Here is a 144,179-nt window from a genome sequence, read left to right as displayed (position 1 = left end):
GAGTAAAAGCCTTCAACTTCCCATTGTTGAGCATGATGAGGGCTTGTCATAGGCCTTTATTGTGTGGGACAACATTTCTCAACAGGTTCAACAAGTCCTTGGGGCTTCCTGGATCTGGATGTCTATTTCTCACCCCAGGTATTTTTCTGAGTTGACACGTCCTCAGCTAGACTAACAGGACTTAGATCCGGGACTTTAACTCCATGTGGTCTGACATGCTGATATCATACGCTGCAAGTGCTTCTTGAAAGTTAGTGACGCTTGAAATTTAATACACACATGCTCACATGCTCCCACACACCCACGCAGGGGAGCTTTCACAGTGTGTGTGCAAGAGAGGCTTGGTTACAGCAATCTGGTTGGAACATGGGACGAGATCTTGAAGCTTTATACAAAATTAAGAGATATAAACATTTTACATAAAAGAATAGAATGTGGGTTGGATGCAATGCACACTCTGGAAAGACTATGACCTACTGTTTGTATATTGGGGGGGAGTTCTTGTTCCAAGGTTCCTTTAGTAGCATCACAATTATCTCATTACCCAGGTTCTGGGTTTTTTTGTTTGTTTGTTTGTTTGTTTTGTTTTTTTCCTAAGCAGCATTGAGCTCTAATGAATGTTAAATAACATTCCCCCTTTAAAGTGTTTGGTTTGATGGATTTTGGCAATTATACAATTTTGTAACCTTCACTATAATCAGAACAGAATATTCCCATTACCCTAAAAGTCTTGTATGCCCCTTTGCGGTCTGAGTTTTGACAGCGTGTGTGACGTGTGAGGGAGACTGAGCATCCAGAGTTTCTATAGGGAGCTTGTCACATGGGCACCTGCTGCATGGGCTGAGTGACACCCTCTGCATGGGCTGAGTGACACCCACCAAACTTCCAGGTTCCCAGAAGCAAGCTGGTGTTCCACATAAACCACTGTGTTTTTGCAAATCATTTAGGCACAGGGAGTCATCCTTGTTATTTGGGGAATGGTGTGAATCCTCTGGAAACCTAGATCTCAGACACCAGCCAGGGGGCAGCACTGCAAGCTGGTCTTTCTAAGGGGATCTGTCTCAGGTCTGCAGCATTAACTCTTGTCTACACAGGGAGGAAGTAGGGATGAGATTGTTTCCAGTCTTGTGTGCCAGGTGCTCTGTGGTTACCTCTTTTGTTCCTTGCTCAACCTGCAGGTGCAGATAAGGTCGCCTGCCCCAACCCAGCAGTTAAGGCAGGGCTGGGGTCGGGTCTGTGGGTAGCATGCCTGATTCCTCACTGGGCTGTTCCCACACTCAAAGCCACCATTCTGTTCAGAGGGGACTGCCACTCCCCACTTGGTGATGGTTGTGGCTGGCTAACAGGGCACAAATATAATTCCCACTTTTCTAACTTCCTGCCACTTTATTCTTTTATTTTACTAACCACTTTTAAAAAAAAAAATTTTTTTTCTTCTTTTTTAAAATTTATTATTTTTTTTCACTGTACATGTTTTGGGGGTACAGTCCATTGTTTCAGTACACATATATATTGTATCATGATCTAATCAGAATAGTTAGCATATCAATCACCTACACATTTATTATTTCTTTGTGGTTATAACATTTAAGATCCTCTCTTCTGGCTGTCTTGAAACATACAATGCAATATTATTAGCTATTGTCACACCTTTTCTGGCTGTCTTGAAACATACAATGCAACATCATTAGCTATTGTCACACCTTTTCTGGCTGTCTTGAAACCTACAGTACAATATTATTAGCTATTGTCACACCTTTTCTGGCTGTCTTGAAACATACAATGCAATATCATTAGCTATTGTCACACCTTTTCTGGCTGTCTTGAAACATACAGCACAATATTATTAGCTATTGTCATACCTTTTCTGGCTGTCTTGAAACATACAATGCAATATCATTAGCTATTGTCACACCTTTTCTGGCTGTCTTGAAACATACAATGCAATATCATTAGCTATTGTCACACCTTTTCTGTCTGTCTTGACACATACAATACAATATTATTAGCTATTGTCACACTAGGGCACCAGAACATATTTTTCCTGTGTATCTGTAACTTTGGAACTTTGTATCAGTCCACTAACCTTCCCCTGTCTCTTTCCCTACCTCTGGTAACCTCTATTCTACTCTGTTTCCCTCTATTTTTTCTCTTTTAAATTTATTTTTTCTTTATTGACCCATTATAATTGTATATATTTATGGAGTATGGTGTGATATTTGGGTACATTTATACAGTGTGTAATGATCACATCAGGGTAATTAGCATGTCCATTACCTCAAGCCTTTGCCAGATGTTTGTGTTGCAAAGATTCAAAATCTTCTCAAGTACTTACTTGAAGTTTTATGGTAATTTGTTGTCTTAATTTTTTAAAAAATGGTAAATGATATTTTATAAGTTATTTAGTAGCAGGGTGGTCTAGGGTTGTAAGTTTGCAGGACAGACATTCCAGAGAACGTCGACCTTTTCATGATTTCATATCAATCATAACATTGAAGCATTTATTAGTCTTCATGGAGCAGAATGTATCCATTTAAACACCAGTATCAAATACTTCCATTGCCTGTCCTAGTTCATATCCTGCCGTTTGCTGATTTTCCTTTTCATTCCGACACCCAAACCATCCTGAGGTTATTTGTGTCAGACAAGGTGCCTCCAATGCATGTTTTTGTTTCACTTTCTGCTTTTACTGTAGGAAAATGGCACCAGGGTGTAAACTGTGCATCCCGTGCCGATCACTGCCACCACCCACTCAACCACGGGTTTGACTACTTTTTCGGCATGCCATTCACACTTGTAAATGACTGTGACCCGGACAGACCCCCCGAAGTGGATGCAGCGACCAGAGCAAAGCTCTGGCATTATACCCAGATAATGGTCTTGGGGATTCTCACCGTAGTGACTGCCAAGACCTGTGGTTTCATCTCCGTTTCCTGGAAAGCAGTCACAGGTGTGGCCTGTCTTGGCTTCCTGTTTTTCGTCTCTTGGTATGCCAGCTTCGGGTTTGTGCGACGCTGGAATTGCATCCTGATGAGAAACCATGTAGTCACGGAGCAGCCCATGGATCTGGAAAAAACAGCACATCTTGTGCTAAAGGAAGCTGTTTCCTATATTGAGAGGTAATCTATTTGGTCTGTTTTCTGTTGCTTATAACAGAATACGTGAAACTGGGTAATTTATGAAGAAATGAAATTTATTTCTTATGGTTTAGAGCCTAGGAAGTCCAAAGTCCAGGGAATGCATCTGGTGAAGGTCTTGTACAGCATCTCAGGGTATCCCATGGCAAGAATGGGCTGTGCAAGCGAGAGCTAAGCTCTGTGCTCTAGAATATAGTCCTAATGGTGGAGCTGGGGTATATGTACTTATTCTCTACAACCAGCACCAGCTGTGACCAATTACCTGTTTTGTTGCAATGTAGTTGCTTTACTGTATTAATCTATTTATCTTGCTTAAAACAGAATGCCTGAAACTGGGTAATTTATAAAGAAATAGAATTTATTTTTTACAGTTGCAGAGGCTGGGAAGTCCGAAGTCCAGGGAACACATCTGGTGAGGGCCTTCTTTGGTGGTGACTCTCTGCAGTGATACAGGGTGTCACATGGTGAGAGTGGGCTGAGCAAGAGAGAGCTGACCTGCTCACTCAGTGTCCTTACAAAGCCATCTGAACCACACCCATGACTCCATGGATAGATCAATCCGTTCACAAGAGCACAGTCCTCACAATCTCATCACCTCTCAAAGGCCACACCTTTCAAATAATACCATAATCAGATTTCCCACCTTCTTAACAATGGAGTTCAAGTTTCCAACACAAGGACTTTTGGGGAGCACATTGGACTCACAGCAGGTAATAAGACAATCACATTTGAACAGAGCAGATGACTTCTCAGAGCATCTGAGTAGAATCTTTGGGATCTCATAATGCCACCCTAGGAGATGACGGGTTTGAAGAATCCCACCTTCTCATATTGGATTGGTTTCCACACTGGACCCTGTGTGCTGACATCATGTGATGTGCCACTTAGCACTCAGGCAGATGTGATGGCATCCCGTACATCCTAAGGGTGGCCTTCTTCTTTCAGAAATAAGCACGGGCCATTTCTCCTGTTTGTCTCCCTGTTACACGTGCACATTCCACTCCCTACCACGAAAGCGTTTCTTGGGAAAAGTCAGCACGGCTTATATGGTGACAACGTGGAGGAGATGGACTGGCTCATAGGTAAGTCAAGGCAGGGCAGGGCTGCATCCGCTTTGGGCCTCAGTGTTCAGTGTAGGGTAACAGACTGGCCACCGTACAATGAACCAGGTCACAATGAAGAATAACAGAAAATAAAAAGCATGGGGGAGAAAGAAAACCCTCCCGTGTGATTCATTTAACTGCTTCAGTACTTCCAACAACTTCGTTTAATTTTGCACAAAATCATCCTTCTACAAAGCCGATCATTTAGCATCATCCTTAGAAATTCCAGAAACTGAGGCAGTAACATTCACTTTCAGGACCTGGCAGCAAAACTGCTTTCCTCCCGCGGACTTCGAGAAACCCCAAAGAGAACCAGTGAGGTTGTAGACTTTTTTTAAAAAAAGCGTAGACGCTGGAATCTTTGTAGAATCTGACAGCATCTCCCGAGACAAGCATATGAGATGTTGGGCCAAACAGACCCCACGTAGAAGTTTTACAAATCCATGTTTTCAGAGCTGCAAACACCCATGGGATTGGGAATCTTGACTTTCACTGCTTTAAAGAACTGGCATTTTGCATGAATAAAGCGATTGCTTGGTTTGCAGGTGGCTAATCCATGGACCCGCTGATATACCAGCACCCGTAGATGCTGCTAAGTCTTGAGCCTCTCATATGGACAGGGGCCTCTCTTTACTGTTTATTTCCATGTCCCCAGTCCCATGCCCTTATTATGGGCCTGTGACATGCACAGACGGATGATGCTTAAAATACCCCGTTGGTGACCTAGGCTTTATATCTTTATTCTGGTTTTTTGTTTGTTTGTTTGTTTTGTATTGGCGTTATCAAGCAGCCCTGTAGGATTGCAATGATTAGCTACATTGTAATGCTTTGTGATGACGTTCATAACAATGGTCTCCTAGCGGTGGTGGTCCAGTTTTATGACTTTCTGGCAAGAGCTGACTTAGAAAAGTGAAAGCGGATGGGCCGGTGGAAGTTTTGCACACTTTGTCCTGAAACCCTCCATTTTCTGCAAAGGCGAAATTCTCAACGCTATTGAAGAAAGGGGCCTGAAGAACACGACCCTCACGTATTTCACCTCTGACCATGGAGGACACTTGGAGGCGAGAGATGAGAGCAGCCAGTTGGGAGGGTGGAATGGAATATACAGAGGTAAGATCAATGGCCATTGGGGTAAAAAGACCGGTATTTGATTAACCAAATGTCTCCCACCAGTGAAGTTTCCAGAACAAGCAGAGGTAAAAAAAAAAAAAAAAAAAGTGGTCATTTCAAAGAGAATATTTGAGCACCTGCTCTAGACCAAGTTCTACCTAGACGACAATGATAGAGATTAAAGGGCACATCTCCTCCCCTTAAAGGGTTTGCGTTTTACCAGCAGAGAGATGTACAAATAAATAATTAAGACAAAATTAAGCTAAACATTATTCTAAATAAAAGGAAACACAGAGTGACTGTAATACCAGGTTTATGTGTTTCTTTGTTCCAGCCTCGAGTAGCCTCACCTTATCTGCAGTTTTACTCTCCATGGTTTCACTTACCCGCAGACAAGTGCTCTCTGAAAATATTCCGTGGAAAAGTCCAGAAATAAACAATTCATATGTTTTAAATTGCATGCCATTCTGAGTAGCGTCATGACATTTTGCACTCTCCCGCTGGGTTCCCAGGGCGTGTGAATCACCCCTTTGTCTGGCGTATCTAAGCTGTCTACACCACCTGTGCATTCATCACTCAGGAGCCGTCTCAGTCGTTACACTGATCGTTGGGCGCAGTACAAGGGGCATTCAAAAAGTTTAAGGAAAGATGCGTATTACCTTTCATTTTTGTTTTTATTTTTGTGTTACCTTTCAATTCCGTTTTTTCATGAACTTTTTGAAGTACCCTCATATGTATACAGGGTTCGGTACCCCTCATGGTTTCAGGCATCCATTGGGGGTCTTGGAACACATCCTCCATGGATAAAAGGGGAATTACGATACCATGTCAACTTCAGAGGATAATACCTTCATAGTGCTGTTTTCTAAAAGTCTTTTACAATCAATCCTTAATAGTCACAAATGCCACACTTGTGAATTCTCCCACTCACTAAAATTTATTTGTGCTCCCCAAAGCAATACTCAAAGGGCTTTTGCAGCCTTTCACAGAATGGGGAAAAACTGAGTTACCATGAAGCTTGCGTTCCCAGCTGAAGTTGAACCAGGCGACCTCTGACTTCTGGTTTCAGCTCTCGAGCTGTAAGTGTGTGTCTTAGACCATGTTCTGTTGCTCATAACAGAATACCCAAAACTGGATAATCTATAAGAAACAAAATTTATTTCATGCAGTTTTGGAGGCTGGCAAGTCTGGGATCCAGGACCACCTCCAGTGAGGACCTTCTTGGTGGGGACTCTCTACAGAGTCTTGTGATGACCAGGGTGTCACATGGTGAAAATGGCAAGGTGCTTTCACATGCTCCCTTATAGACACACCAGTCTGCACTCATGACAACCTGTGAAACCATCAACCCATTACCCCATGCATGGATTAACCCATTGACGAGGGTGCCGGCCTCATGATCCAATCACCTCTTAAAGGCCCCATCTTTCAAATATCATGTTAGGGATTAGGTTGCAATATGAGCTTTAGAGGGGACACACACTCTACCCGTAGCAATGAGTATCCTTTTCATGATCTATTGTGTGCTATGTTTTTACACCGAATGCAGATCCTTTGTCTCTAACAATAACTTTCACGCTTCCCTCTTCTGTTGGGCTTTCAATTTCCTTATATAATATCCTTATATAATTTCCTTACCGTCAATGGCATGGATGGGATACAACACAATCCTCTTTGGGAATAAGGGATATTCTAGTCAGTGTGGTTTTATTTCCCTGTGTGTGAATGATTCACATGTTTCCAGATGGTGCGTACGTGTGTGTGTATGTGTGTGCGTGTTGGTATAAGTGTGTGTGTGTTCATGTTATCTGGGTTAGCACAATAGGCTTAGTGACCCAGCATCTGAAGACAGAGAGAGAGAAACAGAGGAAGCCGTGCATCCCGTTTGCTGAGGCATCCACGAAGAGCCACTGAAATTCAAGAGGTTGGGGGAGTGACACGATTCTGAAAACATTGCTGTGGTCATTTCTGGGAAATACAGGCATATGTGCATGTGGGTGTCTACAGACACACACCTGTTACATGCAGATGCACCAGAAATGTGGACAGATTGCACACTTTCTTGGAGAATCTTAATGATGTCTCTTATTTGCAGGTGGCAAAGGCATGGGAGGCTGGGAAGGTGGGATCCGCGTGCCGGGGATATTCCGGTGGCCCGGGGTGCTGCCAGCTGGCCGGGTGATCGATGAGCCCACCAGCCTCATGGATGTTTTCCCTACTGTGGTCCAGTTGGGGGGCGGCCAGGTGCCCCAGGACAGGTATGTGGGGAGAAGACCACCTGCCCCCTGACTCCTGAGAGCTCTCCTTTCCATTTTTCACATTTACAGAGGGAGAGAACAGAACATCAGAACTTTTTAAAAATAGTCACTTCCTCTAATTTAGGGACCAGCCTAGTGGAAGATGATCATACCCAGTAAAACATAGGATTTAAATAAAATATTTGCTCCCACTACTTATATATTTTATGATTGGTAAAATTTTGTTACCTCCAAGTATCAAGGGGAAGAGTAAACCTTTAAAATGTGATCCACTTAAAAACAATTTTCTGTCATTTCCTGAATTACAAGTCTGCCAGTTTGCTGGTGACGCTATGAGAATATGATTTAAAGATAATTTATCACCTCAGTATCAGCACAGTGTGAAAAAGCCAACTTAATACAAGAGAAAAAGGACACAGGTAAATATTTTGGTAATGATTTGATTTTGCTCCATTTAAAATAAAAAATTATCCTGTAGAGAGGATGATCTTGTGAGATACCCTGTCTCTGACTTCTCATCCCCAAAGAGCATCATGTTATATCAGTTTGTTATCCAGATTCTCCAAAGGACAAACCAATAGGATGTAAGTGTGTGTCACGGCATAAATCTATCTATTTGTATGTCTGTGTCTATATACATACGCACCTAAATAGACATATATAAAGACATTTTTATCTTTGCATGTATGCACACACATACTTACAAAGACATTTATTTTAAGGCATTCACTTAGGTAATTGTGAGAGCTGGCAAACTCAGAATCCTTGCAGCAGGCCAGCAGGCTGGAATCTCAGGCAGAGTTTCTACGTTACAGTCTAGAGGCAGACTCCTGTCTTACCCAGGAAACCTCAGTCCTCGCTTTTAACACCTTCAACTGATTAGATGCAGCCCACCCACGTGGTGAAGGGTCATCTGTTTCACTTAAAGTCCACCGATTGCAGATGCTCATTGCTTCCACAAAAGACCTTCACAGAGACGTCTAGATGAATGTAAGACAAAACAACTGGGCACCATAGTGTGGTCAAGTTAGCAGATGAAATGTAATGGTTACATTTTGTAATGATGAAGATTCGATCGTCACACCTTGCACAAAGGTATTGATATTCAACTCTGTACCCCACAGATGTGTACAATCAATTGTGTTTCAATAAAAAGAAAACATTTTTTAAAAAAACATAAAACATATAACAAAACATAAAATAAGACATTAAAAAACATAAAAAAATACAATAAAACATAAAATGAAAAAAACATAAAACAGGCCAAAAGCATTTCACCATTTGAAGGAAAGCTACTGTATTTCTGCATTAAATTCAGATTGAGGACTTTTATTTATTTTTTTTATTTTTATTTTTTATTTTTTTATTTTTTTTTTTGAAAGAGAGGGAAGTTGTCTTTATTTTATTGAAAGTTTGGCCACAGTCTACTAATTGCATACTGCAAATCTTGTTATTTATTTATTTTTTTTTTAATTTTATTTTGTCGATATACATTGTAGCTGATTAATGCTCCCCATCACCAAAACCTCCCTCCCTTCTCCCTCCCCCCCTCCCCCCCAACCATGTCCTTTCTGTTTGTTTGTTGTATCAACTTCAAATAATTCTGGTTGTTATATCTTCATCCCCCCCCCCCCCCGGTTTGTGTGTGTATGTGTGTATGTGTGTGTGTGAATTTATATATTAATTTTTAGCTTCCACCAATAAGTGAGAACATGTGGTATTTCTCTTTCTGTGCCTGACTTGTTTCACTTAATATAATTCTCTCGAGGTCCATCCATGTTGTTGCAAATGGCAGTATTTCATTCGTTTTTATAGCTGAGTAGTATTCCATTGTGTAGATGTACCACATTTTCCGTATCCACTCATCTGATGATGGGCATTTGGGCTGGTTCCAACTCTTGGCTATTGTAAAGAGTGCTGCGATGAACATTGGGGAACAGGTATACCTTCGACTTGATGATTTCCATTCCTCTGGGTATATTCCCAACAGTGGGATGGCTGGGTCGTATGGTAGATCTATTTGCAATTGTTTAAGGAACCTCCATACCATTTTCCATAGAGGCTGCACCATTTTGCAGTCCCACCAACAATGTATGAGAGTTCCTTTTTCTCCGCAGCCTCGCCAGCATTTATCGTTCAGAGTCTTTTGGATTTTAGCCATCCTAACTGGGGTTAGATGGTATCTCAATGTGGTTTTGATTTGCATTTCCCGGATGCTGAGTGATGTTGAGCATTTTTTCATATGTCTGTTGGCCATTTGGATATCTTCCTTAGAGAAATGCCTACTTAGCTCTTTTGCCCATTTTTTAATTGGGTTGCTTGTTTTCTTCTTGTAAAGTTGTTTGAGTTCCTTATATATTCTGGATATTAATCCTTTGTCAGATGTATATTTTGCAAATATTTTCTCCCACTCTGTTGGTTGTCTTTTAACTCTTTTAATTGTTTCTTTTGCTGTGCAGAAGCTTTTTAGTTTGATATAATCCCATTTGTTTATTTTTCCTTTGGTTGCCCGTGCTTTTGGGGTCGTATTCATGAAGTCTGTGCCCAGTCCTATTTCCTGAAGTGTTTCCCCTATGTTTTCTTTAAGAAGTTTTATTGTCTCAGGGTGTATATTTAAATCCTTAATCCATTTTGAGTTGATTTTAGTATACGGTGAGAGGTATGGATCTAGTTTCATTCTCCTGCATATGGATATCCAGTTATCCCAGCACCACTTGCTGAAGAGGCAGTCCCTTCCCCAGTGAATAGGCTTGGTGCCTTTGTCAAAGATCAGATGGCAGTAAGTGTGTGGGTTGATTTCTGGATTCTCTATTCTATTCCATTGGTCAGTGTGTCTGTTTTTATGCCAGTACCATACTGTTTTGGTTATTATAGCTTTGTAGTATAGCTTAAAGTCAGGTAGTGTTATGCCTCCAGCTTTATTTTTTTTGCTGAGCATGGCTTTGGCTATTCGTGGTCTTTTATTGTTCCATATAAATGTCTGAATAGTTTTTTCCATTTCTGAGAAAAATGTCTTTGGAATTTTGATGGGGATTGCATTGAATTTGTATATCACTTTGGGTAGTATGGACATTTTCACTATGTTGATTCTTCCAATCCAAGAGCATGGAATATCTTTCCATCTTCTTGTCTCCTCTCTAATTTCTCTCAGCAGTGGTTTGTAGTTCTCATTATAGAGATTTTTCACCTCCTTGGTTAACTCAATTCCTAAGTATTTTATTTTTTTGGTGGCTATTGTAAATGGGCAGGCTTTCTTGATTTCTCCTTCTGCATGTTCACTATTGGAGAAAAGAAATGCTACTGATTTTTGTGTGTTGATTTTGTATCCTGCTACTGTGCTGAAATCATTTATCAATTCCAACAGTTTTTTTGTAGAGGTTTTAGGCTGTTCGATATATAGGATCATGTCATCTGCAAACAGGGACAGTTTGACTTCATCTTTTCCAATCTGGATGCCCTTTATTTCCTTCTCTTCTCTGATTGCTCTGGCTAGTACTTCCAACACTATGTTGAATAGGAGTGGTGAGAGTGGGCATCCTTGTCTAGTGCCTGTTCTTAAAGGAAAAGCTTTCAGCTTTTCCCCATTCAGGATGATATTGGCAGTGGGTTTGGCATATATGGCTTTAATTATGTTGAGATACTTTCCCTCTATACCTAACTTATAGAGGGTCTTTGTCATGAATGAGTGCTGAACTTTATCAAATGCTTTTTCAGCATCTATAGAGATGATCATATGGTCCTGGTGTTTGAGTTTATTAATATGGTGTATCACATTTATTGATTTGCGTATGTTGAACCAACCTTGCATCCCTGGGATGAATCCCACTTGATCGTGATGAATAATTTTTCGTATGTGTTGCTGTATTCTGTTTGCTAGTAATTTAGTGAGGATTTTTGCATCTATATTCATCAAGGATATCGGCCTGTAGTTTTCCTTTTTGGTTATATCTTTACCTGGTTTTGGTATCAGGATGATGTTTGCTTCATAGAATGAGTTTGGGAGATTTGCGTCCGTTTCAATCTTTTGGAATAGTTTGTAAAGAATCGGTGTCAATTCCTCTTTGAATGTTTGGTAAAATTCTGCTGTGAATCCATCAGGTCCTGGGCTTTTCTTTGTTGGGAGCCTTCTGATAACAGCTTCAATCTCCTTTATTGTTATTGGTCTGTTCAAATTTTCTACGTCTTCACGGTTCAGTTTTGGGAGCTTGTGTGTGTCCAGAAATTTATCCATTTCCTCCAGATTTTCAAATTTGTTGGCATATAGTTGTTTATAGTAGTCTCGAATGATTCCTTGTATTTCAGATGAATCAGTTGTAATATCGCCTTTTTCATTTCTAATTTTTGTTATTTGAGTCTTCTCTCTTCTTTTTTTTGTTAGCCATGCTAATGGTTTGTCAATTTTATTTATCTTTTCAAAAAACCAACTTTTTGATTCGTTGATCTTTTGAATTGTTTTTTGGTTTTCAATTTCATTCAGTTCTGCTCTGATCTTAATGATTTCTTTCCGTCTGCTAACTTTAGGATTGGATTGTTCTTGTTTTTCTAGTTCTTTAAGGTGAAGTGTTAGGTTGTTCACTTGCCATCTTTCCATTCTTCTGAAGTGAGCATTTAATGCAATAAATTTTCCCCTCAATACTGCTTTTGCAGTATCCCACAGGTTTTGGTATGATGTATCATTATTTTCATTAGTTTCAATAAACTTTTTGATTTCCTGCTTGATTTCTTCTTGGACCCATATGTCATTAAGTAGAATGCTGTTTAATTTCCATGTGTTTGTATAGTTTCCAGAGTTTTGTTTGTTATTAATTTCTAGTTTTAATCCATTGTGGTCTGAGAAGATACATGGGATAATTCCAATTTTTTTGAATTTATTGAGACTTGATTTGTGACCTAATATGTGATCTATCTTGGAGAATGATCCATGTGCTGATGAGAAGAATGAATATTCTGAGGTTGTTGGGTGGAATGTTCTGTAGATATCTGCCAATTCCAATTGGTCTAGAGTCTTGTTTAGATCTTGTGTTTCTCTACTGATTCTTTGCCTAGATGATCTGTCTAATATTGACAGTGGAGTGTTCAGGTCCCCTGCTATTATGGTATTAGTGTCTATTTCCTTCTTTAGGTCTAATAGAGTTTGTTTTATAAATCTGGCTGCTCCAACATTGGGTGCGTACATATTTATGATTGTTATGTCTTCTTGATGGATCAGTCCTTTTATCATTAAGTAGTGTCCCTCATTGTCTCTTTTTATGGTTTTTAGTTTAAAGTCTATTTTGTCAGATATAAGAATAGCCACTCCAGCTCGTTTTTCTTTTCTGTTTGCATGGTAAATCTTTTTCCATCCTTTCACTCTTAGTCTGTGTGAATCTTTATGGGTGAGGTGGGTCTCTTGTAGGCAGCATATAGTTGGGTCCTGCTTTTTGATCCAGTCAGCCAGTCTGTGTCTTTTAATTGGGGAATTTAAGCCTTTAACATTAAGAGTTGTTATTGAAAGGTGTTGATTTATTCTTAGCATTTTATTGGTTGTTTGGTTGTCTTAGGTGTCTTTTGTTCCTTGCTTTCTGATTTACTGTTTGGTTTCTTTGTTTGTTGGTTCCTTAGGTTGTAGATAGTGTTTTTGTTAGCTTGTTTTCTCTTCATGAATGCCATTTTTATTGTACTAGCGGGTTTAGATTTTTCTTAGGTTTTTATGGCAGTGGTAGTTATTTTTCAGGAACCAAACCCAGTACTCCCTTGAGGATTTCTTGTAAGGGTGGTCTTGTGGTAGTGAACTCCCGCAGTTTTTGTTTGTCTGAGAAATATACTATTTGCCCCTCATTTCGGAAGGATAGCCTTGCAGGGTAGAGTATTCTTGGCTGGCAATCTTTGTCTTTTAGTATTTTGAAAATATCATCCCATTCCTTTCTAGCTTTTAGGGTTTGTGATGAAAAGTCTGATGTTAACCTGATTGGGGCTCCCTTATAGGTGATTTGATGCTTCTCTCTTGCAGCTTTTAAGATTCTCTCTTTGTCTCTGAGTTTTGCCAATTTGACTATGACATGTCTTGGAGAAGGCCTTTTTGGGTTGAATACGTTTGGAGATCGTTGAGCTTCCTGGATCTGAAGATCTGTGATTTTTCCTATACCTGGGAAGTTTTCTGCCACTATTTTGCTGAATATGTTTTCAATGGAATCTCCATTTTCCTCCCCTTCTGGAATACCCATGACTCGGATATTTGAGCGCTTGAGGTTGTCTGATATCTCTCTCAGATTTTCTTCCATGTCCTTGATTCTTTTTTCTTTCTTTTTGTCTGCTTGTGTTATTTCAAACAGCCCATCTTCAAGTTCAGAGGTTCTCTCTTCAACTTCGACAAGCCTGCTGGTTAAACTCTCCGTTGTGTTTTTTATTTCGCTGAATAACTTCTTCAGTTCAGCAAGTTCTGCTACATTTTTTTTCAGGACATTGATTTCCTTGTATATTTCCTCTTTCAGATCCTGTATACTTTTCCTCATTTCATCATGATGTCTAGCTGAGTTTTCTTGTATCTCATTCAGTTTCCTTAGAATTATCACTCGAAATTCCTTGTCAGTTATTTCAAGGGCTTCTTGTTCTATAGGATCTAGAGTATGAGATTTATTAACTTTTGGTGGTGTACTTTCTTGATTTTTTGTATTTCTGGTGTCTTTTTTTTGGTGTTTATTCATTGTGGCAGGGGGTTTCACAGTCCACCGGTTTAAGACTAATGACTAACTAGGATGTTGCTGTGGTTGCCAATTTGGTATGGCTCCCGCCGTGACTGCTCAGTTGGCCTCTAGTGTCTTGTGTGTGTGGTTGCCTCGGGTCTTGGGCTTCTCCGGAGATCCACCTTTCTGGTCAGCTTGGACTCTGCTGGGCTGGTGGATCACGTACCACAGGGTGTGTGATCTCTGTTGAGCTTTCACTTCCCATGCTGGACTTCTCCCTGTTCCATGTGCTCTGGCCCAGGCTGTTGGATTGTGCAGTGGCGACCCCACAGGGTGTGTGGTTTCTGTCGAGTCTCCGCCTCCCTGGCCGCACGTCTCCCCCCTCTGTGCACACTGTGCTGGGCTGGGGCGTGTCTTCTGCACCCCTCGTCTATCAGCTGGGCCTTCAAGACCCTGCTCAGCACCGCCTCGCCCAGGAAGTCTACCAGGTTTCTGCTAGGCACAGACGACCAGTCTCTCTGGGTGCCTTTGTAGTACTGTGTAGATCTTTCTCGGGTCTTGTTCACCTTTGTATCCCCCCGGTATAAACCGAGTCTAGTGCCCGCCTGCAGCCTGCTCTCCGGCAGGTTCAAGCGGACCTGGGAACTCTCCTACCACACTATTCCCAACCAGAAATTCATTAGGCTTTTTTCCAAACTGGTGGTCGCAGAGATGGTATCTGCCTCCCAGTAACAGGAAGTTTACCGGGGCCGGAGTCCAGGGTGTGGTGGAGTGACAGTCGGCCCGCCCGTACTTCCTAGCCCTCCCAAAACTGGTCGGGACGCCCCACACCCCCAGCCCTGCCAGAGAACCGTGGAGGGAGTGGGAGAGGAGGTCGGCCCGCAGGGTCCGGAAAGCCCCGCGCCAGGCCAAGCAAATGGGCTCAGTGATGGCCGAGCAGGGCGGAGCTGCCCGCACCTGGGAAAATGGAGGCAGCACCGGGGCAGTGAGTGGCCTGGTGGTGCAGGCAGGAGCCGCATGGGCATCCACCCCCCGAACAGAGCTGTGCCAGGGATCACTCACAGTGCTGTGCCAGGTCGGGCGCTCGCTCTGTCTCTGGTTTGTTGCCTTCCGTGTTCTCGGCGCTGCCGCCTCGGGCTGTTCAGTCGCGGCGCCACTCGGGCGCTCCCAGGAGTCTTCTTTAATGCCGGCCTGAAACCTCGAATCCTGGATAGGGCAGCTGGCCGCCTTCAGTGCGGCCCCAGCCTCCGGGATCCTGGCTGCATCCACAGCAGCCCTGGCGCCGTGTTCCCTGTTTCAAGACTCACTTTTGCAGCTAAGAATCAGTTCTTTTCCTGCTCCACACTTCAAAGCTGTTGCCTATAAATGAGGCAGCCTCTCCTGCCGGGGGCAAAGTGGCGTTGAGCCCCCACGACCGGCCAGCAGCAGCAGTCCTCCCTTAAGAGATGGCCAGAGAAAGGTCCACAAGTTTCCCGGCTGCCTGAGGCCCAGTGGCCACCTTTTCCACCTCAGCTACTCCGCACCAGCCGCCACAGCCGCCGCCATCTTGAAAACTCCAGATTGAGGACTTTTAAAAGTTAACATAAAAAATTTTTTACGAGAAGAGTCCAGTCTTCTGTACACACTGACAATGTGTCTTGGAATCTCTTAACGATTAAAAAGTGAGAATGCTCCATCTAGGGATGTGGGAAGTCCAGCCGTTATTTAAGAAGACTTTATGCGGACACCTGAGGTCACAATGGTGTGCGTGTGTGTGTGTGTGTGTGTGTGTGTGTGTGTGTGTGTGTATGTGCATGTGTGCACTTGTGCATACTAGTTAGGTAGTACCATGTAACAAACAACCCCAAACTTACTGACTTCATGTCTTAAAATATAACAACATGCACCTTGCCAAGCAACTTGCAGTCTAAGCAGTGATTGAGGAGATGGCTCATCTCTGCTGCATTTGCTATCCGTGGCGCACACTTGCAGTCTTGGGGTTTTATTCCCAGAGACAAAATTCTCTGTGGGAGGCTTGGTCTGACTCTGTCCTGTGGTTTCTCTGCCGAATCAGGGTGATTGACGGCCGCAGCCTGATTCCCTTGCTGCAAGGAGCTGCTAAGCACTCGGCACACGAGTTCCTGTTTCATTACTGTGGGGAGTATTTGCACGCAGCACGCTGGTACCAGGACAGTGAGTACATGCTTTCCCCGCTGTAGACCAGGCTTGTGTTAGACAGGGTTGTCCAGGGAAACAGAGTCAAGAGGATGTGTGTGTAACGGATGGATGGATGGATAGACGCATAATAGATACATAGATACCTGATAGATACATAGGTAGATACATAGATAGAAGATAGGTAGACAGATGGTAGGTAGGTAGATAATAATACATAGATGATGGATAAATAGGTAGGTAGGTAGATAGAATAGACAGATGATTGACAGATGATAATAGAGATAGAAGATTGATAGATTAGGTGGATAGATGGATAGATGGATGGATAGGTAGATAGATAAAGATGGATGGGTAGATGGTAGATAGATACAGATAGACAGACAGATAGACATATTCACAGATATAGACAGGTAGACGGATTTTAAGGAATTGTTTCATGCAGTTGTGTGCTGAGAAGCCTGAAGTTTGCAGGGCGTGCAGGCAGCCTGTAAATTCTGGCAGGATGTGATGCTGCGCTCCTGCATCTGAAGTCTGCAAACAGGCAGGTTTTCTATGCTGTCTTCTGAAGGAAGAATTCCCTCTTCCTTGGGCGACCTCAGTCTTTTTTTCTTAAGGCCTTCAACTGATTAGACGAGGCCCACCCACATTATGGAGGGTCATCTGCTTTACTCAGAGTCTGCTGATTTAACTATTCATCTCTTCTAAAAAGGACCTTCACAGCTATACCTAGACTCGTGTTCCATCACATATCTGGGTACCATGATCCGGCCAAATTGGCACAGAAAATTCCCTGTCACAGAGCAAATTCTTCTCTTGCAAGCTGAGAACAATCAGTCTGATATCTCAAAGAGGGTGACAGCTGGCATTTGACCACGTTTATAGGGAAGGACTACATTGGGTCCACACTGTGCCGTCTTCTGATTGGCTTGCTCATCTGATTTCTCCAAGTGGACATCCTGTGCACATAGCAAAACCTTTGCCAACCAGGCTATTTGAAATATTATACTTGTTTCTGTGTATAAAAGGAATACAGGGTTGTTGAACAATGAAAACAGAGGGGAAAAGTGTAAGAAGGAATTAATAGCATCGATGATCCTAATGCCCTAAAGTAGCCCCATGGAACACTTTGGAATGAGTCGCTTGACTCTCTGCCTGGGGCACACACACACATGCACATGCACACACACATGCATGCTCTGATTTGGCAACATGGAGGTTGTAATTGCCTAAACAGCCTTGTATCCTTCTCTCCACTTTATATCTAACATGAGATGTTGGTGCTGATTCCACAGTAATGAGACCTGGGGCAGCTACCCACACCAGGGTCAGGTGTTCACACTTGGGTCATATGTCCACACCTGAGCAGATTTCTGCTGCTCTGACTACTTTATTGTTTGCATCCAGGTGGAAGAGTCTGGAAGGTCCATTACACGACACCACAGTTCCACCCCGAGGGAGCAGGGGCCTGCTACAGCCGAGGTGTCTGCCCGTGCTCCGGGGAGGGTGTGACCCATCACAGCCCTCCTTTGCTCTTTGACCTCTCCTTGGACCCTGCTGAAGCACGACCCCTGTCTCCTGCATCTGAACCTCTGTACCACACAGTGATCGCAAGGGTGGACGAGGCTGTGGCAGAGCACCGGCAGACCCTGAGTCCTGTGCCCCAGCAGTTTTCTGGGAGCAACATCCTGTGGAAGCCATGGCTGCAGCCATGCTGTGGACACTTCCCGTTTTGCTCATGCCATGAGGACAGGAGCAGGTCCCCAGATAGGCCAGGACTGTAAGGGAGGACCCAAGAGAGCATGACTGGATTGAAAGAAAAACTCTCCAACGTTGATATTGACTTCTGTTTCCTTCTTGTGAGGAGCATGCCCTGGATGGTGAGTGGGTCTCAGTTTTTCTATCAGTGGAATGAGGACCTCCTAGTAGACACCCAATAATGTCCCTTCCTCCTCCTTTTCAAAGCTTGGGGGTATCATATGACAGATGCCTGATTTTCTTACTCATTGATCTTAAAGCACACTTGAGATTTCATCACCTACAAGAACAGCCTCACAAAATGACAGGCAAAGGTACCCACAACTACTGTTTTTCAGATAACAGAGGAAAGTTAAAGTGGCTCTGTCTCCTGCTCTTGGGGTGACAAGTCCTTGATCTCAAGAGTTTGACTCCTTTCCCACACATTAGGGTCACTTTTATGTGTCTGTAGTGCATCAGTTAGGAATTGCTTTGTGCTGCTGTTAACAGATAATGAGAATCAGAAGGCCTTAATCAAGGCAAGGGTGCATTCTCTGCCAGGTAACAGGAAGCTCAGATGGAAGCATCCCAGGGCTCCAGGCTCTTTGCAACTCCCTACTTTATTCTCATGAGCATGAAGAGTTTGCCTCATGGTGTCATAATGGCTGCCACAGCTCCAGACCTCATATTGACATTCCAGGCAGCAGGAAGGGCAAGAGCAAAAGGTCATTCATCACCCCTAAGTCAGTCCCTGTGAAGGGAGATTATTTGGAAGCCCCAACCCACAAGTTCTGCTTCCCACAGTCATCCATAGAAACAACTGGAAATTGAGACATGCAGTCCTTTCGGGTGGGCACCTTGCTGCCCAGAATGAAATCAGGATTATGCCGGTCAGCAGGAAGGAAAGAGATTAAGTTGTCTAAGGTTTCAGATGCACCACTTTTTTGGCTAATTTAAGTGACTTTATCTTGTTCAGCTTTCAAGCACATCTTACAGCCAGTGCTTTCTTCCTGGAAAATGAGCAGAAATGTCTGGATGGAAGGAGTTAACCTCAGACAAAGGACCAACCATACACGAGGAAGGCCACAGGCATTCTTCAAATACCTCATATTTGACCAGTGTGTTATTTAAATAAATCTTGCTGTGTCTCATCCTCACACCCACCCTGGTGGCTCAGTAATGCAGGTGTAACCCTAACTCACCCCACAGCTGGGAGCCCCTGCCCCCAGCTCCCCATCCTGGTGGATATTGCACTGTCTCTGAGTCCACTATTGGGGGGTAGTCAAAGGGGAGACTATGGTGCATCTAGGGAAGGGATCATTCACTACCACGTACCAACGAGATTGGCATTGCAGGGACCTGGGATGGGAAGGTAGGAAGTCATCACCACACGTAGGCATGGAGGCTTCTGGAATCCAGAGAGAGGAATAGCAGGGACTGCCTGCAGGGGTGAGGGTCTTGGGGAGAACTGAGGCAGCCCTGCCAGCTCAGAAAGGGCAGGTGGACCCTTTCTCCCCCAGCTCTCCATGCCCAAATCCTAAAGGGACATTTGTTGGCTGAAAACTTGAAGCCAGAAGGAATCTGAGGCAAGAGAGACAGCTGGAGAAAGACCCGGAGCATAAACAGGACCAAGCACAACCTTCAAACAGTAAAATAGAAGCATCCATGGAGTGTGCGGGCTGGGGGGAGGGTCACTAAAAGCTGTCTCATCTTTTATTCTGCTCGGCATGGTGTTGAACAAACCCCTTAAAACAAATCTCTCACTTGAAACGTTCAAACCGATCACATTCTAAGAATTCCGTGGTGTTCGATAAAAACTGCTGTGGATTTTGATCTCTTAAAGCTTCCCTATAAGAAAGACACAAGTATATATCATCGGTTCCTTAGGACTTGCTAAGAGGGTCCCGACGTGCCTCGCCAGAGTTGTGGAGGCTTTTCCTCGCCCCTTATTTGATCTTTAAAAGTGAACGTAAAAGGGATTTAAGTCAACCTAAACCTAAGCCGCTGGTCTGGATAGTTGAGGCAATTAAGTTGCATCTGGCTGGTTCTGTGGACCACTCCACAGATAGGATGGTGGGATTTCTGGGGAATCAAATGCATCTTTACGCCAACGATGGAACAGAAGCTCTGAATAAAATCTCATAGATTTTCACTACATGGTTTCATGTGTTTGTACGTATTCCCCATCCCAAATCCTCCTCCCACCTCCTCGCCCCAGCTTTGAAGCACCTGACCAGGTTTTGCTCTTCCTTGCTCATGGGGAGAAGACTAAACAACCCAAATGCTCGACTTTTGGAAAACCTAAATCATTGTCACAAGCCCTTGTTATAGAGACAAGTGAAGGAGACTGAGAATAAAAACACCTTAAACAGGAGAAGGGTGTGTTCTTTCTTAGGTAATAGGAGGCTCAGAGGGAAGCAGCCCAGCACTCCAGGCTCTTTCCAGCTTTCTGGTCTGTCATTAGCATGGAGACTTGGCCTCATGGTGTCAAGACAGCTGCCGCAGCTCCGGACAGCACATAGACATTCCAGGCAGCAGGAAGGAGAAAGGATCCTTTCAGTTCACTAAAGGTTCTTGGTGTATTAGTTCGTTTTCTGTTGCTTATAACAGAATACCTGAAACTGGGTAATTCGTAAGGAAATGAAATTTATTTTTTTACAGTTTTGGAGGCTGAGAAGTCCAAAGTCCAAGGGCTTCCTCTGGTGAGGGTCTTCTTCTTGGTGGGAACTCTGCAGAGTCCCAAGGCAATGCAGGTTTTCACATGGCAAAGACGGCAAGAGTGTAATAAATAATGTGCTCGACTGCTGTCTTTATAAAGCCATGACTGCCACTCCCATGGTAACTCATAAAACCATTAACTCGTTATTTCACAAATGGATGAATCCATGCGTGAGGGTGTGGTCCTCATGACCCAATCCCCTCTTAAAGGCCCCATCTTTCAAACCCCGTAGTTGGATTTCCCACCGTCTTAACACTGTTACAATGGTGATCGAGTTTCAGTGAGTTTGAGGGGACATTCAAGCTGGTGAGCCCACACTTCAAGGGAGTGGTCTTGAGCCAGCTTCAATTGACTAGCCTGGACCTTTCTGTAGGTTGAAATCTGGACATGGTACACGTCTAAAAGTGGCCACCGAGTCCTCCTGTGACCTTCCAAGTGAGTCCATCAGGAGGTCGAGTGTACTCTCTTTCCATGGATGTGGGCTGAACCTATGACTTGTGTTGACTGACAGAACACAGCTTATTGCCACCCTGCCTGGCCTGGATTTGAGAGTCCTGGAAGCTTCCAATTCTGCAAAGACCCTTTTGCAAATAAGATCCTGTTCACAGGTACCAGGAGAAGAGGTCTTCAACATATGAATTTTGGGGACAGGAAATACAGTGCAACCCATAAGAATGTGACCTTAGATGGCAAGACAGACTTTGCAGAAGTCATGCAGTTAAGAGACTCACAATGAGGGGATGAGCCTGGATTAACCAGTTGGCCCATGTCATCACAAGGGTCTTCGTATGAGGAAGGTGGGGGGTCAGAGAGAAAAGGAGGAGATGCAGTGATGAAAATAGAAATCCGAGTGATGCTCTTTGAAGATGGAGGGAAGGACCACAAATCAAGGAATTCCCATGGCCTCTGGAAGCTGGAAAGGCAAGAAAACAGATTCTCCCCCACAGTCTCCAGGAGGAACCAACCCTGCCTACACCTTCACTTCAACCCAGTGAGACATCTAGTTTCCAGAACTGTGACAGGAGTTTTGTGTGTTATAGCACTACGTTTGCTGTCGTCTATTACAGCAGCCCCAGGAAACCCATTCATTGCCTTCACGCATCTGCCCCAAGTCCTGATTCGCCCAGGAAGAGCAGGTGCAGTTAGAGTCCAAATCGTGTTTCTATTTCAGCATCACTGTCTACCTGCCCCTCTAGACACTTCTGCAGATGCTTGTGGCCATGACCTCTTCACAAATGAGCACAAGAACACGGGGTCTCTGAGGTCTTATGCCCTCCCTGCATGGATGGGGATATCCCTTGCAGACCTCACCTTTGCGCACAGGGACACCTGACCCAGACAACATTCTCTGACCTCCAGATGCATCTCTGCTCTGCTCAGACTTTCTGATGTCAAAGGACCCTCTCTTCTCAGCCCTCCAAGAAAGGAATAATTCGCCTGCCTTCAGATAAAGCCACCTAGGAAGACGGCCTGTGTTTAAAAGCAGCCCCAGGAAGAATACATCATTTTCATACCTGCACTCCCATGTGCATTGCAGCTCCCTTTACAACAGCCAAGAGTTCAAACCAACCTAAATGTCCATTGATGGATGACTGGATAGGAAAATGTGGTATATATACTTAGAGAAAATTATGTACAATAAGCCAGGCACAGAAAGAGAAATAACACATGTCCTCACTCATAAGTGGAAGCTGAAAAATTGAACAACTTTAGAAATAAGAAAGATACAGCAATCATAATAATATGTTGAACTTTCAAATGGAGAGACCAGAACTGAGGCCACTAGAGGTGGGAAAGGGAGAAAGGGAGGGGGATTAGCAAGAAATTGGTAAAGGGCCACAAAAAATAATTACATTTTGTAATGTTGAGTACACTAATTATCCTGATTAGAGCATCACATATTGCACACAGGTGTTGATATCAACACTGTACCCCACAGATATGTACAATCAAATACCAATACAGCAATCAAATACCAATCTTCACCCATGTGGTACCTTTCTAATTCTAATTTAATATAAGTTGCTCTTAAGTGTTTGTGTTTTGACCGATTTCAATGCCGTACTCTGTTAAGAAAAAAGAAGAAGCTCAGGTGTATATACACAATGGAATACTACTCAGCCATAAAAAAAGAATGAAATCCTACCATCAACGGCCACATGGATGAGCTTGGAGAAAATTATGTTACGTGAAACAAGCCAGACACAGAAAGAAAAATACCACAGCCCTCACTTGTAAGGGGGAGCTAAAAAAATAAACAAAGAAATTTAAAAAAAAAAAAAGATAGAGAAAATCCACTGTGATGTTTGCCAAAAAGCGAACAAACAAAAAACACGTCATCCTCTGTCCCAAGGCCCCACTGCAGCTCATATCTCTGTAGGGTAAATACCATCTTCTTGCTCCCTTGCGAGCAACTGGAAAACAGGAATGACATGATTTTGTCTTTGTTTTCAGAAAACGCAGCACTTTCCTCACTTAGAGAACATGCTCAAAAAGAAAAACAAAATGCAGAATTAATAAACAGACCCTTGAACGCCCATCTTCTCTGTCTTCTTCTTTAAAAACCTCAATTTTTCTCACACACCTGTAGACCCAATAATTGCATCAGATATGCTTCCATGTTTGAAGTTCAGCCTGACTTATCAACAGCTGGGATTTCTGCAAAAAGAAAAAAAGAAAAAGAAAAATACGAAAACCTTTGGGCTTTTTTTTTTTTTTTAACATCCTTTAAAACTTTCTTGTCTGGCTCCTTGTGAGTTAGGTCACTTTTGAGTCAAAACTCTGTGAAGAAAAAAAATGATTCAGTGATACTTGTTAAAGCACGATAAGGGAGACTTTATTCAGACCGTTGTGATAGGGGCAGGCACCAGGACAACGGGGTCCTGCAGTTGGGGACAGAGACTGCACTCAACTGTGAACACAGCAGCAAGTGCGGATTTATAGCCTGGAGCAGGGTGGTGTCAGTGGATGGGAAATCGCCCAGAGGAAACATCAGGGGTGAGGGGGACTCTGGCTAAACCGACCCAACAAGATTGTACCTGAAGATAAGCCAGCATTACCAGACGTCACCTGGGAGACGGTGGAGGACGAGGAACAAATATCGAGGGCGATCGATATTTGGGGGATTCTATCTAAAGTGACTTAGCAGGTTCTAGCTAAAGTAGATTTTACAAGGTCATGCACAAGTGGACCTAAGAGAAGGCTAAGGAGCCTGACTGTGGTCTGGCCAAGCAGAGATCCTGGCACCTCTCCCGGTCACCTAACGCTGTCAGTATTTAACTCTTGCATCATTTATTTTTATGCACTTCCCTAGTACTGCATTGCAAAACCAGCCCCAAGTATACCAGGCAGGGGTGCAGCAGGTATGTGACTGGAGGAGAACAGAGAGAGACCTAGACAGGAAGGAAACAGGGCTGGAGCCCCAGGACTCTGATAAGGAGGGCTGGGCCCCGAGCATGTGAAGGAGAGAGTTGACTTAAGGCTGGACTGGAGAGACCCCCTCTTATCTCCGTGGAGGCCTGCAAGTCTGGTCTTTGACTCTTGGATAAGATAAGGGCAGGGGGATTGATGATAGGCTGGTTAAAGTTCAGAACTCCTTTGGTGACCCCAGCATCTGCTTCTTAGCATTTGAATATTTGCAACCGGCTTAACTGGTTACACAGGCCAGCTTCACTATGTGACTCAAGAGATAAGACTGTTCCCCGCACCCCCTCAATAGCTGCCTGAGCCACCCTGAAACCAGCTTTCCGAGTCCCTAGTTCCAGGTGGCATGTCTTTTCTTTCTATTCTTCACTCTGTCCTGGGCTTTTAAATGAAAGCGCTGCATGAGAAGGAGTATGTGTAGGGTCAGGGCAGTCCACAGAAATGTCCAAACTGGGGACATTTTGCAGAGGGGACATCATAGTTCGGGCTGGTCTCAGATATTAGCCTCTTAGAAGTCAAACTGAATGTTCGATACGTGCTGTGTTACTTTTGGGTGTTCATATGCACGGAGATGCACCGAGACCCTTTTTCATACCGTGCACAAAAACGAACACGAAGCGGATTATAGACCCAAATATAAGTGCTAACTCTGCAAAGCTTACAGAAGGAAACACAGGAGAAAGTTGTCGTCATCTTGGTTTAGAAAAAGCCTTTTTAGAGAAACCAAAAGCCCGATCTATTAAAACAACAACTTGATAAGTAAGCTTTTATCAAATTTCAAATTTTTTAGGCTTTAAAGAACAGCATTGAAAAATTCTGGTGCTCTAGGGTGACTATAGCTAGTAATATTGTATATTTCAAGATAGTGAGAGAAAAGGATCTTGAATGTTATAACCACAAACAAATGATAGATATGCTAACTATTCTAATTGGATCATTATACAACATCTGCACGTATTGAAACAAAAAACTGTACCCAATAAACATGTACAATGAAAAAAATTAACTCATCCAGAAAAATAAGTAAAAGGAAAAAAAAAAAAAGAAAAGATAAGCCACAGACTGCCAAAAAATATTTGCAAATTGGTACTCAACCCCATAACAAAAACCCAAACAATCTAATTAATAAATCAACGAAAGATGCAAACAGGCATTTTACTGAAGGAAATACGAATGGACAATAAACAGAAGAACAGATGCTCAATGTCATTAGATATTAGAGAAATGCAAATCAAAACCACCATGAGATACCACCTCACACTCGCAAGGACAGCTCGAATAAAAAAGACAGATAAGGGCAGGTATTGGTGACAATATAGACAAATCCAGGTTAAGAAAGTTGCAGCTGCTATGGGAGATAGTTTGGGAGTTACCCAAAATGCTAAGCACAGAATTATCCTAGGACTCAGCTAGTCCACTCTTAGGTATACAACCAAGAGAAATCAAAAAGAAGATATGTCCACACAAAAGCTTGTACACAGCAGCACTCTTCGCCATAGCCAAAATGTAAAAATAACCCAAGGGTACAACCACAGATCAATGGATAAACAAAATGTGGTCTCTCCATGAAATGGGATATTATTCAGCCGTAAAAAGTTTCTCTGCCGCATGGTTCCACATGGATGAACCTCAAAAAAATATATAAGTGAAAGAAGCCGGATAGAAAAGCCCACATAGTGTATAATTCCATTTTTGTGAAATTCTAATTTTGTGAAAAGATAAGTCTGTAGATACAGAAAATAGATTAGTGGTTGTCTTGGGCTGGGGTGGGGAATATGGATGAACTGTATAAGTGGGCACGGGAAATCCTATTGGAGCCATGGAAACATTCTAAAATTAGATTAGGGAGAAGCTTGCAAATTTTGGTAAATTTACTTTACGTTGTATACTTTAGTCAGGTGAATTTAATGACATAGTTATTTTCATAAACACTGTTGGCTATTTTTGTGGGCTCATAACAGCAGCACATTTTTTTTTTTTTTCCGGTCTCTCAACTGGCAAAGGGTTGGCAAGTATTTTACTGTGACCCAATTCTGTCTACCTTCTTTTGATACTGAATTTACTAGCTTGTTTTGCAAGCTTTCATAAGAAACACATTATTAGGGATGTCCTAAGTGTAGTTAAGGACAACCAGGCCTGTGTATAAAGTTCAATCTCTAACTAGTTATGTGGAAAAGAAAAAAAGGCTCACATTTGAAATGCCACTCAGATGGACTGAGTTTTATAACTAAGGTCTCATTAACATAAGAAGAGGAAAAATATTTTTTTATAGCATCTGGGATGGGTTGAAGCATTCAGCCACCGTTCGGCCTGGTTAGATATTACCGTGTGTAAGTTACATATTAAAAGCTTCCAAAGAAATATTTGCCTTTTGGCCTTGCAGACAAGCAACCAAGAAAAGTCTCCTAAACCAAGGTAGGTGAGTGGCCATTACCCCACTCCGCGATGCTTTTTGGGTCTATGAAAAATATTGGGGTATGATCAAATTCCGTTTTTCAGCCTTGTGTCTCTAAAGTTACTGTCGTCGTCAATGATGGGTGAATGTTTTTCTTTATGCTGCATGCAGAAACACTAAGATGGGATGTGCCCTTGATGGCATTCCTTGCTTTGTGGCTAGCCCCACGCTAGACGGGCTGCCTTGGGTGCAGAGGTGAGTGGGCCCCCTTGGAAACATCAACTTTTTCCATATCTACTCCCCAATGGAGTCCAGGTGAGGGCAAGGTTTCCTTTGCTCCTTTCCTCCTGCCTGGTCCCTCTGGCACCTGTCTCCTCACACCTGGAACTCAATCCACACCTTCCCCACCCTCCTGTTTTTACCGCCCACCAGGAAGGGAAAACTGGGTTTGGAAATCCAACTTGCAACAAGGTGAGACCAGTTATTGCATCATAGCCCATACATATACATGATTATCACGTCAATTAAGAAAAAATAGATCAAAATATGGGTTTGGAAGCAGACAATTTTGGGTGCAAATTTCTAAGTCATTTGGTGTTACTCTATTTGGACAAATTACTTAAACTCAACTTAGTTGATTCAGCTATCCATACATACATAAGGGTACTTCAAACAGTGCGGAAAAATAGAATTAAAAAGCAGTACAAATTTTTTCACAAACTTTTTGAAGTACCTTTGTAGAGCTGCTGATTTATTATTCCTGTCTCTCTCTTTTTTTAACATCTTTTTATGTTGAGATCATGGTAGATTCACATGCATTTGTAAGAAATAATGTGCAGAGATTCCTTGTAACCTTTACCCGGTTTCTCACAAACGGTAAGAGCTTGCAAAGCTGTGCCACATCACAACCAGGATACTGATGCGGATACAATCTATACATCTTCTTCAGGTCTCTTCAATTTTGCTCATACCCATTTGTGAGCATGTGTGTTTAGTCTGATGCAATTTTATCGTGTGTGTACGCTTGTGGGATGCCACCACCTGGAAGGTACAGAACAGCTCCATCGTGAGGCTCCCCGATGTCATCTCGAATAGATTCAGCAACTTCTACCTTCCCCTCAACCCTGGCAGCCACTATTCTATTCATTTTCTTTCTAATTTTGTCATTGCAAGAAGCACCTTCCATTTTTAAAGGTCTGCAGTAATCAAAGAGTGGCAGATACAGGTGGTTCAATTTAACCTTAATAACATGTACCCGTGAGGTTGAAAGAGCTGGTTTCAGGTACATTGTGTGGCTCAGGTGGAAGCTGCATAAAGCTTTTGTAAAAAAATTATAAAAATGGCTAACCTTTTGCATACACAGATATATTTCATCAAATGTTTCACAGTGTTACAGATGTTGGATGAATAATTACCCGAGCAGATTGTCATTTTTTTACCAAGGCTGCCGTGAACTTCGGGCAGAGGACAACAGAGGCACGTTTCTTTTTCCTCTAGAGAACATAAAATGTTAATTAATGCACGATACTTACAAACAGGGAGAAGGGGGTGATACGTGACAATAACACAAAACACGTTTTTAAAAGACATTCTTTCCCACCGAAATATGGGGCAGGAGCAGAGTTAAGTCAGTATGCTGCAAACACAGTCAAAGAAGAGTGTGGCCCCACTGCAAGAGCAAGGCCGTCAGCAGATGCACCCCCTGACTTTGGACTTCCTGGCCACCCAAACTATAAGATACGAATTTCATTGCCTTATGCCTTACCCAGTTTCGGGTATTCTGTTATCAGAGACAGAAAGCAGACTCATTCATACCTCCCCACAGTGAGGAACGACGTGGAAACGTTATTATCTGCATTCTCTGACTACTGGGTTTAGCCAAGGAATTTATGCCTCCCCAAAAGACATGAGAGGTCTGTCTTCTGGGAGTTTTTCTGTTTCGTTTTGTTTTCAGGAAATGAAGCCCGTCTCTTGTTGGTAAGGTTGTGTGATTTCTAACTCACCGCACAGACCTGCTCTTACAAGGTTCTTCTGCGTCTAAGACTTTATGAAAAAGCTTCAGCTGAAGACCAGATTCGGGGGAATGGGTGTCTGTTGTCCCCTGCTCCGTTGAATCCTTATACATAGCACCATCTCAAGAGGACTCAGAGAGTTGAAGTAACTTGCTCCTGGACGTGGTGGCCGGTTGCACTCTCCAACTGTGAGATGTGAGGCAAACCCACTAGACAAAGAAAGAAAGACTCGTAGGTCCTCTGCTACTGGAGACATCACCATGGGCAAGAACTGTTGGGTGTCTTCTGCGGAGCTCCAGGAAAATCTCCATCCCAGCGTCGACCTTGTATCAATTCTCTTGTTGCTTTTATGTTTTAAGCTTCTCGTACTCACATTTCTCTCCTCTGAACATCAAACTCTAGAAATGTTGACTAGATAACATTTTGTCGGCCTCTAAGAACTGAGATTCAGTGTGTGTACCATATTTCAAAGAGGCGGTGGTGGGTAAGGATGGTGTGGGCTTAGGATTGAAGGCCCCATATGATGTGTGCCTTTGCTTCTAGGGAAAGCTGGGACGGACTTGAGTGTCATAACGTGCTGTCGCATTTCCCACTCTGCTTCCACAGATAAGGTCCCCTTGCCAAACAACCCTCTGTATCACAGGCCCCATGAAGTTTCTGCCCATCCCTGAGTAGGGGGCTTCATTTCCTTGCTAATTGAAATTTTTCAAGTGAGCCTATCACACCATTCCATGAGAACCAGGGGCCACCTCACCCTTTTGTTCCTACAAAGCCTGCCTACCAGCCCTTGAGGGTTCACTCTGATGCCCTATGCAAGCACCACATAGCTGTGCCTGGCAGGTGGAGCCTCATCTCCTGAGCTGTGACCACATATGGCTGATAAACTGCTGCCCATCTTTTTGGTCTAGTGATGGTTGGCATTTGGCCTTTCTCTAAACCCTAGAATGGGAATCCCTCTCTCCCTAGGGGTGTAAAGAGGAAGCAGTGAAAACAGATGGCTGTGAAGTGAATATGGAGCTTCCCACTGTCTCTGAGAACTGGATCGTGGAACTTGCCCTGAGGTCTTGTTTTGTGCACAACGCAAACCCCTTCACTGGACTGCTAAGCCTGACCTTCCATCTCCTTTGCATAGCTCGTCTGATGTCTACCAGCTGCACACACATGGAAGGTCAGACACAGGGAAAGTGCTCATTGCTCTTGCACTGTGCATTTCTCTCTCATTCATGCATTCAAGAGTATTTAGGTGCCTACGAAGTACTTAATGCTGTTCACTGCTGACGATGAGTCAGGAGGAAATCTTGAAGGAGGAGACCTGCATCCAAACTTTGGGGAGCTGGTGGCCACTTTGCTCTGCACTGTCTTTCTACTGTGCATAAAACAGGCACGGCCTGGCCACTGAAGGCAGCTGAAAGTTGGTGACAGAGAGCTCAATGAACTTTGTCATCTGTGAGGAGTCAAGCTGGCAGGACCACACTGAAATAATAATAATGATAATAGTGTTTAATTTGAGATGTAATAAATTTCACAAACCGTCACATAATACTTCACAAAGTGGTTTGGATGTCTATACACAGTCCCTCCTTACCAATTTGCAAAAGAGACCAGCGTTTCTCAGTCTGAGCCGAATTGACATCTAGCGCTGGTTAACCCTTTGCTGTGGGGTGCTGTCATGTGCACTGTAAGATGCTGAGCAGTGTCTGTCCCTGAACACCACCCGCTCAAAGCCAGTAGCACCCCAGACCCCCAGTCTTGACCACCAAAAATGTCTCCAGACACTGCCAAGCATTCCCTAGGCACAGAATCATTCTCCAGTCAAGAATCACACTCCAAGAGATCACTGTCTCTGAGTTCATGTTTATTAAAAACGATATAAATAAATAGTACATCATTGGACTGATTTAGTCCATGCACGGACATATGTAAGTACACATGAGATCTTATGGTTGAATAAAGATCCTGTGGCCGTGCTGGTCTGACCCCACACACCCAGCTCCACGTCTCCAGTGATTGTAGTGACGGGTAGATACTGCAGAGTTCTCATAAGATGAACCCAAAGCCAAGACCCAAGGCTGAAGAGCAAAACTCCGTGCCTGAACAGGTGGCGGAGACCACACTGGAGTAACTGAAAATCAGCATGGAACCTACACCAAAAGGATGAATCCAGACAGTCTGGAAACGAAGTAGTATTTTGTCTCCAGAGATAGCTCATGGGAAACCAGGGCAAGTGAGACTAGAGTGGCCTGACATGCCTCCTAAACTCTCTGTCCTCTGTGGTCAGTTCTTAAGTCCACAAAGAGTCCATTGGCAATAAATGTTGTCACAACAATTGCAGACACCAATGGACTCACTTTGTTGACAGGGAAACAGAGCTACAGAAAACTTGCCCAAACCACTCAAGCTTCTTATGGGTCCCTCACGCCAGAGATTGGATAATTATCATTTATATAAAAACAATCGCCAACGTGAGAATCAGGAAACAAACAGGGACCAAATGCAGGTGAACTGAGATGGTTTCTCAAGTCACCGAAAATTTTTCAAATGAGCAAAGACTCCCCCCCAGCCCCCAACCCATTACGCCCAACTTCATTCCTTCAGCAAACCAAGACACAATTGGCAAGAGAACCCTTCTTTCTTCCAGGAGGAGGGTATGTGTCCCTTTTTGAATGTAGAGCAAAAAGCCTACTATATCTTTTATTTGTAATAATGATAACCATTTATTGATAACTCACCCTGTGCCTGCCTGGCTTGGTGCTAACCACTTTAAATATATTCTTTCATTTGAAACCTCATAGCAATCCTACCAGACCTGGAATAGTTATTTTCCTCATTTTACAGACAATAAAACTCACACCCGGAGATGTAAGTCACCTTCCCCAGCTCCCCCAGCCAACAAAAATATGACCTGTCTGCCATTCCATCTGGACACTAGAGAATCCTGACAGCAAGTCAGGATTATAAAGACGCTTGAAATTTTTACAAAAATCATAAGGATTCCATATAATAATGTCAAGAAATAAGGTATTTAAAATGGACCCAATAGCTTATGGCTACCTAAGGAGTCATATGAGGTATGAGTAAGATATTATTGCTTAGTAATTATAGTCTTTTGCTATATAATGATGTTTTGGTCAATAACGAACTGGATATGTGAAGGTGGTCCCATAAAATTATAATGAAGCTGAAAAATTCCTATTGCCTAGTGATGTCATAGCCATTGTAACATTGTAGCAAATTGCTTTATTTCTTTGTAAGTACAATGTAGCTTAACTGTACAGTGTGCATTACATCTACAGTGCAGTAGTGTACAGTAATGTCCTAGACCCTCACGTTCTCTCACACTCAGTCACTGACTCACACAGAGCAACTTCTAGTTCTGCAAGCTCCATGCGTGGTAAGTGCCCTATACAGCTGCACCTGTTTTTATCTTTTATACCATATTTTTACTGTACTTTTTCTACATCTAGATACACGTAGATACACAAATACCATTGTGTTACCAGTGCCTGCAGTATTCAGGACAGCAACATGCTGTACAGGTTTGTAGCTGAGGAGCAGTACCATATAGTCTAGGTGTGTAGTAAGCTGTACCAGGTAGGGTTATGTAAGCACACCCTATGAAGTTCACCCACTGACAAAGTCACCTGATGGATATCTCAGAATGTGTCCCTGCAGTTCAGCGACACGTGACTGTATTATCATTGACACTACGTAATAGATTGAAGACAATGTTGTCCTGTGTTTTAGGCTTTTTCTGGTCCAGACCCACCAGCAAAAAGGAAAGAGAACATGAGTTACCTGAAAAATCACAGGTAAGAGAAGCCAATTGGAGGCAATTATTTCTCTATGTCAACACAATAGACATTCCTAGAAAGGAACTGAGAAGAAACCCCTTTTAATGTCTGGACATGTGAACTCATTTGCAAGAGGATTCATGTAAAAGGCAGCCTCTAGCATGATGCTGATCTGCATTAGTCAGGGCCAGTGGGTGAGAAAGGGTAATTGAACTGTATCTACCACTTTGCCAATAACTACCAAAATTAAAAATACCCATCCCTCTGCCCAGCTTCTCCAACCTTAGGACTAGATCTGAAAGACCCATCTGAACATGTATCAGTTACCAACTGCTGTGTAACAAATTGCCCCAAAACTTATTGGTTTCAAACAACACACATCGATCACCCTTATGTTCTCTGAGTCAGAAATGTGGGCTAGGCTGAGCTGGTCCTCAGAATCAGAGTCCCTCACGAGGCTGTGGAGCAAAAGACCAGGTATAATTGAACTTTTTTAAAAAATTTAAAATGTTTAGTTATTATTAGCATATTCATTTTTACAAATCATGATATTTCTTTATGCCCTTTGCCTGACCTATCATTTCTCAAACCTCTTCCCTCCCATCCCCTCCATCTCTAGTATCCTTAGGTTTGTTCTCTCCTTCTGAAAGTTCAACATACTGTTGTGGTCTTTTCTTTCTTTCCTTTATTCCTTCCTTCCTCCTTCGCTCCCTTCCTTCCTTCCTAGCAGCCAATTATGAGTAAGAACATGCAGCATTTCTGCTTCTTTGTCAGGCTTATTTCACTTAACATGATTTTCTCCAGACTCATCCACGTTGCTGCAAATGGCAGAATTTCGTTCTTTATATTTTAATCCTGAGAGCATTTTATACCACGGAATCAAGGTGTGACCGATGGGGCTGCAGTTATATCAAAGCTGAATTGGAGCAGGATGCATTTCCGTTCTCACGTGATGGTGGTTCAGTCCTTCACAGGCTGTTGACCAGTGATCTGAGTGGTGTACTTCTCCTTCCCATGTGCTCATCTCTATCAGGACAAGCATATAAGAGACAAAAATGGAATGCTTGTGTCATAAGAATGCTCATTATTTATTTAGCATGCATTGCTGTGCTATCCTCCAATATCACTCATGGTAAAACTACAGCACTTGATCTCTATTCCAGAATTTTAATTTGTAACGTAATTGCTTTGGGGACCCATGTACATCTCTCCCAGACCTGGTACGGGCTGGTAGAGAGGCACGACTAATGAGACAAAGTTAAGAGACATGACACAAAACCCTATTTCTTCTTAATTGCCTCACTCAGTCCTGGAAAGAAGGCTGCAATTTTCTACTCAGTGTCATAGATCTCTTGGAAGCTCAGGAATGAATTTCTCATGAGCAAAGGATGCTGTAGACCCCAAAATTCCAACGAAAGTTTTCCACGTAGGTGCACTGAGGACAGAAAAGGGAGTCTTTAACCAGATTCTTAGGAAGAAGCCAAAGCAATGAATTAGACTCTACTAGCGGGTTTTCTCCATGATCTTTTATTCCACTTTCAAGTCTCTGCATGTAGGTGGTAAGTCCATTGCGGGAATTCTAATTATTTTTCCCCAAAGATCATATCTAACCTAGATACACATGTCCTTTTGGTTTTTACTGACATTGCATTTTCAGTATTGGACCTGAAGCAGCCAGGCAATTAATATGATGTTAAGTTTGTGGAAAATAAAATTAAAAGATAGTACGAATGTCCCCATGAACTTTCTGAAGACCCATCACATATACTAATGATCGGACTGACTTTACGAAATTGCCTTGGAAGTGATACACATTTTCACAATCCACATTCCGTGGCATGAAAAGTCTCAAGTTTAAATTATACCCCGTCTTTTGCTGTGCACGCCAGGAAGCAATTCTGCCAGGAGCAAAAACTTTGCTTAAAATAACTTTGCACAGATCATAAGGTTTATTCTTGTATGCTGTGGACTCGTCTGCGACTCATGAAATTGCTCGGTCTTTTTTCTCATTTTTCTTGCTATTGCCATCATGACATTATATTTTTTCCCTTGCATCTCTTCTCATGTTCCTCTTACTTTCTTCATTTTTATTTCTTCTACTTATCACATTTCTTCTTTATATACTCTTTCTATCTCTCTGTCCTGCAGATTTTGCCACTTTCTGCTTTTACTGTGAAATAGGCAGCAAAAAGAACACACATTTACATTTAAAATCAGCCAAGAGCACCTAAGGGCGTATAATACGATGTAACAACCCTCTATATTGTCAGCGATGTAACAACCCTCTATATTGTCAGCAGTGTCTCATGCTTTATCTCTGTTGTAGTAATAAAGCCTCCTTACACTGCTATTTCTTATTTTATTAGTTTGGGTCTTAGTTTCTGACTTTATAGCAAATGATTGTCTTCATCTTCCTCCAATGCATTTATATAAAATATTTACAAAAATTTGTAGCATGTGTTTATATCATGGCAAAACCAACAAAAGACTGGACAATTATAACTTTATTATTATTTTTTTTTCTGGCTCAATTTCCCTTCTCAGATAATTAACCGCCTTGTCTGCATTTGCAGAGTTGTACTAACATCTCTCTCTTTAATTATGCCTTTGCATCACGGGCTCATCTGATTTCATAAACACAAGCAATCCTGCAATAGATGCCTGGTTTCTTGGATCATGTTATCCCTTGACTTTCTTTTTAATTTTACTGGGGCGCATCCTCAAGAAAGAGTCAAATTCAAAACAAAATTCAAACTCGAAACGTCTGGTTCAAGCCTAGCCTCTATCTTGGAGCCTCTGAAGCCTCCATCCGTAGGATGTGACATTCCACTCCCATCCCAACAAGACGACGTTTGTCACGTTCATTCATCTCTGGGTTCGTGCTCTGATCTGGAGCACGTCTCTTCTGTTCCTCGTGCTAGAATTTCATTGTTTCTCTTTCCAGCTGGAGTCCTGTGTCCTTCTGCTTTGAAAAACATGTTTTTAAAATTATTTCCCTATTACTATTCTTTGCTCATTTTTTTCTGACTTCATTTTCAGAAATTGTTTTTCTTTCTACATATTGGGTCATCTGAATGGATCTACTAAATACTCCTGTACTGTCTCTTATTTCCTGTCTTCCTCAATTTTGTCTTCCAACAGTTCTGCTAAATTTTAGCCACATAGTCTAATTTCAAAAGGCTATTTCTTACTCTGTTAATTTTTTATAGCATTTTGTTGTTTTACGGATGCAGTAAAACCTCATCTTAAGGGCAGTAGAGGTTTTTGTTTAATTTTTTATTGGGTGTTTTTTTTTTTTCATCTTTTCTTTTTATTTTTTCTGGCGGCTGGCTGGTACGTGGATCCAAACCCTTGACCTCCGTGTTATAAAACCACACTCCAACCAACTGAACTAACCTGCCAGCCTCGTCTTTTATGATCACGATTTCTTGTGTTACATTTGTTTGGCTGGTTTCTCTCTGATGTGGGAAGATTTCCTCAATTGTTGGATAGTCTGTGCTATCTATTAATATTTAATGTAGCAGAATAAAAGAAGCTGGCTGGAAACAGTGTTGGGCCTTCCTTAATGAGGCGACTGGGTGAGAAGCTTGCTTCTGAATTGGAGTTTGCTCCCCCAAAATGAACAGCTGGGCCACATCACCTTTTCCAGAAAATAATCCTCCACAGCCTTTTCTGAAGAGCAAACGGGATAGCAGACACCTGGCTGGTCACGTTCCTGGAATGGGACAGCATACCAGGAGTTGGGGGAGGAGGAAGAGGTTATTCCATTTTCTGTGATGCATGTTTTTACCTATTCCCAGTAGACTTTTGTGGAGGGGGAGGGTTGCTCTTATTTGTTGTTACCTCCATGTTTGGTATTCCCCAAGCCCCAGAGTCACTATCATTTGGTGTTATCAGAGGTGTCTCTTTTCCTTCATGGGTGTGAAGCCAAGAGATTCAACCCCTCTGTGGTCAAATATTCAGCTGATCTCCTTGTTAGACCACAGACCCATTCCCCTCCCCATTAGGTCCCATTCCTCCAAATCCCAAATCTCTTCTGGTTCATTTCTCTTCTGTTGTGGCCTCCTATCATAACATCTCTGCTCAATGCCCATCTTCTAAAATTTCTCAAAGCTGAACGTGGTGTATTGTCTGCTTTTCCTTTAGCAGGAGTTAAATGCCCATGATCAGTTGACCATGTGTAACGGGAAGTCTCCAGTTTTGATTCTGTTACTTCAAAGGCAAGATAGTTATTGCATGTCCCTGCCCCAAAAGAAAAACACAGCAGATAGGTATTCTTGATTGTTAGAACCATTTCTTATACCAGTTTGCACTTAGTAAATACAAGCAACAGAGAAAGCACCAGAGCATACATGCATATAACTGTGTGCACTTGAGATGTCAAAGTGCATTAATTGTCTGCTTCTGGGTAACAAATGATTCTAAGACTTAGTGACTTCAAAATAAACATCTTGTGTCTCACACAGTTTCCATGGATCAGGAACTGGGAAGTGGATTATCCCAGTGGTTTTGACTCAGTCTCTCCCATTATGTGGCCACCAAGACATCAGTAATATGAAGGCTTGATTGGGAAAGGAGGGTTGGCTTGCTAGGTTATGCCCTCACCTGTCTGACAAGCTGGTGTCAGTTTTAGGCAAGAGGCTGCAGCTCTTTTCTACATATACCAATCCACAGGGCTGCTTGAGTGTCCCCACAACATGGCGGCCAGCTTCTCTCAGACTGAGTTTTCCAAGAAAACACAGGCAGAAGACACGACATTTTTTTATGACTTAGCCTCAGAAATCACACACCATCATTTCCACCACACCCTGCATCGATCACACAGAGCAGTCCTGTTTATAGAGAGGAGACTCTGCCTCAGGGTATAAACACCAAGCAAGAATCATCAAGAGCCATCTTGGAGGCTGGCTACCTCATGAGGCTATTTCTGAGGATTTTAACAGAGACCAAAATCATGCAGTTGTACCTGACACTTAAAATAGAAGCTATCTTGTCCCTCAACAAATTGTGGTTATTCATTAGCAAATGCATGAAGAATCACTGGAAATGAAGTTTTAACACAGACATCCGGAAACATTTTAACACCTCTACATTTTAAATGAATTCCCTTGCCAGTTACTAAGATTGGTTTCATATTGTGTCTTTCTTTGCAGGAACTATTCACCTCTAATGGTATTTCTGTGCTTCTGTGTCCAAACGACCATGCCAATTCCCACCAAACCAAACATCGTACTGATTTTGGCAGATGATCTAGGAATCGGTGATGTCGGCTGCTATGGAAATGATACTTTAAGGTAATGAGCTGCTTTTGAAACTTAAATGTTAAGTTTCCTCCAATAGGGGTTTAGCAACTAAATTTTCCATAAATATGTGAACAAGAATATAGCATCCTTACATGATTGAAGGTTTTATGTTTTGTTTTGTTTTGTTCTTAATTCCAATATTCTCAGATCTTCAGAGGAAAGACTATAAGCTAAGCCATAAAAGAAATTCAGTTAAGTTTGCCTGTCATCAGTTCTCTGCTGAAAGGAAGATTCTGGTGAATATCACAGGGTCAAGAACCAACCTTGCAGGTCAAACAGTTCCGTCTAAATGGACAAAAATGTAATTCATTGAATCGTTACCTCATATGAGCCTATATTTTTTAGGGGAAATTTGGTTTTCAATTTATGTGTGTGTTTTGCTCTAAAGATTGTAGTGAGGGTGTACTTGTGTGCATTTGTGTGTGTTTGTGGATTGGTGTAGCAAACTTTATTTTACATCTGAGTAAATCCTGACTGTCTGGCTTGCTTCTTTTACCAGATACAAGTGTGTATTTCAACCTTTGTGAGTTTAGTTAGTGTTCTGCCATGATCCAGAAGTTATACTGGCAAGAAATGTTGAGGCTTTTTGCATTGACTGTATACATACATATATCTTTTTTCTATGAAATGCATCAGTTAAGGAGACAGCCACAAATTATAGTTTATTTAGGAGCCTTCTGAACCTTTTCAAATGAGATGAAGAGCATTCATTTTGCTCATGGAAAACACTAGAATGCATCTAGGGTATTTTAAACTTGGGAGCTTTTTCTGACCTTCAGTAGCCTTTTCATCACTGCATTAGAGGTGCACTTGGGTGCTTTATAATTTAGAATTCTAGTACAGTGGTAAGACTGGGGACAGGGGAGCCAGCTCTTAGCTTCTCTGTGAGGTTTAGCACCTCATGGTTACCAATTGCAGTAAAAGAGAACATTTCTTGTGGTCATTGAAGGTGCTCTGTGTTGGTGAGATCCACCAGAATAGTGGCTTAAACTGTTTTTTGCTGTCTCCTAAAGGAGGCTACTCAAGGGTGCTTTTAAGAGGATGTTTTCTGGGTGATTGTCATGGGTGGGGAAAGTATTGGGGGACATCTGGAGGTAATCAAAGGATACAAAATTGCACTTATGTAGAATGAACAAGTTTAGAATTCTAACAAACAGCGTAATGACTGTAGTTAGTAATATCATATTGTACACTGGAAATTTGCTAACAGACTAGATTTTAGATTTTTTTTACCACCTCAAAAAAAAAAAAAAAAAACCAGAAAGTAGGTGAGATGATGGCTACATTAATTTACTTAACTGTAGTAATCAGTTCACTATATACGTGCATAGCTGAACACACCATACACCTTAAATATATACAACAAGAGCAAAAATAAAATATTCTATGCAGAAAAGAAGATGATGCTTTCTGGGCTTCCGGCTCCAGCGTAGTTAAAAAGACCCTGGGATAGACCCAGATTCAAGCCACAGCTTTTTCTTTGGGTAGAGGGAAGCTTGTCCTGGATTATGTATAAAATCCCGTTTCAGCTCAAAAGTTCCATGGTTCCTAAGAGAGTCCTGTGGTAAAGCCCAGAGGAACTTTGGTTCCTCCACTCTGGGGACAACCATCAATGCTGCACAAGTAACCAGGAGCTCACTGAGAGAGAGCATCCCATTTTACACACCAGTTAGCTCGCTCTTGAAGTTGTGCTGTTTTCTTTTTTAGGTGTATATTCAACTACCATTTGTTGGCTCCCAGCAGGATGATTGCACATGCATTATCTTACTAACCATCAGAACAAACTTGAAGGGTACTTGGCATCAGTAATATTTGGTATTAGGGATATTATCTGTAAGACATCTGTCTCTACTCATACAGGCAGCTGTTACAAATTGCCACAAACTAGGTGGCTTTAGACAACAGACCGGTATTCTTCAGAGTTCTGGAGACCAGAAGTCTGAAACCAAAGTACTGGCAGGGTTGGTTTCTTCTGGAGGCTCTGATGGAGAATCTCTTCCATGCCTTGCTCCCAGCTCTTGGCGTTTGCTGACAATCCTTGGCGTTCCTTGGCTTGTAGAAGCATCACTCCAATCTCTGCCTTTGTCTTCGTGTAGCCTTCTCTTTGTGTCTTGTCTGTGACTTTTTCTTTTAAAAGAGACACCTGTCATTGGACATAGGGACCACTGTAACCCAGATGGTCTCCTCCTTAACTTAATTACTGGAGATGCCTATTTATAGACTCCACATGTATGTATCTTTTGGGGTGGCCACTATCCAAATCTGACCCACCCTATGCTGTCCAAATAAAAATGGAAACTCCCAATTCAAATAAACGTCCCCAAACTTCATGGTCACTACATAATTAGGTGATTAAACCCAGATCTTTCAACCACAAGTCTTTTTCTTCTCTGTTGGAAGTTCTCCTGATCCAGGAATTACACATTACACATAAAAGACAATGGACATTAATCTATTGATAACAAAAGCAGATGTTTTATTGTAAAACTTGCAAATGTCTGTGTGGAGACTTTATCCAAAAAAAGCGATGCACAACTTGTAAGAAAACTAGTTTCTCTTCGCTTACATTGAACAAATGTTACTTTGTAGTCGCTAGCATGTGGACTTTTTTTGAGTAAACTTAGGATAAAACAAGGTTTGTCTTTTTTTATTATTATTATTAAGGTGTAGTTTTTCTGTCTTTCTTTTTTCTTTTTCTTTTTCCTCCAAGACGTTTTATGTTCTTGATACAGCTGGCTGGTTCTCTGAACCTGTGACCTTGTTGTTATAAGGCTGTGCTCTAACCAACTGAGCTAAACGGCCAGCCCTAGATGTAGTTTTTCAAGAAAAACTCAATACGATATCTTTCCTTTCATATTAATGCTTCAGAAATTTTATAAAGCGGATCATTTTAGAAAAATGTGTGAGATTTTTATCAGTTTACCCCGAATCTCAGTGAATGCTTTGCTTTTTTCTCCTTCAAAGACTCTTTTATGTCAATATCCTTGGAGATTTTCTCCTCTTCAATTCAGTGGCTGCTGTCACACAGCCAGAATCCTGATTGTTGAACGCTTCAGGCTAAAGGTTGAGTGGCTCTCAGACATCCCTTTTAATGACTTCATGAAACTTTCCATATTTTGTGAGACTCGCATCTACTATTTGGAGTCAATCTACTTTGTCTTTGCATCAGACTGTTGCAAACCCTATGCTGTGCAAGAGATGTTAGACCCAGGGTGGGCATCTTAGTCCCTTTTTGCTGCTATAGCAAAATACCACAGACAGACTGGGTAATTTGTAAATAGAAATTTATTTCTCATGTCTCTGGAGGCTGGGAAATTTGAGATCAAGACACTAGCAGGTTCTTTGTCTTGAGAGGACACTTCCTAAAATGCTCCATATCTTAATACCACCAAAACTGGGTGAATTTTGGAGGAGACACCATCATTCAAACCGTGACACTGGGTATCAATGAGAGTATCGAGTGGGGAGCAATTTCAAGTGGGAGTTAACTTTCAGAGTGGCTGATTCAGCAGGAACCCACTGGTGTGAAGATGTTTCTGGCTTCTCTGTACTGTCTCATGATCAAGGATGCAGCTGATCAGAGAAAACTGTCACTCTCCGGCCATGTGGGTCACCTCTGCATCCAGTTCTGACTGTTTCTCACATTTTTATTTTGTGGCCTCTTTTTTTTTAGGACTCCCAATATTGACCGGCTTGCAAGGGAAGGTGTCCGTCTCACCCAGCACATTTCTGCAGCATCCCTCTGCACGCCCAGTAGGGCAGCCTTCCTGACCGGACGATATCCCATCCGATCAGGTGACTATAGCTAATAATGATATATTGTATTCTTAAAAAGTATAAAGAGAGTTGACATTTTGTGCTGTTACCACAGAAAGGATAACTATGTGAGCTAACGTGCATGTTAATTAGCTAGACTGAACCATTCCACAATGTATACATACTACAAAGCATCATGTTGTACACTGGGAATAATTGCAATCTGAAGCAGTGGGCAAGCCGATAGCATTGATCTGATCATTACATCTTGTGCATGGGTGCTGATGGTCAGCTCGGTGCCCCATGGATAAGTATAATCAATAAACATCAATTAATTATTTCATTTAAAAAATTTAAAGTTATCTGTCAATTAAAAAAAAAGTCTGGGGAAAGGAGGGGGGATAGGGAGAGGTTGGTTAATGGATACGGAATTATAGCTGGATAGAATAAGTAAGATCTAGTAGACGACAGCGGTGCTAGGCATGAATAGTTCACAATAATTGATTGTTTGTTTTCAATTGGCTAGAAAAGAGGAGCTCAATGCTCTCATCTTAAAGAAATGAAACATTTTTACTGTGATGAGTATGCTAACTACCTCGATTGGATCATCACACCTTGCACACATGTTTTGAAATATACCTCTAAGCAGGCTGGTTAGCTCAGCTGGTTAGAGCAGGGTACTGATAACACCAAGGTTAAGGGTTCAGGTCCCTGTATCTGCCTGCTTCCAAAAGAAAAAGAAAAGAAAATATAACTCTGTACCCCACAAATACGTGCAATCAATATGTGTCAATTTAAAAATAAATAAGGAACTCAAAAAAAGTGACACATTCAACAGGGAAAAAAAAAATCCTGTCCGTATTCCTTACTGGTAGGTGGGGCTATCTATGCCTCTTTGCCCAGGTACTTACAATCAGCCTAAGTTTGCTTAGAAGAAGCAAGTTCAGATAGGAGCGTGTATCGGAGGGTGGTGTGCTCTGTGAGCGGGGGACCCAGGTGGGCAGCAGAATTTGGTTTTCTCTGAGCAGGTATTTGGATTCATGCCAGATGATGAAAGCTTGGCAGAAAGAGTGGTGACTGAGAGTGAGATTTTGCAGAAGGAGAGAAAAAAGGGGCAAGATGCAATGGGTGGATGGGTGTCCCCCAGTAGTGACATGGAGTACCTGAGCCCCTGGTACCTGTGAATGTGACCTTATTTGGAATAATGGTTTTTGCAGTTGTAATTAAGTTACTTTTGAGATTAGATCCTCCTGGATTAGGGTGACCCTAAATCCAATGACTGGTGTCCTTACAAGAGACAGAAGAGGAGACACAGACACAGAGAAGCCATGTGAAGACAGAGACAGAGACTGGAGTGATGGGGCCACAAGCCCAGGGACACCTGGAGCCACCAGGAGCTGGAAGAAGCAGGAAGAATCCTCCCCTGGAGCCTCCAGAGGGGTACAGCCCTGCCACACCTGGATCTCAGACTTCTGCCTCCAGAACTGGAACAGGACAGATTTCTATTATTTTAAGCCACTCACTTTGTGATAACTTGTCTCAGCAACCTTGGGAAACTAATATGCAAGATGAAGAAGGCAAAAAGATTTAGGGGCTAGAACAGTCCTAGACGCTAACTGCTTCTGAGCAAGTGTCCGTCATTCCATTTTACCATGGGGTCTGGAAAGCTCCCACTGGTGCTTGAAGTTTCACAGCTGGTAGCAAGGGGTGGAGTTACAGCCCTGCTTCCCCCCTAGTTAGGATGCTGTCCCACTGTTCCCACAACTCCATATCTTCAAGCTCCCTGTCTCCTTCCTGAAGCTCACCTTGGCTATAGGTTGTCTAATTCTTACCCACCCATTTCCTCTGTGTATTAGTATTCCTCTAGTTGTAAGCCACAGAAAACTCAAAAAAAAAAAAAAAGTCTATATGTTGTTCTATGGCTGATGTCATATCTGACATCAAACTTATTGGCTTGAAACAGCACAAATGGATCACCTCCCAGTTCTGGAGGTCAGGAGCCGGGAAGGAGTCTCACTGGGCTGAGATCTAGGTGTCAGCAGGGTCAGTTCACTTTGGAGGCTCCAGGGGAGAAGTCTTTTATTGCTTCTTCCTGCTTCTAGACGCTGCTGCATTCCTGGGCTTGGAGCCCCTGCCTCCATCTTCAAAGCCAGCAGTGGCTGGTGGAGTCAGATTGACTCTCTTCCTGTCTTCAAATCTCCCTCCTGCTTGGGATGACTCTGGGCCCACCTACAAAGTCCAGAATAACCCCCTCATCTCAAGTCTTAAACTGAATCCCTGCTGCAAAGTCCTTTTTGGTATGTAAGGTCACAAATTCACAGGTTCTCAGAATTAGGATATGGAGATCTTTGGGGACACTATTTTGTCCACCACGTGAGGATTGGGAAGAGGACATTTTTCAGGAAATTATTGTATCTACCACATAGGCATTAGGACATGGGACCCCTTTGGGAGCATTATTCTGTCTCCCATGTGGAGATTAGGATGCTGACATCTTTGTGGCCATTATTTTGTCTGCCACATGGGTTTAAGATGTTGGCATCTTTGGGGACCTTATTTTGTCTGCCCAAATGTCTTAAATGAAGCAAATGAAATGGGTGGGGAGTGGGATGGAGGTAGGTCCCCACTGATTTATTTGTCTGAGCACAGTGACAGTTGCATGTTAGGATGGGCCTGTTCTAGCCTCCATGGTCAAGTGGCATGAATGATACCTGCTTTATTCATTCAGCTTGTGCAACAAAGTAGTCAGGGATGGATCCATGTCAGGTGTAGCTGAATACCCAGGATTTGAAAATGTCCCCAGTACCAATCTTTCTCCATCCCTTGCCTTGTCATCTCTCTTGGGCTGGTTTCCTTCCTAGAGCAAGTCCTTACCTATGCTGGGAAGACGGCCCCCAGCTGATATAAGATTCTTCAGCTGACTTCTTTGAGGCCATCAGGGAAAGAAGAGCTTATTCACTCCAATATTTCCTTCCACGTTCCCAGAACCAAGTCCTTTGACATAAACTTGGGTGACGTACCCCTCCTCCAACCAGAGTCTGTGGCTTCAAGCTCTCCACCAAAAGGCCATAGGTCAGTTCCACCATCTGGGTAGACACTGGGGACCTCAGGGTTCCAAAAAAACCAAGCCCCATTGCAAAAGGAAGGGAGAGCGTCCACCAGGTTGGCAGACACAGTTGACACCCCTCAATTTTCCACTGGATTCTTCTGTTCGTAAAGCCCATCGATGAGGACAAACGTGAGCAGCCTGGTGTGGCACGTTTGACAATGTCCCACAGTCATAGGTCAGGGAATGCAGAGCGTCATGCAGCAGAGGATGAAAATTTGAAGGCAGGTGAATCTGCAGGTTGGGTCCTTCATTCCCCGTTTTTTGTCTTTTTCCCCAAATTCAGGGATGGCTTCTGATGAATATCGAGTCTTACTTTGGACGGCTGCATCTGGAGGCCTTCCTGCCAACGAAACCACCTTTGGCAAGATACTGCAACAGCAGGGCTATACCACCGGGCTGGTGGGTAGGTATTCCTTGGTATTTTGTTGCTGTTGTTTTGTATCACCTTCCAAACATACACTAGCAAAAGGAGCCAAGACACAAGGACAAGCAATATTATGGGGGGAAAAAAGTATTTAGAAACTTTTGAAGGTTTCATAAAGAGTGGGGTAAATGCATTCTTATTAAAAGAAATGGATCTCAGTGAATCTGCCCAGGGTGTGGTTACCCCACAAAATGCAAGCGGTGTATCGCCAATGAAAGAAAGAATGTTCAAATGAGATTTCAAAGTTATATGCAAAATTAGTTATTGTCCTAGCGGTAATAAAATTGCACGCTTGTGTCATCTTCTCTAGCAGACGTTCATCAATCATAGTCTATCAGTCTTTTACAAGCTTACATCTAACCCAGAGATCTGAATTATTATTATTATTATTATTATTTATTATTATTATTTTATTGAAACCTAATTGATTATACATATTTTGGGGTACAGCATTGACCGTCATCACCTCTGTACTACAACATGGGATGATCAGTATTATTGACATATTCATTATTACATATTGTAATTATTTGTGCCCCTCATCCAGTCTCTCTCCGACCGCCCAACATTCTGACTTAATAACATTATATAATGTATTTGAGAAAGAGGTTTCAATGCTATGAGAAGCCTCCAAGTTCAGGATATGATGTCAGAAAGCCGGGGACTGAATCTTCCACTTTTTGTCCGGTGGTCTGTCAGTCCTCAAAGACTCCTTTTGTCAAGACTGGTGACAGTGTTCAGTGCACTGAGGTTGCTTACAGAAAAACAATCAAAGGCTACACAAATGGAAAGATAATAGAACTCTGAGTTCTAAGATACTCTACAGTCAGACACTGAGTGAACTGCCTGTTGATGGAGTAAAAATCAGCATTGAGTTGAGCTCATTGGCCAAAATAAATGTATTTCACATAAAGAGTCAAGTGTTTAGAATAAAATGCTTGGCATATACTATTTTGTAGATGTATAGTTCTTAATATCAGAGTCAATCAACATTTTACTATCACACATATCCTTTTACATAGAGGAGGAAAATACACAGAAAATAGAATTTCCAAGCAAAAAAATTGACAGTAAAGGGGAAATAATGTTTAATCATGTGATCTATGGAATATTAGTTAGACTTTTATAAATTAAAAAAAGTCAGTCAATCTATAGATCAAGGATACATTTGTATGATATTTTACATTTAAACCCAGCACCTTTATTGTATTTTCTGTTTTATTTTATTTTTCTAAGTAATCAACTTTATTTCTATAGCAGTTTTAGGGTCATGGAGAAACTAGCAGAAAGTATAGATAGTTCGCATACCACCCCCTGCACACGCACACGCGCGCGCACACACACACACACACACACACACACACACACACAGATATTTCCTCCTGTTATTAACATGTCACATTAGTGTGGTATATTTGTTACAGTTACGAACCAAAATTGATACATGATTGCTACACTTCTTGCTGTGTAATCGAGATGCAAAAAAAGGATTACTCAAAGCAACATGCATGCAATAAGAATACCAAAGGGACTGCACCTCTAAAACTCCTCTGTTAGAAACAGAAAAGTGGGTACACACACGATCCAAAGACCCCCTTTATTCTTTATAAAGACCAGGAAATTTCACAAGAAAAATCAGTTGATTCAACCATTTCAAAAGGACACAAAAACATGGGCAATGTGACAAAATTTAATCTATGGCTAAGTATGGCTTAAACGATAGAAACTAGTAACATCATTTAAATCAACAAGGTGACATTCCAAAGTACAATTTGCAAAAAGCTAAATTGATCAGACTGCAATCCTTATCTAACCCAACGTATAACCTCTCCCTGAATGATTTAAGCAAAACTTAACATTCTTATGACAATTGCCTCTAAAGTTTTCACCAAGAAACAGCTTGCCCTTAGCAAGCATTTTTCACATTTTTCCCTACAGCAATTCTTCCAACATCTTTTAATAACAATCAGTATGTTAAATAGTCAAAGGACATAATCCCATCCCTAGGCAGTGATTAGAATTGTTTAGATGGGCTTTGGCCTCACTGTCTGTGAGCTTTTGCCCCATGCATGCATTCCCTAAAAACCCTGTTCTAAAAATCAACTGAGAATCAAGATTTCTAACCCTCTACACATTATTATCCACTCAATTTTACATGAGGGTTCTCTCTTTGTGCTGTATAGTATGATGGTTTTTGTCACATGTGTAATGTCATGGATTCACCTGACAGTACCATACAGAATAGTTTTGCTGCTCTAAAAGTCCCCCTGCTCATCCTTCCTGCCCTGCTGGAACCCAGGCAAGCACTGATTTTTTTTCCCATTACCTCAAACACTTATTATTTCCTTGTGTTGGGAACATTCAAAATCCTCTCTTGTATTTAATCAGAAGTATACAATAAATGGTTGTTAATTACCGTCACCCTACGGTGCTGTAGGACACTAGACACTGTTATTCCTGGCTAGCTGTACTTTTGGATCTGCTCACCAAGCTCCCACTAGCCTCCCCTCCTTCCACCCTTTCCAGCCTCTGATAACCACTGTTCTCTCTTTTTCTACGTGGCCAACGTTCTTAGCTTCCACGTCTGAATGAGAACGTGTGGAATTTCTCTTTTCATTCCTGGCTTACTTCACTTAACAAGATCCCCTCCAAGCTCATCCATGCTGCCACAAATGACAGGATTCCATTCTTTTTTTATGGTGGAGTCATATGCCCTGTGTCTCTATACCACATTTTATTTATCTGGTCATTTGTTGATGGGCATTTGGGTTGATTCCATATCTTGGCTATTGTGAACAGGGCTGTGATAAACATGGGAGTGCAGAAAATCTCCTCTGTAAACTGATTTCCTTTCCTTTGGGTATTATACCCAGTAGTGGGATGTATTTTCTTTTTTAAAAGCAGACTCTAGCTGCCTGTCTAGCTCAGCCAGTAGAATATGAGACTCCTTTCCGAACAGCAAACTCAGTTAACTAAATGTAATTTGCTTTGAAGTTTGTTAAAAACATGCATTTCTCTTTAAAAATCCATCCTAGGGTTTCAGCTGGTCATTTATGTATTTTTTTTTTAATTATGCTAGAATACATGTAGCATACAATATACCACCTTAACCAGTTTTAAGCATACATAGGGCAGCATTAAGTACATTCTCACTGTAGTGTAACCATCACCGCTGTCTACCTCCAGACCTCTTTACATTTTGCAGAACTGAAACTCTATCCCCATTAAACAACACATCCCCATTTCCCCTTACCCAAAGCCTCTGAAAACGATCATTCTTGCTTGTCTTTTTTTCTACCTATGAGCTTTTCCCAATAGCAATCCATCCTACCCATCTTCTTGCTCAGTGTGTGGATAGACACCCACAAAACGCTACAACTAGGATGCAACTGGGCTTGAGAAAACCACTTAGCAGGACCAGAGCATCTTCTGGAGTCTTCTCTTAAAACAGAAAATAAATCCCACATCTCAAAGTTCCCGCAACAGTTTCAGACTTCACAAAGGCTTTGCTGGCTTCCACTTCTCAAGATTATGCTCTGTCTCCTGACACTGTTCCTTCTGGGTACAGGCAAGTGGCACGTGGGAGTGAGCTGCGACACCCGTAATGACCATTGTCATCACCCCCTCAACCATGGATTCCACTATTTTTATGGCACACCGTTGACGCTGGCACTGGACTGCGAAAACAAGCACACGGAAATAGGCCGACGCCAGATGCCCACGTACTGGCTTTACACTAGGATTGCAGCCTTTCTGCTGTTCCTTCTGACCCTTGGCAAGGTGTCCGGCTACCTCCCCGTGTCTTGGAGAATGGTCAGCATCTTGGGCCTTGGCGTGTTCCTTTTTTTCATCTCCTGGTACTCCAGCTATGGATTCATCAGGCACTGGGACTGCATCCTGATGAGAAACCATGAAGTGCGAGAACAGTCCATGGTCCTAGAGAGGACACCTTCTCTCATACGGAGGGAGGCCATTGCCTTTATTGAAAGGTAATGACCTGCCACAGACACAAATTCCATTTGCCTGGTGGGAATGCAGAGACAAAAGCCTGGGGTATATATTTTTTTCTTTCTAAGTTGCAAAATGCTTTTATGTCCAAGTACATGTCTTGTCACCTCTCACAGGGTGACGGAGATGCAAAGGATTAATTAAAGCCCATGTATCCGGATCAGTGAGAGGCCCAAAGGGGCTGGACCCAGGGAAATCTCCTTCAAGAGGGGAGAGCCCAGGCACAGCCCCGAATCAGGTTTTTCCTCAGCTTTTATTGCACAGGCCAGAAAGTTGCAGAAGAAACACAGGTGGTCCGTCAATCATAGTGAAAACATAAACAAACTGGCTACATGACAATTTTCATTAAAGCAAGTGTAACTTAAAATAGTTCAAGAAATTTACCATCAAAACGAGTCATAAAAGTAAGCTATGTGACGTACAAAAAGAAACAGTGAGATAATCACCATGGCAGCGCTTAGTTCCCTAAGAAACTCAAAGAAGCAGCTGAGGGTAAGGTGTAGAGCGTCCCCCAGCCACTAACTAGCAGAATAGCCTTGAAGATTTTAGTTCCTGTACTTTTCCATCATTTAGGTTTTGCTGTACCAAGGGCAAGTGGCCCCAGAGCAATCACATTTGCTGTGTTACAATTTTCTTATCTACATCAAAGGCCTTAGTCCTGTGAAAGTTTTCTTGGTCCTTCCCAATCTTAGCATTTCTACGTGTTTTTCTAAAAAGTCGGGCTATGGCTTAAACTACAGGACTTTGGTGCTGCTAAACTACGGACTTAGGTCCTACTATGTTCTAGCCTAAACTAAGGACTTCGGTCCTACTATACGATTGGCTATGGTCCTTTGAAATACATTTGTTTTATTTCTATCTCATTAATGTCTGTGTCCTCCACACATATACCTCCTGGAGGTGCAAGTGTCCCTAGGTAGATAATTTTGTTTTAAAATGACACACTGTGGTTCTACTAAGAAAATGCAGCAAACTTGTTTGCTACATTTATTTTTTATTGTGAAATTATTTATCCTTTTTTTTTTTTTTTTTTTTTTTTTGGTGGGGTGGAAGCAACTGGCCAGTACAGGGATCAAACCCTGGACCTTGGTATTATCAGCACCGTGCTCTAACCTACTGAGCTCACCAGCCAGCCCTATCTACTTCTTGATGATGTAAAATATTTACATGTTTCCAAGTCAGAAATGTACAAACAGATGCAGCGAGTTATTTCCTTTCTGGCCCAGCCTCTAAATTAATCATCTCCCTTCCCCAAAACTACACATTTATTATATGAAAATCTCAAGGGATATTTTATTCATAAGAACCCAAGAATCTATAAACATTCTGTCCCACCCCCACAGTTTTTTTCTAAAAGTGTTAAAGTGTATGTTGGTTCTTTCACTTTGCTTGCTAAATTTATACAAGTTGTTTCTGCTCGTAGTTTGCTTAGAAAACTTACTTTCTAAGTGAGTAATTCACTGAATTGAATTGACTCACATCTTGAATTGCAAGTTCAAGTAATTATGTATAAGCTGCAGTAAATTTCATTGTGAAAATAATCTGCGCACGCTTTACTTTTGAAAATATACTAAGCAATTACTTTGTGCTTAAATTGCATGAGAAAATACTAGGGTAGAATTCAATACCGTGCACTTCCTTTCAAATAGTCCTATTTTCTCTCCACGGATGTATATTTACCACTTTTTACTGCCTGTGACCCTGCCTGTTGCAATGGAAATGGTTCTCAATAGTTGTGTTTAGTCATGTCGTATCTCATAAAGTGCTTATGCTGCAGTCCTTTATGTCAACAAGCTGACAAAAAGCATGAGCAGAGAGAGCAAGAAATGGGTTTTAAGAGTGTTGAAGCAATTAACTAACTACCTAGAGAATATACGGTTTTAGGTCTTTCTTTTAAAATTCTTTCATCTATTCAGATTGGTGAGCTGTCTCCCAAATCCTCTAACCTTGTGTGCACAAGCAACCCAATTACAGGGGTCTGTACATACAGCCAAAGAAGTGAGATAGTTCTGCAATTAGATTTGACCTCCTTTTATGGGATCCTAAGAAACTTCCAAGAAGCAGACATATTAAAAAACAGGTAGGTAGAGAGATGAATTAGATGGAGGACAGATGACGGTAATGATAGAAGAAGAAAAATATATAGTTCGTGAACTATGGAGAGGTAGACAATAGATAGAAAGTAGGTATAAATAGCTAGATAAATAGGTGATCGATTATTGATAAGGAGATGATTGATAGGGATAAATGAATAGATACACAGATATAGATGATGGATGGACAGATCGATTGATAACATAGAAGCAGATAAATAGACAACGATCAATTTATGATTGATCTAGCAAAGATTGACCTATCTATCCATCCATCCATCTATGTTATTTTCCATCTCCTAGCTAAAGTTTTTTAAAAAGTTTGTTTTTATTTGTACATATTTATGGGGTACAGAGTTGACTGCCAGTGTCTGTGTATAGTATGGGATGATCAAACCAGTATTATTAGCACATTCATCATTACAAATCAGGATTGCATTTCGTGTGCCTTACTCAGCTACTCCCTATCCCCTGTCCCCTTCCCCCTTTCCCACCCCTAGGTCTATTTGCCCTTTCCAAAAGTTCAATGTTTTATTATGGAAAATATTTATTTATTATAGAAAATATTTATTTACTGTAGAAAAAGATTTTACCAACTTGCTGAAACCATTTTGATCAATTTTGTTATAACATGCTTAACGATCTCATGTCTGTTTTTTTCTTTTTTTCTTTTTTTTCCCCCCTAGAAATAAGCAGGGGCCTTTCCTCCTATTCCTCTCTCTTTTGCAAGTGCACACCCCTCTTACAACATCAAAAAACTTCCTCGGGAGGAGCCGGCATGGTTTATACGGAGACAACGTGGAGGAGATGGACTGGATCGTGGGTGGGTCTCCCAGCAGAGCCCAGAGGGCCCTCAGCTCTGGGGGTCCCCTCCGACTTCTCAGACCTTGTGTCCCACCATGCACGGCCTTCTCCTCCCACCCCCACCAGGAGCAGGGTCTGCTGCCTCCAGCTGTGCCTCCCGGGGGGCCACAGGCCACCTATGGGTTTGCAGAACACACCCATTCTTGCGGTCCCTGAGATAACAAACCGAGCCACCCCCCAGAGTCACTGCAAGCTCTGGAAAGTGCTGAGCCACCCAGTGCCCACCCAGAAGTGCTGGCTTCCTGGGCCTGCGGTACTACCTGCGCACTGCAGGTATCAGAATGCCCTGGGCTCTGGCTGTGTGCAGAAGGGCCTGAGAGCCCAGTGTAATGAAATCCTCTTAGTGACACTTTTAAAAGAAGTGGGTGCTTTTCTTCTTATAAAGTAGCTACCGTTCACTGGAAAATATTTGGAAACCACAGATTCCCTATAGATAAAGATGGGAAAAGCTATCAGTATTCAGATTTTAGGATCCATACACATTACATACGTGTATATATATGTATATGTATGTGTATATGTGTGTATACATAATATGTAAAAATATATATAAAGTATGTAATATATACACCCAGTAAAATCTGATTTTACAATATACTAAAATGTAACATTAATTAATCATCTAATGTATATTAAATATTAATATCAATATATTGATTTATTACCTCCATATATTACAGTATATGTTATATGTTATATACTACATATTTTATATAGTATAATTATATTATTAACATATTAGTGGAATAATATATTAATATATAATGGTATAGAATTAACATAAAATTCTATTGATACATACTATGATATGGAACATTTATATAGGATGTAATATAAAGCAGAATAGTATGTCACATAAGAGAAGACCTATTTATATTATTTTATATTACATATTAATTATGTAATTGTACATATAAATAAATATATAAAAATATGTAGTATATTTAATTTCACACACACACGCACACACATGCATACGGTCATGCTCTGCCTATTGACATTCTGGTCTGCGACAGACCCTACACATGACAGTGGTCGTAGCATAGGCTGTACTGTATTGTTTAGATATTCAACAGCCTGTACCTTCTAGGTTTGTGCAAGTGCACTCTCTGATGTTCTCACAATGACAAAGTTGCCTAAGGGTGCATTTCTCAGAACGTATCCCTGTCGTTAAGTGATGCATGACTGTATGTACGTGTGTACATAAATGTGTTTACATATGAAAATGCTTTTAACCCAAAGAGTATGTTTGTAATGCCTGTTGATCAAGATGAGCCAATGACAACTGGTGTTAAGGATGCCATTGAGAAAGTAGCCCCCAGAGAAAGGGATGGGGGCATGTGGGTGGCTTCAAAGGTGGTCGTCTGTAGACGAAGCAGGCTGGGGCACAGCGTGGTGTGGGGAATGTTTCCCCGAGGACGCTGGTCAGATGTCAGGTGGGACTCCATTTATGTCTTGCCCAATCCTTCATTTGCACCTTCTCTAAGAGAAGCAGAGAATAGCAATGTCCTCTCTGCTTGTGTCACAGCTCATTCTATCAGAGCAAATAAAACCCCTATCCTTTGAGCCCCTCAGTCATCTTCATTTCCAGGGACCTCTTTCCTTCTCTGTTAGCCTTTCTGCAAAGTCACAGAGCACAAGGCAAGGCCACCCCTTCGCTCAGTGGCTGGGTTAACACTGAACAGCTTCTTACAGGGATTCCCCTCCAGAAAGAGGGCAAACGTTAAGCCCAGATCAGCTGGTTGAATGGAGCATTTGAGAACATAGGAAAATTAACAAAGATATAAAGGAATACTCTTGCATGACACAGTTCAACAGCGGGTCTTTTTTTTTTTTTTTTTTTTTTTTTTACATTGATATAGGCAAAATTTTGGAAACCCTTGACCAAGAAGGCTTGACCAACAACACACTTGTGTATTTCGCCTCGGACCACGGGGCCGTCTTAGGCTTTCGCATAGAGGGTGTCACACTCGGGGGCTGGAATGGAATCTACAAAGGTAGGGAAATTCCACAGCAGTTTAGAATGACATGGTGTAGGAATGTGTGCTGCAGAAATTCCTTCTTCTAGCTTTAAATATGGAACCAACCTAAGTGTCCATTGGTGGACGAATGGATAAGGAAAATGTGGTATCTATGCACAATGCAATACTACTCAGCCATAAAAAAGAATGAAATTCTGCCATTTGCAGCCATATGGATGAGTCTGGAGAGAATTACGTGAAGTGAATTGAGCCAGGCACAGAGAGAGGAATACTGCATGTCCTCATAAGTGGCCACTAGGAAGACAGGGAGTGAGGGACAGTGGGAGGGGGGTCAGGCAAGGATGGAACAAGAAAGATATGAAGGAAAGAAAGAAAGAAAAGACTGCAACAATAAGTTGACCTTTCAGAAGTAGAGAACAAATGTAAGGATGCTAGAGACAAGGGAGAAGGGAGGCTGGGGATTTGGGGAGTGACAAGTCATTCAAGGGGCACAAAGAAATACCACGATTTGTAAAAATGAATATGCTAATAATAAATAATTTTTTTAAAAAATGCAATATAAACATAAAAATGAATAGAAGACTGGATATGAACAAAAAACCTGATTTTCAGAAAAGGGGAAGAACATCTCTTATGTGGAGTGGCGAGCTGGACTTGTGGGTACCCATGAGGGGAGAGACAGCTCGGGGCTTGCATTTCTAAGTTGCAGTGGATACTTGCAGAATTTACCTTGCATGCACTGAAGGCAATTCCCCCAGATATCAGGGCCACATTATGTGTGACTGTTTCAGTTTTAGATAGTGCAACTATTTTCCTTCTATTTTGCAGTGTATTTTTTAACCCTCCGCTTTCTTTCTTTCTTTTTTTCTAATTGTGGTAAAATATATATAACAGAAGGATTGCCATGTTAAGCATTTTTAAACACACAATTGGGTGGAATTAATCACGTTCATGATGCTGTGTGACCACCACCTCTATCTAGTTCCAAAACTTTTCCTCATTCTAAACATAGACTCTGTACCCTTTAAGCAATGACTTCCTATTAATCCTTCCCCTCTGTTTCTGGTAACCTCTAATCTACTTCTGTCTCTGAAATTTATTTTTTCTTTTTCTTTTTTTCTTGACTGACCCATGATGATTTTATTTACTTATGGAGTACAATGTGATATTTGGGTACATTCGTACTGTGTGCAGTGATCATGCCAGGGTAATTAGCACATCTGTCACCTCAAATATTTCTCACCTCTTTGTATTGGGACCATTTGACATCCTCGTGACTAAGAATATGGAATCCTTCACGAATTTTTGTGTCATACTTGTGCAGAGACCACGCCAATCTTCTCTGTATGGGTCCCATTTTAGCACATGTGCTGCCAAGCTGAGTACAATCCTTGTTTTTCTAAGTTTTAAGGGATGGGCTTGGTTAGGGGCTCCTTAGAAGGAGTCTAGCCTTGGATCAACAAAGACGGGTCCATTGAAAGCATCGTTTTGGGTGGGTGTCTGCAACCAATGCTTCCTTAGTTCTCTGTATGAGTTTGCTATGGCTGCTGTAACAAGTACCACAAACTGGGTGGCTTAAACAACAGAGACGTATTCTCTCATATTCCCCAAATCAAGGTGACCACAGGTTGGCTCCTTCTGAGTACAGTCAGGAAGGATCTGTTTCACGTGACTCTCTTAGCTTCTGGTAGAAAACTCAGGCATTCCTTCGCTTATAGATGGCTGTCTTCTCCTTAAATTTTCATATCATCTCCCCTTTGTGCACGTGTTTCTATGTCCAAATTTATCCTTTTAATAAGGACACCAGTCCTATTGGATTTGGATCACCCTAATGACCTCAACCGACCTTGGTCATCTGCAAAGACCCTGTTTCCAAATAAGGTTCCATTCCCAGGTACAGGGTGTTATGAATTCAACATCTTTGTTTTTGGGGGAGACACAATTCTACCCCTACCATTCTGTTCGTGTGACATGTTTTCACGTGCTCTGCTCCTCTCCCCGTGGCTGCATAAGTGGGGGGGGGACCAGACATGTGCACTACCTGTGAAGGCACCGCCTCTCCTACCTGAGTGGAAACAGTATAGCCCACTGGTCTAGGGCTGGGAAAAAGGAAGGAGAGACCTGGTAGGAAGAATGCAGGCATGTTGTCAGTGAAGGGAAACAAGGTTACCCAGTAGCCTGGGGGTGTAGCGGGCACCCTTTCATCAAAGCAGCCAGAAGAGCTGCTGAAACTTTTCCATGGAGAGAATAACATACAGCATTCATTCTCACCTGGGGGCGGTCCTATCCCCACCACCCAGAAATCACTTGACAATGTCTGAAGATGTTTTTGTGTTCCTCATACTCCTGGCATCTGGTGGATGTAGCCCAGGGATGCTGCTTAACATCCCACAGTGCACGGAATGGTTCCCACCACACAGAACCACCCAGCCCCAAATGTCCCTAGTACCAGCTTTGAGAAACCCAGACATAAACGGTCCTGGTATGGACACATTACTTGGAAAGGTGCACAGTTTTTAAATTAGCTTCTGTTGTGGACTGAATTGTATCCTCCAATTTCCTATGTTGAAGCCCTAAACCCCAGGACTGCAGAATGTGACTGTATTTGGATGTGGGGTCTTTAAAGAGGTGATTAAGGTAAAACGAGATCACTAGGGTGAACCTTAATTCAATAGAACTATGTTCTTATAAGAAGAGGAGATTAGGACACAGACACACAAAGAGGGACGACCATGTGAGAACTCAGGGGCAAGACAGTGTCTACAAGCCAAAGAGAGAGGCCTCAGGAAGAACCAGCCCTGCCACGCCTTGAGCTCGGACCTCCATCCTGCAGGACTGGGAGAGAATAAATGTCTGTTGTCTGAACCTCCCATCTGTTGGACTTTGTTATGGCGGCCCTAACAAGCTAATACAGCTTCTGTATAAAAATTGAGATTTCCTAACTTGTTCTCTGCCAAATAGGACCACCTTGAAAAGGTAAGAGACTTAAATCCTCTAAGACTAATAAGTTCACATCATTACACTCTCAAAACTTTTATTATTATTGTTATTATTATTATTATTTTTGCACTCACCAAATAAAAGTGATGTCTTACGTGATCATTAGAGTTTTTTCCAACTTGAATATTCTGTGATGATATGTCCATAGTGTAACGTAACAAATTGCTTTTGGTGGTAACTGTTTTTGTGTAGGTGGCAAAGGCATGGGAGGCTGGGAAGGTGGGATCCGCGTCCCGGGGATATTCAGGTGGCCTGGGGTGCTGCCAGCTGGCCGAGTGATTGACGAGCCGACCAGCCTCATGGATGTTTTCCCCACCGTGGTCCAGCTGGGGGGTGGCCAGGTGCCCCAGGACAGGTATGTGGGGCAAAGTCTACCTGCACCCTGATTTCTGAGAGCTCTGCTTTCATTCTTTCACATTTGGGGGGAAATATGCAGCAGTAGAGCATATAAAAATCTCCTTTCTCCATGTGGTCGAACTGCATGATTTAAAATACTGGTGGACTATTAAATGAACTCACCATAAAGTGAAGGATACAAAATAATACCCACTCTCATTTTTTGTAGTAGAGGTCCAAACATTGTACTAGAGATACCAGCTAGAACAACAAAATAAGAAAAAAATAATAATCAAAGTGATGAGTTAAAAAGAAATGAGAAAAATCAGAATATCATCAATAATTGATATTATCATTTTGTCCTTGGTTAAAAATCCAAGCAAGCCCACAGGCAAAATATTAAAAGTACCAAGAAATTTAGCATGGCTACTGCACACTAGATCAGTAGACAAAGATGATTAGCATTCATGTGCAAGACTAAATGGCCACAGATTCTAAAAATGTCGTGTATAATAGCCACGCCAACTCTATGATTCTAGCAATTAAGTTCACAAATAATACACAAAACTTTGAAGGAGGAGTTTTGAAACTAATTTTATAATAAGCAGAGAGATTACTCTATTCATAATCAGGAAGACACACTTTGTAAAGATGACATCTACCCCCAAATCATCTATAAATTCAACGTACAGTCATGTACTGCATAATAACGATTCGGTCAAGAACCAACTGCATATACTGCAGTGGTCTCATAAGCTTATAATGGAACTAATAAAATCCTATCTCTTGGTGACGCTGTAGATGTCGGAACATTGTAGTGCAGCACATTTACCCGTGTAGGAGCAGTAGGCTACACCATATAGCCCAGGTGTGCAGTAGGCTTTACCATCCAGGTGTGTGTAAGAGCAACCTGTGATGTTTGCACATGAAACTGCCCAATGACACATTTCTCAGAACATATCACCATCGTTAAGCAACACATGGCTTTAATTCTAATCAAAGCCTAACCCTGTTCTCTGTATTATTTACAGACACTGACAAGTAGATATCAAAACACACAGCAAACAATAAAAAGCCGAGAAGGAGCAGGACTATGCTGAAGATTCAAGGTTTATAAAAAGCTTAGTAATTAAACATTGTGGTCTTGGCACAGAAATAGGCAAATGGGAAAAATGAGACGGGGAGTTTTGAATGTAGCAGAAGTGGCTTTCAAAGGGAATGATGACGCCTGTCAGGCAGTGACAGCGGTGTGTGCACCCTGTGCAGGGCACAGTGACCACGCAGTGCTTTGCTCTCTCCTGCAGGGTGATCGACGGGCGGGACCTGATGCCCCTCCTGCGTGGCCAAGTCTCCCACTCAGAGCACGAATTTCTCTTCCACTACTGTGGCTCTCAGCTGCACGCAGCCCGCTGGTACCAGCGAGAAAGTGAGTGGTTCCCTTTTCCCCTCCTGGGCTGGGACATGAGACAGCCTCAACCTCACCAGGGGCTGTGCAGGGTGGCTTGGGGGCTGCTTCCCCATGGTATTTCCAGGGGGCTGCAGAGGGTCACGATGCCAGGGGGACATTTGAGAACCCTGGACTTCAGCTGCTGAACTCCAGGTTAAGATGGACATGTCAAAAAAGGAGTAGGTGTCACTTAAATCATTCAATAGGAGAGACAGCTTGAATTTTGGATTGTCCTCTCTGACACTTCTGGTGATTTAAGGGGGACAATGAGAGAGATTATTTCCCATTGGAATACTCCAGAAAATTTAGAATATAAAGCTACTCTTTTCTTCAGCTCTGATGCATCTCAGTTTGCAAGATTTTATGGCTTGATTGGTATTTTCTACTGAGGATATTGAATAAGCCTACTCAGCCTGGATTTTTTAAAATTATTTTATCAGTATACAGTGTAGTTGATTTTCATGTCCTTTTACCAATTCCTCTTTCCCTTCTCCCCCCGCCAACATCATATCTGTTCACTTGCCTTAACAAGTTCAAGGAATTGTTGTGATTGTTGTGTCTTCTCCCCCAACCCCTGTTTGTTTGTTTATTTATTTTTAGCTCCTACAAATAAGTGAGAAAATATGATATTTCTCTTTCTGTGTGCCTGGCTTATTTCACTTAATATGATTTTCTCTAAGTCCATCCATGTTGTTGAGAATGGCAGTATTTCATTCTTCTTTACAACAGAGTAGTATTCCATTGTGTAGATGTACCACATTTTCCGTATCCACTCATCTGATGATAGACATTTGGGCTGGTTCCAACTCTTGGCTATTGTAAAGAGTGCTGCAATGAACATTGGGGAACAGGTATACCTTCAACTTGATGATTTCCATTCCTCTGGGTATATTCCCAGCAGTGGGATAGCTGGGTCATATGGTAGATCTGTCTGCAATTGTTGGAGGAACCTCCACACCATTTTCCATAGAGGCTGCACCATTTTGCAGTCCCACCAACAATGTATGAGAGTTCCTTTTTCTCCGCAACCTCGCCAGCATTTATCGTTCACAGTCTTTTGGATTTTAGCCATCCTAACTGGAGTGAGATGGTATCTCAGTGTGGTTTTGATTTGCATTTCCCGGATGCTAAGTGATGTTGAGCATTTTTTCATGTGTCTGTTGGCTGTTTGTATATCTTCCTTTGAGAAATGCCTATTCAGCTCCTTTGCCCATTTTTTAATTGGGTTACTTGCTTTTTTTGCTGTAAAGTTGTTTGAGTTTCTTGTATATTCTGGATATTAATCTTTTGTCAGATGTATATTTTGCAAATATTTTCTCCCACTCTGTTGGTTGTCTTTTAACTCTGTTAATTGTTTCTTTTGCTGTGCGGAAGCTTTTTAGTTTGATATAATCCCATTTGTTTATTTTTCCTTCAGTTGCCCGTGCTTTTGGGTCGTATTCATAAAGTCTGTACCCACTCCTACCTCCTGGAGTGTTTCCCCTGTTTTCTTTAAAGAGTTTTATTATTTCAGGATGCATATTTAATTCTTTAATCCATTTTGAGTTGATTTTGTTATATGGTGAGAAGTATGGGTCTAGTTTCATTCTCCTGCATATTGATATCCAGTTATCCCAGCACCATTTGCTGAAGAGGCAGTCTCTTCCCCAGTGTGTAGGCTTGGTGCCTTTGTCAAAGATCAGATGGTTGTAGGTGTGTGGGTTGATTTCTGGATTCTCTATCCTGTTCCACTGATATGTGTGTCTGTTTTTATGCCAGTACCATGCTGTTTGGGTTATTATAGCTTTGTACTATAGTATAAAGTCAGGTAGTGTTATGCCTCCAACTTTATTTTTTTTGATCAGAATTGCTTTGGCTATTTGTGGTCTTTTGTTATACCATATGAATATTAGAATTTTTTTCCATTTCTGAGAGAAATATCATTGGAATTTTTATGGTACTGCACTGAATCTGTAGATCACTTTGGATAGTATGGACATTTGTACAATATTAATTCTTCCAATCCAAGAGCATTGAATATCTTCCCATCTTCTTGTGTACTCTTTAGTCTCTCTCAACAGTGGTTTATAGTTCTCATTGTAGACATTTTTGACATCCTTGGTTAATTTTATTCCTAGGTATTTTATTTTTTGGTGACTATTTTAAATGGGATAGCTTTCTTGATTTCTTTTTCTGCTAGTTCATTGTTGAAGTACAGAAATGCCATTGTTTTTTTGCGTGTTGATTTTGTATCCTGCAACTTTGTTGAAATCATTTATCAACTCTAAGAGTTTTTTTGTAAAGTCTTTAGGCTGTTCTATACATAGGATCATATCATCTGCAAACAGGGACAGTTTGCCTTCACTTTTTCCAATGTGGATGCCCTTTATTTCCTTCTCTTCCCTGATTGCTCTGGCTAATACTTCCAACACTATGTTGAATAGCAGTGGGGAGTGTAGACATCTTTGTCTTGTTCCTGTTCTTAAGGGAAAAGCTTTGCTTTTCCTCCGTTCAGGATGATATTTGCCATGGGTTTATCATATATGGCTTTAATTATGTTGAGATACTTTCCATTTATACTTAACTTGTGGAGAGTCTTTATCATGAATGAGTTTTGAATTTTATCAAATGCTTTTTCAGTATCTATAGAGATGAACATATGGTCCTTGTGTTTGATTTTATTGATGTGGTATATCACATTTATTGATTTGCATATGTTGAACAAACCTTGCATCCCTGGGATGAATCCCACTTGATCATGGTGTATAATTTTGTGTATGTGTTGCTGTATTCTGTTAGCTATTATTTATTGAGGATTTTTGCATGTATATTCATCAAAGATATCGACCTATAGTTTTGTTCTTTTTTTGTATCTTTACCTGGTTTTGGTATCAGGGTGATGTTTGCTTCATAGAATGAGTTTGGGAGATTTGCGTCTTTTTCAATCATTTGGAATAGTTTGTAGAGAATTGGCGTCAATTCCACTTTGAATGTTTGGTAGAATTCTGCTGTGAATCCATCTGGTCCTGGGCTTTTTTTTTGTTGGGGGCCTTCTGATAACAGGTTCAATCTCCTTTATTGTTATTCATCTGTTCAGATTTTATACATCTTCTTGGCTCAGTTTTGGTAGTTTGTGTGTGTCCAGAAATTTATCCATTTCCTCCAGATTTTCAAATTTGTTGGCATATAGTTGTTTAAGGTAGTCTTGAATGATTCCTTGTATTTCTGAGGTATCAGTTGTAATATCATCTTTTTCTTTTCTAATTTTTGTTATTTGTGTCTCTCTCTTCTTTTTTTAGTTAGTCTTGTTAATGGTTTTTCAATTTTACTTATCTTTTCAGAAAGCCAGCTCTTTGTTTCATTGATCTTTTCTATCCTTTGGGGGGCTTCAATTTCATTAAGTTCTGCTCTGATCTTAATTATTTCTTTCCATCTAATAACTTTGGGTTTGGATTGTTCTTGTTTTTCTAGTTCTTTAAGGTGAAGTGCTAGGTTGTTCACTTGCCATATTTCCATTCTTCTGAAGTAAGCATTTAATGTGATAAATTTCCTCCTTGGTACTGGTTTTGCAGTATCCCACAAGTTTTGGTATGATTTATCATTATTTTCATTAGTTTCAATAAATTTTCTGATTTCCTGTTTCATTTCTTTTTGGACCTATATGTCATTAAGTAGAATGTTGTTTAATGTCCATGTGTTTGCAGAGTTTTGAGTGTCATTTGTTATTGAATTCTAATTTTAATCTATTGTGATCTGAAAAAATGCATGGAAAAATTCCAATTATTTTGAATTTGTTGAGACTTGATATGTGACCTAACATGTGGTCTATCTTGGAGAATGTTCCATGTGATAATGAGAATAATGAATATCTGAGGTCGTTGGATGGAATGTTCTGTAGATATCTGTCAAATCCAATTGGTCTAAAGTGTTGTCTAGATCGTGTGTTTCTCTGTTGATTTTTTGCCTAGATGATCTGTCCAATGTTGAGAGTGGGGTGTTCAGGTCCCCTGCTGCTATGGTATTAATGTCTATCTCACTCTTTAGGCCTAAAAGTGTTTGCTTTATAAATATGGCTGCTCCGATGTTGGGTGCATGTATATTTATGATTGTTATGTCTTCTTGTTGGATAGATCCTTTTATCATTATATAGTGGCCTTCTTTATCTCCTTTTAGGTTTTTGGTTTAAGTTCATTTTACCTGATATAAGAATAGCTAGTCCAGCTCATTTTTCATTTCTACTTGCATGGTATGCCTTTTTCCATCCTTTCACTCTTAGTCTATGTGTGTCTTTACAGGTGAGATGAGTCCCTTGAAGGCAGCATATTGTTGGGTCCATCTTTTCAATCCAGTTGGTCTGTGTCTTTTGAGGGACAAATTTAATCCTTTTACAGTAAGAGTTGTTATTGAAAGGTGTTGATTTACTCCTGGCATTTTAATGATTTTTATTTGGATGTCTTAAGTATCTTTTGTTCCTTTCTTTCTGATTTACTGTTTGTCTTCTGTGTTTCATGGTTTTTTGTGGATGGTAGATAAACATTTTTTCTCTTTATTGTTAGTGTTTTTACTTTACTGGTGCGTTTTGTTCTTTCTTGAGTATTTATGGCAGTGATGGTTGTTTTTCAGGTACCAAAACCAGTACTCCCTTGAGAATTTCTTGTAAGACTGGTCATATGGCAGTGAACGCCTGCAGTTTTTGTTTGTCTGAGAAATATACTATTTGTCCTTCATTTTAGAAGGATAGCCTTGCTGAGTAAAATGTTCTCAGCTGGCAATTTTTTTCTTTTAGTATTTTGAATATATCATCCAATTCTTTCATGGCTTTTAGGGTTTCCAATGAAAAGTCTGATGTTAGTCTGATGGGGATCCCTTATAGGTGACTTGACACTTCTCTCTTGCAGATTTTAAGATTCTCTCTTTGTCTTGGACTTGTGCCAATTTAACATTAATATGTCTTGGAGAGGACCTTTTTGGGTTGAATATGTTTGGGGATCTTTGAGCCTCCTGAATCTGAAGATCTGTGTGTTTCCCTATATATGGGAAGTTTTCTGCTATTATTTCATTGAATATGTTTTCAATGCTATTTCCTTTTTCTTCCCCTTCTTGGATACCCATGATTCATATATTTGAGAACTTAAGGTTGTCTGTTATCTCTCTTAGATTTTCTTTGATTTTTTTAAATTCTTTTTTCTTTGTTTCTTTTTTTTTTTTTTAATCTGCCTGTGTTATCTCAAACAGACTGTCTTCAAGGTCAGAAATTCTCTCTTCTGCTTTTTCTAGCCTGCTGGTTATACTCTCTGTTGTGTTTTTTTATTTGTTGAATGATTCCTTCAGCTCCACAAGTTCTGCTACATTCTTTTTCAGGGCATTGATTCTTTATACATTTCCTCTTTCAGGTCCTGTACACTTTTTTCATTAATTGTGTTATATAACTGAGTCTTCTTGTATCTCATTTAGTTTCCTAAGGATTATTGCTCGAAATTCCTTGTCAGTCATTTCAAGGAGTTCCTTTTCTACAGGGTCTAGAACTTGAAAGTTATTATTTTCCTTTTGGTGGTGTTATATTTTCCTGGGTTTTTTTTTTTGTTTGTTTGTTTTGTTTTTTGTATTTCTGGTATCTTTCCTTTGGTGTTTAGTCATTGTGGTAGAGGATTTCGTGGTCTACTCATTCCACCCTGGTGTCTGGCCTGGATCCCATAGGGACTGCCAATTCAGCGGAACTACTAATCTGGCATGGCTGCCTCAGGGACTGGAGGCTGGTGGCTCAGGCCTCTCTTGGGGTTGAGGACTTACCTGGCCTGAGGGTCCTGCAGCTTGGTGGCTGCTGGTTCTGGTGCAGCTGAGCCTGGATGTTTTTTGAATGTCTGGTCAGAAACACCTCAAACCCAACAGGTGATGTTGGTCCATGTCCAGACATGAGGTAAACATCATTGCTTTAGTAGACTGAATTGCTAACAGCCATTAACCTTTTATAGGACTTGGGCATCTTATCTTAAAAGAACCTTAGGTCTCTGTCTTACAAATTATCTATGAGTCTAGGTCTTCCTTTTACACATGAGAGAGGATGTCCGGGGAGATGAGGTGATCCATCTGCTGATTGGAAACCACACAGAAAAAAAAAACACTTTATTTGGATGTATCAGGCATTTTACCTCCAATTGTGTGTATAAGACCAGTGCACCTGGAAAACCCACAGAGAGGCAGGGGGGATTGGCTAAATTTGGTTCAGCAGCCACAAAAACCACAGGTAATTTTATGTTTTGCTAAATTAGTACTTTAAGGAGTTCTGCCAGGTTGTTTTCTATGGACTTTCTTAGTTTAAAAAACGTGATTTTCTGTAAAATAGACTAAGTCAAATCAAAGGTGCCAGAGTTATCAGATGGCCATCTGATAAACCCTCCAGGAACCTATAAGTCAAAGTATTTGTGGGTAGGTTGCAAACTGTCCAGCACACACACAGAAATCCCAGAAGCTCTCAATGAGGATGGACATAGCTGTCCTTACATTACAAATCCCCCAACAAGCTGACAGTTCCCTGCCATAGGATCAACATAGTCCTTGTATGTCCTCCCTAGCCTTGCTCACAGAAGGCATCTGAGGAGCATGACACTGCTTCACACGGGCGTCTCTTGCTTCAGGTCCAGCAGAAATTCCTAGAGACCCACAGCTTTCTAACCAAATTAGCAGAGAGACACGCAGATCCATGTGGGATGGTGGAAAATGGAGGCACATGGAGAAATGCAGCATCCCCTGAGAAAACATCACAGGGCCTCCATGTGAGGTCTGCAGAAGGAACAACCTGTGGAGCCCTAAAGACTCCTGAGAGAGTAGCCAGGAGATAGGAGTTGGGGGCTGAGTCACTGCTCAGAGCAGTAAAGAGATGGCTACTCAGAATGTTCAGTGTTGTTGGAGCCCAATGATTTGGGGAGATATAAGAAAATGCAGTGAGCAATGAAGACTCAGAGCCTCGGGGACAGGAACACTTGGCATTTAGTGCCAAGAACATCAAGAGCACTATCAAGTCAGCAACATCTACTGGTATTTTTAAAAAATTACTCTTGCTGGTACAAGGACAATGATTGGAGGAAGTCAAGGGGCATAGGGCAAGGCCAGTGGAGACACTGTTGACACCTGTCCAGGTGAGAGAGATGAAGGTGGCTTGGAGTCAGAGAGGTGGGTAGTGGAGGATGGACCAAGCTGTGGTCTAGAGAGGGGGTTGACAAAGGGTGAGTATGTCTTTTACACACAAAACACTCAAAGCATGAGATAGTGTCCTACAGGCTTTGAGTAAATGAAAAGCAGAACTTGGCCACAAAGGGTATATAGTGTATTAGGAAAGAGAATGACCTCAGTACAGTGTAAAAAGTGGAGGGTCTACAGAGAAATGTGATCATGGGAATGAAGTGAAGGGTGAGGTTGTCTCCAGGGTCAGGGTAAAGAACAAGTGGAAGTCTGGGATTTGAGATGAGGCTCTGGACACAGAGGTGCAGTTGAACCTTGTTCATGGATTCCATATTTGCCAGTTCTCCTACTCGCTAAAATTTCTTTGAAACTCTAAAATCAATACTTGCAATGCTTCCTCGATCATTTGCAGACTGTGCAGATTGGAGAAAAGTTGTCACCTAACATGCATGTTCTCTCATCAGAGGTCCAACACGGCAAAGCTCTGTCTTCTTGTTTGAGCTTATACTGTAAACAAGGGTCTTTTTCTCAGTCTACCAAGTGGCACGTTTTGTGTGTGTGTGTGTGTTTTGCTTAGCAGAAAAGGTAAGAGGTTAACTGAATCTTGAAGAAAACCCAAGATATACTCAAGCTTAGAAACAAGTCTATAAGCTTTCCAGGTGGGGGGAAGCCATTAAGAAAAAGTGTCCTGGTAACCACAGCTGCATAACACCACCTCGCATTTGGGGGGGCATGGGAGAATGTTGGGCTCTCCTGTTGGATGGCAGCATAAGCATTCCAGGCAGGGTAAAGCATGAGCTTTCCAGGTGGGGAAAAGCCCTGAGCAAAAGTGTCCTGGTGACTGCAGCCGTTTAACACTGCTTCCCCTTTCCTGGGTACAGGAGAAGGCTGGGCTCAAAAATCAACTTAGTAAGGGTGATGGTTGGTGTATGGCCCACAGAGATCCTGCAGTCTTTGCAGTCTTCCCTATTTAATATCCTCTCTCAAAAATCTCCGTTTCCCTAGGTACTATGGTAATGTGGGAGCAATGGTCTGGTATTAACTGTCCTTTTGTGAGTGCAACTCTTGACAGTAAAATGTTGTTAAAATGTGTGTGTGTGTGTGTGTGTGTGTGTGTGTGTGTTAAGTGTGTGCTGTGTGTGTATGTTTCTCTGTGTGTTGGGTTGTCGGTGTGTGTAATTCAACAGAAAATTGTAAACTTTGATGACACAGAAACAGAAATAAAACTTACAAAAGTCAGTGTTAAGAGCAGACGTCAGATGCTTTGACAAGAAAGCAGTACAAAGGCTCCTTGCTTGCTGGTTTTTCTGCAGTCTCACCCCAAGTTGGCACAAGTTGGCAATGTTATCGTTTTACAAATTGCTTATGAATAGTAAGTGTTCAAAGTAGTTCTTGGAAGAATTAATGAATAACACTTTCTGAGAAGTCATAAGAAAAGGCGAGGGGTGAAACAGCATTGGTAAATCACTATCAAAGGACGTTTCATTTGGCCGTTCTTACAAAATGCTCGGTCAAAGGAATGTGTTTGCGCCTTTGCTGAAACTCGAGTACGCTTTCAAAAAATATTTTGGATAGCAACCAGGAAAATATGGGCAGGTTTTACTAAACCCACCTGAAAATGGCATGCAGATGGTATGCAGACTGGGGCTGCAGTTGCCACATTGTGGGGAATACGGTAGATGGCTTTATGGGGGGCTGTCACTCTGGCCTTCAGCCCACCCTGTGTGGGCAACACTGCTGTGCTGAGGGTTTCCATCCTCCAGGAGTGATCTGTGGCAGCTCCCTGGTCAAGGGCAGACTCCATACAGGCAGGTCTTCTCTGAGACCCACACACTGCCTCAAAGGTGGGAAGACAGGACAGGAGACACCGGGGGTATTCTTGAATGCTCCTGTCTCTTGTTTCTGCTGCCTGATCTCCACGTGAATATCTGGGGATTTGGCTCCTCCTACTTCTTAAAGTGTCTTATAGGTACATTTCTTTTTTTTACTGTGCCAAAATACACTTAACGTAAGATTGACCATTTTAACAATTTTTAAAAATTTATTTATTTATTAGTATATACTTTTTTGCATTCTAAGATATTGCAGAGCCTTGGGGGTTAGGGGGAAGGGGGGTGGGAAGGAAATAGGGTGGGAAGAGGAAGGAGAGAGGCGTGGTTGAGGTCTGTGAAACCCCCCTCATTCCTGCAGGGGAGACCAGGGAGCTTCCAGTGATGGCTTGGTGGTCATCACTAAGCTGGTTGCAGGTGTCAGAGGTGTGTGGCAAAAGCCCTAAGCCCCCCACAACCTGGCTTGGGAGCCCAGGGCACTTCCTGTGGTGGCTTGGTGGTCATTGCTGGACTAGTTGCAGGTGTCAGGGGGGTGTGGCCAGGGCCCTTGGCTCCCCTTCCTATTTTAACCTTTTTTTGTTTTTATTCAGATGATCACCCCTCCTCCTTGAACCTCTGTCTTTTAAAAAAAAATTATCAATATACCATGCAGTTGGTTTTCATGTCCCTTTACCAATTCCTTCTTCCCCCAGTCCCCCATCAACATCATACCTGTTCACTTGTCTTAACAAGTTCAAGGAATTGCGGTGGTTGTTGTGTCTTCTTTTTTTAAAAAAAAAAAAAACCATTTAAACCATTTTAATGTGAATAATTCGGTAGCGTTTACACGATGGGGTGCAACCATCACCTCTGTCTAACTCCAGAATGTTTTCAGTACCCTCAACATTAACCTCATATCCATTAAGCATTCTCTCCTTCTTTCTCCCCAACCCCACCAGCCCTAAGCAACCACTAGTCTACTTTCTGTCTCTATAGATTAGCCTATTACGGTTATTTAATCTGAATGAAATCATAATATATGGCCTTTTGAGTCTGGCTTCTTTCACTCAGCATGATGTTTTCAAGGTTCGTCAAGAATGACCTTTTTCATGACTGAACAATATTCCATTGTATGGATAGACCACATTCTGTTTATCCACTTGTCCATTGATGGGCATTTGGGTTATTTCCACCTTTTGGCTACTGGGAATAATGCTGCTATGAACACTCATATATAAATTTGAGTGTCTGCTTTCAGTTCTTTGCGATATATACCTAGGAGTGAAATTGCTGAGCCACATGGTAATTTTCTATTTGACTTATTAAGGAGCAGCCAAACTTGTAGACACACTTTTAAGGCAAGTTATGTACATCTGAGTTTCCTCCTGGAATTAGTCTCTATTTATACTCCCACCTATGGTGCAAGAGAAAGCCTTTCTTTCCTCACCTTTGGTAGCCCGAGGCATTATAGTTTTTTAAGACCTTTTCACATTTGCCCAGGAAAGGAACAACAGAAGACATCTCATTTGTCTGTGCAGTTTTGAGAACTCCCCGGACTTTAGCAGCCATTTGTGTTGTTTCTCTTGTGACCTACCTGTGCATGTTCATTCTCCATTTTTCTTTGGGCAGGTTTCCTCTTTCTTATTGGATACAAGTTCCTTTCATGCTGGATAGAGTTTCTCAAATGTTAGCATGCATGTGCATCACCTGAGTTGTGTTTTTAATGCAGATTTTGGAGCTGCAGTCTCTGAATTCTGATTTGGCTGACGAATCTGAAGTTTTACAACATACCAGATGTTTCTGTGGCAGGGAGTTCACTCACCATTTAAAGATACCGAACCTTTCGTGCTACACAAATTCTCTCCCTGCCCTCATTCCTCCAATTCATTGAGTTTTTACTTTTAAACTTTGCTCTTGTTTGCATGTGGGGGGGGGGGCATGTGGACATCATGACTGGCTCTGCCACTGTAGGAAAAAACATTTCCTCTACCCTCTTATGTTCTGTTCCTGGAGCCTGTGAATTAAACTGATAACAGACAGGTTAACAAGAGAAAAAGGTGTATTTGTGGACTCACAGGAGCCAACTAAAAGAGTGGGTGGCTCATGAAGTGGTTGAAGTTAAAGGCTTATATACCTAACCTAGTAAGGGAAAGAGAGAAATGGCTTTTGTGGGAAAAATGAATAGGTTCCTTAGGGAAGATGAATGGGCTTTTAGGGGAACAAGCGTGAGATAAGAAAGTTTGTGATAACGTTTATAGAGGTAGGAATGAACTTTCTGTCTTTCTGGGCCAAAAAACTTCCCTGCAGAAAGGGTTTAGGGAGATTTTATTCACATTCTCCCTTCTGGGGGTAGATCTTGATGGATGCCTTCTTTTCCAGCAGTTGCTGCTTTTAGTCAGACAAAGGAAACTCCTAGAAGGTTTCTTTCGGCATCTGCTCTTTCTCAATTGCCTTCAGAATAATCCTCATGTGAAAGTGGCATACCAAATACTAAGCTTGTTTTGCATTTTAACCCAATCAAACTCTTTATAGTTTCCAAATCTGTGCCATAATTTGAAAGCGCATCCCCTCCCCAGGCTGTGAGAGCACCTTCATTGCATCATTTCCTGTCTTTCTGTCCACCAACAGCTCCTGGTTCTTGCAACAGTAGATTTTAATCTCCAGTCTTCTGCCTCTGACATGCTATGGGCAAAACCCCAACTTTTTAAAAAGTGCATTAGAGTTTCATTCAAATGATTGCAAATGGGTCATTTGTATGCTGGTCAGCTCACCATCTCTAATGTGAGAGGTCAAATCTCTCTCTCTCTCTCTCTCTCTCTCTCTCTCTCTCTCTCTCTCTCTTCAATTGTTATTTTTCTAGTCCCTGCTTCTTGGAATATTCTGGAAAAAATTGAGTGGCTAGGACCTGGATTGCAGAGAGCTAAGAGGTTCCACTGAGCCAGAATTTAGTCTGTAAACATACTGCTGCCTGCTGTGGCTGTGGAAATAGAAATGTCAGAACAAGGCATGACAGAGCCCTGATGCTGCCTGGTTGGTGGGACATGGGTACCCACAACAGGCTGTGTTCAGAGCAGGAAGAGCTATTGGAAAGGAGAGAAACAGACTTACGTGGGCCTGGAGGAGGGGGCCCCACTCTGTCCCAATGGAGGTGAGACAGCCATCCAGGACTGGGATGTGGCAAAGGTGTTGACTCTTCAGGAACCAGAATGCAGGCAGGAGGCTGAGAAGGAAGCTCACAGAACACTGGGCTGATGTTTGGGAATGTTATTCCAAGCTGATTTCATGGCAAGTTAGAAATGAGCTGATTCATTGGAAATCTAAAATTTGCTGAACTTGGAAATGAGCCAATTTCCAGGGAGTGAGAGATCAGGTTTGTGTCTCAAATGCAGGAAACCATTGTTCAGCTCCCAATACCTGCTTGGAGTGATGCGACTTCCAAGATGTCTTTTGTACAGTTGTGCACCGTATAACGACATTTCAGTCAATGACCAACCACTTATACAACAGTGGTCCCATAAGACCACAATGGAGCTGAAAAATTCGTTTTCTATGTTTAGATATACTTAGATACACAATGCTTACCACTTACAATTGCCTACAGAATTCAGTTCAGTAATATGCTGTACAGGTTTATAGCTTGTGTGCAATTGGCTGTACCATATAGCCTAGGTATGCAGTAGGCTGCACTGTCCAGGTTTGTGTAAGTATATCTGTGATGGTTGCACAATGACAAGACCACCTAAGACACATTTCTCAGAATGTATCCCTGTTGTTAAATCACACCTGATTGTGTTTATGATGCAGCATGTGCAGGGAATGTGAGCAAGTATACACAGGATGTTCTCAGTGCTGTGTCAGGTTAGATCTGAGGTATGACTTAAAGGAATGACGCAGAGGTGGCTCTGGGATCCCAGGCAGCTGGGAGTCACAGCTGGGTTGGTGTGAAACAAAAAGAACTTAGGTGAAGTGGATGCCACCTGATTTTGGAGGAGATCACAGCACGTCGTCTCTAAGTGTGGTTTGCCCACTGGCAGGAGCGGACTCCCCTGGGAAGGTGTCAGAAATGCAGAGCCCAGGCCTGCCACATGCAGGCTTGTGTCCTCCTGATGCCAGGAAACCATCCCACACCAGCTCTCAAGGTTGCTCTGGTTCCTCCCCCAGGTGGCCGGCTCTGGAAGGCACACTTTGTGACACCTGTCTTCAACCCAGAAGGACACGTGGGCTGTGCCCGCTCAGTCCTGTGCTCCTGCCACAATGATGTAACTCACCATGACCCGCCACTGCTCTTCGATCTGTCCAGGGACCCCTCAGAGGCCATGCCCCTGTCACCTAGCTCAGAGCCCTCGTTCTACGTCGTGATCAGCCACATACAAGAGGCCACACGGGAGCACCACAGGACCCTCACCCCTGTCCCCAGGCAGCTCTCGGGCTTCAATGCCGTGTGGAAGCCATGGCTACAGCCTTGCTGTGGCGTGTTTCCGTTCTGCTGGTGCCAGGAGAACGTCCACCCTCGGGACGAGCTGTGAAGGCATCAGGGGCCCTTGGGGAGGAGAGAGGAGAGGGACGTGAGGTACGGGGACCCCTCGAGGGTCTGATGCCCAGTTTCTCATCCGTGCCTTTATTCACCAATGGTCCCCAAGTTTCCAGCTAAGCTCTGACTATGAAGTTCACCCAATGTACTACACTCCTTCTTCTTTTATATGGGAAACTATTTTTGATTTCCACTAGACCACTAGCACAGGAAAAAGAAAATCAAGAACCAATAAATGCAACAATTGTCTAAAACTGAATTCTCATGTTGCAGGGTGTATTAGTCTGTTTCTGTTGCTTATAACAAAATACCCCAAACTGGGTGATTTTAAAGAAAATGAAATTTATTGCTTACAGTTTTGGAGGCTGGGAATTCCAAAGTCCAGGGGACGCATCTGGTGAGGGTCTTGGTGGTGGCTACAGTGACCCAGGGGTCTCACATGGCAGAAAATGGTGGAGCAGAGACAGACACAGAGATGTCACATGCTCTCCTTTTAAAGTGCTCAGAACCACGTCCCTGACCACCATGATTAATCCATTCACTATGGCATGTTCCTACAATCTAATCACCTCTTCAAAGCCCTACCTTTCAACTACCACGGTAGGATTTCCCACCTTCTTTACACTGTCACAATGGGGTTCATGTTTTGGAGGAGCATTCAATCCAAAGCACAGGTCATTGACAATCCACAGAGAAAAGGGAAGGAAGGAGAGATTACTGGAAATTAGTAGGGGGATAGGGAGAGAAAGGGACAGAACATTAATGCTCAAACAGCATGAAGGGACAATGTGAATGGCATGTAAAGACACTAGAAGATAGAAAGTAAAATGAAGAAAATACATACACCACATAAATGCTATCCTAAACAAAGCTGGTATAGATTTCCTAATATCATCAAAAGTAGAATTTATGGCAAATTGCATTCCTAAAGATAAAGACAAACATTTCATAATAATGAGAGGGACAATCCTTTAGAAAGAGGGTGAAATTCTAAATCTGTATTCACTCGATGGGTATAACTTCAAAATATATACAATGCAAGTTACAAGATTAGAAAGAAAAATAGTCTAGTCCCAACCATACTGGGATGCTTTAACTCAGTTCTCTGTTTCTGATCATACAAGCAGGCAAAGCATCTGCAGGAATATAAATGGACTAACAATAAAATGTTGAATTTTCGAAAGGAGAAACAGACCTATAATTACTAGAGGTGGAAAATAAGAGGAGGAGTAATTGGGTAAGAGACACAAAGAGTAATTATGATTTGTAATGATAAACATACTAGTACTGATAACTCTGTACCCCATAAATATGTATAATCAAAAATAAATAAATAAGTAATTTTTTAGGATTAAAAAAAAGAATATAAATGGTCTAAACAACTGGATCAACAAACTGGACCTAACTGATGAATACTAAACATTGCATCCAATAGCTGCAGAATTCACATTCAAGTGCACATTTTACATTGACTAAAATAGAGCACATGTTGAGACATTTTTTAGAAAGTCTTCTCAAATTCAAAATGTTGAAAGCATGAAATCATTCAGAGCTTATTCTCAGACAAGGTATAATGAAGCTAGAAGGTCAGGAATGAAGTAAAAGGGGTTGTCACTAGAGATCTGAAGATGATACATTGCTGGTTTTAAATGTGAAAGAAGGAACTGTGATCCCAGATCATGAATACGAGCAGTCTCCAGCAATCAAAAAAGGGAAGGAAATGGGTTTTCCCTTAGAGCCTCCAGAAGAAACTCAGCTCAGACAATCCCTTGATATTAGGACTTCTGACCTCCAGAAATGAAAGATAACATATAAGTTACTACATTTGTGGTAATTTGTTACAGCAGCAATAGTAAACTAATACATCTACCAACAGAGGAAAGGATAAGTACATTTTGTTGTATTCATTTATTGGGATAATATAGTGGGGTCATTCCTTACACTGTCTTTTTATTACAATCACCCAGTTGAGAGGGAGAGGGCTTTTAAAATTATTCCAGGCTTCTAGTCAAGATGGTGGAATAGACAGTCCCCAGCATCACTCTCTCCCACAAATCAACTGGTTTACAGCTATTAAAAAGCAACGACAGCCAAGCTGGAGCTGCTAGAGATCAGGGTAAGAGGAAGAGAGACCTACAGAGTGCATGAAAGTGGGAGAAGCCACGATGAGAGAAACAAAGACCCATTCAGACCATTTCGAGCCTCCCTGCCTCAAGGCTGGCCCTGGTGAGTGCACAGAGAAGGAGCTGGCAAAAGCCGCAGGTGTGTGTGCCCTTAGGATGAAGTGGCTTGGAGGCACCAGGGGAGAAGAGGGCCTTGGTGGCCCACAGGCCAGCAAGACTATTAAGAGAGTTCCTGTGGCCCACATGAGAGCAAGAAGGCACAACAACTGAAAAAAATGAGCCACTCAGAGGCCAGTGAGTCATCACAAGGGACTGGTGCATGGCCCATCCCATGGGAAGTGTTTGGAGCATGGGTGGTGGGGGAGTCAGTTCCACTGGGGGAGCACTGGGGCACAGCAAGGACAGCTGACCGGCACCCCAATCAGCACAGGACCACTCAGAGGAGAATGATCAGGAATATAGAACTGCAGGGGGAGCGGTTTGCTGAAAAGATTCAGGCCGAGACTAGAGTTTCTACACAACCCAGGTGCACTGGACCTAACTAGACCTGGAATTACCTACAAAGTACACCATTAAAATTTGAGCTGCACAAAAAGCCTTCCTTAGGGAATTAGCAGCAAAGCAGCAATTTAGCTCAACCACAGAGCTCACGTGCTGGTCCCCACAGGAAATTCCTCCATTTTAGAAGTAAGCAAAGGACAACAAATTAGTTCCAGTGCAGAATTTAAGTGGTAATAACAGCAAATAATCCAACATAGACTGAAAGCAAAACCAAAATATCCACAGACCAAAGTTCGATGCTAACTTGTAAAGGTCTCACATCACCAGAGAACACCTATAAAACCTAGAAGGACCAAGAGTCCCTGAGCTACTAAGCCAGGGAAAGGGAAGGGCTGGGGGCCTCAGCCATGCCCCCAAACCCCTGCACCCAGCCCAGTGACGATCACTGAGCTGCTGCAGGAAGCACTCTGGGCCCTCCCGAGCCCAGGAGGTGTGGGGCCAAGGACCTCAGCCACACGCCACCAACCTCCCCAACCAGCCCAGCGACAACCACTGAGCTGCCACTGGAAGCCCCCTGGTCTCCCCTGCAGGACTGAGGTGGATGCCACAGGCCTCAACCCCACCCCTACTCCTTCCTCCTGCTCCCATCCTGTTTCCTTTCCCCTTCCCCTCCCCGTCTCCCCACCAACTACTCTGCAGCAACATCACAGAGTGTAAAAAGGTAACATTAATAAATAATCTTTGAAAAAATATTAATAGTAAATAAATAAATAAATCCAGATCAATTAAATTAGAGTCTCAGTAGAGGGGAAACTTTACGGTCTCCATATGATTCTATTGCACAGCCAGGGTTGAGACCCACCGCTATTCAGCAATGAAATAAACTATCTGCTCTTAAGATGAAAAACGGGTGAATTTTAAAACACTGCACTGAAGGAAAGAAGCAAGGTAAACAAAGAATTCACACATGTACAATTCCATGCATCTAAAATGTGAAAACAGGTGGAAGTCATCTATAGTTTCAGAATTGGGGGGAAATTAAAGGTCAGGGCCAGAGGGAAGGGTTTGGGATTGCTAGTGAGGATCTCTCTTGACCTGGGAGCTGATTCCTGGTGGGTTAACTTGAAGACAATTCACCGATGTACACACTTTTCTGGAGATATGTTAAACATCAATATGAGCTTTACCAGACAATAATAGATTAGGGAGGTTCACAAAATCCTGTCAATATTATAGAACTTATTTCACGGCTAATTGTTGCACTTATAAAGGGGACATGGATTGGGGACATTACAGAAAAGTGGGTTACTGTAGATCAGGTTACATTGGATTCCAATTTTTTCCCCCATTGATACAAAGTCTCTGGATTTCTCTCGGCATTGGACACAAATCTCAGAATAACTCTTTGGAGAAGTCAGTGAAACTGAATGGAAAAAGGGTTGGTTGACTTAGAGCTTGCTGAATGACCGAGATGTCTTGGCAGAGAAACTAACCAGTCACTTGCTCCGATAAGAAACAGTTCGCTGTCTGGAACACTAATCCTTTTGGCCATGGAAACACACTTGGAGCTATACAGAACAGGGGATTGCTAAGGCCTGAATATTTGTGTCCTCTCAAAATTCATGTTAAAATCCTCACCCCCAAGGTGATGGTGTTAGGAGGTGGGGCCTTTCAGAGGTGATTGGGTCAGAATCCCCATCCTCATGAATGGGATTAGTGCCATTATTAACAAGGCCCCAGAGAGCTCTCTCATCCCTCCCAACATATGAAGATACTGCAAGAAGGTGCCATCTTTGAACCAGGAAACAGGTCCTCACCAGACACAGAATCTGCCATACCTTGATCTTGGATTTCTTGTCTCCAGAACTGTGAGCAATAAATGTCTATTGTTTAGAACCCACCCAGTCTACAGTATTTTTGTTTTAATGCCCAAACAGTCCAAGACAGAGACCGTATATTGGGTCACGTCTAGCCTACTTCAAGATGTTTTGTGAATTAGACAAAGTTGAATAACCCTCAATGGAGCAGGTGTCTTAGGACCCGCGTGCAGAAAAGAAGGCATCCCTCTTTCCCATGAAGAAGCCCTGGTAGGTTGCAAGGGGCACAGCTTGAAGATTTTAGCTCTGTTCATCTTCTAAGCTGGGCGCTTCATGAAAGAAAGTGAAGTGGGTCAACCACCCAGACTACAGGCTTCCACACTTTGTACCAAGAGAAATGCTTCTTTCTTAATGTGGCTCTTTGTGCAGCTTTAAATATCCCTTTCATAGCAAATAACTTGCAAACATCATTAGAATTTCAATGTCAAAAATCTCAATAGGGCCCCAAATAATGTCATGGCAAATAAATGAGGCAATGAAATCTGCACCTGAACCAGCAAAAGTATGTACAACACCAAGACAAAAGAGGAAATGCCTACCTCTTCCCCACATTGACCAAATCCTCCTGGACCATCTTGGGAGATAATCTCAGGACTAGTGTTCAGCACACAGAAAGGTCACTCATTTTTTTCTTCATTATGTGCAATTAACTGATAGATGATCACATTTACAGGGGTGGGGTAGGGATGAGAAGGGTGTGCATAAGGTTAAGTGTGCCCTACTGAGAACTGCCAAAATGAAACAGCAGCTGAAAACCAAATATTATGAGCAATGTTAAAAATAAAACAAAAATTGAAAAGCCACAGTGGTTCTCCAATCATCACCTGTGGACCCCTATGAGTTCCATGATCCTTTCTGGGGTTCCCCGAGCTCAAAACTGTTACACTGAGAAGTTACTTGCCTTTTTCAATGCATAGGCATTTGCACTGATGGTGCAAAAGGAATAGTGGCTCAAACTCTTGGCATCTAAGCACAAGTCAAGGTAGGACGTGGGATTCTTACTAGTCCTCTCTGTAGTATTCACTGCCATGCATGTGTGGGGGGAAACAAGGAAAGAAAAAACAAGCTCACTCAAGAACATCCTTAAAAGTTGTCAATTTTACATCAATTGAGATGTATAAATCTCAACTCTTGCATACACGTCTTTTCAATATTTTTCTTGACAATTGGGAAATAGACATCAAGAAGTTCAGCTGTTTACTGAGCACATGGGTTGCCATGAGGGAAGGCACTTGTACTTGGCTGGTTCTCAGTTTATTTCAGCTCAAAGTCATCAATACTTTGGGGTGGCATACTGGGTCTGTTTCTCTTGCTTAGAATACCTGAAACTGGGTAATTTATGAAGAAACATTTATTTCTTATAGTTTCAGAGGCCGGGAAGTCTAAAATCTCCAGGGAACAAATCTGGTGAGGGCCTCTTCTAGGGGGTCAGGGTGTCACATGGTGAGAATGCTCTGAGCAAGAGAGAGCTAACCTGCTCACTTGCTCCCCTTACAAAGCCATCAGAACCATCCCCACGACTTCATGAATGGATCAATACATTCATGAGGGCACGGTCTTCACAATCTAATCACCTCTTAAAGCCCCACCTTTCAAATACCTCACTTGGGTATTCCACCTCTTAACACTCTTACAATGTACATTTAGTTTCCAACACGTGAACCTTTGGGGGACACATTTAATCCATTACAGGTAGCATATTCCGGTCTCCTGCAGCCATATATTGGGGTGATATGTCCTGAGCCTCAACACACTGTAAAGCTTTCCACATCTCCTGCCTACCTTTGAGTATCTGCCTAAATGCAAATGATGGTGGTTGACTCCTTTGCTAGAGTAAGCTCTCGATAAATAACCTCCGCCTGTTTTAATTTGGGGTTTGGCGGTCTTTCATTTATTTCTACCCATTCTAAAGCATGAACATACAAATACATGGCCTCTGAGGAGAGTTCCACATGTTCACTAATAACAGCAAAGTCATGGCCCTCTCCCTTCCCCAACCTACCTCCATCCCTGTCCCCAGCCAGACCATCAGGTAATTGATATATCTCTTCTCCCTGTGCCCAGATGTGGCCTCAGGGTAAAAGTAACGAGTCCAACAACTGACATTTATTGAGTCCTTGACATGGTCCAGGCATTGATCTCAATGCCCTGCAGATCACAGCCCCTCCAACAGTTCCTGCAGGCACAGATCTTTTGATATTCAGTATCTTGAAGTGTCATGCCAATTTAGCCAATAGGACAGATACTCCTTAACTTACGATGGGGTCACCTCTTAGTAAACCCATTGTAAGTTGAAAATATTGTAAGTTGAAAATGCATTTAAATACACGTAACCTACCAAACATCATAGCTTAGCTTAGCCTGCCTTAAATGTGCTCAGAACACTCGTGTTAGCGTACAGTTGGGCAAAGTCATCTCCCAGAAAGCCTGTTTTTTGATAAAGTGTGAATATCTCACGTAACTTCTTCAATCCTGTACCCCAAAGTGAAAAACAGAATAGCTGTATGCTACTCAGGGTATGATTTCTACTGAATGTGGATCTCTTTTCCACCATCGTAAAGTCGAAAAATCCTAAATTGAACCATCGTTAAGTCTGGGACCATCTGTATGAGTAAATGAGTAGAGACGCATCTTGATGCAGTTGAAGAATCATGAAGGAAGAAACCCGTAGTGGGGTTTGCTCTGTCTTCCATTCAGTAATCTCTCCCCTTTCTTTTACTAGCATCACCTTTGTCTGCTGTGGGTCTCCAAAGGGTGACAGTAGGTTAAGATGTTCTGCCCTCCTGGGTCAAAGGACACCTGGGACCCAGGCTGAGCTCACCCTGTGTGCTCCCTGGTGCTGGGCAGAGGCAATCTGAGAAAGCCACTGAGTGGTTCCACCTGGCTGTTCTTCATGTTTGCTTTTCTGCAGCACTAGATCTTCCATTTTTGTCAGTCTCTGAGGGACCACACACACCACACGTGCATAATTTTGTTCAGTCAATCCGGGTGAGTTTCTTTTGCTAGGGATGGGGTTCAGGACATGCTGCCCCAGAATATGGCACCTTGGTATTTGAGAAAAGAGCAGAAGCATGACGGTCCCTCTCACCTTCCCGTCACCCCTTTCATCTCCCATAAAGCAGGTCATAAAACCTAGGAAGGATTCTCAGACTCTCCCCTGAAGCAGGTCATGAGACCTAGGAAGGATTCCCTGATTCCGCACCCTTGAAACAGGTTGTAAGACCTAAGAAGGACTCTCTGCAGGTCGTAAGACCGAAGAAGGACTCTCTGCAGGTCGTAAGACCCAAGAAGGACTCTCTGCAGGTCGTAAGACCCAAGAAGGACTCTCTGCAGGTCGTAAGACCCAAGAAGGACTCTCTGCAGGTCGTAAGACCCAAGAAGGACTCTCTGCAGGTCGTAAGACCCAAGAAGGACTCTCTGCAGGTCGTAAGACCCAAGAAGGACTCTCTGCAGGTCGTAAGACCCAAGAAGGACTCTCTGCAGGTCGTAAGACCCAAGAAGGACTCTCTGCAGGTCGTAAGACCCAAGAAGGACTCTCTGCAGGTCATAAGACCCAAGAAGGACTCTCTGACCCCACCCCCAAAGCAGGTCATAAGAACCTCATGTCAGAGGTGCCCTCCCTATACCCGGAGGAAAGGAGTGTTCTTATCTGTGAAGACACAGGACACAGAGAAGAATCTGAACACAAAAGCCTTTCTAAGTTCCCCCAACTTATGACCATTAGATCACTCCCTCACCCCGTGTCCGATCATACTTCTGTGCAACTGTCCACTCTTCATTAAACCTAAGCATAAAAATGCACAAGTTGAGCTGTTTCTTTGGGTCTTCATTTCTGAAGGCTTCCATGTAGCGTAGATCTTTAAATACATTTGCATGCTTTTCTGTTATTAATGACCCTAATATGGGTGAGAAATCTTTTCTGCCCTATACTGGCAAATAGATTCCTAATGAAAACAAAAGGCATCTTTCACCTGGGAATAAAACCAGGTGTCACCAACTGTGAAAATGCTGCATCCTGTCAGTATCAAAGGTCAACCTACCCCCAAAAGAGTCATATATCAGGTGTTCCAGAAAGGGGAAAGAATATTCTTCACTTGAATGAAGAATCTAAGTGGAATGTACACCACTTCTGGAGGCTGTAAGCCCAACCAAGATCGAGGCTTGGCAGATTCAGCATCTGGTGAGGACCAGCTTCCAGGTTCACAGACGGCACCTTCTTGTGGTGTCCCCACATGGTGGAAGGGGCGAGAGAGCTTTCTGGGGTCTCTTTTGTAAGGAAACGAATCTCATTCGTGAGCCTCGTGACCTCATAATCCACCCTCATGACCTCATCGCCTCACAAAGGCCCCACCTCCTAATACCATCACCTTGGGGGTTAGAGTTTCAATATCCAAATTTTGGGGGGGCACAAATGTTCAGACTATAGCAACAGACAAATTCACAAGAGCTTCCAGACAATGCCCAAAACAGCTGGCATTGCCTTCCAAGATGTTCAACATGCTCTATTAAGGGCAAAATGCCCAGACTGGCCTCTTTGCCAGCTGTCAACAAGATTTGTTTTTTCTAGACTTTCTGCAAACTTTCTCCTATAAATTCTGTCCAGCCTTTGTTAATTCACTTTATCACCCAACTGACCTCCTCCGACAGAAGAAACCCACTTGAATGCAAAATTACTAAACAGTGCACAAAATGACAGATTAAATGTCTTGTGTTCTTCTTGGACGGAGACCAGTAGCTAAGTCACACAGACTAATCCGGGCTACGAGACAGAAATGAACCAAGGAAGGAAAGGCTGTAAAATACTCATGGGATCAACAGGGCCTGGCGATGTTTTCTTTGGTCTTACTATTTTGATTTTTCATCCTAATATTTTGCCTCATTGGGGTTTTGACCCATCTGGGTACATCCCATCGAGCAATACAATTTTTAAAAGGAAAAGTGTTTGTAGAATCCTTTCCCTGCACAGCCAGGAGATGGGACATTGTGGGAGATGCACCCAGGGTTTGTAGATTCTTCTTGGTGGAAGCGGAGGAAAAGGTGGGCAAGGGAGAAAGGAAAACCAGCCAATTTCCCCAACAAGTGGGAAAAAAGTGGTCCTGGGGAACTGCCCCTAGGGGAAAAATTTTTTGGCCTTAACTTTCAAGAAACTCCCATTGGAATCTTGTCCATATAGTCAGGAGATTTGCTTTATTATCAACCAGAAGCAATGAGTACCAGAGAATGGAAAGTATAAGAAACTTTTGCTGCATTTTATAAGATTAAACATACTCAAAAGAATGAATGGGACACCTCACTGGGTAGGTGGCCTCCGTCCATTTGGTGCTATACAAAGCCTAGAAGAAACACCATCAAAATCATAAAAACAAAAAAATAGAAAGGTGTAGCCAAGGGCTGGGGAGAAAGTTGAAGAGGGAATTTGTGTTCAATGAGTATAAAGTTTCAGTCTTGCAAGATGAAAAAGTTTTGGAGATCTGTTCCAGTGTGAATATACTTAATGCTGTTGAACCATACACTTAAAAAAATGGTGAAGATGTTAAAAATTAGAGTTAGGCATTTTTTATTACAATAAAATAAGAGACACAGCCCAGTTTCTTTTGTTTTGACTCCTTCCTTCCCTACTATATATATTTTCTTTTTTTTTGTTTTTAAGAAACATTGTATTTATTTATTTATTTATTTATTTATTTTAGTTTTATTTTGTCGATATACATTGTGGCTGATTATTGCTCCCCATCACCAAAACCTCCCTCCCTCCCCCCCTCGCCCCCAACAATGTCCTTTCTGTTTGCTTGTCGTATAAACTTCAAGTAGTTGTGGTTGTTATATCTTCTCCCCCCCCCCCCGGTTTGTGTGTGTGTGTGTGTGTGTGTGTGAATTTATATATTAATTTTTAGCTCCCACCAATAAGTGAGAACATGTGGTATTTCTCTTTCTGTGCCTGACTTGTTTCACTTAATATAATTCTCTCAAGGTCCATCCATGTTGTTGCAAATGGCAGTATTTCATTTGTTTTTATAGCTGAGTAGTATTCCATTGTGTAGATGTACCACATTTTCCGTATCCACTCATCTGATGATGGACATTTGGGCTGGTTCCAACTCTTGGCTATTGTAAAGAGTGCTGCGATGAACATTGGGGAACAGGTATACCATCGACTTGATGATTTCCATTCCTCTGGGTATATTCCCAACAGTGGGATAGCTGGGTATATTTTCTCTTCTGTTTCCCCACTCCCCATTTTTTGTGTAACCCCCTCCCATGAAACTTGACAGATTGCAAAGTCTGCTAAAGAACTGTTTGGAGAATTGTTGGGGAAAGGTTGCCTCAGTAATCCCAAGCACAAGGCATGAAAACGACAGTGGCAATCTTCCCCCAATGCAATCTGCAGTTTTGTAGCAGTTGGAGATGAAGAAAATTGAAACTGGGTCAGTTCACAGGAACATGTACCTCTCTCTATATCTCTCCCCATAAAATTCCAATCCTACTTTGACTCAGTGAGTGAGTTACCTGGTCATTGGTTCCACCTCATGCAGATCCCCTGTAAATTGGTGCAACCATCACAGAAAACCGTGTGGAGGTTCCTCAAACAACTACAGATAGAACTGCCATAGGATCCAGCAATCCAACTGTTGGGTGTTTACCCAAGGGAATGGAAATCATCATGTCAAAAGGACACTTGCACTCCCATGTTCGTCACAGCTCTGTTTACAATAGCCATGAGTTGGAACCAACATAAATGTCCACTGACAGATGATTATATAAGGGAAATTTGGTATACATGCACCATGGAATATTACTCAGCCATAAAAAATAATCAATTTCTGCCTAATTTACTTAGCTCTGCTTGAATCACCTACTCTTTTTCCATGACCACGTGTTCAAGCAGAATACAGGTCTACCATGTTGATTGATATTTGCTTATTTTTAAAACATTTCAATGCACATTAAGCAGTGAACATCTTTTGTATCCCAGTGGTATTTTAAATGCTTAAATTATTAGCACTATTTCTGGAGATATCAATAAGATATTGACAATAAAAGCTCCAGTTTACGTTTGAGGGCTTCATATGTACCACATGCTGTGCTAAGAGCTTTATGTTCAATTGTCCGATTTTATACTCAGAATAGACCTATGAGTATTTATGATTATAATTCCTATTTTATTGATAAGAAAAGTGCACGTGGGAATTTACTGTTTATTTCTTATAAGGATGTATAAGAACAGTGTTCTCTAAGCTCTTGGCCACGTCCCTTTATTGAATCATGAAGTTAATTTAGAACATTGCACCTGGCATGTTCGAAAAAGTAAGAAAGACCTGTGAGAAATGTCTGATCCTAGGTGTCAGGGGAGAACGTACACAGAATATAGGGATTTGGGGAATCTCATTTTGCCAAAAAACAAGGAAGGAGTCAAGGAGCAATGGAGTCCATTTACAGTCATAAGACTTTTACTAAAAATCTGGGACAATTTGAGCATTTAAAAACAATAAATGGGATTGCTTTCTACATACCGAATAATCAAAACTTATCAGTGACACCCAAGAGAAAGGAGAAAGGTTTTAGGGAGGGAAGGAGGAAAAAAAAATCTCTTTTGTACATTGAAGTGCCAGATGATTAATACAGAAACAATGACAGAATCACAGGACCACCATTTGACAACATCCTACTTAACCCAGGTAAGGACCATCAATGCTACTACTTTGGGTGAAAAGTTGCTGGAGGACATGGTATTTTCATAGGGGTCATTATGTCCCATTGATTACTAACCATGAGGTAAAGACACACCTTTGCAATGGAAGCTGTTGGTTATCCCATCTTTCCCAAATGACCAGACCCAGGGTCTCCCATAGTGTGACAACCTGATATTATATGCCTCCTGGCAGCTTATAAATGGTTGTACACATCACCTACCCATGTCTCTTACCCCAATTGCTTAACCTATGTGGGGTCAAGCCTTGAGTCGAGACTTATCTTCTAGATTACACATAGAAGAGAGGATAGAGACAAAAGCTAAAGGACACCATGAAAAAGCAACAAAATGAATCCTGAATATGGTGCATCTCACAGGATAACTGTCCAGAAATTTTTAAAAATTCCATGTCATGAAAAAAAAATGTTTAATTGGGGCCTACAGCAGTCAGACCTAGAACAACTTTTCAAAAGTTTCACTATTGCATTCAGGGCTGGATCACTCTCTATGGTGGAAGCTGTCGTGTGCATTGCAAGATGTCGAACAGTGTCCCTGCCTCCACCTGGTAGATGCCAGGAGGTACCCCACCAAGTGTGACAATCAAAATCAGCCCCTCTTGAGTGTCATGGTCTGAATGTGTCCCCCAAATCTATGTGTTGTCAACTTAATCCTCAATGAAACAGTGCTGGGAAGTGGGGACTTTTGGGAGACTCTATCCTCATGAATGGATTAATACCATTTTAAAAGAGTTTGTTGGATAAAGTTTTCCCTTTATGCTTTTCCATCTTCCACCACACAAGGACATGGCATCTTCCCCTCCAGAGGACACAACATTCAAGGTGTTTCCTTGGCAGCACAGAGCAGTCCTCACTAGACAGCTGAATCGGCTGGCACCTTGATCTTGGACTTGCCAGCCTCCAGAACTGTGAGCAATAAATTTCGGTTCTTTATAAATTAGCCAATCTCAGGTATTTTGTTGTAGCAGCACAAATGACTGAGACATTGGGCCGAGCCCATGGCGCACTCGGAAGAGTGTGGCGCTGGGAGCGCAGCGACGCTCCCACCGCGGGTTCGGATCCTATATAGGAATGGCCGGTGCATTCACTGGCTGAGTGCCGGTCACGAAAAAGACAAAAAAAAAAAAAAAAAAAAAAACAAATGACTGAGACATTGAGAATTACTGTTCTTGAGTAACAGAGATTGAAGACACACTAGCAAGCACTATGCTAAAACCTTCATTATAATATCCAGGTTTGAAACATAAACGAACAATTGGAGAACCTAAATACAGAATGAATATTAGATAATACTTAGCTGTAGTACTTATGAAAAAGAATGCTCTTATTCCCAGAAAATTATTGCTGAAAATTTTTAGGGGGAAACATAATATCTGCAAGTTATTTTGAAATGACCCAGCAAAAAGTAGGGTAAAAGAAAAAAAAAAAGATAAAGCTAATGATATAAAATGCTAGCAATTGTTGAATGCAGGTACAGAATAAACAGGTGTTCTTTATTCTATTATTTTGATTTTTCTGTATTTTGTATCATTTTCAAAAGATAGAAAAAAAGTAAATAGAGCAGAATAGAGAATAATAGGCACGTTGATTATTATCTCAAGGAGTTGTATTTCATTCATCCAGAGGTGATATTAACAGAAAAAAGGCAAGCCCCAGAGTGGGAAAAGATATTCCATGTACATATAGCCAACAAATGACTTACATCCAGAATATGTAAAGAAATATTATAAATCAGTAGGAAACAAACAGGGGATAGAATACTGTGTGAATGGAGCATTCAAAAGAGACCATTAGGAAAATGCAAATCAAAGCATCAATGCATATCCATTAGAATGCCTTAGATTAAAAAAGATTTATAACATCAAATGCTAGCAAGGATGTGGAACACTCTCAATTCTCGTACATTGATGGTGGGAGTGTAAATTGACTTGACTACTTCAGCAGTATCTGTTAAAAGAGAAGATCCTTTCGCAGATGTATCTCTTGGGAAGAGATGGAAACCCTACAGTACAGCGATTTCACCTTCTCAGAAATGCCTACCTATGTGCACCCAAAAACATGAGCAAGGTTGTTCCATAGTAGCATTGTTTGTCTAAAACAGGAAAAAACTCAAATATTCATCAACAAAAGAAAGGATCGGTAACATGAGGTATATTCATACCATAATAAAAAAATAATCATACAAAGTACGAATGACTCAAACAAACATAATGCTGATTGAAAGAAACCAGACACAAAATGCTTCCACTTATGTGAAATTTCAGAACAGACAAAGCTACTCTACAATGTTAGAATTCAGGACATTGGTGGTCTTTGGGTGGTGGCGACTGGGTTGGGGTATGGTTCTGGGGTGCCAACGTTAATCTATTTGTTGATTTGGGCACTGGTTACAGGTGCAAGCTCACTCGGTAAAAATTTGAAAAATGTACACAATTTGTGCCAGAATTATCCAAGTAAGCTTAAGCAAATAACAAGCATTGTATGCCTCGGTTTCCCCATTTGTAAAATGGTAATGAGAAAATTTACCTTGTCGTATTGTTATAAGAACCGAATGAAGTGATGGATAAGTTTTAGCACATTGTCTGACTCAGTTTTTAAAATGTTCTTCTTCCTCATCATCATCACTGTCATCATCGTCACCACCATCACCATCATCACTGTTTTAGTTTCCTAGAGCCACCATAACAAAGTCCCACAGACCAGGCAGCTTAGACAACACACATTTATTCTCTCCCAGTCCTGAGGCTGGAAGTGTGAGATCAAGGTGTGGCAGGACTGGTTCCTCCTGAGTCCTCTCTCCTTGACTTGTAGACACAGTCTTCTCCTTGTGTCCTCACATGGTCATCCCTCTGTGTGTGTCTGTGCCCTAATCTCCTCTTCTTATAAGGACACCAGTCCCATTGGGTTAAGGCCCACCCTAGTGACCTCATTTTACCTTACACCAAATACAGTCACATTCTGAGGTTCTGGGTGTTAGAATGTTCACACACAAATTTTAGGAGGACACAATTCAGCCCTTCACAGCTTCCATTTAATCAAAAAGGAGATGAAAGTGAGAAATGTAAACAATATGTTGGAATTATAGGTTCATAGTATGACTCTGCTGCGGCCACCAGAAGAAAGTCCCATTGAATGGGCAACTTAAACAACAGGCTTTTATCTCTCACAGTCCTGGAGGCTGGGAGTCTGAGATCAAGGCATGGCTGGAAGTGTGAGATCAAGATGTGGCTGGAAGTCTGAGATCAAGGCGTGGCAGGAAGTCTGGGATCAAGGCGTGGCTGGAAGTCTGAGATCAAGGCATGGCTGGAAGTCTGAGATCAAGGTGTAGCTGGAAGTCTGGGATCAAGGCGTGGCTGGAAGTCTGAGATCAAGGCGTGGCTGGAAGTGTGAGATCAAGGCATGGCTGGAAGTCTGAGATCAAGGCGTGGCAGGAAGTCTGGGATCAAGGCGTGGCTGGAAGTCTGAGATCAAGGCGTGGCAGGAAGTCTGAGATCAAGTTGTGGCTGGAAGTCTGGGATCAAGGTGTGTCTGGAAGTCTGGGATCAAGGCCTGGCTGGAGGTCTGAGATCAAGGTGTGGCTGGAGGTCTGAGATTAAGGTGTGGCAGGAGGTCTGAGATCAAGGAGTGGCTGGAGGTCTGAGATCAAGGTGTGGCTGGAAGTCTGAGATCAAGGTGTGGCTGGAAGTCTGAGATCAAGGTGTGGCTGGAAGTCTGAGTTCAAGGCATGGATGTTAGTCTGAGATCGAGGTGTGGCTGGAGGTCTGAGGTCAAGGTGTGGCTGGAGGTCTGGGATCAAGGTGTGACAGGGCTGGTTTCTCCTGAAGCTCCTCTCCTTGGCTTGTAGACACCCTCTTCTCCCTGTGTCCTCACGAGGTGGTCCCTCTGTGTGTGTCTGCATCCTAATCTCTTTTTATAAGGACACCAGTCCCATTGGATTAGGGCCCACCCTACTGACCTCATTTTACCTTAATCGCCTCTTGAAAGTCCTTATCTCCAAATACAGTCACATTCTGAGGTCCTTGGGGTTAGAGCTTCAATCTATGAATTTGGGAGACACAATTCAGCCCATAATAATCACCTCCATCACCACCATCATCATCACCGTCATTACGGTCACTGCCATCTATAAAAGCTCTAAAATGAGGGTAAAAATCCAGCTGGGCAAATAATCTTTAAACGATTGAATGATTCTTAATTTTTCTTGAGAAGTAAAGTATCCTGCAATCTTAAAATGCTGGGAAATTCTCAGATATTTTAACAGGTTCTGTTCTTACCGAACTAAAATATATTAAATGCAGTCTTCTCAAAATCTGAATGCTAAAATTCTCTCGAAGATACACAGCCATATTACAAGTTTGTAACCTAGCAGACCCAGCATCTGGCATCTTCTTTATAGTTTACTTTTTTTCCCCCAGAGGATTTGATTATTATAGTGAACTTGCTGGTTTCCTATGCTCCTAATCTTGGTTAATAATTTGTTGCTATTTTCAAAATACACTAGCACATTTCTTTTCTTTTTTTTTTTTTTTTGCTCCTAAACATAAAAGAAAATGTGTTTTATCTGCAAAGTATATTTCACATACTAGGTATAATTGCAGCTCTACCAAAGTGTTCCAACAGGTGTTGTATGTGCCAAGGAAAAAACAATAATTCAATTTTGTTTGTTAGGGTGATGAGAACAGCTGGCATACAGAGTTTTTAAAGCTAAGGCACTACTCTGATCTACAAAAATGACACTGTACATTAGAAAGCAAAGGTCAATGAAATTAGAAAGGATATTGGTTTTCCTAATTCAGGAGTGGTGGCCAGAGAGAAATCCCATTCTGCTTAAAACTGCTGTTCCACACCAGTATCTGTCAATACTAGGACCTCTCATATGCATTTAAGTATCAACCAACGGTTTCAGCAGCATTTGACCAAGTGACTTGGAGAATCAAAAATATTACACTTGGTTCCTATAGATTTACACATGCTGCCGAGTCAACATACCTAGAATTTCTTTTCTTCCAAGGGCATTTCTTCCTGCTCCCAAATAATAATTTCACATTATTTCTAGAACGATACAATATTTTACACACATCTTTCTGTCTACTCAAAAAATTAATGATAGTTTACGTCAAATCACATCTCTTGGGGACTCAGCGTATATAATTCTATGGTCCTGAAATCGTGAAGCGCAGGTTGTGATATTGGAATTATTCAGGTAGTCACATTGTTTCATACCTTTTATATGGATATTTTAAATGTCATCAAAATATTCTCAAACTTCTCATGGATTGATTTATCACTTATCCTAATGACTGGCATAGAAAGAAAACTCAATAACCATGGAATGTATGAATGAATCAATGAACGAATTACAGAAACTGAAAAGCAAAGCTCAGAAAATGGGTACCTTCCCTAAAAAGGCCTTATGAGATTTCAGAAGGTGAGAATAAACACTGTACACATTTTACTGTTGCCAGCAGTCCTGACATAACCATCCGAATCATTTAAATTTATTGTAGGAGAAAGGCAGCCTCCTTCCTTCCCTCTGTGCAATATAACATATGATCTGATTACTCAGGACACGTGCAAACACACACCAGAAGGAGACCACATGGCTGTTTAAACATTTTAATTTAGATGTGTTAACGTCCATCCAAATGTGATGGTACATTACCAGAATGCATAGCAGAACTCCGTATTGAGCATGTGTACCTTCAGCCAACGATCTATTGCCTGCAAACATGATTTCTCATCTTCGGAGAAGCTCAAACAGACTCAAACATCCATCCCCTGAGTGTTCCCTCCCATTTGTTCAGGCCTCTGTTCTTCAATGCCCAGCACAGAGCACCGACATTCTCCGTTCAGAACAAACGTATCGTATCACTCTCATGGTTGGTTACTACCTCACCACAACTCACCTAAGGCTATATCCCTATGGCTATTTTAAATGAACTCCTGAAACATCCTGCGTATTCTGCCCACCAAGCCCACAGATGTTAAGAGAAACAAGCCCACAGTAATCCACACCTTGCACAGCAAATGCCTCACATAATGCCATATGCTGACACCAATCACCCTTACCAAAGGGTTCAACTGTTTCAGGTGACATAAATAGCGTCCAAACACATCGACTGAATTAAAACACTGTGAAGACAGAGACCTCTTCACGTCTTCTAAGCCTCTCTCTCTTTGCTTATCCATAGGATGCACATGATACATAAACCATTCAAATGTCTCCAAAAAAAATCACATTTCCTTCTCTTTATTACGGTGATGCCTGTTGTTCATTATTACCGCAGTGGCCACTAAGAGCCATGCAGGGAGATAACAGCACATTGTCACAGTTCTTAAAATGAGGATATTCCTGAAGATGAGGCTTTCTTGTGGAATAAAGTGACTCATCTCATAAAACTGAGATTTCTCCCAAAAGAGCTGAGTAGAAATGGCTTTGAAGAGCACAGTGATTGAATAAGTTATTTAGAACTGAGGTAGTGACTGAGACCAAGCAAAGATCTGTCAAGTGTAAGTGAGTGCAAACTGATTTTGTCATTAAGCAAAGAGCATCTCTAGATTCTGTGGTCGTAAGCTAGTTGTTGACATAAATCTTTTGGCATAAACCCTTCATTGTTTTAAACCAGTAAATAAATCAGTGTAGAATAGGTGACATCCTCCTCAAGCCAGCTAAAATCATTCTTCCAAATATGCCTGGCATGTCCCAAATCAGGTTTCTGTCAACAGCACTGGGATATCTTGTTCGGATTTAAAGCAGATAGAAAACAGCTGTGGTGTTTCTCAGATAACGCTTCACAGAGACTTCAATGAGACTCAAACTCACAATATCTAAACATTTACCTAGCCCTAAAGAAATGGGTTTTCATTCTGGAAGGCTCGGAGGCACTGCACACATAAACTAGTGTTATTACGGTGGTGACAGAAGAAAATTCGCAGTGAGGTTTTACCGTCTACAAGGATAGATCTCGTAGCACCTGTACCAGGTGGCATTTCAGAGCTCTTTTGAGAAGGAGCATTGATCGAGGGTCTGCTGACAAGGTTAGAAGAAAAACTGACCTTTCTGGAAAGCCCAGAAGGCATTGGTAGCTTGGATCAGCAGCGGGGGGGGGGCTTCAAGCTGGATTTTTATCATCTAATTATTTATGTGAGGCACTCAAGTTGGTTAACCGTATGTAAACAGAGGCACATAGTTGAACAGCATTTCTCTCTGAAAGGACTAGAGCAAGTTTCCACGTAGTAACAGAACCACACGACAGAACATCGTCTAACCACACACAACTGCAAAACCACGGTGAGGCTTACTGCAGAAACCGGTCCAGTTTCTCCTGGATGCGGGCAAACGCGTCTCTGCCCATGTAATCTATCCTTCCCTCTTCCCACTTCCTCCGCTCCTCCTCGGGACTTAGTTCCTTAATCTTTTCCTCAATGGAAATCTCGGAAACAGAGATGGCCAGGTCAACCTATGAAACACAAGCCAACAGAAGACGGTCATCGAGGGAAAGATTGCTAAATCCATCCAGCGTAGCAACAGGTTCTACAAAAGGATGGACCTCAGCTCTTCAAAGGTGAATGCTCATTACTAGCCCTTTTCTTTTGAACTCAGTGCACGCTAGATTTAATTTAATATTCTCAAAAGATGCTATTTTGCCCAAGTTTTCTGAAATGTTATAAAACATAATTATATATGTGTTTGCTTTTTCCTAAGAATTGTTATACTTCCTACCCACTAAACGATTTTAAACACGCCAGCACACACACGCATGTTACTGCTTTAATACTTTTACCCACCAGAACTTGCATATTTTGTATCGCAGTAGATCATCAAACTATGTTAAATGAAAAAAATTGTTTCATCTTATGTAAATAAAGCCTATAATACTCTGGACTGCTTGGCAAAATAAACTAAATACTAAGGTAAATAGTTTTCTTCTTGCACTGGCAGGGTAGATATGAGAAATACGCAGGAAAAGACAAACACACATATTATAAGCACATCTTACTACTGTTAGGCACTCAGATGGGTCATCAAAAAATAGTAAACACACCTGCTTTAATCGCTTCCTACCAAGGACTCGGGGGAAAAAAAAAGACTTTTAAAGATGTGCATATAGCAACAATAATAGACACACACATATATGCCATTTATTTATCCATCTAGACATGCACAAACCTAGGTAGATAGACAGATGGACAGATAGACAGATAGACAGATACAATAAATATAGAGATAGGTAGGTGAATGGATAAATGGATAAAAAAAGATGGGTGGATGGAAAAATAAGATAGATTGGTGGATAGATACATAGGTAGCTATGGATGATTAGACAGACAATAAGTACATAAATGATATATAGAGAGAGACAAATGGATAGATTTGGTAGACAGACAGACAGCTAGACAGATGGATAGATAAACAGTCAGACAGACAGACAGATACACTAAATTTGACAGGTATTTCCCAGATCATATGTGGAGGGTGGGAGATGGTGAAGGAAAGGCTTGGTGTTGGACACCAGATACTTAAATTATAGTTTTTATGCCACTGGGCATTCAGTACTTTCTCCTCTAATTATTTGCCACCGTGTTTTTAGGGGTTTTACATGTAAGGTTCTGCCTTCTACACTCATCCCCATAAATTTCATTCAAATACAACCATCTTGTTGTTCCGAGGGGTAGCGAGAGGAAAAAAGGGTCTACTCCCAGGTATGTTAGTATTTCTTCCCTCTAAGAGCACCTGGCTTCAGACTTACTAAGTTCCTGAGAATTCAGTCCTTCTGTACTTAACGAGACACCATAGAGCCTCATCGACAAAACAGCACCATGATTGCAACATTTGGATAACAAGAAGAGATAAGTACCCAAGCAGACAATGCACTCCTTTGATTTCATGAAACAGGTTATGATATGAGACACTAAATAAGGATCCTCTCTAGGAGAGTGGGTATACAGCTAAGGGGGAGAATGTCAGGGTGCCCCAGTTTGGCACATGAATGGCTGAAGAGATCCTGCTAAGCTTTAGGAGCCAGACACAAGCTAGAGCTTTTTCCTGACCACTCTGCTGTCTAATCCTCACCCCCTCAAGTTCAACCTCACACCCATGGCATGTCACTGATAACCACAGACTCAATTCAAAGAGCCTCAAAATTATTACATAACAGCAGAACACACTGAAGGGATGAACTCACACTTCATAACAAGTGATGTTGCAGAAAAAACCTCTTCAGCAACAGCTCTAGAAATAAGTTCAAAACACTGCATGTGGCATTTACTAGATGGACCAAGTAAGAGTGAGAGGGAAAAAAAATCCCATTTTCTCCAAGGGTGACTTCTGGCAAAGGCATTTAGCAAACAAAAATATTTATGAGGCAGTGGGTCACATTCCAAATCCATGTCCATACTAACTTCCATCCTGGGCCCAACACCGAGCTCTAGAGCTGCATTTACTATTACTTAAAGACCAAAAGGTGTTATTTGATCATTCTTAGAAAAACAACAACAACAACAAAAAAAAAAAAAACCACATTGCTTTCTTTAAATGTGTCAACAGATAGAATGAAGTTTAAGACAAGAATATTTGTAAAAGGGAGAACAAGAAGACATCTTTCGTTTCATTGTTAAACATGAAATCACTGCACACTCCATTTGGAAACAAACGTCTACCCCCAAATTTCCCAGCTCTTTTTTTCTCTGCATTTTAGAAAATGGACCGCCGTGCATTAATTCCCATAGCCCTCAACTTCCCTTCACTTAATGTTTGCATAAAGAGAAAGGGCGTGGTGAACTGCGCTGAAGACAGGAAAGACAGAAGACCCCACTCCAGGCAAATGCCAGACAGAAGACAGATGGACTGGAGGTACCAGGAGAAGCAGAGAGAGTCTTATTCCAAGAAAAGGAGGCTGAAAATTGATTTAACTGCTGGTGTGTGTGTGTGGTCAGCCCCAGGGATGGCTGACAGCCCCCATCAGAAAAGCTCAACAATCCAAAAAATTCAGATACCACCTCCAAAGTGTCCTGAGGACCAGGGTGCCTCACAACCTCAACAGGGTGCTCCTGACGTGGATTCAACGTTTCCTTAGTCGGGTCACTTTTGGCTTTATTCGCTGGTGGCTGGAAATATAACCGTTCCATCGTTAGTCTGCGGTGGGCTGCAGGGAACTGCAGACCTAACCTAAACGACAGGGAGCTAAAACGAGATTGAATTGAAGGACGGTGACAGGTATCCTTTTCTGGAAATGGTAAAAGAACTGAGCTTCCCCACCCCTGGGTTTTCCAGAGACACCTGCCATTTCTCACTCAAGATGAGATGCTTGATGTCCCTATGCAATTTGTCAAAGTTAACTATTCAGAGAGGGATTCCACCAGTGTGTACCAAATGCCTATGGAAGCATTTTGCTAAGACAGTCTCTTGCTGAGATTCAAAAATAATGTTTTTAGAGTCGGTCTTTTTTGCAGGTATATGGTAATGGAAGCCCTGATTTATGACAGTCAATTTAGGGAAACAAAGAGAAGGAATGAAAATAAAATCCATACATAAATACTGATTTTAGAGGCTGGCGAAAGTCCTACCAAAAAAAAATTTTTTTTTTGTTTTAATTAAGGGAGACATATACACCACACTGATGTTGCATCTTTTTCTTTTCTAATTCTTCTTAAAACAAGGTGTAAGAGAAGAACCAACAGGACATATGATGATGAAGTGGGTAAAAATAAATTTGACTAGACCACTAGATACAGTATCTGCCTGGATTATAGAGAAATAGGCTCATCACAACACAACTGATTCTGGCTGGAAAAACCACTCAAAAATGGCATGGGAGGAATTTTTAAAAGCACACGATGCCCTCCTTGGTATTTATTGGGTGTAGACACTGAGATAAACAGCAAGCAACAAGAGAGACGGGTGTATGTAAGTAATATGAATGAGGTATACCGCGGCAGTGGGGGTCTCCGTGATGTCCACAAATGGAGGTGAGGGCCGGGACAGTGGGTCACTCATTACTCCAGCAGAAGTTTCAATTTCAGGGCAACCTATCAGCTGTCATAGAGAAAGAGAGCAAAGGCAGGTTAGGACAAACCTTCATGCAAATCAATGCCGCTTAATCTATGTTGTTCTGCTTCTGCAATGCAAGTGCACCTTGATATTGAACAGATTGGAGCACGGTGACGTGCTCATGGATACCTGCCCTCACTCCGTTGTCTTCTTCTCATGCTCACACCCAAGTCTGTTCTGCAGTCTCCTCACCCCTATGCTGGGCCATAGGAGTGATTCTCACCAACGGGATTGGGCGGATGTGATGGGAGCCAACTCCAGCTGGGTGGTGAGAAGGAATGTCATTTTCCTACTCTCTATTTCTCCACCGGCCAGGTGAAGTACAAGGTCCCCACACAGGGGCTCCAGCAGAAGATGAAACCCTACAGAAAATGAGCCAGGTCACTACTTTTCTCAGCTCTCTCAAGGATGGTGCATAGTTAGCACCCATCTAGATGTAGAGAAGACAACGTAATACTTTATGCACGATGCCTGCCTTCAGTGTGAGGGTCTATCCCTCTCAAGGAGTCCCAGTGGAGAAAGGCTGCTCTGGAAGATGGCAGAGAGGAAAAACGGGAGATTCTGAATCCCCCGGTGGTTGCATGGAGCACAGGAGAACTTGGCCATGCCAGATGATCAGGATGTAAACAAGAAGTCAACATTTATTGACTTGGGGGCTGGTTGTTACAGCAGCTAGCCAACCCTGACAAATACTAGGTCAGGAAGCAAGCCCGTGTCCACAAGCTGGAATCCCTAACAGTTCCCAAAGCAGCTGGCTTAATGAGCATCAGCAACAGAGACCAGAAAAACGTTGACATTCTCATGGGTCTTCACCGCAACTACACTGCAGAGATCACGTGCGTTTGTAGGACTGGACCTCAGCGTGGGCTCCACTTGGCTGAACCAGGCAGCCTTAAGAGAGTCCTGATCCTGCAAATGCAGATTCCCAAGCCACAGTCCCGGAGATTTTGAGTGACTTGACCTGGGGTGCAGCCCAGTCTCTTAGATCCTCAGCTCCTGAATTTTTGATCCTAGTATTTTTTTTAGGAGAAAGTTAAGTTCATTCTTGTATTAGTGGAGGCCTGAGTTTTACACTCAGCAGATATTCGCTGGGACACAGGTGGTGAGCAGTGTAGACTGAGCTACACAGGCGTGATCTGAATCCTCATGAAGGTCATTGTCCCAGGAGAGAGGACAGTCAACAAACAAGAAATACAAAATGGCAAGTCACAAGAAACGTGAGGAAGGAAAATGACAGATTGAGAAGAAGCTGTCTCAAGGGACCTCGCTTAGTCTTAAGGGGAACTACTCCTGGAGGTGTCATATCTAAAAGAAAGCCTGAAGGATGAGTGGGAGTCAGTGATGGAGAAGACTGGACATGAGGAGAGAAAAAGAACGTGCCGTGAAAAGCAGGTGCATGTGTGCAAATGTCCTGAAGCACACGGAAAAGAAGAACGTTAAGAAGGTAAAATAAGTTATCTACAAACCTGGACACCGCCAGAAGTCATAACTGGTGAAATTCCATAAAAATGTAAAATGTAGAATTTGTAAGAGAATGAAATGTATTGCTTACAGTTTCTGAGGCTGGAAAGTCCAAAGTCCAGGGGACACATGTGATAAGAGCCTTGGTGGTGGTGACAGTGACCAAGGGGTCTCACATGGCAGAAATGTCAGAGCCCTCAGAACCATGCCCCTGACCACCATTATTAATCCATTCACTCCTGCATGGTCCTACAATCCAATCACCTCTTCAAGGTCCCGCCTTTCAATCACCGTAATAGGATTTCCCATCCTCTTAACAGTCACAGTGGGGATTAAGTTTCTAATAATATATGAACGTTGGGGACCACAATTTAATCAATTCATAGCACACTGGAATCATAAACTTACTTTTTCTTTTAAATATTGACTTTTCTATCTCATACACTTGAAAGTGCAATTGACATAAGTCATAGAAGCAGAGAGAAGGGGCTGGAGATGTTGGCCGAGGGCTATCAAGTTTCAGTCAATTGGCATGAACGGGTATGTATGTAGTATGATTACAATGAAGAATACATTACTGTATACAGTCGACTTTTGAACAGCATGAAGGTCAGGGACTCTGACCTTCTGCACAGCCAAAAATCCATGCATAATTTTTGACTTCTCCAAAACTTAACTACAAATAGCATACTGTTGATTGGAAAGCCTTACCGGTAACATAAACAGTCGATTAACACATATTGTGTATGTTATATGTATTATATACTGTATTCTTACCGTAAAGCAAGTTACAGAAAATAAAATGTTATTAAGAAAATCATAAGGAAGAGGAAACACAGTAACAGTACCATACTGTATTTACTGAAAAAATTTCACATATAAGTAGCCCCACTGAGTTTAAACATCACGTTGTACACTTTAAATATATGCTCAATTTTTCTTTGTCAGTGATACCTCAATAAAACTAAGGAAAATTAAATAAAATATAAACTCCTTCTTCCAGATCATGATTATGAATGGAATTTCCAAAAATAAAACTCAGTTCTAATATTTAGTGTTCAGCAAAGTTATAAAGTTGTCAAATCATCCAAAACCATGATAATAGAAGTCTCTTATTATAAGGCATTCATGGCTGGCTCCTGAATGACACTCATAAGCTTCTTATGCAGCATTCCTTTTAATTGTAACAGCCTTGAGGGAGTTAGTTTGATTTTTCCTCTTGTGAAAAGTTTAATTTTCAGACAGAGATTCGTGTCCAACACACCATAGCTAGCAAGCAAGAGAGCAGGATTGGAGCACACCCTTCTCTGACCACCAAGGCTTGCTCTCAACCATCCTACAGCTCCGTGAATTGCAGCACCCTAAAGTAAGTCCTGGAAAAAATAATGATTGCTATAACTTCATTATCATAAACATATGAATCCCATAAAAATTAATAATTTCCTTCTTCAATCTGGGTTGAGAGTGGAATGTCCTGGATTCAAATACTGACACTTGTTAAGGAAAAAGACCTGGATAAATTACTTACTCTCTGAGTCTCGGTTTTCTCATTACTATGTGGTGCAGACATTTGTTGTGACAGATAAACGAAGCAAAGAGCTTGACAAAGAGTAAGTGCTCAGAAAGGATTAGTTGAATAGGATTAGGGAAAATGTCAATCTGTTCCTCTGCCAACCTTATTTCTCTGGACAAAAAAATTCCATGTGGGCCAATCATAAAATGCAATTCTTTGTTGCAAGTGATTTAACTCTGGGTTATATATTTGATTACAGTGGATGAAAAAATAACATAACTTTCCAGCTTGTTTTCTACAGATGTGTTAGAATAATCGTATGAATTTAACTTAACCAGGCAGAGAAGTTCAGTCAACCTTCACTAACATTTCTAATCAAGACCCACACAGTCTTAGATAAAAATGGTTAATATTAACTATTGAAATATAAACCAAATAATTATGAATAATATTCCTCTTACTCTTACCAATAACAGGTAGGTTCTTTCATCTTTATATACCAGGCAGAGAGAATTCTAAGGCCAGAACTTAACCATAGCATGGTGCACAGTCAGCCTTTCAGATCAATTTTGGAATGCATGAATATAAAATATGTCTTTTAAAAACTGCATTTATTTTTATACTTAGGTAATTACTGTTCTCGTGATTGACCTCCTGAAAGGCTGCCTGAAGTCTGGGTCACCTTGAAAAAAGAGACTCTGAAATTGGAGGTAATCCAGAGAAGAATTCTTAGCTCAAAGGAGAGAGAAACTGAGGTACGGGAAGAAGCTTATAAAGAAAAGGACTTTCAGTCTGGCAAGGCAAAGGTTAAGAGCGGATGTCATGAAACAAGAACCAGGAAGAGGGTCCTCACCAGACACCGAATCTGCCATGTCTGACCTTGGACTTCCAGCCTGCAGAACTATGAGCAATTGATGTCTGTGGCCGGCAAGCCACCAAGTCTCTGGTATTTTGTTACAGCAGCCTGAATAGACTGAGACAAATGTAAAAAGTAGAAACAAGAAAACTTGCATAAGACATCCCATGCGAGCATCATGATGACCTGGGCTTAGAGTCAGGTTTCCTGATCACTCGTTAAAATAGATTATTTTTAAAAGAAATATTAATAAACTGGCTTAAACTAGGAGCTTCTGTTCATTAAAGGATGTCGATGAGGGATTGAAAAAGGGAGAAACAGTGTGAAAGAAAATATTTTCTATATATTACTGACAAAATACTCCTGCCTGAAATAGACACATATCATTAAAGGTTAAAAAACAAACAAACAGAAAACACTGGGGAAAAATGTTCAAAGCTTTTGAATAAGCACTTCAGACATAGAATATCTAAATGCCTAATAAACACACAAAAACAAGCTTAACTTCATTAGTCATCTCATACCTGCAAATTAAAACAACGATGACATCGGACATGGTCACTGGTACTTTGAAAATGTATATATAAGTGTGTGGAACAACCAGAACTCCAACACTCTGCTGTCAATACTGTGAAAATCTTTGGCAGAATCTACTAAAACTGTAGAAACACACACCCTTTGATCTAGCAACACTGTGATTAGGTATAATCCCTACAGGAATCTACACACAAGACCAACAAAATGCATGCACAAGAATGTTCCTACCAGTGTCATTTATATTAGCAAAAACTGTACATTGTTCATCAATAGTAAAATTAACAAATAAATTGTATCTTCATATCATTTGATAATCTGAAGCCCGTGAGAATGAATGAACCACTGATTTTACTCAGCAAAATAGATGAATCTAGCTAAACAGGAGAGGCCAGACTCAAAAGTACACACCGCATGTTCATTTATTTGGAGCTCAAAAGCACTCACAACTAAAATGATAGTAATGTCAGTTTTCTGTTGACTGAGAAGGGAAAAAATCATTTATGGAGACTTATTGGGTCTGGATTTTGGCTGCATGGGCTATTTTACTTGTAAAAATTCAACAAAATGTACACTTATGATGTGTGTGTGCACTTTTGTATATATAGGACATACTTCAACAAAAAGGTATATTAAAAATAAAATAAGGTACACCAGGAACAAGAATAAACAACAACTGATAATTTTTAAAAAGGGGGGCATCTCTAATCTTTTAATAAACTATAATGTTTTGTCACCCAAGGTAATACAAGAAAAACGCATGCCTGAAAAAATGTTAATTAATTGCAAGTTTTTTGCTTACTACATTCGTGTACATGGGGGAAAAAAGCATACTAAACTTTCCTTACACATAGGAAGGCTGCTATCTGGAACAAAGAGTCCCAGGATCCAGACAGACCCTGCTTTTCTATAGTTACCAGGATTTATGAAAATAACCCTTTTTGGGATCAGAGAGGCACCCCACCAAAGATGCCGGAGATCCATGGAGACCATGTGCCCCATGGTGCCAGTGTGTGACCCAGCAGGTAGGCCTCACCTCCACCCAACTCCATCCCCAACCTGGCCGAGTGTGTGCCAACCAGAGAAATACCTCCATGGAGAGGCCCAAGACCTGGGGTGACCACGCACCTGAGGTGCCAGTGGGCAACTGAGCAGACACCGAGACACCCGTGCCAAATTGGCAGCCCCAGAAGCATCCTAGCCAGAAAATACTGGTGAACCAGTGGACTGTGAAACCTTCTGCCACAATGACTAAACCTCAAAGGAAATATACCAGAAATATGAAAAATCAAGAAAGTACACCACCAAAGGGTAATAACTCTCAAGATCTAGATCCTATAGAACAAGAAGCCCTTGAAATGTCTGACAAGGAATTTTGAGTGATCATTCTAAGGAAACTAAATGAGATACAAGAAAATTCAGCTAGACAACATGATGAAATGAGGAAAAGTACACAGGACCTGAAAGAAGAAATGTACAAGGAAATCAATGCCCTGAAAATGAATGTAGCAGAGCTTGCTGAGCTGAAGAATTCATTCAATGAAATAAAAAACACAACAGAGAGTTTAACCAGCAGGCCTGCAGAAGCAGAAGAGAGAACTTCTGGACTTGAAGATGGGCTGTTTGAAATAACACAGGCAGACAAAAAAAAAAAAAAAAGAAAGAAAGAAAGAAAGAAAGAAAGAAAAAAGAATCAAAAGCATTGAAGAAAATCTGAGAGAGATATCAGACAACCTTAACTGCTCCAATATCCAAGTCATGGGTATTCCAGAAGGGGAGGAAAATGGAGATTCCATTGAAAAAGATGAAGTCAAACTGTCCCTCTTTGCAGATGACATGATCCTATATATTGAACAGCCTAAACCTTGTAGAGAAAAAATTCTTAGAGTCGATAAATTATTTCAGCACAGTTGAAGGATACAAAAGCAACACGCGAAAATCAGTAGCATTTCTATTCTCCAATAGTGAACATGCAGAAAGAGAAATCAGGAAAGCTTGCCCATTCACAAGCTACCAAAAAAAAATAAAATACTTAGAAATTGAGTTATCCAAGGATGTGAAAAATCTCTATAATGAGAACTACAAACCACTGCTGAGAGAAATTAAAGAGAACACAAGAAGATGGAAAGATATCCCATGCTCTTGGATTGGAAAAACCAACATAGTGAAAATATCAATACTACCCAAAGTGATATGCAAATTCAATACAATCCCCATCAAAATTCCAATGAAGTTTTTCTTAGAAATGGAAAAACTTTCCAAACATTTTTATGAAATAACAAAAGACCATGCATAGCCAAAGCAATTCTGAGCAAAATATATAAATAAATAAAATAAAGCTGGAGGCATAACACTACCTGACTTTAAACTATACTGCAAAACTATAATGACCAAAACAGCATGGTACTGGCATAAAAACAGACACACAGATCAATAGAATAGAATAGAGAATCCAGAAATCAACCCACACACCTACAACCATCTGATCTTTGACAAAGGCACCAAGCCTATCCACTGGGGAAGAGACTGCCTCTTCAGCACATGATGCTGGGATAACTGTATATCAATATGCAGGAGAATGAAACTAGACCCAGACCTCTCACCATATACCAAAATCAACTCAAAGTGGATTAAAGAATTAAATATACATCCTGAAACAATAAAACTTCTTAAAGAAAACATAGGAGAAACACTTCAGGACTGGGCACAGAATTCATGAATACGACCCTAAAAGCAGGGGCAACCAAGGGAAAATAAACAAATGGGATGATATCAAACTAAAAAGCTTCTGCACAGCAAAAGAAACAATTAACAGAGTTAAAAGAGAACCAACAGAGTGGGAGAAAATATTTGCAAAATATACATTTGACAGAGGATTAATATCCAGAATATACAACGAACTGAAACAACTTTAGCACAAAAAACAAGTAACCCAATTAAAAAATGGGCAAAAGACCTAAATAGCCATTTCTCAAATGAAAATATATGAATGGCCAACAGATATGAAAAAATGCTCAACATCACTCAGCATTCAGGAAATGCAAATCAAAACCACTCTGAGATACCATCTAACCCCAGTTAGGATGGCTAATATCCCAAAGACTCTGAACGATAAATGCTGGCGAGTTTGCAGAGGAAAAGGAACTTTCATACATTGTTGGTGGGACTGCAAAATGGTGCAGCCTCTATGGAAAATGGTATGGAGGTTCCTCAAACAATTGCAGATAGATCTGCCACATGACCCAGCTATCCCACTGCTGGGAATATACCCAGAGGAATGGAAATCATCAAGTCGAAGGTATACCTGTTCCGCAATGTTCATCACAGCACTCTTTACAATAGCCAAGAGTTGGAACCAGCCCAAATGTCCATCATCAGATGAGTGGATATGGAAAATGTGGTATATCTACACAATGGAATACTACTCAACTATATAAAAGAATGAAATACTGCCATTTGCAACATGGATGGACCTAGAGAGAATTATATTAAGTGAAACGAGTCAGGCACAGAAAGAGAAATACCACACGTTCTCACTTATTGGTGGGAGCTAAAAATAAATAAATAAATAAATACACAAATAAACGGGGGGGGGGGAGGGAAGAAGACACAACAATCACAATCCCTTGAAGTTGATATGACAAGTGACCAGATATGAGGTTGTTGTGGGGGTGGGTGAGAGGAGGGAGGGAGATTTCGGTAACAGGCCACAATAATCAACCACATTGTATATTGACAAAATAAAATTTAATTAGGGAAAAAGAAAAATAACCCTTTTTCAGTGGGGGTAGGAGGCTGGATTCCAGCTCTCCCAAATAAAACCTGGAGTCAGCAACTCCATAAATGGCCAGGAGGTGGCAGTGATGATGCATAATTGATTTCAATGACAGCCAGCATGTAAATTAATGAAATTGATCAGATACTGAATGGGCACCCCCTCCCTATTAAAAATGTAATGACTTCATCATTTTTAGAGAAATAGGCTCATCATAAAAATGTACAAGCAATAAAGAAAAAAAAATTTTTTTCAAAAGCCAATCTCCCCAACCCACTATAGATAGAAAGACAGAGGTGTGGGGTGGGGCAGAGCACGGGAATAAAGGATCGAATTGTATGCAGGCAGACACTCCAAAACACCTTGTTTTGTTTGCATCCTTTTTATCCTGTTGGCATTTTTCACATCTGTGTTGTGCTCCGCCAGCACAACTCACCCAGTTGTTTAGAGTTTACTCTATATTCTTTATTTCAACAGCTTAGGTTTTATCTCCAGCTCTTTTTCTGGGTTCCTGCGCTCTCTATTTTGGATTCATCTCTTCCTCTCTGGCAAATAGGTACGTGGGGCTCACAGTCCTGCACATTGAGTCCCTTCCTGTCCTAGCAGCCTCGGCTCAGTGGGGACTCAGGATTCCTCCTGCCTGCCTGACTCCCAGTGACTCACTTCTGTGTGGCTGAAGGATTCCTTTTTCACTTTATCAGTTCAAGATTGATCCAAGATGTATCCAAGGTAGATCCTTTTGTATTCATTCCCTTACTATCCCCTTTGCAATCTGCGGATGCAATTTACTCAACAAAGGTCAGGCACCTGCAGACTGGTGACGGGCTTTCATCTTCCATTGCTTTTTTGGATCCCATGGGTGGGCATGAGGGTGGGCAGGAGAGTAGAGAGGGTAGATACAGCCCCTGAGATGGAAAATACGGACACTGCAATGACTCCCCAAGCAAGGTACACTTAACCCTACTGGTTGGCCATCTCCCCACACCCTTCCCTTGGACTTGGGCTCAAACTCCAACTGAACCCAGAAAGATGGCAGGTCCCAGAGCTTTCTAATGTCCCCCTTGAGGCTGCAGGGACATGGGCAACTTCCACTTTCAAGGGCATTCCTCAGTTCATCGTAGGGTTCCTCTGGGGCCCTGGAGATGGGCTTTTCACCAATTCTTGTGATATTTTTCCAACCCTTCTCTCCTCAGTACTGCCACTTAAGGATGGGGTGGGGCTCCAGAACCATGCCAAACCTACCCAAGTGGCACCACACTCTTCAGTGGTGGATGGGGCCAGCTGTTTCCATCTTGGCTGTTGTTGTTGAATGTGTGATTTTTTAAATCTCCTTTGCTCATCTCATTGGGCATTGAGAGGGAACAGTCCTCAACGAGGAGATTTCAATTCGTTCCATCGACTTGTTCCAGAAGCCCCAGTCCCTGAATGGGAAAACCTCTCCTTGGCTTTGGTTGACTGGCTAGGATTGAAATGTTGCTTATGGGCAGACAACCATAAAACCTGATGTCTGTTCTAATGGCTGCCTCATCGAAAATTAACCCAATGCAAAGATGTAAATGAAAACATTCCAAGAAAACTCACAAATCTGAATGTGAAGCATGGTGTTTTAATCAAACTGAAGTGTCCTCTGCTCTTTGAATACGGTTCTGGTTTTTCTAAAATCTGCGTGGGCTACAACTTGGACCATGAAACTGGAGGTTTCCAACCGTTTTCTCTTTCAGAGTCTCTGCCAAACCTTTGTTTGCACCGAGAAGCTGGATTTTCATGGTCTGTGACAATTCATGTAGTCCCACGAGTGACCAACAGGTCCAGAATACACACTGGGTTTTGAAAGCAGGTGGTGGTGTTCTGTTATGAGGTAGTACCCAGCGTGGTTGAGAACAAGCTTTTATAAATGCTTTTCAGGATCATTTGCAAAAGGAAAATGCTTGGAGATGATTCTTATGCAGACAAAACATGGGCTACCATTGGAAAACCACTACTGTACACGAATCAATGATGGAATAAGATTAAAATCAGGTAATTAAGAATTAGAGGGGGAGTTGGAAGGGGTCTTCTGAGGGATGCCCAGTAGAGTCTAAACGTTGCTGTCTGCTAAACAGTTCACGTGCATATCAATATCTTGCAAACGTCCTGTTACAGGTTTGGCTCCTAACGACAGAATTAGAAGCAGTTCTGCACAGCATGTAGGAGCTCAAATGACAGATTCCCCACATTCCAACTGGGATAATCAGACTGTCTTGATTTTAGACACATGAGGCATGTGCCGGGGCCAGACCCAGGCTGTGGCATGCTCAGTATACATCAGGAGGACTGATAACCTGTGGAAAGCTCATTTCATACGGGCTGTCTTCACTGCCCAAACCTGAGCTGCTTTCCAATGAGTTTGGATCAATGTGAAATCACAATTCAGAAATCATGAATGCGTGAGGTTGCGTGCATGAAACTGACTCCATATGATAGCAAACTGTGGGGCACCTTCCCAAGAAACAGTTGCTAAGATTTAAACATCAGTGGTTTATAATCGGCAAAAAACCCAGCTCTTCCAAAGGTATCTGAAATATAAAGAACAGGACAACTTCCCTTTGGCCCAGTCCCCAAATCCAATCCCATGTACGACCTCATAATAATTTCAGTAAAACACTAGTTTTTATTTATTTTATGTATAAGAATTGTTTTATTATTATAAGTGTGAGGACTTAAGATGAAAAATCTTTAAACATGGGACATGATTCCCAAGTATTCACTCAGCAATGGGGGCTGGAGAATGACAGGTTCATTTAATATCACATGTTTTGCAAAGAAGGTGTGCTTTGATCTTTCTCTCCTGAGGACAAAATTCTGCAGCTCCTGCCTGAATAGAAATGACTGCAAAGATTAACATCCATCTATGCAAGTCGGGAGTTTGGCCAAAAGCTCTCAGGACACAGAGCTGAGCAGCCCAGCAACTGGGTTTCAGGGAGACCGACGGAAAAAGACTGAAAGAGCTGGGGACCCCCCATCATATCTTTAAACTGGGTGAGAATGAACATCTGTTCTCCGTGCATGCATTGGTTTCTTGAGGCTGTTAAACTGGGTGTCTTAAAACAATGCAAATTGATCACCTTACAGTTCTGAAGGTCAGAAGTCTCCCTGGCCTAGAATCAAGGTGTCTGCAGGGCTGGTTCCTTCTGGAGGCTCCAGGGGAGAACCCATTTCCTTGCCACCTCCTGCTTTTAGAGGCCACCACATTCCTGGGCTCGTGGCCCCTTCCTTCATCTGCAAACCCAGTGGTCCAACATCCTCCAGTCTCTCTTTCTCTGACCTCCGCTTCTATTACCAAGTACCCTTCTCTGACTCTGAGTCCCCTACCTCCCTCTTATAAGGACCCCTATGAGGACATTTAGGGACCACCCAGATAACCCAGAATCTTCTCTCATCTCAAGATCCTCAATGTCATCACATCTGCAAAGTCCCTTTTGCCAGGTAAGGACACAAGTCACAGTTACCAGGAATGAGACATGAACATCTTTGTGGATGGGGTGGGCTTTTTTCAGTCTACCGCAACCTAAATAAATGCAGGAACCCCTAATGCCTAAGCAAACTGAAAACCGGCTCTTCCTCTCCACGGTCCCCTCCCCGGGGAACCTGGGAATCAGCCTCTCTTTGCTCTCTCCTTGGGAAGCCAGCATCCGATTCTCCGTCACACCCGTGCAGTATGCAGGTACTTACATCTTCCCAATGGCATCCTTCAGGTGAGGGCAGGGTCTCATCCACTATCATGGTCTGCTCCAGAGGGCCCTGAGCAGGCCAGAGCTGGTCGGACCCCAGTGCTGAATTTGCATACGGCACCTGGGCACTGGGGGTTGAGTCTTCACACGTCTCTCCAGCACTAGGCGCTGAATCTGCAGTCGGTACCTCAACACCACTGAGGCAAACCTGCACAAAAAAATGGACACACCTAGTAAGTCCTCTCTACATCTTGTAAACTCACCTGCTGCCCTAAGGACCCCCATACCCTACCCTCTGTACTCATTAAATGACTGTCCACAGAACCACCAGATGCTAAGTCTTAAACTTCTCTCATACACAAAGCAGTGCCTAGCAAATAGCCTAGCAGAAAATAATTGGAAACTTGAAGTCTGTCTCTTGAATACAAATCAACTCCTCTTTGCTCATGTCAAATGATGACAGATGCTTTTAGCTGTCCTTGAAAAGTAGCGCCTTGCTCCACCCAAATAAAAAAAAATAGTAAAAGTTGAAATATAAATTATTTTCAATTTCCCAAGCGATGCATTTGCAGATATGTGACTCCATTTTACTAGTATATCCACCAGTTAAAAAAGAAAATCACTCAAGAATGAAAAGTTTCTGAGGACCTAATTAAAAAATTCTTTTGCAAAACAAATGCATTTCTTTGTGAACAGGCTGCAGAAACTTCACCACTTAGAGCAAATGGAGGTTATCACTATAATTTTAAAAATCAAATTGGTGTCAGTCAAAGAATATTTTAAGTCCTCTCCAATTCCTCCAATTGATATTTCAAATGATGGCTGAAAGTGGAAAATATCCACCTGAATGACACATTAATTAGTAACCGTTAGCCACTTATCTGTGAGAGCCTCTTACTCTGAAGGGGGCTAATTTAAGTAACCTGTTTCTGCATCCGTCCTATAAATCTGCTCACAGAGCATTCTCTTTTTCTAAGCCAAAAATGTAAAAAATATATATAAATTTTTTGTGAAGAAGTGGCCTGCATTCTTGTGCATGAAATATAGTGCTTGGAAGCACAGAGGGTGGATTTGAAGAAAATACACAAGGTGTTGGCCTGGACAGGTTGTCCCTGTCATCAGCTGTGGGTTTTAAGAGGCACTACCCACTTACTGTGTGTACTGGAGGTCCGTGTTTTTCATCGGCTTGAACACTCTCATAAAGAGGCAGCACGCTGCTCTGGAAGATCTTCCACCAGAGATTCAGAAAGGACACCTGCTGCTGATTGCCCAGCGCCGAGCCCTGCTCCACGACTGAGCCAGTCTGCGGATTGAACTTGTAGTTCCAAGGCTTTGTGGACCCCAAGAAGTGGACTACCTTTGCACTAGAACCAAATCTGAGAAGGAAACAAGATTCCTGATTTCTACTTAGAAGTGATTAAAAAACATCCAGCCCCCATGGGACTGCTCAAAGACACGTAGAAACCTATCTGAACAGTTTCTGATTTGCAGCTCGTTTGCCTAAATACTTTTAAAATTTATTTTTACTTAGTTTTATTTTCATGTTTCTAAAATGTGAACAATTGAATACCCTCATTTGGATACAAGGGTACATTGTATCTATTAATAACACGCATTTATGCAGCGATATGAAGTGTGCAGTCATTTCATTGTCTAAGTAACATAATCATAATCCATTGAGATCTTCCTCCAAATTGGAGAATAAATCCATCTCTTAAAAATGGGGAAAAAAATAGGCAGCACGTTAGCTCAAATAGTCATATTGTCATATCCTCAAAATGATAAGGGCAAAGAAATAGTAGCTTGTAGAGTAGATATTCCAGCTGCAAACCAGACAACTGGCTTTTTAAAATTTTTTTTACAAGATTCCAAATTATCTCCTCTCAGCTTTTTATTCTAGTTCTGTATCAGCAACCCCCAAGTCACCTTTTTAGACTGTTTGTCTTTAATCACCTCCCCATGAAATTTCATTGTCATAGTCTCAGTACACACTCATGTTCTGATATTACATCTGTGCTTATCCATTAAAAAAATAAGATTTTTTTCACTCCACAAGAACCAATTTCCACCTCCTCGGGGACAATACGGTCCCTGCTGAGAATGTACGCTGTAGAATTATTCATCCCCTTGATTATTCTCAGATTTTTTTTATCTAGCAGTAGATCTCACACTTTGTGGTCCCAGGTCCCCTCGACACAATTAAAGTTACTAAAAAACCCAAAGAGCTTTGTTCATGTGGATTCACCATGACAGAAATTTAAATGGAGAAATTAAAAAACACATATTAATTCATGTAAAACTCAACCCATTGTATATTAACATAAATTTCACATTTTTTTCATGTAAAATAACTACATATCCAAAAAAAAAAAAAAAAAAGGTGAGAAAAGAGATGTCGACTGTCCCAAGAAAAGACAGCTGGTTTCTCATTTCTTTGTCTGGGTTTGGTGCGTTGTCTTATAACATCCACGTGGTTTCCATAAAATCCCACCATATACTCATAAGAAAATAAAAGTCAAAAGGAAAAAATAGCATCTTAGAATCACTTTTTTAAAAAACAGTTTGCAAAGTGGTGGACTAATGGGTGCAAAACTATGCTACCTACCCCAAGTGAATCATTGTGCAGTCTAGGTGTGTATTGAAACAACACACAGTACCCTACCGTGGCGGGGAACCTACTGCTTGAAGGCGGGGCCGTAGGTGTACGCGGTGTTACTGCTCAGGTTGTAGGTAAATGGCAAATGCTTCTGGATGTCCGCCGTTGACCAGTCACTGAAGAAACTATTCAACAAGCCTTGGTCGGCCCCTGCATCATTAGCAGACGCAGAGAACAGGTCAGTAAAGTAACCCTGCGGTAACAAGGCAGATGTGTTTGGAGGGCTCCACGTAAACCCTCGCCTTCAGGGTTACTAATGACGTGTCTTCTCTCAGCCAGCTTCTTCTGATTTCTTCCCCAAAGTCACAGATCACCCAAACCACTAACAAAAATAAGTGCACATTCTCTTCACATTCTCCACTGATAACCCAAGAAAATAATAATAAAATTTCGTACAGTCTCCAAAGCTATCCTCTTATCACCCAACAGATTTTTTTCTGGTGGTGACAATACTTTTCCCACCATTTTTGCTGGCTTCCTTCATGCTTGTCCTTACCTAGAGGCCGCTCTTCATTGGTCCAGGACTTTCTTTTAGTTGACTAGGATTTTGACACATTTCCGACCTACTGACACCCAAAGAGATATCTGGCTATGGGTTGCTTCCTTTTAATTTTCTCCTTCATTCTGTATCAGAGGTCAGCCAAGGATCCCCTATGTCTGTTCTTGTTAATAAAGTTTTATTGGGACACAACCATGCTTATTCATATGACTCATGGTTGCTTTTCTGCTACAACTGCAGAACTGAGTGTTTGCAAAAGAGGCCATATGGCCCATAATGGTGAAAATATTTATTTTCTGGCCCCTTAGAGAAAGGTTTGCCCACCTATTCTATAAGATCAGCATTGTCCTCCTCAAGGACATTTTCAGCAGTTCTCTAAGCAGCCTACATACTCACTTACTTCTTGACTTCTTCCTATCACCCAGTCTGGCCTAATTCTTCAATTCCCTCCTTGTCTTTGAGTTGCCATTCACAGATACAAGGGTCATAGGAGTGGGGCAAAGGGGTGTGGATACAGGCAACAGCCCCATTCTCTTCTGCAATTTTCCACGTTCACCCTCACATACCATCAAAGCTGCCGTGGTCGGTGGCGTGCTGTAGCAAGTGTCTATGTGTTTCCAGAGAGGGCTGGAAGACAAACACCCCACTGTTGAAGCAATCCGGCCATCCAGGATCAGGAGCTGCAGAAAGTTCTCTCCTGTCGAACAACTCATCGATATTGGACAGCACCTGATAAAGCAAAGCACTCAGGTAGACAGCTAAAAATTGCAACCGAAGCTTTACGATGGGCCACACAGATGTTTGGTGGCTGGAAATCCATGCCCAATGTTTTGAGTGACTCTTTTCAAGATGTTTAGGCTTATCATACTCAAAGGAGAAATGTTTGTGGGTAAGATGGCTCTCCAGTTTATTTCAAGTGGTTGAAAGAACACCATGTCTGATATTAATTTATTTTCTCAAGATCCCTCATGGAATTCTCTTAATTGTATATCCTCCCTACTTTAGCAAACGTGGCCCATGAAAGGATGGAAACCCATGAATGGAGAGGTTTGCAAGTCAACAGTCTGTGATCAGTTACCTTGGAGAGCTTGAATACTAATTTCAGTTTATGCATATTGACTTTCTCAATTGTGCTCTGCCTGGAGAAAATATTACTCTGATTGTTTTTATTTTATTTATTTATTTATTTTGCTCAACCAAAACAAAACAATACAGAACTGACTTTTGACACTCCAATTTCATTTTACATTTTGATTTTCCAAAGGCTGTTTTTGAGAATGCCCACCCTTTGCTGGTACACAGTAGCTCACTACCCCAAGTGACAATCAGGGGATGTCATGATTTAAAGTCTGGGTGTATCAACCCAATGAGGACTAAACGATCCAAGACACGATTGAGGCAAAATTTTTTTTCAATTATTTTGTGTAGATGAAACAATGTGATTATAAACCGCTACTAGGGAAAGAACATGTCTTTAAATCCCTCACTATCTTCTGCAGGATCTAGCACAGCGACCATGGGCATGTCATATCTAGTTCTGATGGACTGAATCATAGTGCCCTAGACAGCAAGGTGCATATCACCTCATGGGAACCTACCAGCAAGAGCTATCAGCCTGCTGAAGGATGGAGAGATGTGGTCTTTGAGGGGTTCTTTATCCAGGGGAGAATCTCGTCCTCCCTGTCCCACTGTACTCACCAGGGTGTCTGCATCGAGGAAGACACACTTGCTGTAATCAGTAAGGGTCCAACAGTGAAGCTTCGTGAGAGTGACCCCCAGCTCTGGTCTCTTTAGAAAGGCCAGGTGGATGTAGTCGGCACTGTCTATCAAATTCACTTCAATGACCTCATCAAACACTTTGGAGAGGATGACCCTGGAAAAGACACACATTGAATACGAGAGACTGCAGTTGAATATTAAGCAGAGAACAACCTACCCTTTCAAGATGATGGCCTTTTACTGCTCACAGACATGGAACTGGCATCTAATTCCCCATCACATGCACTGCAGTCTTTGTGTTCAGGGTTTACTTTCCACCGATATCTTAGAGCTGTGCACACTATCCACTCAAGCTTAAAATGCATGTATACTTGAAAAAGATAATTGGAATAGAACCATCAAGATAAACAGACTTGGGCCATCACTTAGAAATGTAGCTTCCCTCATAAAACGCTGGGACAGAGAGAGTAGAAACCAAAAGATGTCCACTACAATGTCTATCAGTTTTTACTTTAGGTGTTCAAAACCTACATTGTTAGTTGCATACAAGTTGGGACTGAAAGTTTGAAAGATGGTACTTTTTATTAAAATAAAATTTGTCTCTGTTCCATTCGTTAATTAATTAATTAATGCTGAAATTCTACTGTATCATAGCCTAAAACATCTTGTCATGACAGAAAAATTAAGGAAGGAATAGAAAAAAATGGACAGAAGCATGTCAAAAGGATACAAGGAGTCAACCAGGAGGGGCTTGCAATTATCAAAATTGAAACAATTTAATCCACAAAATACTATATGTATATACATATCTAAATATACGTGACTCTATATGATACAGCAATTGAATAAGCAAGTAAGTGAGGGAAAAGGAGCAGGTTGACTTTTCAAAAGAATTCCAAGTAATAAATATAGAAGGGATGAGAAAATGGAAAATTATCATTAGGAAAACACCACAGTAACAATGATTCCAGACCAGATTCACTGATGGATGATCAAGTCAATAGATGAAAGTTTGAGAAGAAATAGGTTGATTGCTTAATCTTAATGTGTTTCTCCCAAGATATTTATCCATTATAAGGGGGGAAATTACAGTGGAGAACCTCAAAAGACAGTGCCTTATCTAGGTGATCACATTTAACATCACCAGTAACAAGATATAATGATATCATGTACACCCTGACATGAAGGCCTGAAAAAGTTCACCACTTCTGGTGATTTTTTTCTTCCAAAAATGCATAACCTCAGTCTAACCATGAGAAAACCCTGCACAAACCAAAATGGAAGAGCCATCTATGAAATAATTGACCAGTACTTTTGAAAGATGTCAAGGTCAAGACATGTACAGAAAGAATGAGGAGCTGTCACAGATCGGAGGCAACTATGGGATATTCAACAACTAAATTCAGCATAGGGTCTTGGACTGGATAGTGGAACAAAATCACTGTATTTTCAAAATCATTTATTTTCAACATATTTTGTTGTTACTTAAGCTGTCTTGTGTACAGTATATGGCTGAAATTTATGTTTATTTTCCAATGCTCAATGTCTCACTCTTTTTAAAGAGAGTTTTAATCCATTAACCTTTATTATAATCACTGATATATTTGGATTGAGCCCTGCAATTTTACTTTACATCATTCTTCCCTTTTTCACTTTATCAGACTTTCTACTTCTTTTTTGTAATCCTTTCCCACCTTTCATGGCATGAGTGAAGTTCTCCTCATTCCATGTATTTTCTATTAATGCTTTGAAAGTTGTACACATGAGCACCGTCTCTAGCTTCCTGGGGGTTACCACTCTTGACTGTCAGCACACGTATTTAAACTTATGTATTCTATCAGCTCTAAAGACAGTCATCGTCTATGTCTTTGTACACAAAATATGAACATTCGTATACGTTCACCCATTTTTCTCTCTTTTCTCTGCCACCTCAATCATCTTCCATGTGAAATGTTAATTCCAGATTTTTTTCGTAACTGTGCACAAATGCATTGAGACTTAACTCTCCATTTTACTCATTTATATGCTTAACACAGCTTCCCGTATACTTTCATTTTTACTGGATTCACATCTCACTTTGCTTGAGTATACCAACTAACCTTTTTCATAAAGGTCTTGGAAGGGTAGAATTTCTGAGCATTTGCATACTTGAGATATCTTCATGTTGCATTTAAAGCTAACTACAGAAGTCTCGTTTCAGTGTGATTTTTCACCAAAACAGAAGCATCAATTCTCCCAACTGGATTGATCCTGAAAGGTATTCAGGAGTGTTTCTTCATTCTCTGTGCTCTCGGATTGTACCATTTTGTACTTTTGTTTGGACTTTCTCCATTTATCCTGCTCAATAGTCAGGCACTCTTAATCTAAAATCCTTTCTCAGAGCTGAAATAAGACATGAGTTATTTTCTTTGCCTAACTCTCTCTTCTTTCCTTTCTTTTCTCCTTCCTTCCTTCCTCTTTCTCATTCTTTCTCTTCCTTTCTTCTTTTTTTCTCTCCTTCTTCCTTCTTGAAACTCTTCTTTGACAGACATTGAAGCTTCCGTGCCTATCCTTTTATATCCCCTAGCTTTCCTCTTATACTCAACATTTATTGGTACAATTTCACTGCTCATTATTGAAAGAAGCTATACCTCTCAGACATTACTATTCAATCACCAAATTTCCCTACTTTTTGCTTAGCTATTTATGGAATTTATAGCATCTTCCTGGTTATATAAAGATCCAGTGGGGAGGGCAACAGGAGTAGCACTCTATCTTACTACAAATAGCATTGTGATTTAGGTCCTTACCTCCTTTGGTTCAGCTTTGCCTGTTCCCTTAAAATAAATTCCTGGAAGTAGAGACAAGTTTCACGAACACAATTTGTTTGAAGCTACAAGCACATGCTCCTGGGTTTGTTTCTCTGCAGGAAGACCACCCTATGACACAATTGTACCACACAGCCTGGGAGAGTGGTGGTCTCACATCTCCTACATCCCTGGTCATGTATGGCCATGGCTCACTGTTGACTTTTACTGCCCTGACTACTACAAGGCATCATCTCTCAATCCTCTCAATGACTGTGAATAAAAAAATCTCCACCCATCCCGCAATATTGAATCCTTCCCACTATTTCTGGGATGTTGTTTCTGAATATGTTAGAGTTCATTTGGAGTAGACTTTGAGACAAACAAATAAAGCTTACCAACCCTAAGGCAACAGGAATCCATGAGGAAGTCATACATGCTTTTCTGGGGCCTGTCTGGCTTTACCAGGACAGTTCTATAAAAGAATATAACTCAGTCCACGCCATCAATTGAAACACAGGGCAGGTTGCAGAGGACCCCCCCAGGGATGAGTGTTGCTATGGGTCAAATGTGTCCCCCAAAAGTTCATATGTTGGAAACTTAAATTCCATTGTAACAGTGTTAAGAGAGTGGGAAATCCTATAAAGCATTTGAAAGATGGGGCCTTTGTGAGGTGATTAGATTGTGAGGGCTGTATCCTCATGAATGGATTGATCCATTCGTGGAGTGACGGGTGTGGTTCTGATGGCTTTATCAGGAGAAAAGTGAGCAGGTCAGCTCTCTCTTGCTCAGACCATTCTCACTATGTGACACCCTATACTGCTGTAGAGAGTCACCACCAAGAAGAAGGCCCTTGCTAGATGCATCCCCTGGGCTTTGGACTTCTCAGCCCCTGCAACTGTAAGAAATAAATTGCATTTTTTTAATAAATTACTCAGTTTCAGGTATTCTGTTATCAGCAATAGAAATAGACAAGTACAAGTGTCTACTTCTATGGGCATCTTTCCCAACTATGAACCTCCTGGAGCCTCTGGTCTAAATCTGAAAGGCCAGAGGCTTGGACACAGGACAATGTCCCTGTGGCCAAATATACTTTCTTCCCTTTCCTTTCTTTCTGGGGCCTGAATGGCTTATTTTAGACAAGACAAAATACAAGGTAGGCATCAAATAATTTGAAATATTTATAAGAGAATGGGTTATAGCCAATTTGTTTCCAATTACTAGTTTTTTTGTTTTGTTTTGTTTTGTTCTTTTTTTTAAAATTTCTGAAATGGATAATTTCTTCACCAATTTTAGTTTTTTCTCTCTAAGTACCACTTTAACTGCCTTCTTTGGTTTGTCTAGGCAACATTCACATTGCTATGATTTTCTTAGCATATGAGGGTACTTCAAAAAGTTCATGGAAAGATTCATGTTATCTTTTAACTCTATTTTTCCATAGACTTTTTGAAGGATGCTACTATATTTCAATATTTCACATGTTCACTGGTCAAGTTGTTTAGGGAGCAAATCTGGTTTAAAATGTCTGAGAAGATACTGGGTTTTTTTTGTTTGTTTGTTTGCTTGCTTTTTAGTTCAGCTATTAACGTCTAGATTTATTATATCCTAGTCAAAGTATATAAGATTTAACTCCTGTTTCAAGCAACATATTAAATGCGTCTTTGTCCCACTAGTATAAAATCAATTTTTCGAAGTGGTCTTGGTTGATAAGAGAGAAAGATTGTTGTTTACATAATGCATAATGTTTAAGAGAAACTTACGCATTATTCATTAGACACATTTACTTGCCTTATTTGTGGGTTAAAGACTAAAAGGGCTTTTTTTAAAAAAATGATACCCCTGCCACCATTCTTCCCTCTTTCCCTGGATATCTAAAAGATTTTGTTTATATGCTTTACATAATGATAGCGGGTGCATAAAGAAACATTACAAGTATTCTTAAAATATGAATTTTACACTTGGTTATCTAATGCCTCTTGCCTGAATTCTTAAAGTCAGAAAAAAATAATATATAAACCCTGCTTTTCTTTTTGTCTATGTAGTATCCAAAATACCTCTGTCCATTGTTTATTAAATAAGTATATTGGGTAATATAGATTCTTTTAAATTTGCACAATGATAGAGTTTGGCTCTGTTGCCCCCCAAAAACTCATGTGGAAATCTGATCCCTAACGTGGCAGTGCTGGGAGCTGTTTGAGTCATGGGGGCAGATCCCTCATGAATGGATTAATGCTCTCTTTGGAGGTGGAGGTAGTGAGTAAGTTCTCACTGTATTAGTTCCCATGAGAGCTTGTTGTTTAAAAGACCCTGGCACCTTCTCTCTCTCTCTTGCTTCCTCTTGCCATATGATCTGCTTGTACCCACTGGCTGCCTGTCATTTTCTCCCATGAGTAGAAGCAGCCTGAGGCTTGCACCAGATGCAGCTGTCCCAGAATTGTAAGCAAATAAACCTCTTTTCTTTATATATTACCCAGTTACAGGTATTGTTATAGCAACACAAAAACGGACTAATATGCACAGTTTCATAAAACTTTTCACAATAATGATTTATCCTTAATACTAGGCTTTTACTCACTTCCTGTCCTGCTGAAAAGAACATTCTCTGAGAGCTGGCCAGGGTAAATTCACATCACTTATTTAATGATTTAGGAAACGAGAAGGCGGAAAGCCCCTGCCAGGTGAATTCCCACAGTTTTCCACTATGTAAGGAAGTCTCCGTGCCTGGAGCTGAGGTCTTTTTCATTCTCTAGTGCAGCTTCCTTTTCTGGTACCATCTCTAACTGGGACAACCCCTTCCTGGAACAGCTGTCCAGCACAATGGAGACAAGACCCTGCAAATCTCTCAGAGATTTCACACAATACCTCTTTGTGCTCCTGTTCTCAAGTGCTGCTCATTCTCAACGCCCCTGGTGGGACTGTAAATTGGTTGAGCCATTATGAAAAACACTGTGGAGGTTCCACAAACAACCACAGATGCTGCCATGCTATCCGGCAATCCCACTGCTGGGTATACACCCCCCAAAATGGAAATTTTCCTGTTGAAGGGATACATGCACTCCCATGTTTATTGCAGTTCTATCTGCAATAGCCAAGTTATGGAACCAACCTAAATGTCCATCGACAGAAGACTGGATAAGGAAAAGGTGGTTTATATACACCACGAAATACTACTCTGCCATGAAAAAGAATGAAATTCTGCCATTTGCAGCAACATGGATGAGCCTGGAGAAAATTACGTTAAGTGAAATAAGCCAGGCATGGAAAGAGAAATATCACGTGTCCTCACTTGTACATGGGAACTAAAAATTAATGAATTAATTACAAATAAATAAATAAATAGATAGATAATAAATGATGATAATAAGTTGCAGTTTTAGGAGAGAATAGAACTGTGATTACCACAGGCAGGAAAGACAAATGGAGAGAGGGGACAGTGAGAGGTTGGTTAATGGACACAGAACAGCTAGACGGGAAAAGTAGGTCCTAGTGATGTACAGCTGAGCTGGGCATTTACAATTAACAATAATTTACTGCAAGGTATCGAATGGTTAGAAGAGAAGAGATCCAATGTCCACGTCACAAACACATGATTATGTTTTGCAATGACGAATATGCTGATTACCCTGATTAGATCGTCACACATTGTATCCATGTATTGAATTATAACTCTGTACCCCACAAATATGTATCATAAATATGTCAACTCTTGCCTGGAGCTGTCACCTTTCAGGAAGGTCTCCTCTGACCTCCCAGGAAGGGGACCCTCCACTACTCTTCCAGGCTTATCCTGCACACTAACACCAAGCCCTATATCCAGTCAGTCCTTTTCAAAAAAAAAAAAAATCAAGAGAAACACAGAACTAGACATACATTGAATGAAACACCCAAGCACAACCACCCAGGAACACCCATACATGTTACTGGAAAAGTCCAACAGAAGGACTTACATTCAAGAGGAAGTAGATACCTATTCTACATATTGGAAGACTGAACAGAGACAAAAATGAAATTCTGTGACTTTGGGGCTTAAATCTTTAACTTGTTTGAATAATAGTTGCTTTGCAAAGTTTCCGCCCCACCTCCAAAAAATGTTGGCTTATGAAATTCCATAGTGGAGAGAGTGAGTAACAATACACGTTATCACTTTTTAAGTATTCCAAATTCAATCACACAGCATGACAGATTTTTCTGCTTCTATCATGACTTAAAGGTACTTTACAAATAGGAGACGCCCACCATGATCACCGGCCATCTAGGTCCATGAACAGAGGTGGCTGGCCATCAGGACCATTCCTGGGACCTCCTAGGGTACAGGGGACCTTCATTCTACCAGCAGAGCCTGCTGTGCACAGGTAATATCTCCACATCTCACCTGAGCCGGCTGGACACCTGAGGCGAGATCAACACCGCCAGTTTTCTCGTTGCCCTGTGGTTCCTCAGTGACTGCCCCAGGACCAGGGCGCCCTGGCAGTAGATGTCATTGGTGGCCAGCGTGACAAAGGCCTGGTCAGCCACTGTGGAAATCGACAAGACAGCAGAGTTACACTCCTGAGGGGTCTCATGGTCACATTTCTCCCTGCTCACACTTCTCAACTTGTACCCAGCAACAATTCTACAGTGTTTGTTAGTGACACTTATCATTTATCTATTCGTCTGTCTATCCATCTGTCTATCTTTCTATCTATATCTTCTTACCTACCTATCTATCATATACTTATCTATCATCTACCTATATCTACCTATGAATCATGTATCAATCAATCTATCATCTATATATCTACCTACCTGTCCATCATCTACTTATCTATCACCTATCTATCCATTTACTTATCTACCAATCTTCTATCAATATGTCAATAATCCTCTACCTGTCTGTAATCTATCGTCTATCTATTTTTATTATCTGTCAAATCTATCAATCTATCTAACAACTATTTAACTACGATCTACCTATGTATGTATCTATCTGCCATCTACCTGTTTATAATCTATTTATCTAGAATCTATCTATGTATCTATCATCTACTGATCGATCTGTCACCTAATTATCATCTACTTATCTATCTTCACACACATCCTGTCAAAATAAATAAATAAATAAATAAAACCAATTCAGGAAATCGTGCAGGGAACCCCTAAGCATGAGACACCAACCAGAGTGCTGTTAAATTTCCTGCTGCTACAATATCACAGACATGTGTAGCTACGATCTCTTATTTTATTTTTCATTAGTCTTGAAAACTCACCCAAAGGGTTTAGTTCTTAGCTGACAAAAACAGCAAAAAGTGAAAGCGACAGTCTAATTGCCTGCATTACAGCAAAGACGCCCACTCTACTTTAAAAAGCTGTGTTCCGTGAAGAAGCAGCCAGACGTGTCAATTAAATTCTGCACAAACCAGTTGTTAAAAATACCTTGGCTCAAGAATCTATGAGGCCACGGAGATGGGAGAAGAGATATATCGTCTCATCGACCAAAATGTTCTGTTTCCTAAAGTTCCAACAGAAGAGGAAGAAACTCTCCCAGCAGGTCCTCCTTATGGCCATTTAAAGTCTAAGTGCACACGGATGATGTGATCTTTCACAGTGACTTTTAAACATCTTGATTCTTGGGCCCCCAAGGGCTTGCTGCCTGGATGAAGGGGACGGTGGGGAGGAAACACAGAAACACTGAAAAATCCCATGCACTATGTGGGCTGGCCGCTGTCTACAGAATTTAAAATTCACTGCATGCAGCCGGGAGGCAGAACACACAGACTTGTGGTTCCCAAAGACCAGAGCGTCCTCCTGTCCAGACCTCAGGGCCCTCCCAGAGGAGGCAGCACTCCAGCAAGGCCCCACAGATGCACACGCACCCTAAATAGAACAAACAGGACAAACACGCTCTGCTGCTTACTTCCCCGGGGCTCTCTGTCTCCTTGACCTTCACATTCCACATGTGCCTGTCACAACAGGCTCCTGTCTATGTTTTCCCCACCCTGTGGATTAGGAAGGCATGAGAATCCCAGCATCTCCACTGTGAGCCAGTGTTACAGACCACAGATCCAGAATTCAAGTCTGCATAGCAATATATAGAGATCATGTATATCTCTCTTCCTGTGTCATCCATCTATTTCTATCTATGCCTATTATCTATCTGTCATGTACCGAGCTATCATTTATCAATCATTTATTTATCATTTTGTTGCTTTGCCCCCCATGGATTCATCACCCCACTTCCCCTGGGTGATGGAGCCACAAAGGATTACTCAAAGCCCATCTCTTCTGAGCAGTGAGAGGCCCCGAAGTGATTAACTTCCCTGGGACCCTCAAACGAGAGGCATCCCTTCCTCGGGAAATTAACAGTGAATTGGGGTTCTCTTCCTGCATTTATTTTCCAGGACAAGAAGTTACTGGAAGAGAACATAGGTGGGGTTATAGTTTAACAATATAGGCTGGTAACTTTCAGTGAAACAAGCCAGATGACATTCCAGTAGACAATTAAGTGATCTTACAGCAATTTCTCAGTATCTTTACATATTAATCAGTAACTTGTCTGTCTTTGAACCAGCAACCCTGCTGTGCCACAAATCTTTATCTTACAGCAGAGATTTATAGCCTGAGAAAAATTTCCAGTCCTCCACAAGTTCAAGGCTTTGGAAAACCAGTCCCTGTGAGGTACATTTGCTTTATGAATATTCTATATCATTTATCAATCATCTATTTATCTACCAATCCATTGCCTATCTACAGTCTATAGATTACATATTTACGATGATCATCTCTCTGCATCTACCTTCCATAGATTATACATTTATATCAATGTATCATCTATGTACATCGTATAAATTACATATTTACATCTATCTATCATCTGCCTATCTATATCTACAGTCTATAGATTATAAATTTATACTTATCAATCATCTATCTATAGCCTATAGATTACGTGTTTATATCTATCATTGATCTATCTACAGTCTACAGATTATATATTTATATCTATCAAATTATTTCTCAGGAGCAGGCATGGCTGTCAAGGACCCATTCACTCATCTGAAGTGACTTGGCTCTTTTGACTCTAAGCAGAGAGACCGAAGAGGAAACAAACATCCAGAATCCTGGTCAGCGAAGGCCAAAGATGGTTTAGGCAAAGGTGCCATTTGAGATTTGTCCCCAAACCTCAACACTCAGACAGTGTCGAAAACAAGGCCAGATCTCTGGCCCTCTCAGGGCTTCCCCGATCCATATCTTGACAGAGGGTGGATGCAGAAAGAATCACCAAAGTTCACAGTAAGCATCCTCGGACCTAAATATATGACTTAATTAGAGTCCGACCCTTCCAGGCTGACTTTCTTTTTAATTGAGGTGAAATTCACATAATATAAAATGAACCATTTTAAAGTGAACGACCCAGGGGGCATTTATCACATTCACCATGTTGTATAACCACCACCTTTATCTAGTTCCAGAACATTCTCATCACCCCAAAAGAAGACCCCATCCCGATTAGCAGTCCCTCCCAGTCTCCTTCCCCAGCCCCTGGCAGTCACTAATCTTCTTTCTGTCTCTACAGATTTGCCTATTCTGGACATTTCATGCAAATGAAATCAAACACCATATGGTCTTTTGTGTCTGACTTACTTTACTGAGCATCCTGTTTTCAAGGTTCACCCACGTTTTTACCAAGAAAACCTCAACTTATCATCTATCTATTTACAGTGTATAGATTATATATTTATATCTATCTACAATCTATTGATTATATATTTCTATCTATCTGTCATCATCAGCTGTCATGTGTCTATTTATCTATCCATAGTTTTTTTTTTTTTAAACAACAACAGGGTTTTAAAAGATATTAATGGCAACTATTATTCATTTAGATATTTTCAAAGCACTGAGCTCTGATCAAAATTACTTCCCCCAAAGAGGCATAGTGGCCTTTTCTTCCTGGGGATAAACATATTTGGTTTCTGGGAATTCCACAAAATTTCAACAAATTCTCCCATTTCCAGCCTCTGCCCCATTAAAATGTTTACAGGAAATCTTCCAAGGAAAGATGGAGAAAGGGATCCTCCCAACGTCCCCTACCCTATCTGTGAGATGAAAGGAGAGCGGGCTAAAAGGAGTTCTGGAAAACACAAGTGTGGACCCCAAGCCACCAACGAGGCGGAAGGGGACTATCAGCTAGTGTGAGATTTCACAGATCTCTGGCTGGAGGGATACAGAAGTCAGGGGAAATAAGGCTGCTGTGAGCATGTGAGGAGGAAGACCCCACGAGAAGCACAATGACCAGACAGACAGCCCACGTCCAGCCCACTGGGACACACATGCCAAGGACAGCAGGGGACAAGAGGCCAGAAACTGGGGCATTTGCTGAAATTCTGCAGAATTCTCAGAATCCACATATGCTCACCCCCAGGGAAAAAGGTAATAGGATCTACCCTAAAGAAAACAAAAAACAGGCTGAAAAAAATTCACCACCACATAGAAGTGGAATTCCTGACCTGTAACATAACCCTGGCAAATTCAGAGCAGCTGGCAAGCCTCGCATGTAGGCAGAGCTCAACGGGCACGACTCATTTTTAAATATGTAGATGTGAAGGACTGCCAGATATTTGAACAAAACCTTCAACACAAAAGAGAGAACTGGAAAGTTAGGAGGTGGGGTGTGTAGGACCCCAGAGGTACCAAACAGCCCGGGGAACAGAAATTCAAGGAACAAAGAAACAGACAAACATACAAACTCCAACCAAGGGACTGAGGGGAAAATGCACAGAGCTCCAGAAACCAAGAATCAAGTGTTATCAGTAAGAACATTACAGAGATAAGAAATTAGTCCCCAGAAATTAAAAACAGGATTTGCTAAAATGAAAATGGAGTAACAGAATGTTTGAAAATGTCATGGAGAAAATCTCTCAGAAAGTAGGATAAATAGACAAATGGAAAGTTAGAGAGAGCCAGAAACCTACAGGATTAATTCAGGAGGTTTACCCGCATGGATACTGGAATGAGAAAATTGAGGAAAAACTTTTTTAAAAAGAGAGAGAGAGAGAAGAAAAGTTTTCAAAGAAATTAAACAGGAAATTTTCTCAAGAGCAGAAAGTCTGGATTTTCAGATTGCAAAAGCCCAGAGAAAATGCAGAATTTAAAAACAAACAAAAAACAGTCTTCATCCTGAGAACATTTTTCTTGGGATTTCAAAACACCAAACATAAAAAGAAAATCCTAAAATCTCCTACAGGATGCAAATAAAATAAAAATGCAAGTTAACCTACAAAGGATGGAAAGCAGACTTTTTATCAGCAAGAGTGGCTGGTAGAAAAAGCACCAATATCTAAATTCTGAGAAAATAGTCTTCAACCTAAAATTCTATATTCAGACCAAACAGCATGGATTCTGCACTATTATCCACCACAGGCCATTTCTTATGAAGATACTTGAGTATGTATTCCAAATTGAATATACGCTTATATTAATTTCATTTAAGACATATATACTTTTCTTTTTTCCTGTTTTGTAGAGGCTGGCAGGTAGGGGGATCTGAACCCATGACATTGGTATTAAAAGGCTGAGCTCTAACCAACTGAGCTAATGTGCCAGCCCCATAAAAATATATTTTTTTAAATGCTAAGGCAGATGGCAAAGTAAAAACTAAGACAAACATATACGTATTGGAAAGAATCATAAGCAAACTCGTATAGAACTGAAAACAAGTACCATTTGCAGTGTTTCCTCTTTTACTGGCTGCATTGTAACTTTTATGTAATCTCCAATGTATAGATTCTTTAAATCTGAGTAACCGTGTTCTGCATGGTCTGAATTAAAGAATACAGAGGAAAAGGAGCTCATCGTTTGGGGAATGTGACGAGAAAGGTAAGAGAATCCCAAGAGAGTTGGGCTTCTGTTTTGAGATTTCTCCTCCGATTATTCTGACTCTACTTTCAAGGCGCCTCTGAAGCTCGTCACTTAGATGGAGAATGTACTTGAAATCACATTCCAAAGGCCATATTGCTGGGTTTTCCTCCAGAAACAGGTGACTGAGGACAGACCACGCGACTTGGTCCTACAAGAACGAGCTTGGCAGAATACTTACTCCATCCATCCTATTGCTCAGTGAGAAGGAATCCACTTGTCTCCGATCCCAGGTTTTGACCTGAGCTCTTAAGGAATAGAAAGCCACCCCCACCTCCTCCCTGTAGATTCCTTTACAGATCATCGCTTTCCTTGGTCCTTACAATAGCCCCCTAACCCCATCTTCTCTCCCCGAAACACAGAGATGTCACTGGCTGCCCTGAAACTTAACCCAACATCTGTGGTTTCTCCACGGGCTGCAAATGTAAGTCCAGTCCATAGTCTTGCTCGTTCCATCTCCTACACTCAGCTCCCATGTCTGGCCAGAATTCCCTGGGTCTTCAAACACCTCCTATGGGTGGGACAGCAGTGGGCTACTCTCATTCCCTAACTCACTTGGAACTCACTCTCCGAACAGGCGTATGGTAGCTGCTGGGAAGACCACCTGTTCCCTGAAGACCTTCCTCCAACCCTCCTCCCCAGTCAGCCCTTCTCATCACGGCCTCTCACTCCCACGTTGAAGGCACCTTTGTCTCTTGTGGCAACTTACCTTCTCTGCTGGTTTTGCTTACTGGTGGGCTTTTCTCTGATGCCTTTCCACAGTAAACTCCTGCATGAGTTTTGCAGGGCTGCTGTGAGAAAGGTCCACTCCCTGGGGGGCTTAAACCATAGACATTTACTCTCTCCGAGTTCTGGAGACCGGAATTCCAAAATCAAAGCTCTAGGGGAGGATCCTTTCTGCCTTTTCTAGATCCTGGTGACTCCAGGTGTCCCTGGGCTTGTGGCCACTCCAGTCTCTGCCTCTGTCTTTACGTGGCTTCTCCTCTGTGTGTGTGTCCAGAATGATCACATCTAAAGACCCTCAAGTTAATTACATCTGCAAAGACCCTATTTCCAAATAAGTTCTGATTCACAGGTTCTGGGGGTCAGGACATGGACATATCTTTTGGGGGCCACCATTCAACCTCTTACAATCGTATCCAGCTCCCTCCAGAGGCTCCAGGGGAGGATCCTTCCTGCCTCTTCCAGCTCCTGGTGGCTCCAGGTGTCCCTGGGCTTGTAGATGCACCACTGCAGTCTCTGCCTCTGTCTTCACGTGGCTTCTCCTCTGTGTCTGTGTGTCTCCTCTTCTTAGATGAACACTTGTCATTCAATTTAGGGCCCACCCTATATCCAGGGTCCTTAACCAATTCTATCTGCAAAGGCCCTATTTGCAAATAAGGTCCCATTCACAGGTCCCGGGAGGGTATGAGCTTTGAGGGACACTGTTCAACCCAGTCTGCAATGCTTTGTACCTGAGATGCCCACATTCAGGCACCTGCTTAGAGAAAGAATGAAGGATGGAATGAAGGTGGGGTGGGGGAAGAAATGACATGGTGAAGGGACAGAAGACAGTCTGTGTGCGCCCAAGGATCTGCTCTCCATTTCTTGTTCTTTGTGAATTCATTTTCCAGGCACCTCCCATGCATGAGGCTCCATGCTAAATGTTGGGTCCAACTGTCGACAAGGTACAATCTCTGTCTCCAGACACCTGCAGTCCAGTGGGGAACGGTGGCAGCAGTAAGAAATGAACAGTGTCGATACCATGCAGCAATTGCTCTTGAAAACAAAATACCACAGTCAGCAGAGTTTCCCAAAGATGTGCCATCTAAGCGGAGGGCCAAAAGGCCAGGAAAAAGTTATCAATCCACCAATCGATCAATAAACAAGAATCAATATGGCCATTTTTGAATCCAGGAATGTCTAGACACAGTGCACAAAAGCTCCATCATTAATTTCCACCCCAGCCCAGAAATGCACTTCACAGACAAGAAAGCTGGGGCTTCAGTGATTGATTAATTGTCTGAGGTCACCTCTAACAACAAAGCCTGCAAATGCCCTCGGAATAGCTATTCTGTCCTGCCTCCAGCAATAAACTAAACTAAAAATAACAAAAAGCCGGGAAAGACTGAATCCAGCAAGGACAAATTCTTGAGCCGAGGTGAGAGGTGCAGATCAGAGAATGCATAGACTTTGTGGAGAACTAGTTCTCCCAGTGTGGCTGGAGCCTGAGAACAAGGCGTGATTAAATCAGGTAAGGTCAGAGAAGCTGGTTTAAGGTAACACTCAGAACTTTTCTTTTATCCCAAAGGTTACAAGGAGCTCTGCGAGGGCTCCAAGCAGTGAAAGAAGGTCCCACTGCATTGGAGAAGGGTCTCTCTGGCCCTCCAGACAGGAGGAAGACATAGCTGAGTTTGCATAAAGCCAGGTACTGGGGAAAGCATAAGAGAAATGGCCAAGTGATCCAGCACTGATGACTGAATGCACGCTTTTATAGCTAATCATGAGGACATCAATAGAACTGTTACAATCAATGGGTATGATGGGATGAATGTGAGCCCCAAAATCCGTATGTCGAATTCCTAACCTCCAGGACCTCAGAATGGGACTGTATTTGGAGACAGGATCTTTACAGAGGTGATTAAGGTAAATGAGGTCATTAGAGTGGGCCCTGATCCAACCGGACTGACGTCCTTACAAGTAGAGGCGATCAGGACACAGACATGCACAAAGGAATGACCATGTGAGGACACAGGGACAAGACACTGTCTACAAGACGAGAGAGGCCTCAGGAGGAACCAGCCCTGCCACGCCTTGATCTCAGACTTCCAGCCTCCAGGACTGTGAGAGGATAACTGTCTGTTGTCTAAGCCACCCGGTCTGTGGTGCTTTGTTATGGCAGCACACGCAGACTCACACAATGGTCTTTTAAACTTAGGGACCTGAGCGGAAGGAAGCAAAGCAATCACCTGGTAACTCCTTAAGGTTTAACTCCACATTCAACAGTCCTTTATAAGCCGGGAAACCATCTTTTCCTGCCAAACTGTATTTCCATCATTGTAACTGTCTATTTATTTTACATTTAAGCAACCCGGATCTTTCTCAAATAAAAAAAAAAAAAAGGTCCCAACAAAGCTATGGAAAGAGCTGATTTATTTTGTTGTTGTTGTTGTTGGACATTCCTATAAAGAGTATTAAATTATTTCTAACTACAAGGTAACATCAAGACATGAAAACTATCTCACCCGATCCTTTTCTACTCATTTATCCTCTCCTCAGCCAGAAGCCCCTCCCCTGCATCGTAACAATGAAAAATGAAACCTAATTAGCTGGACTTATGTTCATTCATTGTTGGTAAAATAAGCTCCCATCGAAAAGTCATAAAGCCAGGCACCAGAAAAAATCTATTTTCAATTGCTTGATGTTTCTGATCCACTTGGTTTGGACACATCTGCTGCTTTCTTGTGACACATCTAAGGCAGACAGGAGCTGAGAGGTCCTGGGAGAGGACAGAATTGCCGTGGTCCCTGCAACGACACACATCACCCAGGAAGTCTTTGGGGACCTGGATGGTGGACGTGTGGAGGGAGTAAAGATGGCCCACGGATGCATTAACAGCCAAGGTAGTGAGAGCAGGCCCCTTTTCCCAGAGGCTCTCTGAATCGTGGGGAGACAGACAGGGTTGCCTTCAGAGAGAGTTTTATGGAACCACTGGGCACCTTGTCTCTCTCACTGGTTTAGGATGAGCAGAATATTGATCATATTAACACCATTTCAAGACAGCAACAGCAGTTGGAAGAGCCCCCTCTCTGGTGACCAGGGTCCTAAGGCTCCAACTCTCACTCTGGATAAAAAACATGCACCTGTGAAGGTCGGCCACCATGGGCTCCGGAAGGATGCTGCAAAATCCATCTAAAGCAAAAAGACAGACCAGCGGATTTTAATGTAACAAAGGATAAAAAATGGATTAATAGGTGTTCAGATTCCACACCTCCTCGCCTTTATGAAACTACCAATCGTCAAGTTTTGGTGCCGCAGCAAAGCACTATATCCATAATCATCCAGTGCTACCCAATGCGTTGAAAGAGTGGGTTTGGCGTCAGTGCCCAATGTGAGAACAAAAAATACACCTGTCACTCTATTCCAGCCCCAGGTCTCACCAAACCAAGTCCAGCCCGGAGATCACAGTGACTGAGAGTTCAATAAGGAACCTGTGAGGAATGTTTATTTCTGTCCCCTGCCTGTTTAAGCCATCTTCAGAAATAACATCGGCATCTTTCTCCTCTTCCCTTCTACTCAGAGCTGGGTTTTGTTTTCTGCAAAGAGCTGAACCCCCACACTAGGTCTTCTAGCACATTCCAGTGCTGATCATGATGGGTCCTGATGTCCATCAGTGAATGCTGCCATTGTACAGGCCCTCGCAGCCTTGGGGAACGTGTGGTTTTCACTTTGGAGAGCTCCAAACCCGTCCCTGAAACAGAACCTCTTTTCTGCTGCTTCTTAGAACAGAATCTTACAGAACACCATGTAAAAATGACCCTTTTCTACCCCTGCCCCGACAGAAAACAGGATAGAAAGCAGCTCAGTGATTTACCAAATCCCTCCTCAGAATGAAAAATAATCTGTGACATTGGTTTGTTTTCAAATGCACCCATGAATCATCAAGTCTGGTCTGGTAGGTGAAGGAGGTGTCTTAATAAAAAAAAAAAAGGAAAGAAAGAAAGAAAGAAAGGGACTGGCATCTTTCTTACCAATTGGGGTTGTAATGCATCCTTGCATTTCTATGCCTCTTAAGTCAACTGTCCACATCTGGGGTCAGGCCTTACTTAAGTCCCTTCCCGTTCTCCATTCCAGGCCTGCTGCCTGCTGGGGTGATTAACCCCAGATCTTTATCAGAAAAAGACATTAAGCCCATGGTCTGAGCTCTGAGGGCCCCACGGCACCGTCTCCTTAGAGTTTTAAGGGCATATTATGGGCACAGGCATTTTCCCACCAGCCTTCCAGGCAGGGAGCAACTCGAGCCATTTCAACGCTATTCCCAAGAAACTAGCCCATTTAAGCTTCCAGGGCTACCTGTCACAGAAGGAAAATTGTGAAATCTCAAGGCCCCTTAACATGTGATAAGTCACCCCCTTGCCAGATGCTGAGATCCACCCGCATCTCCAACAGCATCGGAGGCGCCTGGGCTCGGGGTGTGGGACAACCGTGCGCTCAAAGCAGGGGTCTCCCCAGCGCAGACCCCTCTCGCGCGTGCCAGCAGGGACAGGGAGGCTGAACCCGAGGAACACTGCGCTACTCACCCGGCATGGTCCGAGGCGCGGCGCGCGGTGGGCGCAGAGGGGCCGGCGTGCGCCTGGGCGCTGTGGGTGGACTCTCCAGGCCCCGCGGGCGACAGAGCAGAGGCGCCGTGTCCAGGGCACCCGCGTGGAATTCCAGGCCCGCCTGCAGGCGACAGCGCGGCGTTCCCGACACCCTCCGCTGAAGCCCCCGCAGGCCTCCCGCGTCCCTCCACCGAGCTCTGCGCCCTGCACGTGGTCTTCCCCTGCCCTGGGCCCGTTCAGATAAGCCTTGAGCCCCTCGTGCACTTGGTGGCAGCGTCTGCACGCCCCCCGCCTGGGTCCCCACGTGTCCCGCACCTCCTCCTGGCTCTGCCTTGCTCTCGACCCCCCGGCCAGGGTCCCCACGACCCCCGGCCCCGCTGAAGAACCATCTGCAGCCCCGCCGCGCCTCCTGCCATGCACGAGCATCCTCGGCCTCCCACCCTGGGCCGGCGCCCCCAGGTCCCCCCTGTCTCCACCCTGGCCCACCGCAGCGCCCCTGGTCCCCGCGGTACTCACTCTCTGTGCGCCCGGGTAGATGCTGCCCTACGGCCCCCCGTGGGCCCCCAGCGTCTCCTCCGCGCTCTGGCAGCCTCTGACCCGGACCGACGCCCCAGAGCCCCACACCCTTCCCCCGGGCTCTCACTGCCTCGGTCTCCCGGCGCTCCCGGGGCCAAGGCCTCCTCCAAGCTCCCGGCACCACTGCGCCCCCCGCCCCTTCTGCGCGTCCCGGAAGCCTCAGCCTCGGGCCGGCGCCCCGTCCCCCAGCGCCGCGCACCCCTGTGTCTCCGGCACCTTCTCGCGCTGCAGCAGCTTCTGCCCCGGCCCGCGTCGACCCCTGCACCCCGCGCACCGGGAGCCTCGGCCCTACGGGAGGCCGCGCGCCCCGAGTCCCGGAATCGGCCTCTGGCCGGAAACCCGGCCCCACCTCCACCCTGCAGCTGCGGGCGCGGGTCGCCGCCGCCTCTGCAGCCCCCGCATGCGAGCCCGCGCGCCGCCTGGTGCCCAGCTCCTGCCGCCGGGGAAACAGACCAAAGAAGGGGCCCCGGGCTGCCTGACGCGCCCCCGCCCCCCACACCCGCCTTCCCGCAGGATCCAGCAGTCCCCGGCTTGCGGGTTTGGACATCTAACCTTTAATCAGCCATCTCCAAAGTAAATGTTTGCCATGGCTTCAGGGGCCGGGGCGCATGGCCAGAGCCCCGCCCTGGTGGAGGCCACGCTGGAAAGTTCCCAGCCGGGAAGGCAGGGCTCGGTCCACCACGATGCTATTGAATGTACCGGTGAGAGAAGGCCAGAGGAGCACGTGTGTGTGTGCACGACTGAATGGCCACCAAAGCAGCAACGCAGGAGAGAATACCTGAGAGCACGTGAGTGATGAGGCCTCGCTGTCGAAAGCAGGCCTGTGCGTTTCATGGATGAGTGAATGCATGTGACCCGTGAAAGCGTGAGGGAGGGAATGAATGAATGAATGAGGGAGGGAGGGAGGGAATGAATGAGTGATCCAGTGAGTCAGTGCATGCCCCGATGAGAGAGGCAATGCGTGCACGAGCGGCTGCAGGAGTGGCATGCATGAATGAGTGAACGCATGCATAAATGGACAGAAATGGAGCAGGGGCGGGGAATGGACAGCGAATGTACACATGAGCAAAGGAAGGCAAGACTCTGTGAACAAGTGAGTGAAGGACTGAGTCCGTGCACGCAGGAGTGAATCCGTGCACGCAGGACTGAATCCGTGCATGCAAGAGTGGATCCGTGCATGCAGGACTAAATGAGTTGATCCACACGTGGACAAGTGAGTGAATGCATGAGTGAATGAGTGTATTCATATATGTAGGACTAAATGAGTGGATCCACGCGTGGACTAGTGAGTGAATGCATGAGTGAATGAGTGAATCCGTGCATGCAGGAGTGAATCTATGCATGCAGGACTGAATGAATGATGCGTGCATTCATGAGGAAGGAATGTGTGTGTGAGTGAATGAATGAAGAAAAGGTATGGAAGAGTGAACGGGTGGAAGAATGAATGAGTGAATAAATGTATGCATGAGTGAATGACATGCACACACTCACAGATGTGATACTACATGCACGCCAGTGTGCATGAATGAGTGAATGAATTCCTGAAGAATGAATTATGCATGAATGAGTAAATGAATCACACGCATGAACAGTGAATGCATGCCCAAGTGAATGAGCCCATGAATGAATGATTGTGTGTGTGAATGCATGTCTGAGTGAATGTGTACGGAATGAATTCAGGTGAAAACCAGCTATTTCTGGGCCTTTTGTGCCCAGGTCCCTCCAACCACACTGGAGCTCCCACAAGCCTCCCACACACATAGAAAAATCACCAAAGAGAAGAGAAAAGGGGCCTGCGAATGATACCTGTGGAGATGCTAGGTCTAGATTAGTGGTCACAAGAGGCATGTGGCACCCTTACAATTTGTCCTGAGAAGCCCCTAGTTATTACCTGGACTGTCCTGATTGTCTAACGTGGGTGAGTGGGTCAAGTCAACAGTCCATCACCAGGCAGGCCAAACAGGTCTGAAGTTCTAGAGTGGTCCTTGGGGGCTACCAATTTGAAACCTCCAGATGCATCATGAGTACAGTGAAATCTACAGGCACAGGGGAGGAGGAAAGGTCACTCCAGGCACCCAGAGCTTCTGGCCTTAAAAGCTGGGACACACACATGTTCAAGACTCAGGAGAGGATGCAGCGTGGGAACTAGTGCAGCTCACTTGGCAGGGAACACGTGAGCCATGGAAAGTTGTAGAGGGGGAGAGGAGTCAGCCAAATAAGCCAAGGCTGTCCCTACTTTGGCTCAGGTGGGCCTCAGGGACAGATATTGACAGCATTTTTAGCTCCACTTCATCGATGAGCCCAGAGCTGTTAATAAATGGTGGAGCCATCTCTGGCCTCCCCTGGGCTACATGCATGTATCCGAGTCATTCCTGGGGCTTGTTTAAAACGTTCCAGCCTCTGAACCATCACTGGAATCCTTGGGAGGTGAGAAGTGTCCTGGGGGAGCCCCCTCTGCAGGTGGCACCCCTGTTTTCTATCATCTGGGTGCCAGGTTGGAAAAGGAGAAACAGCAGATGAAGCTCAGTTCTCATCCAAGGAAGGGGAGACCTTCCCTAGTTACTGTGCTCATGTGGGCTTCAATATTCACCAGATGTACCCATACCCACGTGCTGCAGGATGTGCCAACTGGAGCCTTGTGTCCCGGTCCTGGACTCTCGTCGCTCCAACAAGCAAACTGAGGAGTGCTGTGCTTCTGTGCTGGGTATGGGAGGTCCGTCCTACGGGGAAAGGGTCTTGGGTGTTCTGAAAAAAGATCTATTTAGAAATGGCCCAGACAGCACCTGCCTCCTTTACTGTAGAGGTGGGTGAGTTTCCCAACTTGTCCCCTTTCCATGGGTTAAAAGTTACCCCCTAGCAGTTTGTCCATCACAGCACTAGTGACATTCAGGGTTGGTTGATTCTCTGTGATGGGGACTGTCCTGTACACTGTAGAGTGTCGAGCAGCATCTGTGGGATCCACCCACCAGATGCCAGGAGCACAAAGAAAAATGTCCCCAGACATTGCCAAGTGTCTCCTGGAGGCAAAATCACCCCTGGGTTGTGAACCAGTATCACAGAGAACTTAATTGATAGAAAGACAGATGATAGACAGACAGACAGACAGACAGACAGACAGACAGACAGATAGATAGATAGATAGTATATAGGTATCTAGACGGTAGATAAGAAAGATAGAAAGAAAGACGGATGGACAAACTATAATCATTCTCTCTGCTGGGGCTGTCCTGTGCACTGTAGGATCTTGAGCAGTGTCCCCACCAGATGCCAGGAGCGCCCTTCCCATTAGTGACATTGCCAGGCATCTCCTGGAGGGGGGCAGAATCATACCTGGGTTGTGAACCACTCTCAGAAAAATTATTGATAGACAGATAGATAGATAAGTATATAGATAGATAGATGATAGAGAATAGGTAAATAGGTAATACACAGGTAGGTAAAAGACAGATGACAGACAGACAGACTATAGATACTCTCTGTGCCAGGGCTGTCTCTGCACTGCAGGGTGTGGAGCAGCGTCCCCAGACTCCACTTACCAGATGCCGGGAGCAGCAACCACCCCCCACCCCCCTTGTGACAAGCAGATCTCCAGACATTGCCCAATGGCCCCTGGGAACAAAATCACCCCCATTGAGAAGCACGGCTCTGGAGCAAGAGAGCACCTTCTGGGTGGAAGGCCATTTGGGGCTGAACCAAGCAGGACCCTCTTCCAGCCCCTGAGAAAAGAAATGGGCATATTTCAACTCCCACAACCGCCCCACAGCATGTGGAAGTTTTGCTTCAGGGGTCTTTGCAAGGAAAAATGAAAGACAAAATCCAACGAACACAATACAGCTCCCTTGCCATGGAGTCTCTCTGTCGAGGAGCTCGTCAGCTGGGCTTTACAGGCGGAGGGCTGCCTGCAGGGCTCTGGGCAGCTCTCACTCCTCCTGCCTGGCTAACACATTTCCCTTCCCAAGCAGGACAAAAGCCTCCAAGCTCCTGTCTCCATTATCTGACCCTGGGCATCTCAACCAGGAGCAAAAGTCGGTCAACCAGGCTCCATTCTGCGGTCTCAGTCTTTGAGGGCTTATGGCTTTGCTATGGGGGCTGCCCTGAGCAATGTAAGGTGTTGAGATCACACACCAGATGCCAGTAGTGCCCTTCCATCCAGGGTGACAATCAAAAAGTCTCTGGACATCTCCAAGTGTCCCCAAAGGAGCAAAAACTTAGGCTTCTACTCCCTGTGACGTTTTTAATGCATGCTCTAAATTAAGAAAGCAAACTGCCCAGAGCTTTCCTGTCCTTTAGCAAAGATGTGGGAAAATTTAAATCACACTAATAAGTGTTTTCTTTTATGTATGCCAAGCTTTCTCAGGCTTAGCATTATGGATATCTGGGGATAGATATTTATTTTGGGAGCTGTCCTGTGCACTGGAGGATGTCCAGTGACATCCCTGGGTTCCACCCGCCAGATGCCAGTAGTTCCCCCTTTCTGTTGTGACAGGGGTCTCCAAGACAGAGCCCCCTGCTACGTTAGGCTGGGAACCCTCCCTCTTCTTTTGATATGTAAGTGTGATGTGCAGGCTCAGCCTTGAATCAGCATCTCCTGGGAAACTCTGAGTAATGCACATTCTCAGGCCCTTGTAGACCTAGACTCCCAGAATCAGAAATCTGAGTCTGCGGGGCTGCTCCTGGTGTTAAACAGCTCTCCAGAAGCTCTTGACACACAGCTGAATTTGAAAAGCACTGCTGGATTTGGGTATGTTTGAGAGGGGACAGTGGGATGGTTGGAGAGGGTGGAAAATGGATTTGGCAGAGACAGAAAGGGGTTGAGGCGACCAGAGAGAGGGAGGTTGGGGAAACTGCAGAGATGTCTAAGGAGAATGTTCAGGGTGTGCAGGATGCTGTATCTGCCTGTCTCCCAGCACAAGTTTCTGTAGAGGTCGACTTGTCCTCCCCCCACACGCTCATTTCCCCATCTTTGTACTCTAAATCTGTGCTCTGAAATCAGGGCATAAGGCAGTGAGCCACAAAGCAATCCTCGTGACCCCTGGGTGAAAGGGTAGGGCCATTTTTAAACCCAGAGGAGGCACCTTACTGGGCGTTGCTGGGCTCCCCACACTGTTTGCGTTCATCTCTAGGAAGCCACAGGGAAGTCCGTGCGTGCATTCGGTCAAAGTCTTTCTCTCCTCTGTGCTCCTGAGAAAAGGTGTTTGCCAGTTGCAAAAGTGAGTGTGCATTTTCTTAGTGAGCCATTTGGAAAAATATATCAAGATATTCGTACACCAGAAATGAGTTATAGGACCTTTTTTTTTTTGCAGTAACCGCGTGTTGGGAAACAAAAGATTTCAAACCCGGAAGCCACAAGATGCCAATATATTTGATTGCATAACATGTGTGTGTGTGGCAAAGGCCCTGTGAATTAACTAGAAAGACAAGCAAAAGAATGAAAGTATTTGCAATGTACACACATGTACCTGCATATTATAATGCACCTATAAGTCAGTATTTTATATATTGATAAAAATTAGCATAATAACATGTAAAGAACTACAATTGCAAACAACTTGATACAAACATAAGCAAAGGATATATGGCACGTGCTACTGGTTACCTATTTGACCACCACTGTCCTCTTCTCATTGTTGACAGAGCTGGGATTTTTCTCCAGGGCTTATTCATGCTCTGTCACCTGGTTGGTTTTAGTTAGGGACCCTCTGCCCATTGTGTGTTAATGAGGAAGGTGAACTTGGCTGGTGGCCTCTATAACAATGTCTTTACTCCTAGTAGAGGAAATTCAGGAATAAATGGTCTTAATTGGGCCTCTGGATATTGATGGATGAGGCTGTGATGGCTGGTGCCACAGCAGGCATCTTTTGTCATGAGTAAAACTGGCTGGTGCCCTATAAAAGGCAGGACCATGAGACACAGAGAACTTAGCACTGGAGGACACACTATTAAGCCCTCAAATTGCCCCACCTCAGAGTCCCCAAGCTTAGGTACATTGTGTTATCAGATGTTGTCTTTACTGGTTCAGCCATTACAAGCTGGGCTTTCTGTTACTTTAGCATAAAAATACTCTCATTTATGTAAACTAGCTAAAGTTGTCAAACATTTTGGTCACAGGATTCCTTCATATTCTTAAAAACAATTGAGGAAGAAAAAAAACACAAAAAACAAAAAACAAAAAACAGCTTTTGTTTATGTGAGTTATAAGTACTTATATTTTCTGTATTAGAAATTAAAATTGAAAAAAGTTTTTAACTATTTGTTTATTTAATAAATCTAAAGATAGCAATAATAAATTCATCACAGTTTACATAAATAACATAATTTTATTTAAAAATGAACATATTTTCCTAAACAAAAATCAGGTGGTGGAGATAGAGTGTTTTACACATTTGCAATTTAAAAAAAAAAATCCGACTTAATAGAAGTTGAGTGATTTTTTTAAATATGTACTTTACATTTATTGCACTGTAATTTGTTGTGTAGGTTGAAGTATATGAAGAAAGTCTGACCCCACAAAGATTTTGTAGCTGAAAAAGGGAAGAGTATTTTTATAGCCTTCTCAAATAATTGCGGACCTTTTGCTTTGATGCCGATCCTTGAGCAGCAGTAGTTTCTGAAAGACGAGGCAGCGTGAAATCTGAAAAACTATCATTGGATTTTTTACTTTAAAATGTTAAAATCCACTGTCTTATCTTCAACTTTAGACAGATATTTATCCACTTACAGTTTTGCAACACTAGGCACAGGTCATTTGGAGACTATCAATTCATCAAGTTAAAGAGATCTTCCAAGGACTGACATATTTCATTACCTAATTTAAAAAAAAAAAAAAACACACACATTTAATGTCCCTACCAATCTCATCACAAAAATTTTTTGCTCGAATGCCAAGATGGAATACGTCCTCTGCAATATTATTAAGGTTATGGCCTGCCACGGTCAATAACTTCATTCATTTGTTAATTTAATACATTTCTGAGCACCTTCTACTTGCCTGTTATGGTTCTGGGAGTTGGGGACAAATTTGTGCCTTTGTAGAGTTTACATTTTGTGGTGGACCGTGGGGAGACCCAATGAGAAGCAATGTTCTATAATAAGTTGGAAGTTGATATCAGCTACAGAAAAAGGGTGACAGTCAGGACATCGGTGATGGAGTGGGGCTGGGGGCTTTGATTGAAATGGTCCCATCTCCCTGCAGGTCCCCTTTGCTCTATCTACATCCAAGGGTGGATCGTGCCAGATTTTACTCTCAGCCCCCCATGAGCCCTGGTGGAGCTGCCGTGGGGTAACGTGTTTTATGCTTTGTTAGGTTCATGTGCTACTTTTGTATCTGAGTGGGGGAAATTAAATTGGGACATTGTCTTTCCATGTACCCTTCATGCATCCTCAGCTATTCATAGACAAGCAGTGGTGTTTGATGGATGCCATTTTAGCAGGGGGCAGACGGAGAGGAGGGGCAGACAGACAGCTGCAGCGCACAGGTGTGACAGTCATCAGCTGGAACCCGGAGAATGAGTCGCATTTATATTTGGAACTGCCGGGGGAAGATGTGGCTTAGGAGGAAACCACCCAAGACACCCCAGGGCTGCAACTTCAGGAACAAAAATAGGACATGGTGTGAAAATGTCTCTGGGGAAGGGAGACTGGACAGGTGAATTCCATTCTCCTATGAGTCTGGTCTAAGTGTTCAAAGGACAAGGGCTGCCCCTGGACACCTGCCTCTCCGCCTCACCTGACCCTTTTCCTCTGTCTATACCATGGGATCTCCAGCACCTTTGTTCAACAGGCACAGCCTCCTTTCTGAAGTTTTCATGCTAAATTCACAGTCTGGCTCCCAGAGGTTGTGGTGGCGGTCATTATATTTCTAAAGAAAGCAAAATCAGCATCGAGGAACTACACCAAGACTCACATTTATGTTTAAAAAAAAAAAAAAAGTTTAGCCGAGAGGGACATGGGTCTGAATACGCAATTCAGAGGTTCCTGCTGGGTGTCCCTAAGTCCTGCTGTGCCTCCGATGGGATATAGTGCCCTGCAAGATATTGTTGGTTACATTTTTTACTGTGACAGACAATGCAAAGCTGATTTTACAGCCGATCACAAATTGATGATGGCTGGACTAATAACTGATCACTATTTGAGACGCTCTTTGTACCCCTGAGTTCTGTAGTTACTGTTTTGATCTTTAAGTACCAGCCACTGAAGGCGGGTGGTAGCAGCTGTAATATTCTACACTTCTCCAGTCACACAAACATATTATCTGTAACATCTGTCTTTATGCGCACAATATTTAAATTAATTTAAAATTTTGGTTTTTTCATATCTGACTACTAAAATAGAAGGGATAAGTAAATCTCATTGTTATGGCTATTATTCTTGCTGGCATTATGTTTAATTGGAACATCATGTATTTTGTTAGCTTTCTAAATCGCTACTCTTATGTATTGATTTATCATTGGCTGAATGAAAAAAAAAATCATTCATTCTTTGTTTTCCAAAAGTGAAAGGTTTACTTCTAAAAATAAATAAAACAAGCACAATTTAACTAAATTGATTTATTTTTAAAAGATGGTAGGTCTTTGCAGGGTTAGAAAATCTAATCTTGACAGATTCCCGGGGATATATGAATTTTAGTGTTATTTTGCTTTTGTAAATTTTTCAGTATTTTAAATATTAAATTTAGTGCAAATTAATATCCAGTATTCCCTCTTCTGTATAGTGAATACTTGAATTTGTAAAATTGTTGTGCAGTGTATTTTATTTATTTATTTATTTAAAGAATACATACCTAAGAATAACGCAGTGGGCCCACCAGATCCATGGATTAATCAATCATGGATCAAAAAATATTTCGGAAAAAAAAAAATCATGTCTATCCTGAACAAGTACAGACTTTTTCCCTTTGTCTTTATCCCGTGAGCAATGTGGTATAACAACTATTTACACAGTTTTACATTGAATTAGTTATCATAAGTAATCTAGAGGTGACTTAAAGTATGCCAGAGTATGTGCATTGATTATATGCAAACACTACAACATTTGATATAAAAGACTTAATTAAGCCTCTGCAGATTTTGGTATCCTTGGGGGGTCCTGGACCCAATCCCCCAGGAATACTGAGGAATGACTATATACTGAAAAAAAAAGAAAGAAAAGAAAAAAGAAATTTCTGAAGCTGTAAGGCCTAACTGCCCTTAAGTACAATATATTTCTATATGTATATATTCTATACACATGTATATTTCTTTTACATGAAAAAAATGGACACAAAGCATAAGCATGTTTTGTTATGGTGAATATGCCAACTATCCTGATTTGATCATCACGTATTGTACACAGGTATCAATAGTCAACTCTGCACCCCATAAATGTGTATAATCAATTTTATTTCAGTAAAAATAAAAGAGAAAAGAAAAGAAGAAAAAAACTTCGGAGTAATTAAAATCACTAGATTACACAGGGCTCTTCATTAACTAATGAGCTAACCTCAATTTAGACTTGTGATTCCCAGTAATTCTTTTCTCTGCAGCCTGGAGGTCTCATTTGCATGGGAAAATTATCAAATGAAATAAAATCCATGGCCCTTACCACAAAACATGCCTTCTGCACAGAAAATAATAATAATAATATTTATAATCTGAACTCCTTAATAAATCCCCAAAGGCAAAATGTAAAGCATGAGCCCAGTGACACTGGTGGCTTTAAGAAACAATTATCACCTGGACCCAAATGCCTCACATGGCTGCAGAGTTCCTTTTTATCCATCTGCAGGAAAACTGCCAGCAACATGGTATGGACAAGTGAGGCCAAGCAGACAAAAGTTACCACTTTTGCACAGTACTCTTAGAAGATGTATTTTAGATATGTCAGAAGGCACAGAAAATCGGTTCTAGGTCTGAATCCAGCCTTCTGCTATTCTTGCCAAAGCAGGATGGTTTTTCAAAACCAGCATCTCCTCACAAGCTTACAAGTAAACAGAAGAACTGAAAACAATGCCCAAGATGCCAATTTTTTAAGGTTAGCGATTAGCTGCAAATGGTTTGCTTACCTGATGTTTCCAACCATCTGAATGAGCTTAATTTAAAAGAGAGAGAGAGAGAGAGAGAGAGAGAGAGAGAGAGAGAGAGAGAGAGAGAAAGAAAAAAAAAATCCAGGAGCTGTGTGAAAATAGACTAGCATGTACTGAAAACGCTGATGGATTCAGAGCAGGAATTCGCTTTTGGAGAGAAGACTTTTAGCACGTTTCGCTGCTGGTGATTTTAAAATTTGAATCCTAAAGAAGAAATGTTCAAATGAGCAGAAGGAAATGTGTGTGTGCTTGAGAATACAGTTATTGCTATTTTTAGAATACGTTTGATACCTGAAGTACATTTGACACATCAGAAAATAACATTTGTCAGTGGATAAAACAGAAAGACCTGCAAGATTTAAGGATGGTTCTCTTACTTAAGACGGCAATAAAAGACGGTTCAGATGAAAATTCGCATTTTCAGGAATGCATAAAGCTGTTTTCACAAGAAGGCAAAAGGATGTAAAGAGACAGTGAATTTGTTCAACAAAAAAATGTTAGAAAACACTTACTGAAGGCAGAGATCGAGCTGCTATTCTTGGAGAAGTTGACATGGATGGTGAGAACTTGGAATTGGAGATAAACACATCAGAGGTAAAGACCTCCCAGAAAATGAGTCAAAAGGAATCTTGAAGAAACTGACTGATGGGCTGACATAAATGAGTCTTTAAAACCTCCGAAAGAAGAAGCAACCAAATCTACACTAAATTATCAGAAAGAGGATAAAATAACAGGTGCACATGCAGATCATCTGAAAAGTCTCCAAAGTGAAAAAGCTTCACCACAGTCAGAAAAAAAAAGCACAATTCGAACCTCAGATTCCAAAACGTCATCAGAAACATAACAAAATTGTTAAACTACACCCCCAGAAGTGCATGTAATGAGGAATCACTGAATATTAAATTTAAATTTACCCCGGAAAGAAAGAGGAAAATCTTTCCAAAGCAAATCTATTCATGCATGTGAAGAGCTGAATGTTTATGGAATACCAACAAAATTTCTTCCAGAAAAATCAGAAAGAACTATTGGTTTTTAGCACCTATCCTAAAAAGGACAAAGCTCATGATGTTTAAGGACACAATGAGAAAACTTTGATTAAGTTAAGAAAATGCATGCATCAGAAAGGAAAAATAAAATTGATTCGGAAGAATTTAAATTTAAAATTTCCAAAAAGTGTGTTTCAGGGAAAAAATAGTGTGTGTGGGGGGGGGGGATGTGCAGAGGCTCTCAGAGGGCACCGGGAATTAAACAGATAACATGACAACCCCCAAAAAGAGCAGGATGGTGAGGCAGATGGAGGGAGACAGGATCTTGGGCCTTGTGGGGATTAGGACCACAGAAAAAGGATTCCTACATCACAACAACTGGGTCCTGACTGACCATTTCTTCCCCCAAAGCAAGACATACTCAGGGTACTGCTCCTCGTGATGAAATCTCATTATTTTTTAATAATAAAAAGTCATACATCTTCAGAAATGGAGGTGGCTCACCATTGGCCAGAGCTCAGTCACATGCCCACACCTACCCACAGAGGATGCTGGGAAATGTAGTCCTAGCTACATAAGCCCAGCTCCATCACACATGGTCAGCACTATTAAAACTATCAAGACAGAAAAAAGGGATTTGCATGAACAACTTGCATCCTTCAATACCCAATGTTTTCAGTTACTTTCTACAGGTTTGATTTGATGGCCTCAACATCTGAGCTAATTCTAAGAAATTCCCTATATATTGTAATGAGCTTGGTGTCCTTGACATTAAGACAAAAGGCTTGTTTTATTTTATTTCCCCAACCCCTACACAGCCCTTACCATCTACCAGGCACTAGTTGGAATGTTTTCCACACATTAACTCATATATCCTTATGGTGGCTTCAAGAAGCAGATCCTCTTAGCATACCCATTTTTTTTTTTTTTCGGGTGTGAAAACTGAAGCCCAGAGAGGTTGTATAACTTGCCTAAGGTTGCACAGCTCAAAATGGAGAAGCCAGGATGGGAACCCATGAACTGGACATTGGAACCCAGAGTTGAACCATGACTGATCTCACCTACTGCCTCTGTAGGTGAGCTAAATGAATTCCTCATCATTTCTTTTAAATTAGAAAAATACTATGCACCTAGCATGTATTAATATATGTATTAGTTTCCTAGGGTTCCTGTAGCAAAGCATCACAAACTACGTGGCTTGAACAACAGAAATTTATTTCCTGTCTTCCAGTTCTGGAAGGAAGCCAGAAGCAGCCTGAAATCAAGGTGTGGGCAAGGCCGAGCTCCCTCTGAAGGCTCCAGAGGAGATCTGTTTTGGCTTTGGGTAGCTCCTTAGCTTGTGGGAGCATTGCTCCACTCTTTCCATGGCATTGTCCCTCATAGTGTGTCTGTGTCCTTTATGAGGACACCAGGCATATTGGATTAGGGGCCACCCTACTCCAGCATGACTTCACCCTAAACTAGCTAATTGCATCTGCAGTAACTCCATTTCCAAATAAAATGGAGGCACTGGAGGTTAAGACTTCAATATATGGGTTTAGCACGGACACAATTCAATCCATGACAAAGCATTAATACTCTTACAGTGTGTGTGTGTATATGTGTGTATTATGCACATGTTTATGTGTATGTATGTGTATTATGTATGTGTGTATATGGGTATCATGCATGTGTGTATATGTGCAGGTGTGTATGTGTGCTTACGTGTGTGCATGTGTATGTGTGCTTGCAATTATGTGTGTGTACATGAATGTGGAGGTATGTATGCATGCAAATGTGCATGTGTGTGTTGTGTATGTCTGTGTGTATATGCATGGATGTAAAGTTAGGTGTGTGTATGTGTATATGTGTGCATGTATGTGTATGTGTGCATGTGTGTGTGTGCAAGTGTATTATGTATGTGCATTCATATGTTTATTATGTGTGTGTGTGTGCAGGTGTGTATGTGTGCACATGTGTGTGCATGTGAGTGTTTGCATTTACACACGTGCGTGGGGGGTGTATGCATGCATGCAAATGTGTATGCATGTATGTATGTGCATGTGTTGTGTATGTTTGTGCTTATATGCATGGATGCAAATATAGGTGTGTGCGTATGCATATATGTAGATATAGGTGTGTGTATGTATGTGTATTGTATATATGTGTATGTGTGCATGTATATATGTGTATGTGTCTATGCATATGTGTGTGTGTGTGTGTGCATGTGTGTGTGTATGTGTGTACATGCATGTGTATACGTAAATGTATGTGTGTATTGTGTATATGTATGGATG

General features: G+C 42.1%; 3 protein-coding genes and 1 non-coding gene across 4 annotated transcripts in view; 2 read left to right on the top strand and 2 right to left on the bottom strand.

Moving 5' to 3' along the window:
* Positions 1-20,275, top strand: part of ARSD (arylsulfatase D) — a 34,756-nt gene extending 14,481 nt beyond the window's left edge. The window contains exons 5-10 of the mRNA XM_063083305.1: positions 2,696-3,119; positions 4,083-4,219; positions 5,216-5,350; positions 7,446-7,608; positions 16,324-16,442; positions 17,832-20,275. Coding sequence (XP_062939375.1) covers positions 2,696-3,119; positions 4,083-4,219; positions 5,216-5,350; positions 7,446-7,608; positions 16,324-16,442; positions 17,832-18,208 — 1,355 coding nt within the window. The 3' untranslated portion in view covers positions 18,209-20,275. The remainder of the gene's footprint in view (positions 1-2,695; positions 3,120-4,082; positions 4,220-5,215; positions 5,351-7,445; positions 7,609-16,323; positions 16,443-17,831) is intronic.
* A 17,428-nt stretch (positions 20,276-37,703) lies between these two features.
* LOC134367124 (arylsulfatase D-like) lies at positions 37,704-72,315 on the top strand. The gene is made up of 9 exons (XM_063083759.1): positions 37,704-37,795; positions 41,478-41,599; positions 44,953-45,072; positions 48,662-49,082; positions 51,881-52,017; positions 53,921-54,055; positions 57,233-57,395; positions 58,681-58,802; positions 71,951-72,315. The coding sequence occupies exons 1-9, from the start codon at positions 37,704-37,706 to the stop codon at positions 72,313-72,315; spliced, it is 1,677 nt and encodes a 558-aa protein (XP_062939829.1).
* LOC134368785 (U6 spliceosomal RNA) lies at positions 55,320-55,426 on the bottom strand. The gene has a single exon (XR_010022492.1). It is a non-coding gene; the product is annotated as a U6 spliceosomal RNA (small nuclear RNA).
* Positions 72,316-91,826: 19,511 nt separating the features above from the next.
* Positions 91,827-130,707, bottom strand: GYG2 (glycogenin 2). The gene is made up of 10 exons (XM_063083758.1): positions 130,128-130,707; positions 119,460-119,601; positions 112,281-112,455; positions 111,149-111,311; positions 110,107-110,233; positions 108,581-108,803; positions 107,429-107,635; positions 95,459-95,563; positions 94,528-94,635; positions 91,827-91,988 (listed from the first exon to the last, which is right to left on the bottom strand). Exons 1-10 carry the CDS (start codon positions 130,705-130,707, stop codon positions 91,827-91,829), a joined length of 1,992 nt encoding a protein of 663 aa, XP_062939828.1.
* Positions 130,708-144,179: the final 13,472 nt, after the last annotated feature.

Source organism: Cynocephalus volans, chromosome X, assembly GCF_027409185.1.
Source record: "Cynocephalus volans isolate mCynVol1 chromosome X, mCynVol1.pri, whole genome shotgun sequence".
Taxonomy (NCBI): domain Eukaryota; kingdom Metazoa; phylum Chordata; class Mammalia; order Dermoptera; family Cynocephalidae; genus Cynocephalus; species Cynocephalus volans.
This window is presented reverse-complemented; position numbering and strand designations above follow the sequence as displayed.

Coding starts and splice junctions, on each gene's coding strand:
- GYG2 (XM_063083758.1), bottom strand. CDS start 130,707: ATGCTCGTGCATGGCAGGAGGCGCGGCGGGGCTGCAGATGGTTCTTCA. Junction 94,636..95,458: donor CGGAGACCCCCACTGCCGCG/GTATACCTCATT, acceptor TTATATTTCCAG/CCACCAGCGAATAAAGCCAA. Junction 91,989..94,527: donor GTCCTCAGGACACTTTGGAG/GTGGTATCTGAA, acceptor TGTGTTTCATAG/GTTGACCTGGCCATCTCTGT.
- LOC134367124 (XM_063083759.1), top strand. CDS start 37,704: ATGCCAATTCCCACCAAACCAAACATCGTACTGATTTTGGCAGATGAT. Junction 45,073..48,661: donor CTATACCACCGGGCTGGTGG/GTAGGTATTCCT, acceptor TTCTGGGTACAG/GCAAGTGGCACGTGGGAGTG. Junction 54,056..57,232: donor CTGGAATGGAATCTACAAAG/GTAGGGAAATTC, acceptor GTTTTTGTGTAG/GTGGCAAAGGCATGGGAGGC.